This window comes from Odocoileus virginianus, chromosome 28, assembly GCF_023699985.2.
Source record: "Odocoileus virginianus isolate 20LAN1187 ecotype Illinois chromosome 28, Ovbor_1.2, whole genome shotgun sequence".
NCBI lineage: Eukaryota > Metazoa > Chordata > Mammalia > Artiodactyla > Cervidae > Odocoileus > Odocoileus virginianus.
This window is the reverse complement of record NC_069701.1, coordinates 34051515-34161259: the sequence shown is the minus strand read 5'-3', so window position 1 is coordinate 34161259 and position 109745 is coordinate 34051515. Positions and strand designations below refer to the sequence as shown.

General features: G+C 57.2%; 2 protein-coding genes and 2 long non-coding RNA genes across 11 annotated transcripts; 1 reads left to right on the top strand and 3 right to left on the bottom strand.

The window, feature by feature from the left end:
• The first annotated feature begins 38076 nt into the window (after positions 1 to 38076).
• SYT7 (synaptotagmin 7) lies at positions 38077 to 101610 on the top strand. 8 transcript variants are annotated; one of them, XM_020916858.2, is made up of 13 exons: positions 38077 to 39005; positions 64123 to 64226; positions 68755 to 68834; positions 72598 to 72729; positions 73617 to 73844; positions 77319 to 77687; positions 81590 to 81712; positions 86554 to 86689; positions 91119 to 91389; positions 94375 to 94544; positions 95190 to 95304; positions 95812 to 96011; positions 98141 to 101610. In XM_020916858.2, the coding sequence occupies exons 1-13, from the start codon at positions 38105 to 38107 to the stop codon at positions 98243 to 98245; spliced, it is 2934 nt and encodes a 977-aa protein (XP_020772517.2). In that variant the 5' UTR covers positions 38077 to 38104; the 3' UTR covers positions 98246 to 101610. The 8 variants fall into 8 exon arrangements, with proteins under 8 accessions (XP_020772517.2, XP_070313555.1, XP_020772518.2 ...); XM_070457454.1 differs by lacking the exon at positions 72598 to 72729; XM_020916859.2 differs by lacking the exon at positions 73617 to 73844.
• LOC110153001 (uncharacterized) lies at positions 45573 to 49192 on the bottom strand. The gene is made up of 3 exons (XR_002318531.2): positions 49127 to 49192; positions 46525 to 46586; positions 45573 to 45827 (listed from the first exon to the last, which is right to left on the bottom strand). It is a non-coding gene; the product is annotated as an uncharacterized lncRNA (long non-coding RNA).
• On the bottom strand, positions 49392 to 50121 carry LOC110153002 (uncharacterized). Its single transcript, XR_002318532.2, has 2 exons — positions 49994 to 50121; positions 49392 to 49642 (listed from the first exon to the last, which is right to left on the bottom strand). It is a non-coding gene; the product is annotated as an uncharacterized lncRNA (long non-coding RNA).
• A 3025-nt stretch (positions 101611 to 104635) lies between the features above and the next one.
• LRRC10B (leucine rich repeat containing 10B) lies at positions 104636 to 106979 on the bottom strand. The gene is made up of 2 exons (XM_070457452.1): positions 105325 to 106979; positions 104636 to 105143 (listed from the first exon to the last, which is right to left on the bottom strand). Exon 1 carries the CDS (start codon positions 106704 to 106706, stop codon positions 105828 to 105830), a length of 879 nt encoding a protein of 292 aa, XP_070313553.1. The 5' UTR covers positions 106707 to 106979; the 3' UTR covers positions 104636 to 105143; positions 105325 to 105827.
• Between the last annotated feature and the right edge of the window lie 2766 nt (positions 106980 to 109745).

Sequence of the window (109745 nt, the reverse complement as noted above, 5' to 3'; positions counted from 1 at the left end):
TTGGCAAAGCTGGGGAGACAGGAGACCATTTGCGTGCACCGTGATGGGGCTGCTCCAGGTGTGGGAGCTCCGTCTCCCCAATCTTCCAGCAGACAGATGAATGTGGGGACATCAGGCCAGTGGAGCCATCCTGAAAACTCTGAGCCCTTCCCCAGGCAGGTCACAGAACCTGCTCTCCCAGCCGGGGGCCCCTCCCTCTCTCCGGGCAATGTGTCCAGGGGCACCTGACTTGAACAGGCTATAAATAGAGGGATGACGGAAGGCTCCTGAAGCCCAAGGGAGGGCAGGAGAAAGGGTTCTGATTCTCCCCAGAGGGGCCTAGGGAGGCTTCACTGACCAGACAGTGTTTCCGTGGTGAGTCTTTGGGGTTGAATAGGGGACCCCCTGGCAGAGGAGGCATTCAGGCAGTGGGAGTAATCTGCCTTAATGGACCAGGTGGGGGGCTCAGAGCCACTGGGCAAAGGCTGCAAGGGGTTACAGCAGGCGATGAAACCCAACATCCAAGAACCTTGAATGCCAGGGTAAGGGCTATGTTTTGGGAGCCAGGTCTTGCTCTCAGAGTAGGTCTGGTTTTGTGATGATGAGTCAAGAGTAATACATGAGAATAAGTTGAGGGTGAGCCCAGGGTGCCTGGAACACACTGCCAGAAAACACATGGCCAGTGGAATGGAAGAACATTATGCTGTGCTAAAGACTGCTAACTGCTCCCCAAAATCTGTGCTCCTCATCTCCTTTGCCATAGTACTCCTGTCTTTTTGCTGGACACATAACCATTTGAAATAAAGATATTTCCCAGCCTCCCTTGTAGTTAGCTGTGACCACATGAATAACCTCTGCCACTAGGGTGTAAGAAATGTAAAGACAGAGGTTTTCACCCTTTCTGCCTCTTCTTTTCCACTGGCTGGAGTGTTTATGTGATTGCTGGAGCTGGAGCAGCTACCTTCGATCATGAGGTAGACACCACATGTTAAGGATGAAGCTCGAACAAGAAGGAGGTGATCTGGGTTCTGATGATCGTGGAGCTGCCACATCGGTCCTGGACTAGTCCTTCCAAATGTTGTTTGCTTGGGAGAAAAGAGATTCTATATTGTTCAACACATTATTTCTTTGAGCTTTTCTGTCTCCTTCAGCTGAACATAATTCTAAGCAACACACAGGCCAGAAGAGAACCTCGAGAACCCTTATACCCAATTGTTCTGCCACTGAAACAAATCTGTAAACAAAACCAAATGAAAAAGGAAAACCCCAGGGGGCATTTACACCTGTTAAGCTGTAACAACAGACACGAAACAATTCTATTCCAGGTCTCATCCCTCACCCACTGGATCCTTTCCAGTCTCCCCTGTAGTTTCAATAGAACGCTTGGAAATGTACCATCTTTACGGCAGATAATATACAACATCCTGAGAGAGCTTGGTTCCCTGTGTCAGGCCCCACATCAAGACTGCCTGTTCTTCTGGATGCTGTCACTCAGGTACCCCATCCCCCAGCCAGAGAGTCACATGCCCAGAGAGGCACCAGAAGGCTGAGCCACTCACTGTTGGAGGAATAAATACAGAAGAGAAACTTTCGTTACCCCTTCGGCATGCCTGGGTGGGTTGCTTTAACCCTTTTCTCAATGCACAGGGTTCTGTGGTCTTTTATCTCTGATCATTTGTTTCATCATGATCATGATGAAATGATCATGAAACTATGATAAGCTGCCACTTAATGAAGACCTTAAAGTGTTCAGCTCTCTCTGAGAGGACTGGTCGAGTGGCCTGCACCCTCGGCTGAGATGGAAAGGGAGAATGCAGCCCCTGGCTAAGGATTTAATGGAGCCCTTTATGGGAACGGCCTTCTCCTTGCGTGGCTGAAGGAGACGTCGTTAAGGGCCCCAGAGCCGCTCTTAGGCTCATACCGCTTACTGGATCCCTGGCAGGAGCCAGGTCGAGAAAGGGAGGCAGCTGGGAAAACATTTCTAAGCCTCCTAAGGCGGCTCAGGTCGTTCGGTCTCTGAGTCTCGTGTTTACCTTCAGTAGCGGCTTGTGAGGCTCCCAGAGCTTTCAGCCAGGCCACGCCTGCAGAGGGAGGCGGGGTGGGCCGCCAGGGGCCCTGCCGGGATGACCTGGGACTATCCTAGGACTTGCCCACTCCCTCCTTCCTGGCTGGAGCGGCAGGGAGGGCACTGCCTGGGCCGCTCCTCAGTATCCTGGCTGAGGAGGATCCCAGGGGGAGGGTCCCTCCTGGTAGTCGGGATGCAGCTTCCCAACATGGGGATGGATGGGGGATGGGAGGGGGGCTTTGCACCAGGGACAGCAGATGGAGGCAGGAGGCTGAGGCTGGTGGGGTGGGGGAGGGACGAATGAATGACTGGAGCCAAGCTGCCTCTTGGGTTTGGTCCCGGCTCCACCATGAGCTCTGGGATTCGCCCAGTGACTTATCGTCTATGAGCCTCAGTTTCCTCACCTGGACAATGAAGAAATTCACAATTCCCCTCCTCTCTGGGCCATCATGAGGATGAAATGAGTTACATGCCAAGGTTTAGGATGAGCATGTAGTGTATGAAATGGGCTGGAAGGGTATTAGCTGCTGGTTGTTTTATTATTCTTAGATATTGCAAGAGAGAAGCTCAAATGCCATGAGCCCTCTCAATGAAGGGAACTTCCGGTGAAGAATCTAAGTTCTGAGCTGTTACCTCAACACCTTTCAGCATCACCTCCCACTCTGTAAAGCTGTCTAATCACCCCAGCCCATCACGGGAGAAGGGCTAAACCCATCCAGGGCGGCAGAGGCGTGTAGTCGTTTCCAGCACAGACTCTGGGGCCAGACTGCCTGGGTCTGAACCCAAGTTCTGTCCTTCTGGAACATTCCTTAACCCCTCTGGGCCCCCAACTCCTTATGGTGATGTAGGATAATGGAAGTGCCTCATCAGTGAGCTGTAAATGTCTCGTGAGCCAGGCTGACAGCCTGGCGCTAAGGGTGTGGGGAGATCAGGGGCCAGCGCCGTGGGACTGGCTGCCCCGGCACCCCCTGTTCCCCAGTGTGCCTCTGAGGGATTGTGCCCAGGAGCTCCAGGGTGGCTAAGAAGCGGTGTTTGTGTGCATGCGTGCGTGCATGCATATGTGTGTGTGTGTCAGACCTGTATTCAGGGAGGTTGCCCAGAGGACCCACACCTGCCTCAGCAGGTGAAACAGGAGATTCAGGCTCCACCCCGCCCAGCTGGAGGCCCCTTCCACAGGGGGCATGGGGTGGGTGCCCAGCTGGCTGCCCCACTTCATCTTCTCTCCACCCCAGGAGGCTGGCATTTACTGTCCCATTCTGCAGATGAGGAACTGAGGCCCAGGGACCCAGAAATGGGGGTGATCCCAACCTTGACCGATTCTGGTGGCCCCTACCCTGACCAGGACACCTTGGCTCCAGCCTCCAGTGTGAAGCCACTGTCACTGTCTCTGGGGTGCAGAACTGGGGAGGCACATTTTCCCCCAGCTGACTCCCTTCCTCAGGGTCCAGCCTTCTAATCCCACCTGCTGGTCCCCTCTTTGTCTATTTATCCCAAACAGCAGTGACTTAGAGTTTACCGCAACTCTTTCCTACAACACTGAAGACAACCAACAACCAAGCCCTCCCCTTGAGGATCTTGTCCTGGAGCCTGGGAGGGAGCTGTGGTCAGCAGCAGGCACACACTGCACCTGAGGAACATGGGGGGACCTGTGCTGGAGCCAGCCAGGAAGGCTTCCTGGAGGAGGTGGGCCTTGAGATCATCTGTTGGGCACCCACTTGGTGGTACATGCTTCCCTTGCATCCTTTCATTTCAATTTCACGATTAGCTTACTTGGGAGATCCTATGATTGTCCTGATTTTTCAGATGAGGAAACACGCCCAGAGAGGTTTGCTGACTTGCCGAGGGTCACACAGTTGTCAGGTGGCAGAGCAGAAGCTAAGAACCCAGGGCTGTCTGATTTCTGAGCCTGTGTCCCTAACACTCTGACCACTTTCTCTGACCCTCCCTCCCAGGCTTCCCCATCATTAAGAAGGGCAGGGGGTGGGAAAGTGGCACTCTGCTCCGCCATGACTCGGGGCCCCGCTGTCAGTGGCAGCAGCAACGGCCCCTTCTGGAGCCCAATGCCCCCAGCTGGCCTCTTAGCAGCACCCCTGACCCACCCCGGGGGCAGTGAGGAGCAGGTGCTGGGTGAGAAGCCTTGTCCTGGGGCTCATTTTCCTGTCTTTGCTGAGGGTGGGGGGCTTGATGGGGAGGAGTCGGGTCCCCAGTGCCCAGGCTCTGCTGGCTAAATTTAGGCGCTGGGATATGGAAGGAACAAGGGTAATTAGGGGTGTTGTGCCACTTTCCAGCTGCCTCTCACGTCCCCTGAGCAGTCACACGCCACTCGGGAAGGAGGGAGGAGGTGTGGGTGACACAGAGGGGAGCGGGGGATGGACAGCTGGGGCCGGAAGAGGTGGGGGCGCCCATAGCCTTCGCCCCAAACTGGAGGGCTCGGCAAGCAGGGGCTGCTGCCCCAGGACCCTGCAGTGGGGGTGACTCAGGGGGAGCCGATTTTCAGCCAGATATCACAACAGCTTCCTCCAGTTCGTATCATCCGTAAACGGCAAGTCCTGCCCTGGAAGTTATGACCCTCTCTTTCATTGGCAGCGCTCTGCGTGGGGGGACAGCCACCAAGTACAGGTCACGCACAACATGCAGCAGGATTTACGTGTGTGTTCTCATAAAGTGCTCCCAACAAGGCCACGAGAAAGGCATTACAATTCCATCTCACAGAGGAGACACTGAGAAGTTAGCTGCCCAGGTTTGCATGGCTGAGACTTGGGGGTCTAGGTGTGAACCAGGCCAGCTGGCTCCAAGTTCCCAGCTACAGGCTACAAGCAACAGTGATCCACTGCAGTGTGGTCAGTTACCACTCTGAGAAGCAGGGAAGGATTACCAAGAAGGCTTTACTGAGAAGGTGAGAAGGGGAGGCAGTAGGAACCAGGTCTGCAATGACTAAAAGCCAGTCTGGGGAATTCCTTGACGGTCCAGCGGTTAGGACCTCACACTTTCACAGTCAAGGTCCCAGGTTCAGTTCCTGGTTGGGGAACAAAGATCCAGCAAACCACCCAGTATGACCCCCCCCCCCAAAAAAAGGCAGTCTGCCCATCCCAACATGCATAGGCTAATGTGAAAGGAAGCATGAGGCTTCTGTGTTGGATCCATAGTGATCGCTGCTGTATCTTTACAATTATTAAAACCAGACTTGGCCTGGGAGCTTCCCTGGTGGTCCAGTGGTTAAGGCTCCAAGCTTCCCAACTCAGGGGGTGCAGATTTGATCCCTGCTCCAGAAGCTAAGATCCCACATACCATGCAGCATGGCCAAAAAAATAATAAAATAAAAATAAGTGAAAAAAACAGACCCGAAGCACCCAGTTCAAAAGAAAGCAAAGGAATTTAATAAGCATTTCTCCAAAGAAAAGATCTGCAAATGGCTAAAGAGCACACGAAAGATTGGTCATCTGGGAAACACCACCATTGGTGTCGAACAACACCAATGACCAACACCATTGGTCATCTGGGAAAGGCAGAAGGAAACCACAGTGAGATCCACTAGGCAGGCTAGAGTCAAAAAGTCAGACAATAACAAGTACTGGCAAGGATGTGAAGAAGTCGGAATCCCTGTGCATTGCTGGCAGGAATGCAAAAAATGGTGCAGCCACTTTGGAAAATCATTCAGCAATTTCTCAAAAGTTAAATATGGATTACTGTGAAAGTGTGTTAGTCGCTCTCAATCATGTCCAATTTTGTGACCCTGTGGACTGTAGCCAGCCTCCTCTATCCATGGAATTCTCCATGCAAGGATACTGGAGTGGGTAGCCAGTCCCTTCGGCAGGGGGTCTTCCTGACCCAGGGATCGAACATGGATGTCTCACATTGCAGGCAGATTCTTTACCAGGGAAGACCCAGCAATTCTACTCATAGGTATACACCCAAGAGAACTGAAATCATATGCCCACCAAAAAACTGTACGTGAATGTTTATAGCTGCATTATTCACAAAAACCAAAAAAGCACAAACAATCTGACTATCCGTTGATAAATGGATGTCAACATGGTACATCCATGTGATGGAAAGTTATTCAGCCTTTAAAAGGGGTGGAACTCTGGCACATGCTACGACATGAATGATCCTTGAAGATATCATGCTGCATGAAAGAGGCAGACACTAAGGCCACATATATAATCCTATTTATATGAAATATCCAGAATAGTCACATTTATAGAAATGGGAAGTAGATTAGTGATTTCCAGGGGCTCAGGGGCAGGGAAGGATTAGTGATTTCCAGGGGCTCAGGGGCAGGGAAGGATGGGAAGTGACTGCTAATAGGAGCAGTGTTTCTTTGTGGGATTAGATGGTGAGTGGGTAGATAAATAAATTTTTAACCGAAAACTACTGAATTGTACACTTGAAAAGGATGAATTTTATGATATGTGAATTATATATCAATAAAACAACCTAGACTTATCTCTAATATTTGCAGGAGCATAAATGGAGATCCACACACCATATGCCTAAATATTTAAAAATCAAGCAAACAAGCTGTTAAATAAAATATGTTCCCTTCTCTTACCTTGACAAATATACCTCCATAGTGGTAAAATTGAAAAGTATGTATAAAGCTATGCTTTGTATATGCTTGAAAGCTGGTGTGTTTGGGTATTCTGTTGATGGAACGGCTGTGTTTGGACAAGTGATAAAATAAAGACATACATTATTCATAAATTATTATAGTTTTATTCCACAAAAAATGTTCATGCCTTCATTTCACTAAAAATACTAATTTGCGTTCTAGTAAGAGGAGTGATCTGAAAAGACTAAAGAGACAATATATGTTTTCACAACAATGATGAATTATAGTAAAATGTAACAATGTTTTAATATTTTTCAAAATATATGTATTTCTAACATATTAAAATTACTTATTGACATTATAAGGCAGATACAAATTCAATTAAGAAAACATCTAAAAGTCAAATTTGAATTTTTATTAATTGATTAAAATTAAATGTTATGAGACATTAAAAAAATAATAATACTCTCAGCCATTCTAGTGTTCAATGCCCATCTACTTGGTAATGTAAAGAATCAGTATCATACTCCACTCACATTATATCTAAATTTATCTGTACAGATTTAAGAGTAATAGAAATTGTTTAAACATTGCAAGATAAATGTTCCTCAGCCACCACGGACATCGTTGTGGATACGGCATTAATTCACAGGAACCGCTGGAACCAAGAGTCAGTACATGAAAAAGACCCAGAAAATGACTCTCGACCCCCAGTCTGAGGGTGGGACTGAGGGGAACTGCAGACCCTCCCCAGGCCCCTCATCCCGGTGGGTTCATTCTCATGAATGTTTCCATGCAGCTGGCACCATTCTGCATGGTTGTCTAAACTGTGTCTTCGGAGACGCAGAACATCTGAGCCAGGAGACACCTGGGGGCTGCTTCAAACGCTAGCCCAACGCCTGTTCCTTCTTTCTGGGTGTCGCCCACTCCTCCACACCCCACTCCTCCATGTAGCACAGTGTGGCTTCTCAATCCCCAGGGCTGACCTCCACTTACCCCCATCCTCCTCTCTCTTCTCTGCCGCTCACACGGCTGCCCCGAAGCCCCTCCCTGCCCAGCCAGCAGGCCTGGGCTGTGCGGGTCCCACTCCCTGGCGCCCTCCTTCCCTCCCTTCTCTGCCCTCTGCTCTCACATTCCCCTGGCTCTCCTCCTCTGGAATGGAGCTCTCTGGACTGACCTAGAGTGTGAGCCCTTGGAGGGCAGGGACCTGCTGCCTGGCTCAGGGCTCCTTCCCAGATCAGGCCCTTGGCCAAGTTGGCTGAGCAAGGAGAAACCAGCCCATGGGGCCAGGAGAGGGGCTGGGCCTGGTCTCCTCCATAAGCTTTTCCTCTGGTGATAACTCTGAGAACAGTGGGTTCTTCCCAGAGGGGTCTGGGCCAGGTGGGCAGCATCTCGTGGTCCCCTCATGGTCTGGATCACTGAGGCTGGGGGCCCTGGGGACAGACTCCTCATCGCCTGGTCTACCATGAACCCTCTGACTCCCTCCCTCCGAGATCCCCTCTTTTAGTCTCCCCTGACTTCCAGCCCTCATCTGAGACCTCAGCTCCCCAAGCTCAGCACAGTTGCATATGACAGCTAAGATTCTGGGAACCTCCAGGGCCACGCTGTCTAGAGCAACCATTCTTCCTCCGTAGCCTGTTCTTTGGGCAAAAGACAAAATGATCAAGCTGGTTTCCTTGACCCAAAAGTGTGAGGGGAGGAGAACAGAAAGTGTGGGCTGGAGACCACAAACAGAGTAAATTTTAGCCTCAGTTTTCCTCATCTGTAAAATGGGAACAGTTACGGTTCTGCTTCATAGTGTTACTCTGAGGATTAAATGAGATAAGACTTCATATAAAGGGTATAACAAATCCTCAATATATGGGGTTGTAATAGTAATAGTAATAATGATATGACAATTATTATTATCATAAATTAATATAAACTTGATCCTTACTATCCACTCAGTCAGTTAACAGGCATGTAATAGTGCCCAGGGTCCAAATATCCTACAGTGGCCTAGAGCAATGGAGACATTCACAGACAGATTTCAATCTGCATTGGTGAGAAAAACATGTGATCAGTAGCCAAAGAAAACCTGAAAACTGTGGCTTAAACATTTCAGGGATTTCTCTTCTCACATATCAAGGAATCCAGAGGTAAGGCCACTCTTAGATGTTGGCTTTCAACCTCATGGTGCCACAGTGGCTGCCATACCTCCAGGCATTGTGTCTAGGTTCCTGGCAAGAAAAAGAGAAGTTGGAGTCAAAGGAACATGACCAGCTCAGTCTGCCTCTTATAAAAAGCAAAAACTCTCCTGAAACCCCACACAATTAACTTCTGCTTATGCTTTATTGGTCAGACATAGACTCATGGGAAATTGGGGAGCATGATTAGCTCAGGTTAGCCCCGATCCATCCATGGGGATGGGGGACAAGGCAACCCTTTACAAAATTGGAGTGTGGTTAGCAAGAGGAGGATGGGTATTATATGGGTAGTTATCAGCGTTTGCCGCAAGTCACAGGATGGAGGGGGCTTAAAGCTCATCCCCTCCATGTGGATACCAGGGCACTGGGATTTAGAGAGGTGAAGTGACTTGCCAAAGGTCACACAGCAAAACAAGGGAGCACTGGAACCCAGACCTTCTAAGGCCACAGGCAAAACTCTTACCCCTCCCCTGGCCAACATGACACGGCTCCATTGACAAGCCCCCATCAGAGGACTCAGGAGCTGGGGACCTCAAGGCTCTGGCACCTAGAATCTTTCTGGAGGAGAGGAGATATTGTCCATAGGAGGAGGTGAAAGAGGACTTCTCTACTGTCACCATCTCCCAGGGGCAGAGCCAGCCACTCGGGGTGGCTAGCTGGCAGGCAACTAATTACCCTGTCACCCACTGTTTTCTGGGAGAGACAGCCATATAATCTGCCTGTCAGCTGGACAGAGGAGGGTCCCCCCTCCTCCACCCCCTGCTGGGGCTGACACTTGGCTGACAGGGGGGTGGCAGGGTAGCTTGTGAGAGAGGGGATGATGGGGGGCCAGCTTGTAGGCAGATGGACAAGTGAGAGAAGAGCAAGGATGCCAGGCACCAGAGCACTGTTAGGATGTGTAAACTGAGGCAAGACCGAGGCTCAACCTCTGCCAGGGGATAGCGTGAGCTAAGGTGTAGGGCCTCTCCTGTGCCTGGGTCTCCAGGCTCCTTGGAAGGTGTTCTTAGAAGACCCGGGGCAGGGGTGGCACCGAAGTCCAGGTGGGAGTGGAGGGCAGAGCCAAGGATATTCAAGTTGGAGGAAGCAAAGAAGGGCAGGAAAGGTACCCAGGCAGAAGGGGTGGCATGAGCAAAGGCATGGGGGCCTGCCAGCCTGTCAGAGCCTGTTTTGCTGCAACTTCCAGGGAGCAGCAGCTAGAGGCATGCGGCAGGTGTGGGGACAATGCAGGCAGCACCTGCTACAAGCAGGCGCTTTTCACTATCTCACAGAACCCTCCCACAACCGGGGTGGGGGGTCCTCTTTGCATTCCCATTTTACAGATGGAAGGGCTGAGGCTCTGAAGCCACACAGTTCATCAGTGGCAGAACAGAGACCCAAGCTCAGATCTGCCTCCCTCTGGAGCCTGCCCTCTTAGCCTCCACCTGGCTCAGCTGCTGGCCGTTGGGAGGATGGATGAGGGGCCCATAGGGGAGCCTGGACTTTGAGGAAGGCGAGTCATTGATGGTCTGAGCAAGAGGAGGTTATATGTCCCATTTGTAGTTTTTTAAATAGTTCTTCATTGGTATGTATTATCTTGTTTACGGCACGTGGGATCTTTAGTTGCGGCACTTGGAATCTTAGTTGCGGCATGTGGGAACTAGTTCCCCAACCAAGGATCACACTGTGCCCCCTGCATCAGAAGAGCAGAGATCTATCCACTAGACCATCAGGGAGGCCCCGCCCCCCATCTTCATTTAAGAGGATCCTTGGTTGTCTTTCTAAATGCCACCCCCAATGTCTACATTCTTGATTTTCCTCCTGTTACCTTTATGGGGATGTAGAGTGGTGGCGAAGTGCATGAGATCCAGGGTTCAAATCCTCTCTCTGCAATACGCCAACAATTGGCAATGGACAGGCAATCTATCCAAACTTTCTGTCTCCCAGTTGGCTGTAAAATGGACATCCTAAGAGCACCACCTACATCACAGTTTTGGTGCGGAGGTTAAATTTGTTATATAGGGACGTTCCTGCCAGTCCAGTGGCTAAGACTCTGCACTCCTAATGCAGGGGGCCTGGGTTCGATCCCTGGTCAGGGGACTAGATCCCACATGCCACCACTAAAGATCCCGCACGTCAGAACTAAGACCCGTTGGAGCCAAATAAATAAATAAATATATTTCTTAAAATTGGTACATAAAAAGTCTTGTAACAGAGCCAGGCAGGGAGTGAACACTCCGTAAAGGTCAGCTACTGTTAGCAGAGTGCCCTGATTCTACACGTTTGTTAATGGGCCCCTGTAGCCTTCCTACACTGTAAGCTCCAGTGAACCAGAACGGTGTCACCTACTGTATTCATCGCCTAGAGCTGCTGTAACAAAGTACCACAACCTGGGTGCCTTACATGCGTAATAATGCATTGCCTCACAGTTCTGGAGGCCAGAAGTCTGAGGCCAATGTGTCAGCAGGGCTCTGGTGCCGCTGAAATCCATTGGGGACAATCCCCTTTGCTTTTTCTAGCTTCCGCTGTTGCCGGAAATCCTGGTGTTCCTGTACATGTAGACGCAGCTCTCCAGTCCCGGCCCCTGCCGTCACGTGGTATTCTTTTCTTGTGTCTTGTCTTCACATGGCCGTCTTCCTTTTTCTGATAAGGACACCATCAGTCATATTGAATTAAGGTCTACCCTACTTTGGTACGATCTCCTCTCAACTTGATTCCATCTGCAATGACCCTTTTTCCAAATAAGTTCATGTTCGAACGTCTGGGGGTTAGGCCTTCAGTGTATCCTCTGGAGGTGGGTCAGGAGGAGGGGGATATGTTTCAACCCATGACACTCATCAGAGTAACCCCAGCACCAGGTTCCAGAGAGATCTGTGGGGTAGATGATAAACGTGAGTACCTGGAGTCTTCTGATTGTGAGCTCCAGGGGCGGGAGTCACTGTTCCTGGGAGCTGGGCAAAGCCTGCTTTCTTGGAGGACTTTAGATGACTCAGATGGTAAAGCATCTGCCTGCAAAGCAGGAGACTCAGGTTCGATCCCTAGGTCGGGAAGATCCCCTGGAGAAGGGAATAGCAACTCTAGTTGCCCATTCTAGTATTCTTGCCTGGAGAATTCTACGGACAGAGGAGCCTGACGGGCTATAGAGTCCATGGAGTTGCAAAAAGTCGGATGTGACCTAACGACTATCACTTAGATGGATTTTAATTTAGATGCATCTGGGGGAATTTTCCCAGCCAGCTGCCTGACCAAGCCACCCGTGACAAGAGTCCTCTGGGGCCGGGAGGGATAGAGGGTAGAGGTTTCTGCCCCTCAGAAGGGCAGGCCTGACTGCTGAGCCCAGAAAAGCTGCCACTGTGCTCAGCATTGCTGTCACTCAGCGTAGACGGGGCAATCCCGGGGGAGATGCCAGCCGGGGGCGACCGATGTCTCAGTGACATTGCTAATCTGGGGCCCAAGCTGCCCGTGAGTCAGGCAGTGACTGGGGGGGGTGGGGAGGGGGGGTAGCTGACGCTGAGTCAAGGGACAGTGGGCTCCCCCTGCCTGGGTGAAGAGGCGGGCCCACCTCTCAAGCCCCCTGCCCAGCAGTCCCTGGCCCCTCCGCCTCTCCTGCTATTCCAGAAGACTCCAGCATCCAAGGGACTGCCAGCCATGCTGCGCCCAGAGGCCTTGACAGGAAAAAGAGGACTCAGGCAGCGGCTGTAAAGGTCAGCAGCCCTTGGGGCGAGGAACATCCACGATGCAAATGTGGAATTTACACTCCCGGGTGCCCGCTGGCCAGCCTGCCTGTCTGTCTGTATGCCAGCCAGCAGTTCTGGGCAGCACGGGCACAGCAGATGTCCTGGGCCATGCCCGGAAATGGGTGGCTCTGGGATTCCCCGTGGCTGCGGGCACCTCCCCACGGAGGCCCGGGGTGTGATGGGGGAGGGGCCTCGGCAGGGCTGGGGGCAGGGGGCGGGGGCTGCTCTGGCTGGTGTGGACTGGGGCCCATCTGGGTGGACTCTGGCTGTCTGCCTGAAATTTCCACCACTAGCTCCCCTGGCTCCACGGCTGAGCGATTCTAGGGGCTAGACAAGAACAACTGGACACCAACCAGCCCTCCTTTCTGCTTATCTGGCTTCCCCCAGATTCTGTCTGGGGCCAGTTCCATTCTATGAGACTGTACTGACCTTCCCAGGCAGAATTGTGGAACCCTGCTACAGTCCAAAGGTGTTTCTTTAAACCTGCTAACATCCTGTTGTTATCCTGCTGTCCCAGGAGATGAAACTGAGGTTCAGAGAAGAACCCTGACAAGATCACAAGCATGTGGAATGGTGAGGCTGGAACTCAGACCTGGGTCACTTTCATCTCCAACAGGCAGCGAGCAGGTCTCTATACTTTCCTCAGTCCCCACCATTCTCAGCCATCTTCCCTTCATCTGCTTAGCTCAGCAAACCCCAAAAGATGCCCTCCGCACCCCACATCAGGCATTGAGTGTCTGGGCACGTGTTCCGCTCAATTGCGTGGTAGGAGGTGCCTTGCAGGGAGCACTGGGCCAGGAGTTCCGAACTCAGGACCCAATTTGTATCCGGCTTGCTGAGTGACCTCAGGACCTTCACCTAGCCTCTCTGGGCCTCAGACTCAGCAGAGACCCAAGGGTGACAGTCAGGGATCTTTCTAAGTCGGTCACTCCTCCGTGTGTCCGGAATCCCCTGGGACTGAAGCCATCTTCTCTTTTTGCTTTGTGAGCTCCATGTGCCCCCAGCAACCAGTGATGAGCTTGACACCCCGTGGGTGCTTTATAACAGCTCATCCTTGCCTGAGTGACAGACCTGCCACTCTGAGTCCCCCGGGACGCTGTCCACAGCCTCCTCGGAAGGCTTCCAGGCAGAACACTTTCCAGGGCTCAATCTTCGTTTGCAAACTTACTCGTTCTCTCTCTCTCTGTCTCTCTCTCTCCCTACTCCTCACACACACACACACACACACACACACACACACACACACCCCTGCCCTGGGGAGCTCTTCTCCACAGCACTATTGCACTGAACAGGCGAGCCCAGAGTTCAGACTTTTGGGTGTTTGGGGCCCGAGGGCGTGAAGGAGGGAAAAGGCCTTAGTGGTGGACGGCTCACAGTTCCCCCCAAGAGCCACCTAGTGGGTGGCATAAGGGGAATCGCCCCTCCTGGGCAGCTGGAGTCTCCTCAGCCTTCTTGGACAGAGGCCAGCCTGGAGGAGAGGGCAGGTCAGGAAGGTACTTAACGTGTGGTGAGGCGAGGCCGGGAAGGCAGAGGGACCAGCCCAGTATCCCTGGCTCAATGCCTTCCCTCCCCCACATCTGGGCCCTCGAAGGAGAATCCAGAAACGCTCACCAGCTGATTGCTGGTTGTGCCAGAGACACTTGGGGGCGTGGACTCAGAGGGCAAAGGGGCCTGGCCCCGGGGGACCCAGCACTAAATGTGGACAGGCCACCGGGGCTGTGGGTTTCCTGGGGAGGACAGGAGGGGAGGACTCCGGAAAGGAAGAGGCCTGGGGGAGCTGCCCGCGGAAGTTGCTGCTGGGAAACGAACCCCCGTGAGTGCCTGCCTAGGGAGCTGGTATTGGCTCTGCCTTCTGGGATGCCACCCTCCTGCTGAGCCTCTGCCTTAGGAGGGCGGAGCAGGGGCTCTGGGAGTCCTTCTCAGGGAGGCCCCACCCCCGGACAGGACTGGAGGGACCAAGCCTTGTCCATCACCCACTCCTGGGAAGCAACATCCTGGGGGTGGGGGGGCCCAGAGCCCAGGTGTGGTTGGGGAGGGCTAGGAGGGGGTGCTCCTCACCCTGGGGGATCCTGAGCAGCCCAGAGCTGGAAGGCAGCCAGAAACAAGCAAGGAGCATGGGCTCCAGGCAGACAACCTGGGTTCCAACCTCCCGTCTGCCTCGTGAAGGCTGTGGGACCTTAGGGAAATATCTAACCTCTCTGGGCTTCAGTTTTCTCCCGTATAAAGTCAGACAGCTGCTATCTGTTTCCAACAGTTCTCTGTGAGAAATGAGCATAATGTCACATGCAACACGTGCTTGGCACGGTGCCTTCCTGCTCAGTAAACAGCCACCGATATAATTGCTGTTTTAAAATTTTTAACCACAGCGACAAACCATTATTCAAATATCTGATTGGCAAAGCTCACAGAGTTTGATAAAACACTGTGCTGGCAAAGCTGTGAGAGGACAGGCAAACGCAGGCACGACTGGTGGGAGGGGAGGATGAGACAGCCTCAGCGAGGGCGATTTGACCCCCTCCTTTTCCTTCATGGGTGCTCCTAGCCACGTCCCAGCCCGCTGTTCCACTTGTGGGAATTTGTCTACAGGCTCGCTGGCACACATTTGAAGTGGCACACGTACACGGTTGTTTATTATAATATTTAATGTAATTACCCAACACTAGAAACAAGCTAAATGTGCATCAATAGGAGATCAGTTAAATAATTTGCAGTCCTTCTGTACAATGAAGTAACCTGCAGCCATAAAATAAGAACGGGGAACCAGTTTTCAGCTGACAAACAACAATAACCAAGAAATAGTTTTAAGGGAAGAAAGCCAGGAACAGAGCAAGATGTATATGCACTGAAAAAGAGAACAAATGAGAACAGGTGTGAACGTGACGGTTCTCTGGAACCGTCTGGAAGAACAGGAGCTGGCAATAGTGCTCCTTTCTGGAGAGGGGACCTGAATGGGCAGGCCGGAGTAGAAGAACGACTTTCCCTTGTACGTCCCTTTTGAATTTTGAATCATGTAAGTGCATGACCCACTCAAAAATACAAAGGTGAATTATTTTTAATTTTTGTAAATTATTTTTTTAAGTCCATGTTTAAAATTAGACTCGCCTATAGGAATTCCGTCAAGGTCCAGTAGTTAGGACTCTGTGCTTCCATTGCAGGAGACGTGGGTTCGATCCCTGGTTGGGGAAGCCAGATCCCACAAGCCTTTTGGTGTGGCCAAAACTAGATTCTTGGCTGAGACCAAGCTTCAGATGTGCTTTTGGTTCTGTGTATCCAGTGGTGGGAATGGAGACCAGGGAACCTCAGAAGTTACGCCTAGGGTCCTAGGCAGTGAGGTGGGACCTCCTAGGACCTCAAAGTCTGCCCCAAAGGTGGGAAAACACTGGGACCGAGGAGCTATATAGGCACCTACTCATCCATGGCCCCAAAGCTGGTATAAAGTCCTAGAGTACAGATTGGCCCTCATTACATTCTGCCCATGTCCGGCTGAGGTTGGCACAGAGCGGACACAGTGAGGAGGGGGAGGGTGGATGTGAAGAGGTGTGGGATCATCCTGGAGCTGAGGTCACCACTGCCTCTTGTGTGAGGGAGCACTGAACACTGAACATTCCCACCAGCCACTGTCAAATCCTGTGCCCTCCTCGCTGGTTTTCTGCCCCTGCTGGTCCCCAGGGTGTTCCGAATCCATCGGGGAAGGCTCTCCCCAGTCTCCGAGCACCTGCGTGCCAGCTGCTCTCCCTCCCCATGGAACAGGCCCGGGGCAGCCAGGACCACCGTCTCACCTGCCCATGCTACCATACTGTCACCTGCCCCCCCCGGCAAGTGCGCATCCGAGGCTGGCCCTGTCTCCAGCCTCCCTGGCCGGACGCCGGCCCACTCCCAGGGTCCAGTCAGCCCTGACGCCAAAGCGCCTGTGGCACCCGGGGTGGGGGGGGCCAGAATCATAGACACCCATGCAAGGCGAGCAGCCGAAGCCGTGCTGCCAGGAGACCGTCTCCCTGGATTCTGACTCTGAGGAGACAGCAGTGTGGAGGAGGAAGGGTGCTGTCCACCCCCTCCCAGCGGTGGATGGCTGGCACTGGGCTCTTGGAGATGGGGGTGGGCCCTCCACCAGGGCTGGCCACAGGGTACCGAAACCCCTTCCCAGCTTTGCTATTCGTGGTGGGACCAGAGCAGAGGGGACTGAGGTTAGGTGCTCCCTAGAAACAACGGCCTCAGGTGATGGCTTTTCCTGCATTGCCAACCCCAGAGGGTCTTTCCTGAACTCCACATATAGAGGCAGGATCAGCCCACATCTGTCCCAACCAGTGGTCGTAGACCTGCTGTATCGGGACCATCACCTCCATCATCATTAGACCTCATGAGAAGCTGGGATGAACATTCCTATTTTGCAGAAACTGAGGCTCAGAGAGCTGGTGACTTGCCCTGAAATCACATACTTGCCCCTCAAAGCCCCTGATTTCTTTTCTGCCTCTCCCCCGCACCCCACCTTCTCTCATTGTGCCTCTGGAATGGCTTATATGTCCTGGGTCAGCTCAGTTACAACGGCCATGGGCACTGGAGTCAGTTAGAGCCTATAGCAATGAGCACATGTTCCAGGAAGAGGGCACAGTCCACGCAAAATATCTAGAGGTGGGACTGTTCATAAAGTGGATGAGAAGTGTGAGATGTGCGCTTGGTCTCTACAATGTGGAGGGTGAGCACGGGGAATGCAGGGAGGTCGGGAGGCCAGTCAGGAAGGATGGGGTTCGAAAGCCAGGATGGGAGCACTGGGAACCCACAAGGTGTTTCTGATTGGGGGAACAGGCAAAATGAGAAGTGTCTTTCTAAATGATTCCTAGAGGAGGTAATGTGTGCACCAACTCAGGAACAGAGGCCCTGGAGCGGGTGCAGTGACAAGCAGAATACGGTAGTTGAAAGAGAGGCTTCTGGAGTAAGGATGCTGGGACAGAAGCCCAGTTGTACTGCCCAGCTGTGTGACCTTGGGCCAGTTACTTAACAGCTCTGGGCCTCAGTCGTCTCATCTATAAAATAGGGATGATGGTAATACACCTCTTAGGGCTGTTCTGATGACAGAGGGAATTAGAACATGTCCAGCACACAGAGCAGAACCTGTTAGAAGGTAGTAAGCACTAAGTCTCAGCTGTTCTTTGTTATTACTGTCAGCCTGGTGTTCAGCCCTAAGCTACGTGACATGTTGGTTTTCTCTTCCTACTCTGGGAGGAAGCAGATGGGAAGACAGGAAGCCAGCGGGGAGGGAGGACCTGCCCTCACTGCAGATGACGGTGTCCGTGACCCGGATCTAAGCGGTCCCCTCGTTTTCAGACGCCTGGTCAAGGTGACCAGACAGGCAAGGATGGGTCCTGCCACACCCTGTCCTGCCCCAGTTCCAAGTGGATGGGGGCACTTTATACCAGTTTCCCTGGACAGGAATCCTATGCTCACTCACCAATGCTCCAAGGCAGGCTTCCGGATCCCCCTGCCAAGCGTGGGAGGTGGGGGAGGGGCGATGTCAGGGCAGAGAGCTGGCAGGCACACCCACGAGGCTCTAATGAGGCGTGCGAAGGCCGCAGAGGCTGCCTCGGAGTTGTGGTCACGGGAGGACAGGGGCGCAGCGGGCCTGGCGTCACGGCTGCAGTCGCGGCGATCTGCCCTTTGCTGGCGGTTGCTGGGGTGAGCTAGTGCGCTCCGAGTCATCCGGCTGTAATAACTCTAATCCGCTCATTACCACTCCCGGGGCTGCCAAGGGTCCCTGCCTTCCTCACCCCCAGTCGCCCCGCCTCCCTCCACCCCTCACATCTGCGCAACAGCTGGGCTCCGAGACAGCCAGTTCTCCGCAGGCCCCGCTCCATCTGCTTCCCCTGGAGAGGAGGCTCTGCAGAAGGTGTGCCAGGGCGCTCCTGTCCCTGGAAGGGCAGGTGGGCCTGAGGTTCGCTTGGCCTGGTGTTGCCGGGCTCTGAGCCTCACTCTGCCTCCCACCACTGGGTCAGGGATGTAGGCTGTGGGCTCAGGAGGCTGGGGTCTGTCTCTGGCCCTTGATGGACAGTCAGCGCTTCATTTCCCTGACACTTGAACCTCACGGTCTCATCTGCACGGTGACATAGCTGTCCAGCCCCCTCCCGGCTTCTTCAGCCAACTGGACCCAGTGTGTGGAGGTGTTTCCCCTGTGTCTCTTTCCCGGGGCTCCTGCGTGTGTTAGGGTCCAGACACTTCTCTGGGCTGGGGGTGGGGTGCAGTGGAGAGGGATGAAGGCAGAAGCCCTGCTGCTCCACCCCACCCCAGGCTGCCTACCACCTCTGGGCTTCCTGGTCCCCTCCAGCCTCCCCCTGACTGGATCACGGGACTTGCTCTCCACGGCTGCCCCTCCCCAGAACTCGGAGGAGCCGTCAGGACCTCAGGAATGACAGCAACTGGGCTCCCCAGGTGGCGCTAGTGGTAAAGAACCCACCTGCCAATGCAGGAAACATGGGACGAGGGTTCAATCCCTGGGTCGGGAAGATCCCCTGGAGGAGGAAATGGCAACCCACTCCAGTATTCTTGCCTGGAGAATCCCCATGGACAGAGAAGCCTGGCGGGCTACGGTCCATGGGGTTGCAAAGAGTCAAACACAGCTGAAGCAATATAGCAAGCATGAGGCTTACGGAGCACCCACCGGGCACCCTTTGAAGGCTTTATGCCAGGTGACCTCACGGGGGTGGGGCGGGTGTTCTCCTCATCCACAGGTGAGGAGCCTGAGGCACAAGGGCCCCAGAAGGTGACACAGCTAGCAAATGGCAGCCCTGGGGTGTGAGTCACGGCTGGTGTGACCCTGGAGCCCCCTCACCAAGCCCTAGAGCTACACGCGGCCCCAGTGCAGGCTCTGGGAGTGGGGCTCCCCTCCTCAAGCCGGAACTGGCCAGGCTGTCCCTTTAGACTTTACCCCCGCCTGGCACAACAGGGGCGCTCAGCCCAGCCCCTGTTTGGGGCAGGAAGGAATCCTCAGGCAAAGTGCTTAAAGCAGAACTGCTCTGGTGGGAACAAAGACAGAGTCCCATTGGAAAACTGCGAAAGTGCTTCTCTCCCTGCCTCTCATTTTCAGAGAGTAAAGCTGAAGTCCAGAAAAGAAAGGGCCTGAGTTGGGGGGGGGCGGGGGGACGGGGACATCACCCATCAAATTGGTGGCAGAGTCAATCTTGGACCCAAACAGTGGAACTTCCCCAATGGAGCGAGACAGAGACTCAGGGTTCTCTCTCCTCCCAGAGCGGGTGACCTCACTCCCCGGCCCCTCTCCTGGGCTGAACCAGAGCCCAGGAAGAGGGCTGGAGGCCCAGTCTGGGCCGCGTTCTCTGACCACCTCCGCTAGCGGGTATAAGGAGCTCCTCGGGTGTATCAGGCTTCCCGGGCTCCTGCTTGCTGACACCCTGCTCAGAGACCTCCATGGTTCACTCCAGGGACAGCCCATGTGTGTGTGCGGTTCAGGGCCACCTCATTCCCCACTGTTGACACACCCGTCTCCCTTATTCCATCGGCAAACACTGGGCCTGAAGAGACAGTCTAATTGGCTGGCAGTGCCCTGCTCCCAGCTCCCCTCCTTGCCTAAACACACAGCCCTGTTTATCCTGCGTGCCCAGCCACCAGGACCTCACTGTCGCCCAGATCCCTGCCCCGTCAGCCACTCACCCCCGTTTCTCTCCCACAGTGCCTCTGCCAGAGCAGGAGAGCCCCACGGAAAACTTGTAGGACACCCCCTAACCATCTACCCAAGTAATATCACCTCCACTCGGAGAGATGAAACAACGAGAGAGGGAAGGGAGTGGCCTGAGGTCACAGCCCAGGAGGACAGGACCTGCTTCCCATCGCTCACTGGGGTTTGAGCACCACCTCTGTGCCTTTCCGTGTGCTGGTCCTTTAGCCAGGAAATCACTTTCTTGGTGCAACCTCAGCCCACTGAATGATTGACAACCTCGTAGGAAACCCTACATCAACCCCTACAGTTGCCTCCGTTACGGCCAATAATACCCACTACCTTCTCTGGGCCTGCCTGGTTGCTCAGACCATAAAGAATCTGCCTGCAAGGCAGGAGACCTGGGTTCGATCCCTGGGTTGGGAAGATCCCCTGAAGAAGGGAACAGCTACCCACTCCAGTATTCTTGCCTGGAGAACTCTGGTGGGTTACAGTCCATGGGTTCATAAAGTTTCTGTATTACCCTGCAAATTCCTGAAGGCCAAGACCTGGGTGTTTCATCTCCGGCCCCCCAGTCCCAGCGCAGAGTGAAGCCCTGATAAAGAACTGGCAGTGAGAAGATCAGCGGGCTAGAGCGAGGTTCTCAGTCCTGTTCCATCCTGGCCCATCCTTGGTCCTTCAAGTCCCCATCCCTGCTCCCCTGGCCAGGGCTATTCCAGGAGCCCTTGTGCACACCGCTCCCCTGGGTCCAGGAGCCCAGCGGGCTTTTCAGATCGTGTCTCCCTTGGTTCCCCGAGCCTGGGCCCAGCCTGGGCAGAGCCTCCTCTGGGCTGTTGTGGGTGAGTCACGGGCAGACTGTAAACAAGTCTACAGAGCACTGGCTGTACCACCAAGGCCCTGGCACTCGTCCTAGCCATGCCGGGGGGATCTAAAAGAAGCCATGGCTGGCTCCCACGCACCCACTATGGAAAGGAGAGGGTGGAACAGAACCAGGGAAGTTTCCAGATTTGCATATCAACCTGTGCACAGGGGTCTGCAAAGAGCCCCATCCGAGAGGGGACTAAGCAGAACCCGGGGGTTGGAACAGTATTAGTTGCTCAGTCATGTGCGACACTTTGGGACCCCATGGACTGTAGACTGCCAGACTCCTCTGTCCATGGAATTCTCCAGGCAAGAGTACTGGAGTGGGTTGCCATTCCCTTCTGCAGGGGACCTTCCTGACCCAGGGATCGAACCCAGGTCTCCTGCATTGCAGGCGGATTCTTTATGGTCTGAGCCGCTCTCACTGTGATTGGGATTGGGAGGGGGCAGTTAATCAGGATGAGACATGCCTGCTGGGAGTTTCAATTTTTTGAGTACCTACAATGTGACAGGTACAGATGCAGGGCTGGGGATACTGCAGTCAACAAAACACAACCCTGTGGTTTGGGGAACAGGAAGAGCAGAGCAGGGTAAAGGAGGGTGTGGGGCAGTCATTTTATTCATCATTTGGAAAGATAGTGTAGAAAAATGAAATCCTGGAGTACTTTCCAGCCACTTGACAAATGGGGAAACTGAGGCACTGGAGGGCTAAGCATTAGCCTGAGGTTACATAGTGAGACAGGGCGGAGGCAGGTCCCAAGACTATGTGTGTGGGCTCAGAGGTGACGCTGACACCAATGTGGTCCATATGGGGCCTCATTTCTATAGTTCTGGGGCGTGGGGGCTGATGAGTACAGAACCCCTCTCCTCTGCTTCCTGGGGGAGGGGCTCCCGGGTACTCGGCAGCAGCAGAGACTCCGGGGTGAAACCAGGCTCTAAAGTCATTCCGAGGTGGGTTCCCAGACCAGCCTCCTCCATCTCCCGTTGCTGTGAATGGGCAGCTCTAACTCCGTGCTCCTGGATGACCTCCCCAAGACAAACAAGTGCTCCCCAGGGAGCAGCCAGCTAAGGCTGCCAGTACGGTCTGGCGTCAGAAAACTCTCCCACTTCCACTGCAGCCCGGCCGAGAGCTCGCGGAACGTTGAGTGACTCCATCTTCCCGGCTGCAACAGCCTTGGCCGCTGCAGGGTCAGAGCATGGGCACTGAGATTTTAGAGGCTCGCTCTCAGCTAAGTGACCATTAGACACAGCTTACTTAGCTGCTGAAATCTGTGGCTGCCTCCTACATGCTGTTTGATAAGCTTTTATTGTCACCTCCCTCTGGTGCTGTATCCCCAGGTCCTGGGGCAGCTTGTTTGCCAGGAACCAGGATGCTGCCAGGTCAGGGGGCAGGGCAGTGGGTGGCACAGAGCCCTGGCTGGAAGCCGCTACCCAGCTGTGACTACCTCAACAAGGCTTGCCCTTTCTGATCTCACCTGGAAACGGCTCTCCATAACGTGACCCGGCTTCTCTGTCTAGCAGCCCTTTCGCCAGTCCACTCCTGGGTGTGGCCCCAAGTTTGAGACAAAGTGACCCATTCTTGGGTCACTAAGCCAGCCCCCCACCCCCAGCCCTAACCCCTGGCCCAAGCAATCATTCCAGGATCCTCACATCTCTTCCAGGCAGAGTCTCCTAGGATCCCTTCTCCAATGCTGCCCCTCTGTTTTCTCAGCTCCTAGCACACCCTGTCTAGGCTCACCCTGGACAGTGTCTTAGACCACCGTGCACGTGGGTGCTCCATGGCGCTGGGGCTGAATGCCCGACATAAGCCTGGGACATGGTTGATCTCTATAGATGTCCATTCAGTCATTCAACAAACATCTCTTGGGGCAAACTATACCCCGCCCCATGCTGGGTAGTGGATATGGATATTAAAGGCTAATAAGGCACAGCCTTACCCTCAAGGAGCTCCAAGTCTGCTGTCGAGAAACACAACCACATAGCAGGTGATTAGCGCACTAGTGGGGGAAGCCCAGGAAGCAGTTGGGAGCACACAACGGGGCTTACTTGACCCTGGGAAAACCAGGGAAGGCTCCCTGGAGGAGGCAATGTCTAAACTTGAAGGATCAGTAGAAGTTAGCCAGTGGAGGGAAGGGTTCCTGGAAGAGGGAACAGCTGAGGCAGTCTGGAGTATAGAGGAAGCATGGTTCATTCTGGAAACTAAGTATTTGGGCTAGCCTCCTGATTCCGTGGCTCTTTCTCACCCCTCTAATATCAACAAAAGAAAGGAGATCATTCTCTCCCATTGAGTGAGTTTCCCAAATCCCTATCCCTGCTTGCAGAGACCAGGGGACTCCCAAGAGGTTGACCATTGGCCCCATGCCCCCGAGCTGCCAGTCACTTATCCACTCTGAGCCTCAGTTGCCTCATCTGTTAAATGGGCTGGGGCCCTCCGGCCCACATGGTTAATGTTTTGAGAGACTCAAAGGAAAACAGAGCAGGCACAGGCCTTTCCCGGCCTGGCCAGGGGGCGCAGCCTGGGTTGGGGACAGAGTCTGCAAGGGTCGGATGCAGGGAGATCTTGCCCATCAGTCTGAGCCCAGGCTGTGGAGTCTCTCTGTCTCAGAAGTCTCTCTTCCTGGCCCCCTCTCTCTCCCAGCCACTTTCGATGGGGATAAAAAAAGAAAAGAAAGAAATGGTCCTCCCACCACCTGGCAGGCGGTGCCCACGATGAGAAATGCCTTTCTGCTGAGCCTTCAATACCACCCAACCCTACCTGTCGTGATCTTGTGGCTGCACGCCCCCGGACCTCCTGGGGAGGGGTAGAAAAGGCATCTCTCATGGTGGCCTGGGGACCGGGAACCTAGGTGTGGGGGCCAGAAGGACAGAGGGGTGAGGGGGGCCCTAGGGCCAGCTTCACGCAGGCCATTCTTCCCCTCCTGGTTTATAGGGGGAGTATAGGGAGGCAGTGGAGTCCACGACCAGCAGACACACTGAGCCTGGCTCAATTCCCGGAAAGCCTGACCCCCATGATCGGCTTGATAAGCTTATGAAGCAGACTGGCAGAGTTGGGGGGCAGCAGGGATGGTCTCATCCAAGAAGTGGGATTCCCAGATGGTGCCGTGGTAAAGAATCTGCCTGCCAATTCAGGAGATGCAGGAGATGCAGGTTTGATCCCTGCGTCAGGAAGATCTCCTGGAGCAGGAACTGGCAAACTGCTCCAGTATTCTTGCCTGGAAAATTCCACGGACAGAGGAGCCTGGTGGGCTATAGTCTATGGGGTCGCAAAGAGTCAGACACAGCTGAGCATACAAACATCAATAAATAGGAAAACAGGCCCAGAGGGGCCTGGGCTTCTCCAAGGTAACATAGCAGGTTAAATGAGGCAGAGTCAGGACTAGACTTTGGGCCTTCGGAGTCCAGTCCCGGGCGGGGACCAGCGGTGGGGATGGAAAACAGGGTTCCCTTGAGGACTGTGACACAGCCAGGCCAGACTGCTACGGGGCCAGAGTCCAAGTCTGACCACGGCTTCTATGCCTACCTATGCTGAAAAGGTTTGTCCATAGGTGGGTTGGGTTCCTGTCCCACCAACTGAGGTGAATGACAGCGAGAAAAAGCATTCCTGCCTTGATTTTCTAGGAAGCCAGACTTCCAGATCTTTCAAAATTCCAGAATTAAAGAAATGCTGGAAGGAACCTTCTGAATCACCTATGGATATGGGAGCTGAGGCCTCGGGAGGAGAAGACTGTCTCAAAGCCCAGACCCCAATGAGTGGCCAATGCACTCCTTCTGTCCTCTGGTCCAAGCTCTCCTGGTATATCAGTGGTTAAGAGGCTGGGCTGCGGCTGGAGGCTGACTGATCTGGGCTGGAATGCCAGCTCTTGCCATTCACTGGCTATGGGGCCTCGCTTCACTCCCTGGTCTCTCTGAGCCTCAGTTTCTCCATCCCCATGCAAGCTGGGGATAATAACACTGACCACCACTATAAGGATTTAATGCCATAACAAGAGCCCCACAAGGATAGACTTGGCCTCATTCATGGCTGTGTTCCCAGCACCCTGACACATGGCACACCCTCAATAAAAGGGAAAAGTCATCATCACCGTGTACCACACTACTGTGGCTTGACATCTTTAACCCTCAAGTCCCCCGGAGGGAAGCGGGGGAATCTGGCTGCGGTACAGGAAAGTAGCCAGGGTCCCAGGAAGAATGGCAGTGCCCCTTAAGCAGGTGCCATGCTCTTCTGTTTGGTCCCTTCCCACGGCACGGGGAGGACATTGCTGAGTGATGACTGAAGGCCTCCAGCTCCAGGAGCTGTTCCTGACCTTGTGCCATGGCCTTGCCTGCGGGCACTGACCCTTACTCTCTGGGGTACCCTAAGTATGAACCGAGGGTCAGGCTGGACACAAGGGATGGGAAAGAGGCAGGAGCCAGTCTGCGAGGCTCTCAGGAGCCTAGACTGTATTAGGCTGCCTGCTTGCAGGACACACGGTGATCAGAGGAGCCAGGCATCAGCCTGGCCTGAGAGCGAAGCTGATGGTGGACGCTTCCTGGCTCATTAGAGGGGTGAGGGGCAGAGCTAGCTAAGCACTTCATGGGCCCCCCACTTCCACTCCAGCCTTACCACCACCTGCACTTAGCAGCTCCCTCCCCACCAGGCATTTGGGAATGTAAGGAACGTTGCGGCTACTAATAGACTACACAGCCCATTCTGGCCATTCGCTCTTGCTACCTGCAAGCCTCCGTGAAGGTGTCTACCTCCAGGTTGCAAGCGGGTGGAGGGATGAGTGAAAGTCCAGGAGCCAAGAGGCCCCGGTTGGGCAGAGTGGGTCCCAGTGGCAGGGCTGTGAGCCCCAGCCTAGGGAGGGCAGCTCCCATCCCGAAGTCTTTTCCCTGGTGTGTTGCCCCCATGAATCCTTCTATCCTCTCCCTCCACACACACACACACACACACACCCCTTCAGCAGATCCCTTCCCCCCCACATCACGGCCTCAGTGGAGGGACTAGCCAGTGGATTATTTTCCAGGGATCTTGAAGGTCCACATCTGGGAGTCTGCTAAGTCTAGAAAGTTCTGGGCTCTGGAAAGAGAAAGTAACGTTCTTGAAGAAAGTTTCTTTAGATGAAATGGCCTCCAGGGGCCAGGGAGGAAAAACAGGAAGGGCCTGGCTGGGCAGGAAGTCCTGAGGGTGGGGCCAGGCCAGAGGAAGAGGCGCCCGGGAGTGGCCACCGTGGCCCTGGCCGAGGGCTGAGTTAGGGACTGTCCTGGGTTATGCTGGGGGGAGGAGGTTGTCTCCAGTTGACTGCTGCCCACCCGAGAGTTAGGTCAGGACCCTCAGATCACACGGTGGGAGCTGGGCAGGGCGATGGGCCCGAACCCTCTGTGAGCAGGGGACACAGATCCCACACCAGCCCTCTTCTCCCCACTCCTGGGCTGTAGGGTCCTAGAGCAAACTCCCCTCCCCTCACTCACCAGGCCTTCACCTTTCATGCACTGAGCCCTGCTCAACTCTTACCATTGCCCCCAATCCACAGATGAGAAGACTGAGGCATGGGGACACTAAAATGTTTGTCCAGGTTTACCCAGCAAGTGAGTCAGGGAAGAGAATTCAAACGCTGGCTGCCTGACTGCACAGCCCTTGCTGGTAAGGAGAATGCTAAAGAAGAGACCCTCTCCTGAAGGAAACAGCAGAAAACCTCAAATCCCGGGGCTTGAGGGGAGGCCTGGGAAAGCTGAGGGGGTGGAAGGCTGACCTGAGCCCGGGGTGGGGCAGGAAGCCTTACTGCTACTTTCACATCTGCCACCCCCCACTCCCGGCCCGTGTGTGCCTGTGGGGCGGGGGGGGGGGGGGGGGGGACACTATTTCTCACGATCTCCTCTCCTCACACCCACCCCCGCCTCCCCCACCCTCACTCTCAGCTGTGACCTTGCTTCCCACTCCCCCCAAGACACTCCAGCCTCTCAGAAGTGCTTCCAGATTCGCAGGGGCACAGCCACCCCCGCCAGCATCTGCACCCACTCGCCCTGCCTCGTCCTAGGAGACTCGACTACCCACGCTCCATGCGCCACTCGGAGCCCAAGCTCTGCTCCGCTCAAGGACACCACTCCAGCAAGCCTCCCCACGCCGCAAGCTCGTCCTCCGCCCCCCGTCGCATCATCAGCTTCACCCTCTCCATCAGATCCTTGCCAGCCATCGATGAACAAACTGTTTTCCTGCCATCCTGATCCTACTCCCCGGACCACCACTGCCCCCCAACCCCACCCCAGCTACCGCCATTCCCCTACTCCCCTCTCCAAGGGAACTGCTCAGAGTTGATTGAATCCATTGTCACCCATGTCTCTCCTCCTGCTTCTCTCAAAATCACCCCGGCCTGGCCTCCCCACCCGTCACTGCATAGGAAGTGCTCCTGTCCGATGGCCTCTGTGTGGCTAAACCCAGGAGCCAGCTGGGTGTGGCCACACTGGCCCTCCCCACAGCACTGGACAGTTGGGCAGCCCCCCACCCCCCAGCTGTTGTGCTCCCCTGTTTTTTTTCCAGCTTCTCTGGATATGCCTCCTTGGTCTCCTCTGCTGGTTTTTTCTCTTCTCCCAGACTTTGCAGTTAGGGTTAGGGTCACCCAACTTGCTCTAACACATGCATTCTCCATGGGGGCACCATCTCCCCCAAGGAGGGGGAAATTGGTTTGGGGGAGGAACAAAAACTCTTAAATATTGAAGTGGTTTGTGACTCTCCAAAGGGTCAAAGTACATAAACATATATACATCACAGCTATGGAATTACAATTTCGTTCGGAGGGGATGATTATAGGGGAAGAGTCTACAAGGCTTCTTGGGGTGGATGGTAATTTTTAAAAGGCTGAGAAAGAGGGTTTGCTATAACACAGATTTCTCATTCCGGCGGATGGCAAGCCTCTCCTTCCAACTGCTCAGGCCAAAACCTTGGGAGTGATGGGGCCTGTTCCCTTTTTGTCACAACCCACATCCAATCCATCAGGAAATCCCGTTAGTTCTGCCTTCAAAATAGATCTGGAATCCAATCACTTCCCCCGACTCACACCCTCACCCCCATGGCAGCTACCCTGATCTGAGCTGCCTCATTGCTTGCCCGGATTATTGCAACAACCTCCTTCCTGGTCTCCCTGCCCCTACTCCCTTGACACACAGCCAGAGTGATTCTTTTACAATGTAAGTCAGCTCACGTCCTTCTTCATCCAACTCTGCAGAAGCTTCCCATCTCCCAAAGTTCTCACGATGGCCCTCACTTTGCACTCCTGCTTCCTCTCCTGACCCCCCTCTGCTATTCCTCTCTCCCTCATTCATTCTGCTCCAGCCCCACAAGCCTCTGGTGAACCCTCCAGGCATCGTCCCACCCCAGGGCCATTGCACTGGCTGTTTGTGATCCCTGGTTCACTCTTACCGAGACAGCCACAGGCCTGAATTCCTCACCTCCCTCAAGTCTTTACTCAGATGCCACCTTGTCAACAAGGCCTGCCTGACCACCCTGTCTTTTTTTTTTTTCCATACATTTATTTACTCATTTGGCCACCTCGAGTCTTAGTTGCAGTGTTCAGGATCTTTGTTGCATCACATGGGGTTTCTTTGTTGTGGCACGCGGAGTCAGTAGTTGTGGCACATGGACTTAGTTGCTCCACAGCATGTGGGATCTTAAAATAGTTCCCCAGACAGGGATTGAACCCGTGTCCCCTGTATCGCAGGGTGGATTCTTTACCACTGGGCCATGAGGGAAGTCCCTGATGACCCTGTCTTAAGACTGCAGTCCGTCCCCAGTATTCCAGATCACCTTTACTTCTCCAGACCCTTTCTTTCTTCCCTAACACACCTAATACTATGACATTTACTTCCTCTGCTTACTGCTGATTGCTTGCTAGATGCCAGCCCCTCAGGGGGCTCCCTGTTTGGTCACTGTGGTCCACTCAGCAGGAGGAGAGGGCTGGCACACTGGAGGAGTGTCTAATGCCCCCTGGACACCCACTTCAGGCAGGTTTCAGACTTTTTCCCCACAGGGCTCATCATGTCTCCCACCTTTGCATTTGCCTGTTGCTTTCTCTGCAATGCGCCCTGCCCCCTGCCCCCCACACTATCCATTACTCAGAACCCTCTAAAAGAACACTTCTTCTTCTTCTTTTTTTTTTTTTTTCTTTTTCAAAGAACACTTCATCTCTCATTAGATCAGGAAGGGCCCAGCCTGCCAGCAGGGAGGGAGCTTTTCCCCAGGAGCAATGGGAATTCATGAAAGGGATTTGAGCTGAAGAGTGACATGGTCACATTTGTGCTGTGATGCTCATGGATGGTGGGTGGGAGGGGAGCTAGCTGGAGGCAGAGCAAGAGACCCAGAGAAGAAGCTGGTGAGAGGCAAGAGGACCCTGGCCAGGGTAGTAGATGAGCAACAGTGGGGAGAGGGGAGTCTGGGGCAAGCTGGGGAGGTAGCCAGGAAGGGGGAAAGGCTGGGTCTTGCCACCAACTCACTGTGGCAAGTGAGGAAGACAGAGGAGATAGGAACATGGCTGAAATGTCTGATTTACAGGGTTGGATGGGATAACAAGTCAGCCAAGCCCAGGGAATGGGGTCACACTTCACAGGGGAATGGAGGTTTCTAGAACCAGCTTCTCTCCTCCAGATCCAGCCTCCATCCCTTTTCGCTGGGGCATCTTGTACCCAACACTTCTGGCCATAAAGGAGGCAGCTCATGGGGGTTTGGAGAAGGCTAGGGTTTCCCCAGAGGACTCCAGACCTTGGACCTGGGATGGCAGGGAGGCGCCCACCAGAGGGGCTTTTTCAGAACAGAAGGCTGAAGCCTATGCCTCTAAATTTACAGAACTTCCGGACCCCGGTGGAAAAGTCCATACTTGCCTCACTTTCTGCCTAGCCTTGTTTGGCCAGAAAGACAAACAGGACAGGGAGTGGCCTTTGTGTCATCACGGGGACTCCGGAGCAAAGCCCAGGGTGTGCCGGACAGGATGATGGAGGGCGTCTCCTGGTCAGCCCCAGCTGTCCCCGGCAGCAGCAGCTCCTTGGAGGAAGAAACACACTCATCTCACATCCTCACCTTGCAAATGGGGAAACTGAGGCCCAGAGAGAGGTGTGAGCTATCAGAGGGTACATCTGGTTTTCCCGGGGGGGAAACTGAGGCTTCCTGGAGAGAAGAACTTGCCCTTCCAACAGGGACAGACTAAAAATGTCATCGAAATATATATATAGCTCATTTCTTCCCAAGAGTTCAGAGTGCCGCACATCCATGATCTAATTTGTCCACGAGACATCCCACTGGGATGGGTGGCAGGGCCACTCCATGCAGATGTTGTGAAAATGCTCAGTCATTGCCCTCCCTTCCCTAACCTTCCTTTTCTTCTTCAGTCTCTATTATTTCCCCTTTCTTCTCCCATCCAATCTAATCCAGCAAAGATGTAAGAGGCCTCCACTTGGTGCAAAGACTGGGTATTTGAGAAGCTTCTGGATTTCCGCAGGGCAAAGTCACCGTTCTGTTCTCTGTGGTCTGAGAGCACTTTGTTCATACCTGCATCTGTGTGCATGTCATCCCGTTTCTATAGATCAACAGTCCTGGAGTGGGGGCTTGATCTTATTCAAGCTTACTTTCCTGAATACTGTCCAGGCCAAGGCCTGGCATTCGGGAGCCTGGAGACACGCTTGCCCAGGGCATTCCTCCATTAGTGTACTTGTCCCACTGTATGCCAATTACCCCAGGGATGAGCTCAGAGAGGGATTGTGAATATGCAGTCTCAAGCACCTAGCAGCACAACGTCTGCTGAACGGATGAATTTAAAAAATGAAGAAAGGAAGATAAGGATGGATAGGAAGGGGCTATCCTTGCCTTTAGAGAGCTCCCAATCCATGGCATGGATGGGGGAGGTGGGCAGAGAGATGTACAAATACATCGGAGTAGTGATGAAGAAGTACCACGGGCCTGCAGAGGAGGAGAATCACCTGAGAGAATCAGGGATGGCTCCCTGGAGGAAGTGGAATTTGAGATGGGTCTTTAAGGGTGGAGACACCTGGCAGAAACTCAGGAACACTTTTTCGCTGAAGGTAGGGCACTGGGCAAGACAAGAAGGGCAAGGTCCTCTGACTGGTGGTGGTGGCGGTGGGATGGTACTCTGGGTCAGGCCAAGTTGCTCATGCCTGACTCCACCGGCAGTGGGGAGCCATCAAAGTCCTTGGGGCCGGAGATCAGAGTGTGTTGAGGCCAGTGTTAGAGTGTCTAACTGAGGGAGGCAGCTGCCAAGTTTGCAGTGAACGTGTGACAGGCTCCACAGAGGAAGACTCTAAAGGATCTGGAAACCCATTAGATGTGGGGGCAGAGCAGGGGGGGCTCTGGGGCACCCATCTGGAGTCTGGGAGAGTGATGAGGACTTAACAGGTATGGCGTGATCCTGGGAGGGAGGGACTGCTTCCCAGGGAGAAGATGAGTTCATTCCACCGGGGTGGAGACGCTTCATTAGGAAGGCAGATGCCAGCTTGGGAGGGAGGTCAGGGCCCTGGAGACAAGAGTTGGGAGTTGGGCTAAAGCAAAAGCTGAGGCCCTGGGAGTGGATGAGCTCATGCAACACAGAGTGTGGGGTGAGAAAGAAATCGGACTGAGGACAGAGTCTTGGAGAACCCTCACAGTTGTGGGGGGAGAGGAGCAAAAAGACAGGGGATCCAGGAAGAAAAGAAGTTTCCAGAGAGGTGGGGGTGGTTCCCCTATCTTCTCCCTCTTTTCCAGTGCTACCCACCTTCTTCTCCCCCTCACTTCTCAAGAGGTAGGGTGGGGGCGGCCCAGAGGGACCCTGGTGCCTGCCCAGGCCCCGGAATGCTCCCAGGTGAAAGGCAGTCAAGCCAGAGATTGGAGTGCTTGGGTTCTAGAACTGCTCAGAACCGGGGGGGGGGGGGGGGGGGGGGGGGGGGGGGGTTCGGCAGGGGGGACTGCCCCCTCCCTCACCCTTCCTGGCTTTGTGACCTCAGACGAGCCACACCCCCTGTGATCTTCAGCCTTTTCTTCACCTTCCCGAGGGGATCACAACAGGACTTCCTTCATCGGGCTGCTGCGACTATTAAGAGGGATAATGTGCGTTATGCACTTGGCACTTGGGCCTGGCAAGCCCTCAGAGCTCAATAAATGGTGGCTGCTGCTATTATGATTATTACAGGGCTGGGATTGGATTCTGGCGCTCGGTCTAGCCGGGCCAAGGAGCCCAGGAGCCCCCAGAGCATTTAGCGAGGAAGGGGGCCTGGCAACCTGAACTCGCCCAGCTCCCGGAGGGCTAGGGCCCCTCCCATGACCCTCCCAAGCGCAGAGTCGGGTTTCGTGGAACTGGGGCAGAGTCACAGCTCTCTGTGCGCGGATAACCGTTTCACCTGCTGAGAAAGGAGACCCTACCCCGACTAAAGTCTTCAACTCCAGATGGGGGGCGGGGATGAGGGGGGGACTCAGTCCGCGGGGGGCCCCGCGCCTGCGGCGCCTCCTCCTCTGGGGCGGACGTGGACGCGTCCTCTCCCGTACGCGGTAATTCACCAGCTCACGCGGGCTCCGCGGCGCCCCCTCCGCGCACGCGCGTCCCCGCCTCGGCCCCCGCCCGGCCCCAGACTCTGCTGCGGGCGCTGTAGGTGGGTCCGTCCAAGTTGACGAGAAGGACAGCCGCGCTGGGTGGGGGCGCCCGTCGCGGGGGGCTGGTGGCCTCGACCCCCGTGCCTCGTCCCCCGCCCCCTGCGGATTTTGCCGCAGGGGCCCACCCGAGGCGCGCCTTCTGCGCCGCCCTGGAGGAACGGGAGCGCTGAGGGGCGAGTGCACGGGCTGTGCTGGGGGCTTGCTGAGGGGGCGAAGGTCTTGAGTCGATGGCTGCCGGCTCCTGTCCCCTCACAGACTGAGACCTGTACCCCAGACTTTTGAAAGCCTCGTTTTCCCCTTCTCAGACTAAGGGATCTTTTACTGGACCCTGGAAACAGGTTAATCCCGTGGGCCGCATGCCCGTCTATGCAGCCTCATTAGAGAGGGAAGAAGAGGCGTGTTCCACCGGAGTCTGGGGGATATTTGCTCCTATCCCATCCTCTCTGGATCAGGCGAGGGGCGGGAGGTGGGGGGCTGCCTGCGGGGAGCGGGGCTTGACTGAACTGGACCTTCTACCAGCTGGGCTCGGGGACTGGGGTCCCGCCACTGCAGGCCGAGCCGTCCATCGCTGAGAAGCCCCATTAACTAGGCCACCGCTGGGGGTGGGCGGTGGCGGCTGGAGCTGACCGGCTTGGGTCTCTGGGGGAGGTGGCCGCAAGGGCCAGGGCTTTGAACAAACCACAGAAGGATTCTGCAATATCAAAAGAACTCTTAGTCACTAATATGTGGGGGGAGGGAGGCCGTTGGTGAAAGAGCTGCTGCCTGGTTCCCATCAGCGGAGGATCAAAAAGCATTTGGTCAAAGAACCTTTAAATACCTTGAAAGGCAGGTGGAGCCTGTTCAGTAGACTACAGGAGATACTGAAATGTTAAGTCTGAGCTGCCAGCAAACTAGCTCCAGCCACACCGAGTGGTGGGGGGAGGGGGCCACTGAGGCCGGAGGGAGAAAGGGTGGGGCTAGGCCACTGCCCACCCCCAGCATGACCCAGGAATCCCTGCTGGGTAGGGTGAGTTGGGCAGAGAACTGGGCTCAGACTGTCAGAGCTGGAAGCCACCTTATAAACCTCTGGCTCAGGGATGTTTATTTGGAACCTGTAGGACCCTCTCCCCCCCACTTATGGACAGAATGTTGTGTCTGTATTTGAATATGCGTTTTCCTAGAGAAGAGAGGTCCATGGAGTTCATTAGATTCCCAAAGGAGTCCAAGGCCAAATCAAGACTAAAAATCAACATCCTTGTGGTACAGACTGGTAAACTGAGGCTCAGAAGGATCAAATCACTTACCTCGGCTCACTCAGCTTGTAATTGGCAAGCCAAGGTGCTGCCAGAGTGCATCTCACTAGTCCCCTGTGGTTCTGTCTCAGGGGCCCAGAGTTGTCTGAGACTGGGGTAGGGGTGTCTCAAAACAGAGGCCAAAGGCCAAGATTCTGACTAAAGCTGTGGCAGGCAGGGACTGGCAAGGACAAAGGGCAGTAGCTTTCATCTTTTGGGGTGATGAGTGATTTGAGTGGCTGAACCAACCCTCAAGGGTGTCAAAATGACCAGGGAGAGAGATCCAGAGCCAGAATCTGGATACGGAGGAGGTTACAGGGAGAAAGGATGTGGGTGGGGTTGGGAATGGGGAAGAGGTTTCTGCAAAGAGAGTTTCTGACCCTATGACATGACCCAAGGACGTGGAATGCGGGCCCAGGGCTCTCGGAGGTCAGCTTGGAGTAGTGTCTTTGGTACTTGGGGTCACCCCCAGGGAAGCAGGAAAGTCACCTAGCCTTGCCTTGCCATCTCCCAAGTGTATTCTCACTGACCTATGTGGTACAACTATTAGCCCTATTTTATGGATGAGAAAACTGAGACCCAGATGTGTCAAGTAACTGGCCAAGGCCAAACAGCTAGATCGTGGCAGAGGCAGGACCAGAATTTGAGTCTTGGATTCTTCCTGGGATGCTGCAGGCCAGACCCTGCCTCTTTAGTATGAGGTATCCAAAGGAGGACCCAGCAGAAGACTGACAAGTGTGGGCCCTGGGTAGACAAGCTTGGGGTCTCCACTGTGATGAGGTGGGCAGAGAGAGGGCTGCAGCTACCTTCTAGAAGTTTGCCGTTGCGTCGTTTGTGGGGAGATGGCATCTGTTAATGTGATACCTTCTCCAGACTTCTGTGTTCTGTAGATGAGGAAAGGGAAGCCTGGGGAGGGTGTATCTGCAGGGATGGGGGACAAGGTGGCAGAACAAGTCACTCCGGGCCTGGCACATTGGCAGGCTCTGCCATTGCCCTGCACAGCTGCCTCTCAGAGCCTGCCCCTCCTGAATCGGGAGTGGTGCTCAGCCTGAGCCTCTTGCTACATGGATGGTGGTGATGAGAGAGGTGTGTTTGTTCTGTCACGTGAGCTGCACAAACGGCTTCCTCAGCATTTTATTAATAATTCAGCCTATGGCCAGAAGGGTGGGGTAGGGGGGGACGGGAGCTGTGGGGAGACAGCAGCATTGGAGACCAGGCCAGGTGGAGACCAGGGGAACCCAGGAGCCCTGCCTCCAGCCGTGACCTAGCAACAGAGCCAGGCGGCCTCAGGGGCCCTGTTTAGGAGAGTGCAGGCCTGGCATCTGCTCCTGCGGGGACAGAACGTCCCTCCCTGCTCCCCGTCCCTCCCGAAGCCGACCCAAGACACCTGGGCTCTGATGACAGCACCGTATCAGAAACAGGCCTGAGGGGTCCGCAGCAAGCACTGCACCAGTCCTTGGAGAACCTAGTGCTGCCAGCATTTCCTGCCACGTCATGGAACCCAGGACACAGGGGCCAGGAGCATCAGAGAATGCGAGAGAGATGGGAAGGGGAGAGGCAAAATTCCCAGACCCTCACCACCTGCCAGGGACCAGGCAGAACAGGGGTGATTCACACCCTCTGATCTCCTTTCTCAGAGAAACTGCTCGCTCCCCCAGGCTTCATTTCTTGCTTGTGCCCAGTCCTCAGGGAGTGCTCAGAAGACAGGCACTCACAGTTGGCTTAACTTTCAGTGATGCTCCAGCAAGAGAGGGTAGCCTTCACAAGCAGGAGAATGGTTCAAGGTTAGACATCTGGAAGAACTTCCCTGACAGGCAAAGCATGGGAAAGGGGAGTATGTGGTATCCCTGTTTAGGATAAACAAATGATAATGGCATTCAGAATCAATCAAGACTAAGTACTAGGCTCTCAGTATCATTTTATGTGCTTTAATTGTACCATCTCATTTAATCTTTATAATAGTCGAAGGAAGTGGGCATTATTCTCTCCATTGTACAGATGAGGAATCTGAGGCCCAGAGGTGTCAAGTAGTCTGCCCAAGGTCACGCAGCCATGAATGGCAGAGCCACATAAATCTATATTCTTTCCTCTTTCCGATGACTCTGCATCCCCTAGACAGAGTGAGTGAGGCCCAGTGAAAGAGTGTCCTTAGAGCTTTTCCTGTGTCAAGCAGGAAATAAAGACCCACCTGAGGTTTCCAGTGCCCCCGAGCCTTAGATTCCACAATGATATCTCATGGGGTTTATTCAGTATGTCCGAGGGACTGTCCAGCTCTGACATTATGGAACAATGGTTGTCTAATGCCTGCTAACAGGGAATGAGATTGAAGTTTTTAGTTTTGTAAGGGATAAGCTATAAGCTCTTGGGTGGGAGCAAGCACTGGATCTTCTCACAAATCTCACAGTGGTTGGCACAAGGCTGGGAGTCAGGACCAAGAGTTCTACTCCTGGTTCTCTCACCAGCTCCCTGGGCTTTAGCTCTGGGCCTCTAGCTTCCCCTTGAAACCTCATTTCCACCATCTGTCACCTGAGAGGTGGCCTGGGTCATCTCTCAGAGGTCCTTTCCACCAACTTTGAAACACTCCATGATTCTAGATGCTTATAAAGACCTAGTGAGTCACAGTGATGAATTCTGCAGTACCCTTTCTGGATTCTCCGGTTGATGGATTCGGGAGGTTCCTGAACCGGGAGTTTTTTTGCGCAGTATCCATTCATGACAGGGGTGGGGGCAAAGGGGTGGAAAGGGTGGGTGTGAGGGGGGTGCACTGTTTGCTCTTCATCAGGGCACTGGGCTTCCCTAGTAGCTCAGACAGTAAAGAGTCTGCCTGCAAGGCAGGAGACCTGGGTTCAATCCCTGGGTCAGGAAGGTCCCCGGGAGAAGAGAATGGCTACCCACTCTAGTATTCTTGCCTGGAGAATTTCATGCACAGAGGAGCCTGGGGGGCTACAGTCCCTGGGGTCGCAGAGTCGGACCTGACTGAGCGACTAACACAGGGCAGTGAGAGAGGCCGCTGGGGGTGGGGGTGGGAATAAGCCAAGCCTAGAGACCCTGGAATCCCAGCCTGTTGGCTTGGTTTTCTGGGTTGTGCGAAAAAGGGGTGTGTGGAGAGTACCTGAATTTTTGGCCGTGGATGTGACTGGCTGCAGAGTGTGTGAAACACAATGGCCATTGACAGGGGTGGAGGACCTGAGATTTCTGGCCACTGAGGAATTATGGGCTAGAACCTACAGATGCCTTTTTTTTTCCCCTTCCATTTTTAATTAGAACATTCAATCCAAGGAAATCTGTTCTCTACCGGAACAATCTTCATGGAGGTTTGCTTGGGGGAATTTCCTTGTCTGTTTCTCAACCAGAAAAACTGTGGGTGGAGGTGAATGTATGTGTGTGTGTTATAGGCTCCATGTGAGTTCATGGAGATGGTGTGTGTGTGAGTGAGTGTGCTGGGGGAGACTTGAGATGGAGGCTTGTCCCTGGGGTGCCGGCTGCCTGCTGCTCTGTGGGAAGGTGGAGGTGTGGCTGGGTGTGAGCCATGCAGTATAAAGTCCATTTCTCGAGGTGACAGTAGGAATCCTTGACTCTGGAAAGCCTGGTTTCCCTGCTGACTGCATTCTCAGTGGAGGGGAGGGGTCGATGCTGCAGCAGTCCCCAGGATAATGCCCTCCTGCTTATCCCTTCAGTTCAGGGTAGGGGCAGGCCCTGTATTGTTTGACGCTTTGGTGTCTGTACCTCCTTGTGTAGGAGTGTATTTGAGTGCCTGCGTGTGTGTGTGTGTGTGTGTGTGTGTGTGTGTGTGTTGGGGGCAGGGAGTGCTGTGGAGGAGGTGGTGTCATTGATTAGGTGTGTAGGTAGTTTTCTGGACCTGAATCCAGCAATGGTTCGGTTCCAGGCTTTGACAAGCCTTGGGAGATGGCCCCTTCTCCTCCCTGCCCCAGAATCAAACAGTTCCAATTCTGTGGAGAGAGGAGAATTAGGGTTCGCCTGACTTGGACTGTGTTGAGCTGATAGAGGCAGAGAAGGCCAAGTGAGCCCCAGGGTTGGGAGGGGAAGGAGGCCCTTCCTTCTTACTCACTGAAGGGCTGGGGCCAAGGAAAGCAAGAGGGCAGTGGAATGGTGAGAGGGAAGCAGGGACAGAGGTTGAGATGTCTGTTTTCTTCTACTGCGTGGCTGGGTTAAGTGGGGAGGGTCACTAGGCCTAGTCCCTCGCTGAGGGTCGAGATGTTAGATATTTCGGTTCCAGCTGTGCGCAAGCTGTGGGCATGGCCAGGGTGGTGGACCCAGCTCAGCACTGGCAAAAATCCACTCCTGGTTTTTGCACACACCAGCTTCCCTTCCCGGGACCGCCGCTCTGTCGAGCCCCGAGCTGACGCCCTTCAGCCGCCACCGAGTGGAAAACGCGGAGCGGATCTGCTCGCCTTTTGGAACGGAGTCAAAGGGCACCTCGGAGGAGGTGGCCGGCCTCGCCGCCCTGCCGGGTTCGAAGCCGCTGCCATCCGCGGCGCACCGGCCGGCTGGGGCGCCCAGTGCGGTGGGACCCGCAGGCCGGAAGAGCCCCGCCGGCGGGCTCCGTGCCCTCCCCGCGGGGGCTGCGGGCGGGCGGGGCGCGGGGCGGCGGCAGTGCCCTCGGGGCGGCTCCGGGCGGCGGCGGGCGCGGGCTGCAGTACGGCTCGCGGCCGGCAGCGGGCACTGGCGGACGCCAGGCGGTGGCGGTGGCCGCGGCGCTGGCGGCGGGCGGGCGGCGCCGGCGGTGTCCCGGGCGCGCTCACACACGCGCTCACACACACACATACACACCGCCTCGTACACACTCACACACGCTCCGGCGCGCACACGCGGCGCGCAGGCCGGAGGGAGGAGGCTCGGCGCGGCTCGGCGGCGGCGGCGGCGGCAGCGTGCTCGGCGGGCGGGCGGGAGGGCTGGCGGGCGGCCCCCGCTCCCCGGCTCCGCGGCTCGGTGCAGCCCGCACGGCCCCCGCCCTCGGACCCGCCCCCGGGGGTCGCCCGGCCCCATGCCCTGCAGCGGCGGCGGAGCAACGCGCGGCCGCGGGCGGCTCTGAAGAGCCCGGAGGGAGCCGGCGACGAGGGGACCATGTACCGGGACCCGGAGGCGGCCAGCCCAGGTAAGCGCGGCCCCGCGCGGTCTGGGGCGCCCCGCACCGGCGGGCAGGACGGCGGCAGCGCCGGGCGCCGTCTCGGAGCCCCAGCCGGGAGCTGCTGTCCAACCGAGCCGCACGGACTCCCCTCACCCAGGGTCACCCCAGCCCCGGGGGCGCGGGCTGGAGCGGCAGCAGCTCGGACCCCGGCCGCCCGCAGGCAGTCCGGGCACTGCCAAGCTTGATGCCCGGCGCCGGCTTCGCAGTGTCCCCACAAGGACCTCCCCCCCCACCCCCCGCAGCCCAAGGACAACGTGTGTGTGGCGGAGAGGGGAGCTAACGCCCCCGCAGTGCCCTCAGAAGCACCCCTGGGTCCCCTAGCACTGTGCTAGGGGACCCCGGGACTGGGATCCCGGGCAGCTTTCGGCCAAGGTTGTGGGCACCGGGAAGCGGAGTGACATCGGCCGTGACAACTGTGAACCGAGAGAGTGCCAGGGGGCAGGTGGAAATCTGGTGCAGCCGCAGGGGAGGGGGGCTTCTGGAGGGCGGTGAGCCCCGGGAACGATGAAACGGGAGGCAGGGGTACCTGAAGGGAAAGAGAGCAGAGATTGGTGAGAATAGGGGTGCCAGGGGAATGTTCTCCTGGCCTTGGGGAGGGGGGAAGCAAAGAACCCCAAACTCACTCCTGTCCTGTCGGGGGTGGGAGGGGGAGGGGCCATGCTCCTTTGCATTTCTGCGGAGCCCAAGCCGGGGAGTGGCCTGAAAGCCCACGTCTGCTAGGCATCCTGGAAGCAGGAATCTTTCCACCTTTCTCGGGAAATTGCTCTGCCATTTCCTCCTTGGCTCCTGATGACGCCTCCTCACACAGTGCCCACCTGTAGGCAGGTCCCCTGCCACTCCTGCCCAGGCTCAGTCTCAACTCCCACCTGGGGTGCCCCACCCCAGACCCAGCACCCCCAGTCTGCCAGTCCTAGCAGCAGGGTCTCTGCTTCTGGGTTTCTCTCTGATGCTGAAAGCACAACACCCAAGCCGGAGGACTTGCTCCCAGACCAAGAGCCTCTAGGCTTACTGATGCTAACCTCCGGGGTCTGGGGGCCCTGGGTGGCGGGAGGGACAGCTCTGAGGCCCTTCAGAAGGGGCCTAGAGCCCCAAGGCTTTTGAGGGCACTCCTGTGGTGCCAGCTTTACCTGCTCATGCCCCAGCCCCACATTTGCTCTTTCCCTCTAGGGGCAGGCTTAGCCTGTACCCGCGTCTGTCCTCACCCTCCTCAAGTCATAGCAGCTTGAGCCCACCCAGGAGGACCTCCTGGGTGCCAGGCATTGTACTCATTCTGCACTTGCGTATATGCGTGAAAGAGGACTCAGTCTCCCACTCTGCAGCCTCATGGCCACCTGTGAATGTCCTCTAGGTGACGACTGAAAGGACATTGCCTTTGGAGACCCCTTCCTTCATCTCTCGGGGCCCAGATCCCCCACCCTGGCATCTTCCACCAAGTGGGCTGCCAGCTTCCAACACTGGGACCAAGGACAGAGGCGTTCTCTTGCTTGGATCGTCCTCTCAGAAGCCAATAGCTCAGTGCAGAGACCAGCTCTGGGGTGTGAAAATGGAAGGGGGATGCAGTGAGAACACTCCCCTCCCCCTGCCAGGCTAGCAGCCTCCTGTTAGGCCAGTGGCCTGGGCCCTGCCCTTGTCCTTCTCCTTCCCTCCTCTTTCCTCCCACGCCTGGGCACCATGACATCACCACAACCCCAAGCACCTCTGCCCTCTCCTCCGAGGCCAACTTGATGTGCTTGGCATCTTCTGGGCAGAGGGCCTGGAACCCAGTGCTGCCCCCTGGCCTGCTGGCAGCCCCTAGACTTTTCCTTCTCCCCCTTGAATGGGCCGCCTTGTCTTGGCCAGAGACCTGTCTTGCCCACTCCAGTTGCAGGACTCACCAGTCCTCTGGCAGGGACAGTTCTGGTGGAAACAGCCTGGCATTACTTATGACCAGGTTTACTTCTGTCTGAGGTGGGCAGTAGGCTGGATGGGGTCAGAAATAGGTGGCAGAGGGCAGAATTTGCTTTTGATCCTAGATCTCTGGGGATCTCTGAGGAGCCAGGGACCTGTCTGGACTCTGCGCCCCCTGGCATCCCTGCCCACCTCCTCTCATCCCTACAGCTCCAGGCCAGGCTTTCCCCCTTCCCCAGCTCACCCCAGGCTCCCCAGACTCTGCTCCCCCAGGCAGGGAGTGTGTCCCTCAAGGCTGGCACTGGGTGGAAATAAGATATGCCAATGAATTCCTGTGAGATTCAGGCCCATTCCTCTGGTCCCCCAAAGGCCAGTGGACCTTTTACATCCTCATCACTTCATCCCACTGCCTGGAACACCTGCGGCCCAATCCTTTCAAAACAAGATCTTCGTCTCCTGTCTTCTGCTCCCCCATGCTGTAGGCTGGTTCCAGAAGGTCCCCGTGGTACTCTCTCCTGTAAACCATGCCCTCTGCTGCAGGTCCACAGGGCTCAGCCTACTGCTAAGACCCTTACCCCAACAGGGGACAGGCAAGCTCTATGTGGGCCCCTGGCCCCCAGGCCCTTCTCTTCCAGATCTGAATTCTCTTCCTTGGCCGAAGCAACGGACTGTGGGGCAAAGCCCGAGCCTAGTGAAGAAGGAAGACCAGCCCCCCACCCCACACCTCCGTCACTCCTGCTCCAAAGTCTGCCCCGCCTCCCCCCTGAAAGCTATCCTCCTATCCTCCACCCTCCCGTAGACAGGCAGCCCTCTCCCGGCCCACAGACTCCATCTTCTGTTCATCCCGAAGCTGGACTGGCCTGGCCGCTCTGTGTCCCTGTCCCCTGGCAGGGCAGGGCCTCGGCCGGCCCACAGGGGTCAGCGTTGCAGTGGGCAGGCAGGACGGCAGCAGAGAGGGAGGCAGGGAGAGATGACCTTGCGGTGAGCGAGTGAACAAGGCCAGAGAAGGAAAGCCTGGGCTGGTGCGGTTGCTCTGGGAGAGAGTTCAGGTCCTGAGGGCCACCAGCCCTGGCCCCAGCCGTCTCTGAACTTGTCCTTGGGGATAGTAGTACTTAAAGCCTCCTCCATCTGTCCACCTGCTGGCAGACTCTGCTCCCCCCCCCCCCCCCCACAGCAGCTCTGCCGGGTACGTCATTCCTAAGGAGTGTGGGGGACACCCCACGGGCCAGGGGGCCTTGGCATAGCAGGTCTTCTCTCTCAACCACAAGACCAACCCCTCCACCCCTGGGCACAAGTGAGGGGCAGAGGCTGCTGGCTGGTGTGTGGGACAAGAATCAGGGCCTGGCCTAAAGGGCAGATCGGGGCTGTACACTGTGAGGGCCATCAAGGTTAGGGACGGGGGCTGGGATGTGGGACAGCCCAGGGAGGCCTGACCGTCTGACCACTTCACGGACAAACTCTCCCCTCCCACCTCCCACCCACCCCACCTGCACTGGCCCAGACCTCTCAGGCCTGCCTCCCAGGCTTGAGTCAGAGTCTTGAGCTGAAGATCACAGGACCTCCCGATGGGCCATGGCCGGTCTGAAAGGCAGGGCTGGACGTGTAACTTCTGTGGGGCTTGGGTCAAGGTAGCCAGCGCCCCCAGGAACCCCCCCCCCCCGCAACCTTGGCCTTGGGTCACTCTGTTCAGTGGCATTGTGGGGACAGCTTGACTAACAGGCTGCGGGGCTCAGAACCAGGGGATGGTGGAGGGGAAGAGAACCTCACAGTCCCTCCTGGTTCAGGAAGAAGGGCTCGAGCAGGCTGGACCGGCGTGGGAACCCACAGGCCAGCAGGTGACAGGTGAGGGACAACTGGAAGGCAGAAGAACAGGTGGGCGTCAGGTGGACAAAGACAGGTCCTGGGCAGCTAGGGCCCGGCTGACCCCAAACTCAGGCCCAAGGGACAGTTAGGGCAGCGTGGGGTGACAATTGGTGACAAGAAGACTGTCCCCTTCTCGCCGGCTCCGGCCTGCCCAAAGGACAGGCAGAGGAGGAGTGGGTAGTCCCCCCTTCCCCCTCCTCCTCCCCCTCCCAGCCCCCCACCCCCATTCTCTCAGGGACTTTGAATTCTTATTGAATCCGCTGGACCATTTTCAATAGCTGCTTCCCCCAGGGGAGTGAGGCCCAGAACAGCAGATAGAGGCGTGGTGAGGGGGGCCTCGAGGAGGGTGTCGCAGCTGGGGGTAGGGGCGGGAGGCCCAGTCCTGAGCAGAGGACTCTGGGCTGGAAGAGGAGTCGGCCGCACAGTCTCCCCAAAGGCGCCCAGGTCTCTCGGGTGGGCTCGAGCAGCCGTGCATGGAGCCAGCACCCTGTCCCCTGGGCATGCCCAGCAGGTGGCACATGCCACCCGTCAGGTCAGCATTGTCTGTTGGGGCGGTCACTGGTCTGGCCTGATGCCGGAGCCAGCCTGTGCCAGCCCCAGCCTGGGTGCCCGCCCGCCTTGCCAGGGCACCCCAGCCAGTGGTACCAGGTGGACGTGCCAGTTCCACGGATACGGACGTCCCTGACCTTCCGGGCACCGGGGGCAGCCTTGCTGGGCCCAGTCCAGCTGATGTCTAGGGGGCAGGGCTTCGTCTCACCCAGCAGAATTCCCCAAGGGTTGGAACAGAGTTGGCAGACAAAATGGGACCTGTGGAAGGGGCTGGATGGCTCCCAGAGCCTGTGCCTGGAACTCTGGACCCAGCTGGTTGGAAGGTGGGCTGGCGCGACGGGCCTGCCCCGGGAGGCTCTGCAGCATCTGCCTGGAGGGGTCTCTTGGCAGAAGTGTATCGCCTGCGGGGCTGAGCTGGGAGCTGACTGGAACGGTGAGCTGGGAGGTTTGGGGAACTGATGATCGGAGTGACTGCGGGTGTGGGGCCCCAGCACCCAGGAAAGGGAGGGCAGGGCCAGTGGGCAGAAGTGCCGGGCTGTGTGTGTACCTGGGTGCGTGCGGGTAGCAGCTGGACAGCCCTAATAGCTCATCCAAGCGCCGTGCCCGCTGTAAACAGGAGCTAATGAGTGGATTTGTAGCGAGGTGTGTCAAGGTGCGTGGGGAGCTGTGACAGAGAGCGTTGGGGGAGGGCCGCTCCCCTGGCCCTGTACCCAGCCAGGCGGAGCCTGTGCCCCCCAGGGGCCCTGCCTGCCCCCTGCCACACCCTCCCACCTGCCAGCTTGGCTGCCTCCAAGGCCTCCATCTGCTGGGAGCAGGGCCTCACCTGGCTGTTCGGCGTGCACAGCAGGGATGTTCAGGGGGATGGGGGGGAGGGTTGGAGCTTTGGTGTGTACAGATACAGGGAGGTCCAGGACAAACTGTGAGTTTGTCAATGTGTGTGTGTGTGTAACTGGGTGTGTATACGTGTTTCTCCAACTCGATGTGTGTGTGTGTATGCACCCCTTCCCAGAGCTCTCAAAGGAGAACTGCCCCCCCGAATCTTGGTAATGGCCCTCCTCTTCCGATGCCCTTCCTGGGGCGGAGGGAGCTGGGGTTCTCCAGCTGACCGGGGGAGAAAAAGGATGACCCTTTCTGCCCATCAGAGGAGGTGGGCCAGAGGTGCTGGTTGCCTCGGCAAAAGGGGAGAACTTTGCACCTGTAGAACCCCCGCCAGCCCCGTGGCTCCCGAGCGCTCAGGAGCCCCCAGAGTGAGAGACGAGAGGTGCCAAGGGGTCCCTCCTAGCAGGTGGGGGTCTCACAGAGCCGGCTGGCGAAGTGTGCACCCTGCTTCCAGCTGGGGTGGGGGGTGGCATGGGGTGTGGGAGGCCTCGAGGGGTTCTGGCGTGAGGCGCTCCATGAGGGGAGCCGTGTGGCAAATGTGTCCAATTAAATTACTTCAAACCCTGCCGCAGCAGCTGCTCCCGGCGGGGCCCTGGGTACAAATTGGATCCGTCTCATTACCACAGGGTGGTGTCAGCGGGGCCATAGAGCAGTGGCCAGCTCAGCTAGTGCACGGCCGGCCCTCTCCCGCCCTGCCCAACCCGGGCCCGCCGTGACACCTGCAGGCACTGGCTCCCTCCAGCATCTCTCGGGTTCCTCAAGGCCCCTGGGTCCGGATCCTGGGCTCCCTGCACACCTCCTTGCCGTCCCAACCCCCACTCCCGGCAGCCCAAGGCTTGCTCTGCACCCTCACTCTCTTTCTCCAGGAAAATGGGAGTTTCCTGTTTTATGGCAACCCACTCCCATATCCTTGCCTGGAAAATCCCATGGACAGAGGAGCCTGGGGGCTACAGTTCACGGGGTTGCAAAGAGCTGGACTTGACTGAGTGACTGAGCCCACACACCCTGCTTTATAGGGGGTCCAGCCTAAGGAAACCCCTCTTAGATCACCCAACAGACCTTGTTCTCTCCCCTGATGATAATAGTAGGACAATAATAGAAAGTTCTTATTTGTGGAGCATTTGTTACGTGCTACGCATGTCACGTCCATGCAGCAAGGGGTGGCTTGCTTAAGCCAGGTCTGTGGGGTCAGACAGCTTCCAGTAGAAACACTTGCCACTGTGTCCCTAGAGCAAGTCCCCCCACCACCCTGGGCTCAGTTTCCTCCCCTGTTAAATGGGTATGATGTTGGTTCTTACCTCCCGTGGAGTCAGAGGATGAGGCGAGATAAGGCAGGAAACATCTTTAACAGAAAGCCCAGCACATAGTAAACACTCAACCAGCGACAGCTGTTATCAACATTACCCTGCACTGAGTGATTGACATGTGGGATTTGGGTTCTGGAAGCTCCAAGGATGACAGGCCTGCCTCCTGTCGGCAGTGTGGAGGGCTTCACGGAGGCAGTGTCGATCCGACTACTCCAGAACAGCAAAGACATGTGGAGCGTTCAGTAGATGCTAGCTGCTCTTCTAAGCCCCCAGCATATGTTAGCTGGTCCATCCTCAGACCACCCTGGGACAGGGGGACTTGCAGTTAGAAGTTGATTTGGGACCAGCCACACTGCCAGACCCAGGAGCGTGAGCCTTGGGCCCTGGATTTTGCGTTTTGGAGGGAGAATAAGAGCGTGAGCCTTGGGTCCTGGGTTTTGGGTTTTGGAGGGAGAATAAGAGCTTGCCATGTGAGCAGGCAGGGAGGAGTCGTTCTGCATGGTGGGGACAGCACGTGGAGTGCCCCGGAGGTCTGTCAGATCTCGGCTGGTCAAGGCAGCAGTGGATGTCTAAGCCTGCAGGGCTGGAACGGAGGTCTTTGGGGGGCAGTAGCAGGAGTCGGAGGGCATGGCAACCCAAGTCAGTATTCTTGCCTGGAGAATCCCCTCGGACAGAGGAGCCTAATGGACTACAGTCCTTGGGGTCGCAAAGAATCCAACACGACTGAGCAGCTAAGCACAGCAGGAGTTGAGGCTTGGGTGCAGCAGGCTGGGCCAGCTGATGAAGCTCCTGGCATTCTGAAGTAGGAAACTGGACTTTTTTTTTTTTTTAATTTGGGCAGTGGCAGGCTACGGATGGCTTTTAAGCATATCTCTATGAAAAACTTTAACGCAGCAGTGTGGAGGGTGGGAAGCCTGGAGGCAGGCCCATCTATGGAGCTGGATCCCCAGCCATTAACGTATTTGTTTCCACCCTTGTCCAGCCCCTCCACCGTCTCTTACCTGCACAGGGCTGTGTCCAGAGCACCCGTAGCAGGAGGTCTGGGGCCCTGCCCTTGGAAAGCCTGTGGTGGGTGATGGGCAGTCAAGGGAACAGCCTGGTGTAGGGGGGCATGACTGTACACCCCCAGTGGCTTACCTAGGGGGCCAGGGTATCAGAGGAAGTCTCCTGGGGAGAGATGTAGAGCCAAGTGGGGTGGTCCCAGGGCCCAGTGAACATAGGTAAGGCTCCTGAGAATCCGTTCTGCACCCTACCCCCCGACCATGGGCATCAGGGCCTGGCCCTGGAGGAGCCATACTGCTCAAGCTCCAGTTGCCAGGCCTGAGCTCCAGAGCCCCACCGGAGCCAGCCTGTCTCCACAGCAACTAGGCAGGCCGCCCCCCTCTCCATGCCCACGGCCCCTGGCACAGGGGCCCATTCACAGCAGGGCCTGGGTACGTCTTCCCACTTCCCTAAGGGGGTCATCCCAGAGCGAACGCCCTCACACCCAGGCACTGCAGCAGATGAGCATGTTGGCATTTGGGTCCGTGTGCACGCACAATGGGTATGGGTGCCCCGTAGCAGGAAGCAGGGGGTGGGGATGGTATATGTGTTCTGCCCACCTTGGCTGGGGGACTGGTCCCCTGGGGGAGAAGGTCCAGTGGGTACCAAAGAGGATGAGCTCTGGGCTCCTGCCTCAAGGACCAGGGTAAGCAGGAGCATTTGCTGGTAGGGGAAAGCCATAAGGAGGCTCTCTCAGCAGTGCCTGGTGGATCCACAGACCACCTCTTTCTACACATACGGCTTTCATGTAGCCTTCACAGCAGCCCCTCGAGGGAAATATTACCACTGTTGTACAGATGAGGAAACTGAGGCCCAGCAAGGTGGAGCATCTCTCCAGGTCACTCAGTAGAGCAGGGATGGAATTGCACGTCAGCCTCACTGCCAAGTCTTGGTCTTAACCACTGTGCCACACTGCCCTCATCCCACTAGATCTGAGCTAGCCTGCCTCTTGATCCATCGCCCGGAAGGGAGGGCTGGGGATGGGTACTGGCCGCAGAGCTGGACCCAAAGTGTGTCCCAGCACCTGCTTTCATGCCTGGCGTCCCCTAAAGCTTTGTTCCCAGGCCCCTGGAGTGGGGCGGAGCCTCCTTCCCAGCATATCTCCTCTCCCTCTCTCTGGGCGCCGTGGAAAGATCCTCTCACTCAAAAGGAAGCACCCCTTACTCCCTACTTGGCTCCTGCCAGCCCTGGAGGAGCCTGATGAATCGGCTGTGTGTGTGCCCCCCCCACAACCCCGTTCCTCCCTCTCCAGCCCCCGCCTGGTTAGGGAGGTGCGAAGGGAGCGATTTCACAGCCTGTCAGCTGAGGCCTAAAAATACACAGAACTCCGAGATGCTTGGGCAGGGGGAGGAGAGAGCAGGGACCAAGGATGGGGTGGTGGTGGGGGTGCGCCGGTAACTTGGCCAGAGTAGCCCTCTTGGCACCACAGTCCTGCTCGGCAGTGGTGGACAGACCCTCCATCCCCTGGTTCCCCATCTGGCCCCATGTCTGGCGATGACAAAGGGGAGTTGGCATCTCTGGGGTCCTGAGGAGCTCAGCTCTGCACTCAGACCTAAGGGAAGGCTTAGTGTCAGATGGGAACCATAGTCCCCGGGCCCCAGAGCCTCCGATCGATGGCTCTTTCTCCCTCTCCTCCCCCGGGTTGGCTGGCATCTTTGGGCTGTGGGAGCCAGGCTGGGCCTGTGCCTGCTTCCTTCCTGGAGAAGGTGCCTGCTTCTGTTAGGGGAGAGGCGTGCGGAAGGCAGCGTGGATGGGGGTGCCGGCAGGTGCGCGATGTGACGTGTGAGCCACCCAGGCACTGGGGCAGGGCGGGGGGGACGCAGAGGAGAAGGGGTGTGGCGGCCCACGTCACCGCCATGTGGCCATATGCCGAAGCCTGGCACATGGCTCCCTCGAGTCAGCCAGTGCCCAGAAAGGGGGCCGTGCGTGCGCGTTCATGTGGGCCTGCCAGAGCTGGCCTGTTCTTGGCGGACACGGACGGTCGTGTGTGGCTATTCCAGACAGAAACTGGGCGGAAGCACAGGAGTGGGCGTGGCAGCATGAGCAGACGCATGTTGTGTTATGCAGACACGTGACGGCGGGTGCACTTCCCATGTGGAAGCGTGATGGCGTGTGTGCCAGGGCCGAGGGACATAGGTGGATCTCTCTGGGGCACCAGGCAGGGGCCGAGAGAGTCATTAGGGAAACAGTGCAGAGTGGCAGGCAGAACGTGGGCTCTGGATCAAAAGTGATGGGGCCCAAATCCCAGATCGGCCATGTATTGATTAGAACTGTGGCCTTGGGCAAGTTACTTAACCTTTCACTGCCTCATTTTCCCATCTCTAAAACAGACAATAATAGCTCTTACTTCAGAGTGGGCTGGGAGGGGCTGCTGAGTTAGCGTCCATACACTGCCTGGAACTGTGTCTGTCACAATGTTAGTGTCATGTATAGCAGCTCCATGGACAGAGGACCCTGGTGGGTTATACAGTCCATGGGGTTGAGAAGAGTTAGACATGACTGAGCAACTAACACACACACACACACACACACACACACACTAGCTCTATTATCTGGTCCTACCCTTTGATGGAGAAGGAAATGGCAACCCACTCCAGTATTCTTGCCTGGGAAATCCCATGGACAGAGGAGCTGGGGTGGGTGGGGCTACAGTCCATGGGGTCACAAAGGGTCAGACATGACTTAGTGACCAAATAATAGCTCTTTGATGATACAGGTGGGAGAAGCAAGGCCCGAGAGGGCAAAGGACCTGCCCAACATCGCACAGTATGTGAGTGGCAGAGCCAGAACTGGAACCCGGACAGCCACACTGAAAGACAGAGCTTAGTCAGGTCTAGATCTCCTTTGGGCCATTGGAAGCCTCCACAACACAGAACTGTAACCCCATTGGCATCTGGGGCCTAGATTCTACCAGAGCTGGGCTAGGATCTTGCAAATTCAGGGCTCTGAGCATCTTCAGATAATGGCAGGGTGCAGGGGTCCTCAGAGCAGTGGCCAGCCACCCGAGTTAGAACCATGCCACTGGTTAATCTGCAGACTTGGCCAATTACTCAACCCTCCTGAGTCTCCGTTTCTTCCCTATAATAGAATAACAGTAATACATACTTTATAAGGTTATCATGGGGATTAAATGAGATCTGCATGTAATGTCTTAAGTGGCTGGAACACTGTACCTAGTAAGTGCTCAATAATGTTAGCTGCAATTATAACCCATGCAGAACCCTCCCACCCAGGGCTCCATAAATGGTGACTTCCTTTGCTTCCCTTCCAGCCCCTGGCAACCCTTGCTCCCTTCTGCCTGCCACCCCACACTCCACAAGGCTTAGACGGATCAGGGACTGACTTGCTGGCAACCAGACCTGTCTTGTCTCCTTGGCCCAGGAGGGAACAGGACCCACCACCGAGACTTAGCCCCTCAGCCCTTTTCACCTGGCCTCCTCGCTCACTTGTTCTGTGACCTTGGACAAGCTCTGTTTCCTCTCAGGGCCCTTCATCCTCCCCTCCGTAAAGTGGAGGGGCTGGACCACACAGTCCCATGGCTTTGTGACCCAGGCAGGTCGTGGCTTAGCCTGCTGGAGGGGGCGGCAGGTTGGCAGAAAGGAGAGTCGGCTGGCTGCCCTGGATGAGTGAAGCATCTGGGGCCTGAGCCGGCTGGTGGCCTGCCATCCTGCCCGCCCGCACCTGTGGCTGCGTAGGAGGGCGGGCAGGCCCGGCTGGCTGAGCACTGACATTGGGAGGTTCAAGGACAATGACGTAGAGAGAACCCTTCTTCTTGGGGCCCTGGGAGCGGCCACTCCAGCCGTCCTCCCCCGCTCTCCTCCCCTCCTCCCCAGGGCTTTCCTTCAGCAATGCCTCCTTCCTCTCTCCTTCCCCCTTCCTGGAGTCCCCTGGCATCTCCCCGCCCCTACCTTTTCCACTTCTGTCATCTTGACCATTTTCCAGGGTTCCGTCTTTCTCTCCCTCAGCAGAGGGGGAATCTTTCCCTCCTCCTCTGTCTCCCTGCTTCCTGAAATGCCTCCTTATTCCTTCCTATGACGTGTCCCCGTTTCTCTGGATCTTCCTGGCTCCCCCTGCTCCTCCTAAGCCCAGGTCTCTCTCTCACTCTGCCCAGCATGTCTAGGCTTCTTCCAGCTTCTTGTCCCCTGGCTCTCTCTCACGTCAGAGCTGTAGCATCCCCACCTCCCTTCTTCCCATTCCTTGGAGCACCTGACCCCACCACCCGTCCCCCCACCCTCAAAAGTTTCCTGGCCTGCTTCCGATGATGGGGCTGGTCCAGGCAGTTGCTGTGGCTGGTGCTGCTCCCTAGGATCTCAACAAATTCCCCACCCCTGTGAGTTGAGAAAAGGGGTCAGCCCAGGGCCCAGGGACTGGCAGTCTTGCCTCCTAATTAGCAGGAAGTAATTGCCTGGAAAAAAAATTTCATTTCAAATGAGACTCCGAGACTCCAAGTTAGAGCTGAGCCAACTGATGGCCCCTAGGGAGCAGGAGCAGGGAAGCAGCTCAGGGCAGGGCCTCAGGAAGCCCCCAGGAGATGAAGGTCCTTAAGACCCCCTCACTGGTTTGCCTGCGGGACCCCAGCCATGAAGAAGTAGGGAGAGAGAGCACTGGGCTGGGAGCCCCACCATCTTCACCTGCGTTCTGGCTCCATTATTCATTGTGTGACTTGGGACAAAACTTATTCCTTTGAGCCTTAATTTTCCTTTTTTTTTTTTTTTCCTCCCATGTAAAATCGGAAGAGGGCCTCAGTATCATGAGAGTTGATTTGAACAGTGGCTTTGAAAGCAATTCGCAGGCTGTAAAGTGCTGTGGGAGGGTGAAGTGTTACTGTCTTCCATGTGGCTATCAGCTGAGACATGAGGATGGTGGAGGGGTGGGGTGGCTTTGGAAACTCCTAAGGGGGCAGTGAAGCCTCCCAAAGAACATGGAAGGATGGGGTGATAGACCCAGTTGAGCTGTAAGGTTAAGAGCAGATAGATGTGGTTTCCCTTGCTGGTCTCAGTACTCATCAGCTGCACCAACTGAGTGGTCACCTCACCTCTCTGAACCCCACTTTCCTTATCTGTAGGATGCTTCCCTGGGGCATCAGGGTTTGGCCAGGCTAAATGAGATAATGTTCACAGAGCTCTCAGCACAGTGCCTGTCCTGTAGTAAGTGCTCAATGTATATTAGCCACATCTGCTGTAATTAAGTGGCTTTCCTGGTGGCCCAGCTGGTAAAGAATCTGCCTGCAATGCAGGAGACCTGGGTTCGCTCCCTGGGTTGGGAAGATCCCCTGGAGAAGGGAAAGGCTACCTGCTCTAGTATTATGGCCTGGAGAGTTCCACGAGCTGTATAGTCCATGGGGCTGCAAAGAGTTGGACACGACCGAGCAACTTTCACTTCACTCACTGTAATTAAAGGCTATTATCTTTACTCCCTGCCTGGATCCAGAGAAGCTGATTCGGGGTGTTGTCTTCAGGTGGTTTCATTTGTGTTGCTGTTTGTTTTAGGAAGAGGAGAATTTCTGCACCCAGTGGGGCTAATACAAGCAATCCCTAGAGACACCGAGTGGCTCTGCCTCTCCAAGAGACCCTAACTGTGGGGTGGGGAGAACCGGCGTGGGCTGCAGCTGTGGCCCTCTCCCCCAACCCCCATTCTTCATAGGAAAGAGCTGTGGGCACGCTTCTTATTTGGGTGGATGTAAGGTAGGGAGTCTGTGCCCTGGTGAAGGCATGTTACAGGCCTTAGTGTTCATCTTGTTAGGACTGGCCTGGCAGCAGGAGAAAAGGTTACGTTTGTTTAAACAGGTCTACCCCCCCACCCACCCCCCACCTTGGAGGAGAGAACAAGAAGTTTCCACCTGGTAGGGTCCAGCTGTGTGGGTTGAATTTGCTGTGAATGGAGCAACACAGCACCCCAAGGCAGCCGGAAAACAGTTGGACAGCCTGCAGCGTTTGGGTGTTGGGCAGCGCTGCAAGCTTAGAGCTCCAGATTGCCCCAGGAGGGGCGAGGGGGCGGCGGGGGCCCGACCGTCTGCCGCTCCTTCCCCACACTCCGGGCGCCACCGCTGGGGACCTTCTGTGTGCCTGCTCTGAGCGCAGTACCCGCGCCAGCCGCCAGGAGGCAGTGTGGTGGGGGGGCTACCCTGAGGGAAGGGGATGCCGCATTTACATTATCTGGAAAGCTCTTTTTATCAGAAACAGGGCTGCTGACTGCGGTTCTTGGCATCTGTAGGCCTCATCCAGGAAAGGGGGGCTCTTGAGGTTGGCTGCTCGCTGCTGTGTCTTCAACTTGGGACTTATCAGGGAGTAATTAGCAGAGGAAAGTGGGACCGCCACGCTACAGTCCCGGAAAAGGGCGCAGCCCCGGGACCGTTTTCTGTTTCAGCACCAAGGACAGAGGCGATGAGCCGACCGTTGTTTCAGTACCGCGGACAGAGTTCAGAGCAGCGGGCTCTGTGAATCCATCCAATTTGTGGTGCCAATAATGCCACCAGAATATGGAAGAACAACACCCCCAAGAAGGAATCTCAGATCCCTTATATTCTAACGCGGAGACGGGGCCCAGAGAGTTGAGTTCGTTGCCTAAGGTCACACAGCCACAGTGACGGTGGGTGGCAGATCCTCAGTGGTTTCTCTCCATCCTCCTCCCCCCACACCTGGATCCCAGCGAGTTATATCCCTCCTTCTTGAACATCTCTGGGAGCAGCTTCACATTAAGTTGCATCCCCCAGAACTTTGAGCTCGCGAGGATTAAGTGTACCCCTCTCCCACCAAAAACTCAAGTCGGGAATCTGAATCCCAGGAGAGAAGATTCCTAGCCCCCATGGTTTCCCTGGCGCCAAGCCTCAGGTGGGAAGGTGTCACGGCAGGACAGGTGCCCTGTCCTGTAAGGAAGCATATGACTTGAGGAGGTAGAGTTGAGTCATCAGCATAAGGAACTCTTAAGTGCTCTGAGGTCCTCAAATAAAATATAGCACACCATTCCAATCCCAGCTTCTTTGCAGCTGTGTATTATTAATAACAATAAGATGCTGATTTAGGCCAAGGCACAACAATGCATTATTCATAAGAGTAACTAGTGGTCAAGGCCCGCACTTAATCATCACACGTCCCTGATCCTGCCCCCGCTGCACACTCCTGGTGGAGAGGCCCTCAATCTGAGCTTCTCCTTTTTCTGGGCTCTTGCTGCCCTGATGGACATGATCATTTTCATGGCTGCCCAGGCAACTCATCAGCTTTGGGGTCAGAGTGGGTGACAGGTTCCAGGCTAGCTTCTGGCTGGACACCCTTCAGTCTGAGCTCCCTCCTTAGAGCTGGCACCTGATCCTCTCTGTCCTGAGTGGCTTTCACCCTGAAGACTTCCAGACTCACTAGGTCTCTGGTGTATACAGATGTCCTGTCACCCTCCCTACACACACCCTCTTTTGAGGCTGAGGACTGAAGCCAGATGCACCAGACTTCTCTAAGCCAAGAATTGTAGGAGTTTGGGGGTGTGGCTGTAGTGAGGGGAGGGAGTCACCAGGTAGAAGATACCCCCAACACTTCCATTAAATATGACAATGGATTTAAAACCCTCAGTAAACTCTGGAGCACTCTGTCAACTGTTCTGCACTAAACAAAGCTGAGCCGTATTACCAAGGCCATGCTCTCTGCTGGAAGACAGCAGAGGCAGAGAAGGCGTGGATGAGGTCCTCGTAGTTCACCAGGCCCCACTCCCTGATGAGGAGCAGGAGTTCTTGTGGATCCTGACATGTCCCCGTCCAATTTCTTGCTGGAACGGCTCCTGGCCCATCCGGATAATCCTTCATTCGCTGTTTACTCACTTGGCATCTCTTCTGAATTCTAAACTGTCTGCATCCAGCCGGCCTCTGCGGCCCCTGCCAGCACACTCTCCCTGGCTCACTCACGCATTATCTGTTTTTATTACAGTCAAGGTTGAGGAGGCTTGCTCGTGCTAAGCCCCTATTTTCAGCTACTTGTAACTTTCCAAAACAATTCCCCTCAGGCCTGCTCTTTCACCAGCCTTGTTCCTGCCCCAGGTGAGGCCAGAGGGCTTGTGGGTGCCTCCGCTGGTTTCTGAAGGACACTCAGAGAGACTGTCTGGAGGGCATGGGGGTAGGGCCACAGCCCAGCTCTCCTGGGAAGCGAGAGGCTCTCTTCCCTCTCCTTTTTCTTCTTTCCTTCTACCTGTCCATCTCATTTTCTTTTTCCTGTTGGAAGGAATGAGCTGCCCCCATTCCCAAGATCGGTGGCCTGGAGTGGGGGAGTTTTCAAGTGAAGAGCGGGCAGAAAATTCAGCATGACAGGAAGCCTGGAGCTTTGCCTGGCTGTCTGGGGTTCAGAGTTTAGCTCACTGGTTTTCTGTTGCTTTCTCCCACACTCTGCCTTTTTCTGGCTTCCTTGTGCATGTTGGGTCTTCTCGAAGAGGAAGGGAGGTGGGGTAGGCACCAAAAATGTTCCCCTCCCCATGCCCAAATAGCCCTGGGGCTGGTAGGCTCTGCCCTTCCCCTGCCACCCTCCCCCGTTTCCATCTGCTCTGCATGCACGTGGAGGGGTGCTTCCTGAGGAAACCTGTGACTCCAGCTTTCACTGTTTTCCCCCTCGAACGTCATCCTGTAGCCACCAAAGGATGGTGGGGGGAAGTGCTGGGGCATGATACACTGTGGTGCAGAATCAAGTGGGAGGAGGCAGGAGCGGGATGGGAAAGTGATGGCAGATGTAGCCCCAACCACCCCCAACATCACTGCCTCATCCCTGGAAGAGTGAGACAGCACCTGAGACAGGGCCCTGGGTGAGTCCTCAGATACCCCACCCACCCCTTCTTCCTGCTCCTACCCTGTCCAGCCCCAGACACTCAATCCCCAACTTACTCTGAGACTTTAGAACATCTCAGCATCTATCTAATGATGCTTTACTGAGGCCAAGGGCTGGACCAGTTGAGGAAGGAAGGAGCAAAAGTGTGTGGGTAGGAGGGGGTCTCTTACCCACTTCTCTCCAAGAAGTGCTTGGAGAAGTTTGTGGGAAGTGGAAGCCCTTTCCCTTTTGATGTGGCACAGTTTTACATTTTTTATTGAATTTGCTACAGTGTTGCTACTTTTAAAAAATGTTTTGGTTTTTTGCCACAAGACACCTGGGATGTGAGCTCTGGACCACGGATAAAACTTGCACTGCCTGCACTAGAAGGTGAAGTCTTAACCACTGGGCTGCCAGGAAAGTCCTCCTGGCTGCTCTTCATATTTTGTGTTCACTCGTTTCTTTCTTCCCTTCCATCTCTCCTTGAAGCAACTTATTTTAAGGCTTAACTCCCATGGGGCACAGAGTTGAGGCTTTCCAGAATCCAGGTCCACTCTTGGCTTTGTCTCTCCTCTGCTGTGTTCCCAGGAAAGTACTTGCCCATTCTGAGCCTCAGTTTCCTCCTTTATGAATTGAGGATAAAAGGATTTACCTTCAGAGGGCTGCTGAGGACCTGAACGTGATTCAGTGTTGAGCATACACTAGTTACTATGATTAAAGGCACTTGGTGAGGAAAGCAAGGCCTTGCAATCTGAGGATACCCCAAAGAAGGAAGCAGTCTAGGTTAGGAGGGTGTGAGGGTAATGGGACAACTTTGGAAGGGCTGGATGTGGGGAGTGTGAATGTCACCATCAGACTGTCAGAGCAAGTGAATTCTAGGGGAAAGAGCCTGTATGCCCAGATTCCCAGCATGTCCATTGGTTTCTCTATATTGTGTTCGGGGCTGTGGGCTGTGGGAGATCCAAGCATTGAGGAGAACCCCATAGGCCCTGCTTGAGGGACAGACCTACTCCCAAGAAAAGGATGTTGAACAGTAGACAGTTACGTCAAGTTTGGAGAAGGAAAAGACTGCTGTGAGCACTTGTCATCGGGGAGGGCTTCCTGGAGGAGGTAAGCTCATGTGGGGCCTTGAATAATTTCATGCATTTGTTTAGCACTTATTTATCCAGCCTCTCCTGTGCACCAGACCTTGGGCTACAGAGATGAGTGATCCAGGGGTCTCAAACCTTCAAGTGTTCCCAGTAGGGGAAAGACATGGAAAATGCTAATTATTAATCCACAGGGATGAATTGCCATAGTTACAGGGGAGGTAGAAAGGAATGTGAGAGGAAATGAAGACCATCTTTGTCTAGAGCTCTTGAGAATAAAAGGAATAGATGGTAGAGAGTAGAGGGAAGAGCCTTTGAGGCAGAGGGAACAGCCTATGTGAAGCCTCAAGGGTGAAACAGGTTGGCCTTCGTGAAGGAGGGGAGCGGGTTGTGGCTGGCCGGTGCAGTGTGGCATGTTGCAAAGCCTCCCTCATGCTTCAGCTCAGAGGAGGGCAACCCTCGCAGGATCAAGGCCAAGTTCAAGTTGCCTTAATTCTCCATACCTGTTCCTTCCTCTGCAAAATGGAGATAGTATAAGGTTGAGGAGATCACACCAGATGGTGCATATAAGCTTTCTGGCACAGTGTCTGCCACAAAAGGCACGTGTTCAATGACTGTTAGCTATTCTTTGATCCTGATGTCGCCCCAGCAAGAGAGGTTGGGGTTCTTATCATTATGTGGAGGTAAAACTCTGAGGCCCAGAAGGAGACTTGCCCTGGGCCACAGGCCAGGTGCAGAGGTGGGACTTGAACCCAGGTCAGTTGCCTCCAAGTTTACTTCCTGTCCCACTGCTCTGCCCCCTAAAGACCAACAGGGTCCACGGGGAGAGGATTCTAGGCCAGAGAAGGTGCATGAACACTTAGACCTCAGGGACAGCAGAGTGGGCTAGGTATCTGTTCATGACTGTGACCATGGGTGTGTATTCACTTGTGTGTGTGAGAGCATGGGTGTCCATTCATGGGGTAAGTTAGGATGGCTTGGGTATATGTATGTATGTATGTGTGTGTATGTGTGTGCATCTATGCATCGGGGAGGGGGGCATAGATGTCTGCGCCAAGGGTAAGTCTCCATGACTTGTGTATGTGTATATGAGCCATGGGTGTCTCTGGCCTGTGTGTGTGTACCTGCTCCCCCTCTGGCTCCCCTCCTGTTCCCCCTGGGCAGCTGTGAGCTTGCCTTCAGAAGTCCATTGCATCTCCAGCAGCTCCCCAGGGCATCCCAGCAGCCGCAGTCTGTTTGATTCTATTCATCTATAAATCATGGCTTGCTGAGGACATGAGGAGGAGTTGGGAGTTGGGGCAGAGTCCTGGCAAGGGATGGGGTCAGCTCTGCAGTTCATATCTGAAGCCTTGCCTGGCTTCCAGCTGTTGCCCCGTCTCCCGCCTCCCCACCATGCCTCAGCTCTCCCCATTCCTTGTCATCGGTGTGCACTGAGGTTTGCTCTTGTTAAGCCCTGGGCCAGGTCCTGGGGAAGGGGTCAGGAGTACACAGGATTGAGTGAGACATGACCCCTGGCCCCTGCTATCCTGTGGGGAAAACTAAATGTGTTTTTAGTATTTCATTCACCACTCACTGAGGGCCAACTTCGTGTCCCAGATGTCTCTAATGCAGGGCTCGATGTGGTAATATTATGATAATAGCTAGCATTTATTGCCTACTTATTCTGTGTCAGGCACTGTGCTAAATGCATCGTATGTGTTAATTCCTTTAAACCTCACAATAGTCCTATGAGGTGAGGCCTGTACTATAATAGCCCCTGGTTATAGATGGGGAAACCAAGGCACACAGAATCAGAATTTGAGCCCAACAGTCTGGCCCCAGAGCCCTGGCACTTAATCACTGCACCCTAAAAGAAAGGTGCACACACACAGTGATGGGAGCTCAGAGGCAGGAGAAATTCCCACTGGGCAGATTGTGGAAGGCTTCCTGGAGGAGGTGCTTTTCATCTGGGTCTAGAAAAATCAGGACTTGTCAGGCAAAGATGGGTATGGGAGAAGACCAGAATGGATCCTGGTGTGTGTGTGTGTGTGTGTGTGTGTGTGTGTGTGTGTGTGTGTGTGTGTAAAAGAGAGAGGCTCTCAAACCCTCCCATCTCTTCTCTCCCATCTTGCTTGGGTGACAAGGGAGGTCACATATGCAAACACTGGGCATTCAGCAAATATTTACTGAGTATCTTGCATGCATTGGCCTGTCACAGAGACTATGGGAAAAAGCAAAACAGAAACAGCCCCTTCCTTTATAGTCTGGTACACAGTAGGCACTTAATAAATGGTAGCCTCTATTATTATATTTACCCCTAGAGGCTTGGAATTCCTCCTCATGCATTCTTTCCACAAGCCTTTATCAAGCACCTACTATATGCCCAGCTGTCCTTGGTGCTGGGAAGACCGTGGTGAACACGAGGTCCAGCCCCCTTCTTGTGGAGCTGATGTTCTAGAAGGGAAGACTGTGTGTGGACATCTTGTACACCTTCAGAGGGTACCACTTCCTCGAGCACACAAGTTTTATTTACCCTGAGAGCTCCCAGTGGGATGGCATGGTCAGGACCATGGTCTTTGCCCACAGCACCTGGCGAAGCCCACAGCACTCCACCAGATGGTCATCAATCCTGGGCTCTGACCCGTTGACATGGTGGCCACAGTCCTGGGCAGAGGGGTAGGGGCATGCCTGAGTTCACATCTTGCATCCTGGCACCCCTGGGGCTGGACCCCAAAGGCCTGGCTCTCCTTGTTCCTGGCTCACCCTGCCCCCCAGGTCTCCTGAAGTCATCCGTCTGCCCTTGTCTGTGTCTCACCCCTGGGACCCAGATGTCTCCTCTGCCCAAGGGTAGGTCGTGGAACTCAGCCCTGTCAAAAGGCTGACTAGGGCTGCGTTATTTTGTTTCCCCAAATGTTAATATGCTGACGCTAAGGGGACTTGAAACCATGTATGTCATCGGAGGAAGGGTTAGAAGGGCCGGGGCGGCTTTGCCTGGAGAAGACCGGAAGGGGACATGAAAGCTGTCGGTGGGGATTTGGAGGCCTGTCATGTGGCAGAGGGAGCCGGCTTGTTCCCAGCAGCTCTGCAGGGCAGGCTTAGGATCGCAGGGGGATGATCGAGGGAGACAGGCACAGCAGCCGTAGCTGCCAGTGCCCGTTCATGGAGGGTCTGCCTCCTGCAGAAGCAGCTTCCTGTCCCTGGCAGGGCTGCCCAGGGGGTTTGTTCACTGATGGGGCCTGACTTCCGAGGTCCCTTGCAGCCAGAGACACAATGACCCCACGCTCTGGGAATGGTTTCACTCTGGCTGGCAGGCAAGAGCATGCTTGCCCCCTTTGGTGGCAATATCGCGTGCAGGCCAAGGGCGTTGTGCCGCTTGTTTGTGGCATCAATGCAGTTTCGCACTAGCAAGCATTTTGTTTTACCCTAGATTCAAGGGCTGTTCGAGGGTTGCTTGATGGGGGGCGGGGGGTGGGCAGGGAATCATTGGGAGAGAGATCAGCTGTGTGGAAGATGATAGCATCGACACATGCTGCAGGGGGTCCTAGGGTCACTGATCCAGGAGGGTTCAACTTTCTTTAGTAATATTTCCTTTTCTTCACATTGGACGTTCCATGATATAAAACAGGGAAATCATGTTCTTTTGGTTGCAAACGGCTTGAGGGGACACAGCCCTATCTACTCAGCGTCCATCTCTGTCTGTGGCCCCTGAGTAATCCCTGGGAACCCTAGGTGTTCCAAAAAACACACTTAGAAACCACTGATCACCCTCCTCTGTAGTGGGTGTGATGTCTGGGCAAAGAGTGTAGGCTCAAAGTCAGACTAGGTTTGAGCCCTCGCTCCAATACCTACTAGGTGAATGACCTTGGACAAGGTACTTGACCCCCTTTGTGCCTCAGTTTCCACGTCTGTAAGATGGGGACAATCTTAATGCTCCCCTCAGCTGTTGTGCGGACTAAGTTGTCACTGCATGTAGAACACCTTGAACACCTGTTCCTCATCAGAGCAAGGACAGGTCAGCTCTTCCACACAGGGGGGCACTGACATCTAACAGGCTGAGTGCCTTGCAACTGGTGCCACACATCTGGTTAGTGGCCAGAATAGGGCCTTGGCCCCCTTCTCCCAGACTCCCAAGTTCGGTGCTCACTCTGCATGCCCGCAGAATGCCGACTGCTTAAGACAGGTGTGTTCTGGATCTCTGTGGACCGTTCAGAGGGGCCACTGGCTTCTGGGATTGACAGGCTTTGTCTTTAGGGGCTCTTCAACTTACAGCACAGGTCAAGGAGCAGTTTTTGATAAGGACCTTGTTTGACAAAGAGAAAAGGGAGCTCCAGGGAGGTGACCCCGTGGAGAATTGCCCTGTGGCCAAGAGATGTGGGGCAGGGTGAGTGCAGAGAGGCACCAGAGCAGAGGAATCACCTGGGGTGTAATTGCCAACCACAGCTCCCAGTTCACGAGCTTGCTGACTCCTGCCTCTGATCCTGCTCTCCCCACCGCTCAAAAACCTTCCATGGCTCCCACAGCCCACAGACACAAGGAGCCCCGCAGAGTGAAAGACAAAACCCCTCTCCATCAGGCCCTACTCTCATTCCCAACCCAGCCTCCACCACTTCCTCCCCATCCCCTAGTCCAGATCTTCCAACAACACGCCTGACCGTTCTTCCCCTCTCACGCCTTTGCTCTTGCTGTTCCCTCTGCCCAGACTGTGCTACCTTCACGTCCTGTCCCTCTCCCAGACCACACCAAATACCACCTCCTCGGGGAAGCCTTCCCAGATGGCTCCCTCGTCCAGCAATCACTTCTCCGTCTGTGCTCCTGGAGCTCTCTGTACAGCTGAGAAAGAACCGGCACTGCCAACCCTAATAATAATCCGTATCTGCTCAGTCGCTTCAGCCGTGTTCAACTCTTTGCAACCCCATGGACTATATAGCCCACCTCTGTCCATCGGATTCTCCAGGCAAGAATAATGGAGTGGGTTGCCATGCCCTTCCCCAGGGGATGTTCCCGACCCAGGGATCAACCTGCGGCTCCTGCATTGCAGGTGGTTTATGTACAGCTGAGCCACCAGGGGACCCCCATTCTGTATCTACTGAGTACTAACAACAACTCCATGAGTGGGCACCATTATTATCTTCACTTTATTTTTTTTTAATGTGGTGGTGGGGGATTAATTATTTTATTATATTCTTTTGACCATGCTGCTCAGCATGCAGGATATTAGTTCCCCAGCCAGGGATCGGATCTGTGCCCCTGTGGTGGAAGCTCAGAGTCTTAACCACTGAACCACCAGGGATGTCGCCTGTCTTCACTTTGTAGAGAAAATGGAGACACTGAACGGTTAAGACACTTGTTCAAGGCCACCCAGCTATGAAGAGGCAGACTGTACTCACACCTGAGTCTGTTCTTGGGTCTTCTGGAGTCTTGAGCTTCAGCCTGGATGTCAATCTGCCACTCCCTGGTTCTAGGACACATGACATCCTAAGAACAATTAGCTGAATTCTCACCTGCCCCCTGGGCCTCAGGGTTGGTTCTTAATAGACGGTTGTTGAAGCAAGTTCAGCCCAAGGAGGGAATAACTTTATTTTAAAAAGTGAGTTCAGCAAAGGAAGGTCTGCTCTCCCAGCCTACACAGCACCCCACCCCCATGCCCTCTCCGTGGGGGTAGGCGCAGCTCCCATGGAGAGAGCTGGAAAGAGCGCTGGCTCCATTCCCAGAAGCTATGACCGCACATCTCTTGACCACAGGCCTGAGTCTGGGGGCTTATGGTATTATGGTCCCTCCGTACCCCCTGGAGCCTGTAGGTTCAAGATGGAAGCCTCCCATCTGGCCTGGGAACCACGACACAGGTGGCCCCTCCAGCCTCAGCAGAGCTGTGCTCCTCTGCTGGAGGGAGGGAAAGGCAGGACCACTTTCCCAGTGTCTGCAGGCTGTCCAGGCCAGAGCCCCTGGGTGCTGTGGACTCTGAGGTTGACAGTGAGCTGGGGGCCTGGGGACCGAGGCCAGGGACTCAGGACAGGAGGAAGTGTAGATAGCCTGGCAGGTGGACACGGAGGGGCCTGGCAAGAGTGGCCTTTCCCCACAGCTTGGAGACTCCAGAAGTTGGAGTGGGAGGGGTGGAGCCCAAGGGGGATTCTGAGGAGACCAGACAACAGGACCGGCTGCCCAGAGCGCTGGAGTCGTGGTGGGAGGCTGCCCAAGGGCCCTGAGCACTGGAGCTGACCACTGGGCTCTCCTCCACAAGGCCCCACGGCAAAGCGACAGGGACCAGGCACCCAGAAGCTAAAACCGCAGGAACCGGGAGCAGACAGATATCTTCGACTCTTAATTACCACCATCGCTGAAACCAAAAAGCCCACGCAGGCTCCTCTGTAAATAAACAGCGTCTCCTTGACTTGAAGATCCATCCGGGCGCACACATATTTACAGAGCACGTGTGATGTGTGCCGGTCTCTGTCGACTCACTCCCCCACACAATAATCTCTGGTCAAGTTTCACTTCCTTCCATTTAGGTTTGAGCTCATGTTCACAACCACCTGTGAGGAGGGAGGGAGGAGGGTTAATCCACATTTACAGCAGGAGAAAACCGAGCGGTTAAGTGACTAAAGCTGCATAGCTAGCAAGCAGTGCGATTTGCACAGAAACCTGGGCTTTGGCTCCCAGGGCAAGTCCATCAAGGTTCCCATCCTGGAAGCTTAGGGCCCCTGGGCTCGTCGGATGGAAGCTGCGGGGCACACCCTTCCCCACCCACCCCTGCCAGGAGCACACAGGGGCACTGTGAGCAACCAAGGCGAGGCTGAGCTGGGGTGAGGGGGAGTGGTGCAGGGAAGGACTGGAGGCAAGCTCTGGGACTAGGGCAGGGGAGGACAGGGTGTGCAGAGGTCAGTTGGGTGGGCTTCCAGCCCAAGAAAAGCTGAGCTAAAGGGGATGAGGACTGCTCAGGGGGTTCCAGATTCCCTCTTTGACTACCCATGTGGCTGGCACTTGCGGAGGGTCTGTGTGTGAGGGCCCATAGGGCACATGGCCTCAGAGGGGCTGTGGGAACTAACCCTTTTGGCAAATGAGGCTGGAGTTGTGGCTCAGAGTATGTGTGTGGGGCTGGGGGCCAGGGGCGGGGTGGGGGGGGGGGGTTGGGAGCATTCTTGGCAGGAGCTCTTTAAGAGGTACTTGAAAGCCCAGTGGGGGCTTCCCTGGTGGTTCAGACAGTAAAGAATCCGCCTGCAATGCGGGAGACCTGGGTTCCATCTCTGGGTTGGGAAGATCCCCCGGAGGAGGACATGGCAACCCACTCCAGTGTCCTTGCCTGGAGAATCCCATGGACAGAGAAGCCTGGCGGGCTACAGTCTATGGAGTCACAAGGAGTCAGACAGGACTGAGCGACTAAGCGCAGCACAGAAACCCCAATGAGGTCTAGGTAGGTCAGGGGCACCCTTGACCTCTCCCTTGGGGGGCATGAAGTTTGGGGGATGGGGAGTACCCCATGCAGGGTCCATGCAGTGAGGGAGAGACCTACCAGAGGTGCCCATTTTACAGATAAGGAAAGGGAGGCGCAGAGAGAGGAAGAGACCACCCAAGGTGAGCCCGCAAAGCAGAGCTGAGTGTAGAACCTAGGGCGCACAGCTCCCAGTGTGGGTTGGGCGGCTGTTCTGGGGCGGGGCTCTGGGCTGCGGGAGAATGGCTGGCCTTGACCAGTGAGGGTCTGACCTGTGCATGTCCTCTCCAGGGGCGCCCACCCGCGATGTCCTGCTGGTCTCTGCCATCATCACCGTCAGCCTTAGCGTCACTGTCGTCCTCTGCGGCCTCTGCCACTGGTGTCAGCGCAAACTGGTGAGGCTCCTAAGGGCCCCCGGGGGACGCGGCCTGGCCCTGCACCCCGCCCTCCTCAATGACAGGCTCGTGAACGCTCTCAAGGGCGCGCGCCTACGACCCATCTGCCCACGGAGCCGGGCACACTTCCGTGGAAATTCACCCCGGGCACTCTGTGTCTGCTGGGGCTTGATCCCATATGTCTGTGTGCACACCCAGAGCCACACACCTAGGCACACACTGGTGGACAGACAGGGGTCTCACGGGCGTTCGTACGCTCGTGACTACGCGCACACACGCCCCACTTCCCGCAGAAAGGACCGCAGGCACACACGTGCAGACTGAGAATGGAGACCCCCCTCCCACCCAGCGCCGCGCGCCCCCGCCCCTCCGCCCGCGCGTTCCCGCCACCACCCAGGGCTGGGCGTGGCCGAGCCGGATCTCCTGTCCAATGAGGAGGCTCCGCCCGCCCCGCCCCCTCCCCAGCGCCCGCCCCGCCCCGCCCCCTCCCCCAGCGCCCGCCCATCCATCCTGGTTCTCGGGGGTTTGTACAGGCACAAACGGCTTCTTTTCATTTTTAACGAGAGCTGGGAAATTAACGAGCAGGATTAGGCCATCAATAAGTAACGAGACCGTCAGGAGGGACATTCATCACCGGAGGGCGCCGAGAGGGGGAGTCGGCCTGAATCACCCTCCTGCACCCCCGCAGCTCCCCAAGGGTGGCTGCCCTTGAGGCCGCCCCCCCATCCCCACTTCTGCTGCCCCAGTTTAGAAGTGCTGCGGGGTCTTTGAGGACTGCAGGGGGCATCCCCAGAGGTGGGCCCAGAGGTGCCCCAGGTGTGGGGCGTTTCTGAGGCTTCTGTGAAGAAGGGTCCCTGGCAGACACCTTCCATGCCCCAGATAAGGATGGTGGGAGTGAGGGCAGGGTGCCACATTTTTCTCCCTGCCCGATCACAGAGGGGCAAGGAGCGGGGAGGGCTGTGGCCATGGGTACCTTGTAGATGGGGGCTCCATGCCTCAGTCCTAATGAGGAGAAGGGACAGATACCCCTGAGGCCAGACCCAAGAGGCCAGCATGCTCCCTTCAGAAAAGGCAAGCCCGGGAGTTGGGGGTATTCTTTATCCTGGGATGTGCAGTTTCAGGCAGCCCTGTTCCCTGGGGAGGAGCCAGGGAGCAGGCCAATCTGGCCCCACGCGCGAGGGTGTGCGAGTATGTGTGTGACTCGGGCCCACTCCTTGTGTGCAGGTGCCAGGCTGGCTGCCCTGCATTGTTCCTGGATTTCCTGTCTCTGAGTCTGTCTCCGAATTCCAGGGGAGGTGGAGGAGGGGGCTTGGCCACGTGCCTGTGTGTGCCAGTGTCCTCGGAGGCCTGGGAGGGGCTGAGCCTGCGCTGCAGTCCTGTGCGTCTCGTTGCAGGGCCCCTTAGGCTGCCCATCTGTCTGTATTTGAAGGCAGGGGACTGTCGTATGAACAAGCACTGCTGGTGACCTTGAGTGAGGGGTCTTTTGTGCTGGGGGTGTCAATTTTGAAGACATTAGTGCTGTGTGTGTGTGTGTGTGTGTGTGTGTGTGTGTTGCCGCCCTGCACGGTGGGATGTGGATCATCTCATCACATCCCCATGTAAGTGCTGCAGTGTGTGTGTGTGTGCGTGTGTCTGTGCTTGCGTGCATATCTGTGTTTGCTGAGGGCCTCACCCCCACTCACCTGGGGACAGGAGTTCAGAGATGACAGCTTTTGTAGCAGGTGGGGGGGCTGTCACCGCAGGAAGTGCCTTGGGAAGCTGAGAGCTGCAGAACCTTCCCTGGCCCAGCCCCTCCTCCCAGCCTCCAGCCAGGAGCTTCCTCGGGGTCCAGACCAGACCGGCACGTGTCCCTCTTTGACTTGATCCTCTGAGCTGCTGCTAGAACATTACTTTGCAGAAGACCCCCCAGTGCTGCCTCCCCTTCCCCCCTGCCCCTCCACCCAGGTCTCAGAAGCCAGGGAGCTTTTTGTCCAGATTGTCTCCGTGTTCCAAGGAAGGGGCTTTCAGCTGCACCCACCCCCACCCCCACACAGTTGCTGGGCTCTCCTTGCCTGCTTGTCCCCTCAGCAGCAGTGACGTGATACCTGACAGCCCAGATCCCATTTCCAAACATTAATAACTTCCTTAATCTCCAGCTGGCTTTTTCCGGATCAGCCTGGCCAACCCCCTCCCTGCTAAGCAGGCTGGGGGGATCAGGCTCCTTTGGAGCCACCTAAGTCTCCAGTGGGGGTGGCTTCTTAAATGGCGCTAGTGGTAAAGAATCCACCTGCCAATGCACCAGACACCAAGAGCCCCAGGTTTGATCCCTGGGTCAGGAAGATCCCCTGAAGAAGGAAATGGCAACCCACTCCAGTATTCTTGCCTGGGAAATCCCACGGACAGAGGAGCCTGGTGAGCAGGAGTCCATGGGGTTGCAAGAATGGGCCACGACTGAGCACATATCAGCAGCAATGTCTCCAGGACCCCAGCTGGGGTTCCTCTCTTTGCCCCATTTACTTCCCCTGACCCCTAAAGCAAGTCCTACCTCGGTTCCTATCCCCCATATGCCCTAGCTCCTCTACAAAAGGATCGTTGCAGCTGAAGGGGAAGCTTCCCTGAGCTGTGGCAGGAAGAGAGGCAGGCAGAAGCTTCCAGAACACCCTGGGTGAGCCAAGTGCCTGGGCTTGGGGCAGGGGCAACAGACCAGTCTTAGAAGAGGGTGCTGGGCAGAGCAAGTTCCCTGAAGACCAGGAAGAAAGAGGAGAAGGGGTGAGGGGTAGGGTGGGGACCCCCAGCAGATGCTCCCTGCCCCAGGCCGCCTAAACAGCTGGAGAACTGCAGGGCTGGGGCTTCTGACTGAGAGTCCTGCTCATGAAGGGCCCTGGGCCACCGCAGAGGTGCTCCAGGCTCCCCACCTTCCCAGGTGGAACTAGGAATTGTTTGGGGCTTGAACTTCTGGGTGGACAATGGGAGGGACCAGAGCTGAGCTGAGAGAGGGCAGCTTTTGTGGACCCAAGGGATCCAACAGCTCTGGTTTTGTTCTTCTTTAACTCTTTGGGTTCTGGCTCAGAGCATCAGCCTGAGGCTGGGACGCCAGAGTGGGTGGGGTACCACACCAAGTCCCAGAGCCCATACAGTCCCTGCCACTGGGGGGCTACCTTCTCAGGGCTGGGAGCTGAAGTAGGTAAAGAGAAACACTAAAGCTGTGATGAGAACCTTGAAGGGTGAGGGACGGGAGCTCATCCGGGGATGCCACACCATTTCAGAAAGGAGGAAGGGAGGCCGGAGAGGGTGAGGGACAGGGATGCTGGGGGTGGCATGAGGCGCCTCCCCCCAGCCCCACCTCCCTTCCTGCAAGCTCCGCTGTTATTGGCCCTCAAAAGGCAGCTCCGGTCCCGGGAAGGGGCTGCAGCTGGCAGGAGCGTCGGGGAACACGGCTGTGTGGCTTTTATTTTGCTTTAGGGAGAATGGAATAATTGACTGTTGTGGCTATGGTCTTGGCGCACATGACGGGATGTTGGGGAAATGTATGCCTGCTTGTGTGTGTGTGTGTGTGTGTGTGCGCACGAGTGCATGCGTGCGTGTGCGCGTGTGTGTGTGTCCCTGTCCCTACTCCACTGGGCAGGGACAGGCCAGTGCCCAGTGGGTGACAGCCCCAGCCCCTGCACTCCCCCTTCCCTGCCCAGGCCCGTGGCCCCTGGGTGCGCGTGAGGACGCTCGGTGGCCGCCAGGAATGTTAATGGTGCCGCGCTCTGCAGGAGCTAAATTTAGACACCCAAACCGAGAAGGTGAATGGTGCTCACCTTCCCGGCAGCAGGCCCAGTCACCGCTGCAGCCGTGGCCCTTACTCCAGCCAGGGGACCTGGTGTGCCCACCCTGTGCCCGTCATCCTGCCCGGTCCTGCCCTTCACTCATGCTGGTTGAGGACCTCTAGGCAGCTGAGCCTCGCTGCCCCCAGCCCCAGAGTCCGTGGGCAGCCCTGCTTCCTTCCTACGGTGGTGGGTCCTCAGGCCCTGCCCTGCCTCACGGGCCCAGAGCAGAAGCGCCTTAAGGAGCCCCCAAACAGTAAGGGACACGGCCCCGGCAGGACTAGGCACGGGCCTTCTCCCCGCCCCCGCTGCTCACGTCACTGGCCACTGCCAACCTTGCCCTGCAGGATGCCACCCCCACCATCTGGGGGCAGTGACGTGGCCCGCGTGACGTGGCCAGGCGCCTGAGAGCCGTCTGTCCATGGCAGAGGGAGATATGTTTCTGGGAGCCGAGCCAGAGCCCCAGGAGACAGGCAGGCGGGAGGGGCCTCATCCCCGGGGGTCAGGGATGCGGTGCAGGTCAAAGGGGTGGGGCATGGGGCCCAGGAACTGCCAACCGGGGAGCAGGGATGGGTGGGGGCCGGCACCCCCGCCTGGTGGCACCCTCACACGTTGGCCTTGGCCCTTGCTGCCGAGGCTGGGCTCCCATCCACTCCCCTCCCCGCTGGGACCTTGCTCTGGGGAGGCAGGGAGAGTCCAGGCCCTGTCTCCCAGGAGTGACCCTGGTGCTGTCTCCACAGGGCAAACGCTACAAGAACTCCTTGGAGACGGTGGGCACGCCAGACTCAGGGCGTGGGCGCAGTGAGAAGAAGGCCATCAAGTAGGTGCCAGGCTTCGAATCTGGGGTGGGGCACGCAGGCAGTCCAGGTGGGAGGAGCCCCTCGGGTGTGGTCACACGCAGTTTCCCCCTTACACCTGGGTGCCATGCTCCCTCCACCGCCCCCACCCCCATATACACCCTCCCGGTGCCTCAGAGTGACTCCAGGGCTCCGCCTTCTCTGCCCATGCTTCCCAGAACCCTCTGAAGGCTCCAGGTCCCCCAGCCCCAGCCCTATCTCTGGCCGCCTCCTCCCTCAACCCACGTACTGGGTGCTCCATCAACCTGCACATCCCACACATGGTCCCCCAGCCCTGCCTGGCTCCCCTGCACCTCCAAGCCCCTCTCCCAGCTGGGGAGCCCCTCTATGGGGGGGGCGCGTGGAGGGGGTTCAGAGCCCACCCATGCTCTGAGGGTCACCTGGAAGGAGAACAGACAAGAACCTTGGGCACCCCGGCAGAACCCAGTGCTGGGCGGCTCTTGGAAGCAGAGCGATGGGAGAGGTCTCCCTGGTCACACCTGGTCCCCACTGCACGTCTTGCTGCCCCGACTCTGCAGGTTCCCCCATTTGGCTCTGTGATACCTCTTCAAGTGGGCAGGTCTGCCTTGCCCTGCAGACCACTCCTGAGGTCACTGGGAGACACTGGGATAAACCCCCAACCCCGCCACTGGGGACTCTAGAAACTGGGTGGGAGGGGAGTCCTCTTCCTAGAGGACTTTCTGCCCTCTGGCCCGATGGATTGCCCCCTTCCTCTCTGCCTAGCCCCGGCCTTTGCTGAGAGGTGGCTGGGCACCCTTCCATCTTAGCCTGCCAGGGCCGAGCCTGCCAGCCAAGGGCTCTGACTGGAAGCGGGGCCTTCCCCAGCCCTCCCTGCCCAACTCAAGGCCCCACTGCTCCTGCTCACGCCTCCCCTCCTGCCCTCCCTCTGGTCCATCTTCCTCTCTCCCTCCTTCCCCCACCCCCCGCCCTGCTCCTGAGGGCTCCCTCCCTGCCCTTCCTCAGGCCCCCCTCCTCTTTTTTCATCTCTTGCTCTGACCCTGTTTGGGGCCTTCACAGAAGCTGTGGGTGTGTCTGGGGGGGGGCGGGTAAGTGGAGGGGTGGGCTGGGCTGAGGTTGGGGGTGGGGAGGAGGCTCGGGAGGAGGCTGCCGGGAGCCTTTGAAGCTGGGTTTGGTTGCACACTCTCCAGTCTTCAAAGCTGAGAGCTGGCAGGTCTCAGGGGCTGTTGCAAGAGCCCAGGCCCCAGGCTTTCGGAAGGAGGGGAGGGACCATGTGGGGGAGCAGCAGGCCAACCCAGCTCCTGTGCAGCCTCCAGGCCCGGACTCCAATTTACCTCTGTAGCCATGATCTGGGCCAGGGGGCCTGTCTCTGCCAGGGTGACCATCATCTTCCTGGATAAGAATGTATGTGTCCCAGACAGTCCTAGAAAGGGCCATGAGAGGAGATGGGATTCCGACAGTGGGGAGAGTAGGCATCAGGGCAGGCAGCAGGCTCTGTGGGCTGGGACGGGTCCACAGGTATCAGACCCTCTACCCCAGGCAAAGGAAGCCACCTTTCATGGCTACATGCTCCCCGGTCCCTAGCCTTTGGGTTTTGCCTGGGCCCAAGCCAGTGGGCTCCCCTGGCGGCTCCGACGGTAAAGAATCTGCCTGCAATGCGGGAGATCTGGGTTCGATCCTTGGGTTGGGACGATCCCCTGGAGAAGGGAGTGGCAACCCATTCCAGTATTCTTGCCTGGAGATTTCCGTGGACAGAGGAATCTGGCAGGCTACATGGGGTCACAGAGAGTCGGACAGGACTGAGTGACTAACACACACACACAAAGCCGGTGGGGTGGCAGGAAGCAGGGTTTACCTGCTGCACAATCTCCCCGTGGGCTTGGGACCTCCTCCCAAAGGATCGTGTTAGCAAGGGTTCCGAGAAGCTGCATCCTTTAATAGCTGTTTTTCAAACTGTTAATAGTGTTTCTCAAGCCTTGTTCCTCAGAGCACTCGTGCCCCTGTCAAAGATTGATAGTGATCCCATGGATCCAGGGGTCTGTGACCAACTAAGTCTGGGAAACACTGATATGCGTGGGTACGTAAAGGCCCTGAGAAGCCCTGCAGTAAAGGAACCAGTGTTTTGCAAACTGCTTTAATGAAAGAGCCTCTTTTCTGGTACTACCCCGTACAACCTGAGGGACCGTGGGGCTTCTGGGAACACAGCAGAGGAGGCCAGCCTGGCAGTGATGACCCTGGGTGGGATGGGCCTCAATTTTGGAGATCTGGAGGGGACAGAGGAACAAAGGCCTTCCAGCTGTTCCATTGCTGTTACGCTAGGGGAGAGGACCAGAGCACGTCTCTCGCAGAGTAGGGAATAGGGTCTTCTGTGGGGGGAACCTCCCAGGGGAGTCCCCCACCACCACTAGGGTTCCCTCCCAGTGGCCTCCCTTGCTTCTCCCACCCCCGGCCCCCACTGTCCCCTGAGCTGGCTGAGGGCTTGGGCCTTGGACCCTGCGTACAGAATCCCCTGTGAGACATTTCCAAGGCACAGTCTGGACTGGCTGAGACTCTCCACACCAGGGAGGCCCAAGGGAGCCCTGCCCGCCCACCCTCAGGCCCGGGGCGCTGTCTCCTCCTGGCCTGGGGAGACATCTCAGCTCTGCTTCCTCTTTTTCTCCTTTGTTCTGCAGTCTGAGGCTGAGAACCAAGGTTGAGGTCAAATGCTGGGGCTGGTTGGAGGGAGAAGCAGGCCCGCCGAGAACATCCTCTATCCTCAGGAGTTGTGCCTCCTGACAGTCTCCCCCCCGCTCCCCAAACAGAGCCCTCACCTTGGCCTTGAGCCCTGGCATGGCCTAGGCACACACCACGCCCACCCCCGGCACGCCTCCCCAAACCCCTTGCCGTCGATGCCTTCCTGAGGGCTCAGATGTGACTCCTTTCTGGAATGTTCCTTTGGCCTGTGGGTTGCCCTCCCCTCCCTGTGCTCCAGTTCTGCTCTTGGGGGGCTTCCCAGGAACCCGACAAGCTGGTGGAACCCCTGTCTTTGACTCCCGGGTTTTCCAGGCCATGCCTCCTGCCGAGGCTTCTGCTGCACACCACCAAGGGAGCAGAGGAGGCCAGGGGGACCTGGGGCCAGTGGGAGGAAGAGAGGCCAGTCAGGAGCGGGGCCTGTCCCCAGAGTGGCTTTCTTAAGTAGATGGAAGGGCGGGGAATTTCAAGTCTTCCAGAACTGGGGCCTCGACCCCAGACTGGGAATGCTGATGGCCCAGCATTTGCTGCCAACCTTCCAGTTTGACGAGGCAGGGAAACCGAGGCCAGGAAAGGGGGCACCTAGCGGGTAGGCAGCAGGGTCTGATCTACTTTGCAGTCATTTCCAGCCAGAAACCAGCACACGCCGTCCTCCTCCCCGTCCCCATGCCATCAGCATCCCACCCCAGGCTGCGTCCCGGCCCCTCCTCCCCCCCACCTCCTCTCTCACCATCTTTCTCTCTCCCACCAGCTTCCGGGGTGCAAGGCTCCAGTCTGCCCGCCTGCAGCTCGCCTCCTTTCACCGACCTCTCCCGCCCTGGAGCGTGTGTGTGTCTGTGTGTGTGTGAGCGCGGTGTGTGTGCGTGCACATGTGCGTGGGCCGCCCGCCTCTCTTCCTCCCGCAGGCGCCGACCCCCGGCCCGCCCCACCCTCAGTTCCCCCCCGGGGGGCCCGGCCCTTCTGCCCACACGGGACTTGGGCGGTTCTTGTTTCTTCTTGTATCTCCCTGTTTTCTCCCCTCTCTCTCTGCCCCTCCAGTGATCTAGACAGAGACTTTTGGAATAACAATGAGAGCACAGTGCAGCAGAAATGGAGCTCCTACCCTCCCAAGGAGTTTATTCTAAACATTTCACCCTACGCCCCTTATGGCGACCCACGACTGTCCCTCAAGTGAGTGACTTTACCTGGTTTGATCATATGTACCCACTACCCTCGCTCGCCCTCCCTCCCCCTCCCGGCCCCTCCCCCCACCTCCCCACCCCTGCACCCCATGGGCAGGCTGACCATGGAGACGAGCAACCCCTCCTGCCCCCCCCACCCCCGCCTGCCTGCCCCTCTCCCGTCCCCTCCCCCAGGGCCAGCCACCAGGAGCGCCCCCCAACCCACTCCGCAGCCACACCCAGCCCCCAGCTGGTCCCCACGGCCCCCACCCCCTCTGTGCAGTCAGGATGGGGTTGCCCGTTGGTTTTTTTTGGTTCCCCCCTCTCTCGGTGTGGCTCGCTTTCTCCTCCCTGCTGTGTGCTGCTGCCCTGGCTGCTCCGGTTGGTGGTCGGTGGTCTCTCGTGGAGGTGGTGGCGGTGATGGTGGTGATGAACTCTGACTAACTCGGCTTTCTCTCTCTCCCTGCCTTGGGGCCTCCTGGCCTGGACAGCCCGCTCTTCCTCCGTCGTTAACCCTCCGTTGTCCTGTGGGATAGACTTGGAGGTGGCTGCCCTCCCCCACCCCCGCCGCCCGGGCCCCAGGCGGTGGGGAGGGGCCCCCCTCCGTTGTCGTGGTGCGTTGTTCTCCGACCCCCAGCCCGCCCCGTCCCCTCTCTCCTCTCTGCAGGCTCCGCTGGTGACCCATTTGCAGTGCTGACGTCTCTCTCTCTCTCTCTGTCTGTCTCTTGTCTGTCCGTCTCTCTGTCCTCCTCTCTCACTGCCTCTTTCTTCCTTTTATCTGTCGTTGTTTCTCCTACTCTGACCCCCCCGCCCCCACCCCCGTGTGGCCTGCCCTCTCCCCCACCGCCACCCCCGGTTGCCCCTCTGGCCCGGCTGCCTCATGGTCCATACGTCCAGTGGCACCCTTCTGGCGGGCGCCAAAGTGGCCGCCGCGGCAGGGCTGGCGGTGGAGCGGGAAGGCCGGCTGGGGGAGAAGCCGGCAGCGGCGCCACCACCCGGAGAGGACGCCTTGAGAAGCGGCGGGGCTGCCCCCAGCGAGCCGGGCAGCGGTGGCAAGGCGGCGGGGAGAGGCCGCTGGCGGACGGTGCAGAGCCACCTGGCCGCCGGGAAGCTCAACTTGTCCAAGTGAGTGATGGCCCCACGGCCGCCGGAGCCGTGAGCTCAGGCCTGCACCCCCATCTCCGCTCCCCGCCCCCACCCCCCCCGCCGCCAGTGTGGACAGTGGGACCCCTGGCATGCCCGCTGCTGCCCCCAGAGGTGCCGTCCTCGGCCCCTGGCTCATCCCATCCCTTCACAAAACTCCCATCGTCCTTGCCACCAGCACGACTGACTCAGCCATGCACCGTGCATCTCAGCCTCTGGTTGCCACCCCCATCCGTTTCTCTTTTTGCCAGCGACCAGGTCATTTCATTTTCTGCCCCCAGGGCAGCTTCATTTCAGCCCTTGGGTCATCCCATCCTCTTTGACTGGCTGCCCCATCTCGACCTCCATGGGCACCAGGCCACAATTGTTAGCCACCGGACCATCCATCCGTGGGGAGCTGGCCCAGCCTCAGCCTGTTTTCTGCCGCTCATCTGCCACCGGGCCTTCCCTCTTGCAACCAGCACAAAGCTCTAGACCCAGAGGTCGAGCCATTTCATCTTGACCATCAGGTGACTCCATTGGCTTATCCCAGTCTTGCTTGCACCATGACACCATTTGTTCCTTGGGCCCGCTGTGAGCAGCTGGGAGGCCCCCATTGGCTCATCCCTGTCAGCTGTCCCGGTCTTGGTCACTGACCTGTCCCGCTCTCAGCTGCTGGGACTGGATGTTCTTGGAGATTGGGTTGTTGAGCCCCCAGCTAACTTCTCTTTTTGACGAGGGTGGTCTGGATGTCAGACAGAAGAGCCGTTTCCCTTTTAATAACTTCTGAGCTGGCCAAACAGTCAGTCCAGTCCCTCCCTGGGAGCAACAGACATAGGGTGGGCCTCTATTCTCTGCAGATATTAAGTTCCTCCCGCCCCCCATGGGGCAGCCTTATTCTCATCTTGGCTCTTAGAACCTTCCATTTCCCCACAGCTAAGCCTCCCAAGCTCTAAATCCTTTGAACTATGACCGTTCTCACCTACTGGGATGTAGGTTCCATTTTCGGCTTTTAGAACCGCCTCGTTCCCAGCTAATGCAGGAGCCTCTCACTTAGAATGCCAACAGCCCTGACCCCTTCTTGGTGGTCGGGCCAGTTCTCTTCAGCAAACCTGTGGTTCCCGCCAACGGGACCACTGAGGACCACCACGCTGAGACCTCGTGTGCTCGCTCATCGGCCTGAAGGAGCATGAGCCAATGTGTCCCCTGACATGGAGCCTAAGGAAGGCCCCAGAGGGAAGCCCCACCATCCTTCAGAGGGCCAGGCCCAGCGCCCCGCCCTCACATAGTTACTGCGGCCACAGACTCTAGGCTGGCTGAGGCCTCCATGCCCTCCGCTGGCTCCAGGCCTGGAGGAACCGATGTTAGTTTCCCTGTGACTGAGAGGTTGTAAATTGGACTAATTCTGGATGTGATAGAAAACCAAAATGAGGTCAGGGAGGAGGAGGAGAAGGCGGCCGCCCTGGTGCCGGCCTCCCGGCTCCTTAGCCTGCCCCCGGGGAGTGTGGGCCCACCCAGCCAGCCAGGCCAGGGCCTGCCCCTGGGGGTCACCTCGATGCCAGGCCTGAGCCAGGTGAGGCTGCCGCCCCTGCCAAGACCCCAGCTGAAGCCATATTTTGCTTTTCTCTTTCTTCCTTCCTTTCTGTCCTTTCTTTCTTTCTCTCTCTCTTTTTCTTTCTTAACTTTCTCTCTTTATTCTTCTCTGGCTTTCTGTCCCTCTTCTCGCTTTCTCTCTCTCAGCCCACAGGGGCAGCCTAACTGTTGTCCTTTTGGTTCCCAGGGTGGGCTCAGGGTGAGCCAGGCTGCCTGGCTGTGGTGGTGAACGTGGCTCCGAGGGCCCCGGGGCCTCTCTCGGGCAGCTCAGGGTGGGGGCGGGAGATGGGGGGGGTCCCATCTGCCCTGTGGCCCCAGACTAGGAGGTGGCAAGCTATCTCTCTAAGAGATCTGATAGGAGATAGGCTTTGCAAGTCAGGTAGTCTCTTTTATGACTATCAGCCCCGCTTTTGCTGCCCCAAAGCTGCCATAAACAACAGGTAAATGAATGCCAGTGGTTGCATTCCAGTAAAACTTTATTCACGAAGACAAGTGGCGAGCCACATTTGGCCCACAGGCCAAATGACTGAATGAAATGAAATGAATGAATTCAGTCGTGGACGACTGAATGATATGAAATGAATGAATTCAGTCGTGGACGACTGAATGAAATATGGAGGGAAGAAACAAAAGATGAGGAGGGTGGGCCCCCTGAGGCTCTGGCCCTGTAGGTGCTGAAATCTCTGGCCAGGAGACAAAGCAGATGGGTTGTCCAGGAGGCCTGTGGTCTGAGACCTCCTTCTGCCTCCATTTTCTGAGACATCTGTAGCTTCCCCTGGCAAGGGAGCAAGGACCAGTAGCATATTTCCCTGTGTCTGACCTCTTTAGGTCCCCATGGCAACCCTGTGATGGAGGCAGCTCGGAATTTTTACCCCATTTTACAGATGAGTAAACTGAGAGGTAGCCTCCTTTTCCCAAAGTCCCTCAGTGAGGAAACGGCCAAGATGGGGCCTGGACCCTGGGTCTCTCTGAGCCCAGACTGCCTCTGATGAGCCATGTCCTTCCTGTTGCCAGCGTGTTTCAGAGATGTTGGTGGCCTGTGAGGTAGGTGCTCTATTGCAGCTGCCTAGAGGACAGGATAATTACCCTGTTCTTTGTCAGAACTTGGGTAATTCGAGTTCTGCCAAGCAGCCGGCCAAGTGTTTTCCTAAGTCCCCTCGTCCGACTGGGAGCCATTCCCAACATACTGGGAAAGGAAACTAAGCCTTGGAAACAAGGAGCCCCAGAAGGGTTCCCCGCGCCAGAGCGCGAACCCTGAGAGAGCGCCGGCCAGAGGGCAGAGGTCCCCGAGGCCCGGACACGCCCCAGCCTCCTAGGACAAAGCAGGACAACTGTTGAGGCTCCTGACTCACCGCGCGTTACTAGGCCAGCTCCATGCTGGCCTGGATTTCCTGGCGTCTCCAAAGGCCAGTAGTACTTAGAGCACAGAGGCGGACTTTCTTGGGGTCCCCCAGTGAGATGGCGGGAGGGGGTGGCCCAGCTCCCTCCACCCCCTCCCATTCCAGCAGGACAGGCAGCCACGGGGCCCTGGGACCCGCCTTCACCACGCGGCCAGCGGCGCAGCTCCGCGGCCCGCTCAGACCAGCACAGAGATCGGCTCAGACAGGAGGTATCGGGCACTAGCTGAGCCAGGGCCGGGGTGGGGGGCTGGGCGGGCCGCCCTGGGGGCCTCTGGGTGGGCGGGGGGCCCGGCGGCGGCGGCCTCCTGGGTGAGTTGGTGGTGGCGACGGCAGCGGTGACAGCTCGGATGGAGGCCCGGCGAGGTATTCCGGCAGAGCGCGCCCGGCACTTGGGCCTCCTCGTCCTGGCCCTAGGCGTCTTTTTCCTCCACTGTGATCCCTTCACCTGCTTCTCCTTTCTCTCCTCTCCTCCACCCGCCCCAAGTTTCGAGGACTCCACCCTGTCCACGGCCACTACCCTTGAGTCTATCCCCAGCTCCACGGGAGAGCCGAAATGCCAGCGACCCCGCACCCTGACGCGGCAGCAGAGCCTGCAGCAGCCGCTGAGCCAGCACCAGCGGGGCCGGCAGCCCAGCCAGCCCACCACCAGCCAGAGCCTGGGCCAGCTGCAGGCCCACGCGGCCTCGGTGCCCGGCCCCAACCCCCGGGCCCACGGCCGGGGCCAGGCACGGCAGGGCTCCTCGGCCGGCTCCAAGTACCGGCCGGCCGGCGGCCGCAGCCGCTCCAACCCGGGCAGCTGGGACCACGTGGTGGGGCAGATTCGAAACCGAGGCTTGGACATGAAATCCTTCCTGTAAGTGCCCCGCTCGAGCGGCCTGGCCCCCACCTCCCTGACCCAGCCTCTTTTCCTCCCCGTTTCCTTCGGAGCGGCTGGCTCTGAACCATGCTTAGCCCTCCGTCTCTGAGGCAAGGTGCCCGGCAGACTCGGGCACCCTCTCCCGAGCCTCTTATGGCTGTGGCTCGTGCCTGAAGCACCGCACCCCCCCCCCCACTGTGGAAGGACTTATATCTGAGCCACCCCCTGAGGGCCCCAGTCCCCCTTGGTGCCCCCCAAAAGCCAGTGGAGACACTAGGGGATGCTCCTGAGGTCCCCAGACCTGTCTGTCCCCTTCTGGCCAGGCCCAGGCTCTCCTGGCCTCCCTGTCAGCTCTCTCCTCCTAAACCTGGTCTCCTTGACTCCAGCGCCCAGGCCTCACTCCTCCTGTCCCTGTAACCTGACTCTGCTCACCTTCCAGCCCTGCACTTCCTCCCTCCCTCCCTCCCACTTCCCCTGTCCCTGCCCTGGGCCCTGTCCTCTGTCCCTCCGACGACCTTCCATAGCCACCTGCCCTCCACTTCCCCCCCTGGCTCCCACCATGACCCGCTCATTCCCTGAGGACAAACCTCACAACGTTCCCCCAAAGCTTTAGAAAGCGTCTCTGGGTCAGAGGCTGCTTTGACGTGCACGGGTCAGAGAGGTAACGACACCCCGTCTGTGTCTGGCCCTAACCATTCCCCTCTGCTGGGTGTGCCCCTCACCCGCCCCCTGCCATGTGTCCGCTTGCCCCCTCCCGCATCGGCAGGGCCCCACCCAGGGCACCCTCTGCCCAGTGTCCCTCTGGGCATCTACACGCACTCTCCGAGCCCGGGGCAGGCCTGGGCTTCAGTCCCTGACATCACCTCCTTCCTCTGGCCTAACGTGACCTTCCTTCCAGGCTCTGGGGATTATTCTCAACACCCAGGTCTTTCCTGGAAGCGCTTTTCATGGAGCAGGAGACCAGCACACTAAGCCTGGGAGAGGAGAAAGGGAGGAGGAAGGGGAAGGCCAAGGTGAAGGCCCGCTCACTGGCAAAATGTGAGGATTCTGAGCATCCTTCGGAGCTCGTGCCTCTGGCTGAGACCCCAGCCCGAAAGCCGGTCAGGAGTGCTACCCCTGGGAGGGGCAGCCCAACGGAAGACACCCCTGTCCTCTGCCAGCTTCCCATACCCTTGGCCCTGGCCAGGCAGGAACATGCCATGCCACCTGTGACTCCTTGGCCAAACTAGGCAGCGCATCTGCTGGGGCTTTTCCCCACCCAAGGACCGTCAGGAATTCAGCTGGACGCCGGCCTGAGACAAGATAGCCGACAGAGCCTCCTGGCCTCCAGAAGGGCGGCTTGTCCTGGGGCGGATGCTGTGGCACCGGTGTGGATTGGAAGAGTGATGGGAATCGGTTCTGCCGTGGCTTAAGCAGGACGGAGAGCCGGCCGGAACCCTGCACCCCTCTGCTCCTCCTGACTGCAGGCGGCCCTCTGCACAGCCATCACCCTGCCTCCCATTCTGTAGCTGTCACATGGGAGCAGGACCCATGCCCAGGCTCCGGGAAGAAAGCAGCCAGCCTCAGAAAGGCCACTGGTACCTCCTCCCCTGCCCTCCCCCTCTCTAGCCAGCCAGGATTCGATGAGCATCACTCTCGAGTGGGCATCAGCGTTTCTTCTGCCCACGGCAGTGTTCGCGCCCCTCACCAGCCAGCCATCCCCAGAGCTCACTCGTCCCCCACCTCCTCCAATTGTAGTCCCTCACAGCAGGGTTCAGCAAACTTTTTCTGTAAAGGACCAGATTTATAAATAATTTAGGCTCTGAGGGACACGTGGTCTCGATCACATTTAAAAAAAAAAAAAACAATCCTTTAAAAATGTACAAACCATTCTTAGCTTGTGGGCTGCACAAAACAGGCCACCAGCTGTAGCTTGCCGGCCCCTGACCCCTCTCACAGATCAGCTGGCGTGCTTCTGACATCCTTCTCTCGCCCCAGATGCTGGGGGCCCACACAGAGAGTCAGGGTGAGAAGGCTAACCAGGCCCCCCAAGACCCCACCCCCTCTTGCAGGGAGAAGGCATTCCTCCTGCTTCCAGAATGTGACCCCCCCATAACACCACCAGCTTCTCCCCCAAATCTCTTCCTCTTGCCCTTCACTCACGCCCCTGTGGCCTGCGATGCCACAGAGAATGACAAATCAGGAACTTATGCAGAGCAGCCGTTTTGTTTTTAAGAAGAGCAAAAGGAGTATCTGAAAAATGCATTAACCAGGGAAAAACATGTTTTCGTTGGGTTTGACTTCCCCCAGCACAACCAGCTTCCAGGCAGTCAAGTGGAATTTTACCAACTGTGAAACAGTACCGGTGGGCAGGGAACAAAGGAAAAAATGAGGATTTGTCCTGAGGAAAGGGGGCGTTCTTTCCGAAAGTTAGATGCCAGTGCAGGTGTCAGCCTGGAGCAGCCGTGCCCAGGACGAAGATGCAAAGACAAAGAAGTCAGCATCCACCGGCTCCAGACCCCACGGCCGTCCCCCATTTTCCGAGACCCCCACCCCTCCCCTCTGTCGTCATATGTCATTCGCCTTTTTGACAACCTCTCCAGGAAACCACCACATCCAGCGGGTCCTCTGTGAACTTCGCCCTCTTGGATGGTGGTTGAAGCGGGAGACCTCCTGGCCCAGGAGTCCCACCCTCTGGGATGTCCCATCAGGCTGGCCTTCTTTCCCTCAGTCTCATGCCTGCTGCTCTTGAGAATCGCTCTCCCCATGTTCAGCTGAGAAGCCAAAGCTGGGGGAGCTCAGCCAAGCACCCGGAAAACACCCACAAACTGCGATGGCTTAGAGGGGCACTTTACCTCCCTGGAAAGGGCAGGCGGCCCCACAACTGCCCAGTGGTCCTCTGAGAGAAGCTGGCCCAGAAGACGTCACCCCTTGACCTCTGGCCCCACGCTGCTGCCCACTTGATGATTCCTGGGCCGCCTGAACTGAGCCTTCCTCAGGGCAGGATTCCTCCAGACCACCCTGATTGTGGGCACAGGTCCCTCGAGTCCTGCCAGGCCCGCTCCAGCCCTGGCCAGCTTCCTGCACTTTCTGTCTCTCTCTCTCTTTGCCCCTTGGCACCTTCTGGACTGAGTCTCCAAGGAAAGGCCCGTGAACTGGACCCCAAAGCCTTGGTGGCTATTCCCGAGATCTCCAGGAAGGGGGACACAGGAGAAGGCGCAGGATGGCCGGTCTGCCATATGCCAGAAGAGACTAACCTCCTCCAATGGGCTGAGTCTCTAAGGACCTGGGAGGGAGGCCCCCAGACCCACCTCCTGGTGACCCTGACCCAGGGATGTCTTGATGAGGGACTTCACTGGATGCAGCGCCCTCTGGGTTTTCCAGCTTTCTAAGAACTTCCTGCCTCGAAGCCCAAACCCCTGCCCACAGGGTCCCCAAGCAAGATAGCAGCAGAGGGCCTCCCCTGCTCTTCTCCTCGGGGCCCAGGTGGTCTGAGTAGCCTCTGGCTTTTGTTCAACTGGAGATGAGTCAACCTTGGATACGGACTGTGTCCGGGGGCCTGGGCTCCACTCCTCCTAGCCTGCTCTGCGGGTTTTCTCTGGGCATCCCAGCCACATGCCTCTGCCCAGCCCCTCCCCCGTGGCGAGCTGGGTCTCAGGCTGCAAACACCTCCACTCCATTCCCCTCCCTTCCCCACCCCCCCAGCCCACCTCCTCCCCTCCTCTGCTCTACAACTGTTGACAGTGCTGAAGTTTGGTTTCTCTTCTGCAGGCCCAGTTTCTTATGCTTTTCTCTTCTCTCTCTTTGTCTCTGTCTCTCTGTCTCTCTCTCTCCTTCCCCTCCCTGCCCCCCACCGCCCCGCGGGGCCTCCTCCTCCTCTCTCCCCGGCTGGTGGGCTGCCCACCCCGCCCCCCGGGCAGGGAAGGCCGGATGGTGGTGCTATCCTTGGTCTTAGGGCTTTCGGAACAGGATGACTTTGCCAATATCCCTGACCTGCAAAACCCAGGAACCCAGCAGAACCAGAACGCTCAGGGGGACAAGAGGTACGAGCACGGGCGAGGGCCTGCGGCGGCCGTGGCAGAGAAGGAGGCGTGGAGAGGCTGCCAGCCTCGACCCCCGGCTGCTGGACGAGGCGGCGGCGCCTTCTGCGGATGCTGGAGCGGGAGGACGACCCGTCCCCGGCCGGCGCCCTCACACCCGCCACGCTGGTGGTGTCCCTTGGGGCCTGAGGCCAATGTGGCTGTCCTGGGACCATTCTGGATCAAGCCTGCTCCCTGGGCCTGCCTGCCCTCGCCCGGAGCAAGCCAGCCTTTCGGCCCCATCTTCCTGCTTGGCTCCCCTTCTGCTGCCCCCTCATCTTTCATTTCTGTCCCACCCGACCCAGAAATCCCAGTTTCTCTGGCGGTTGGTGGGCGGTGGGGATGTTAGGGAGGGGGTGCCAGCCTGTTCTCCCTCATCCCCGCCACCTCAACCTCCTTCTTGCCTGGAGGTCCCGCTGGGGTGATGGTCTCACACACACACACACACACACACACACACACACACACACACACACACACCATCCCTGCAGAGATGTGACCTGGCTGCTCAGGCCTCATGGAAGAGGAGGCCCTGGTGGGGAAGGTCTGGGGCCTGAGAGAGGCCCAGGAATCAGAAAGAACCAGAAAGGCAGCCCCCCCTCCACCTGGGCCTGAGGTACCAGGAGGAGGGAACAGGAGAGGGTGGGAGGGTGAGAGCAGGTAGCAGGGGCTGGTTGGGCCCTCTGTCACTGGGAGCCTGGCTGCTGGCCTTTGAGGAGTAGCCCACGTGGCCCCAGCACGGGCTGAGCAGAGGCATTTAACCATCCATCGCCCTGGTCATCAGGGGCCAAGGGAAGCATCATCTGATGCCCCCTCTCAAGGAGGGAGCAGAGCACTCTCCTGGGGAAAGGGACCGGCAAAGGTCAAGAGGCCCAGGGTTCAGGCAGCATCACTAAGGCGGGATGACCCTGCATCTGGTCTGGCCGCCTCCTCCCGCCTGGCCTTGGGGTGGGTCAGGTACATACCTGTAATTGCGGAAGGAGGGCGCATCCCCTTGATTGGGTTGTACTTTCCATCAGACGAAAGGCCTACAGGAGAGCTGTGCGGCCTGGCAGCCAGGCCACCTCCGTCTAGCTCTGGTTTTGAGACCTTGGGCAAGTCACAGCCCTTCTCTGGACCTCTGCTTCCTCGTCTGTCAAGTGAGGGATTGGACAGGGTGACCCCTTCCAGCTTGGACATGCCAAGCCTCTAATGAGGGAGCAGCCCCTCGGCTTGAGGCACGGGTCAGAGCCTGTCCGCCAGGCAGGGACCCTGACCTTCACTCACTAAGAGCCTGGAAGGTGCAGGAAGGACTCTCCAGGCTGCTCCCGGGGGCCTGTGCGTGAGGGGAGGACAGGCCGAGTTAGCCAACTTGCCTGTCTCTGCAGTGGCTTCTGGAAACCCAACTCTCCTATTTTTTTCCCGTCCCAAGTTCACAGTTGCATGTTTGGTGGGCAAAGCTGCAAATGACCGGAGAGGGGGAGGGGAGCGTGGGACCAGCTCTTCCGCTCAGGGCACAGATGTGTCACACCCTGATCCCAGGTCTTGGGATGCAGGAGGAGCCGAGTCTGCCACCTCCAGGCCACTGGAACCACCGGAGTCCCAGCTTCCCGAGCCGGGCTGGCCTGCGGTGGGGGAGAGGGCTAGGGGCCGCAGGAGCGGAGAGCCCTCTGAAAGCCTTGCTAAGAACCCGGGCTCCTGGCCGACAGAGGTGTGAAGCGTGAGGGAGCAGATGCAGGCTGGAAACGAGATTTCACATCACCCATGTGTTAATTAACTGGCTCCATTTTCACCCACCGCCTATTTTTACCTCCTTGCCACTCAGGTCTCACTCCATATTTTAACACACTCATGCCTTCTGATCATTGCATCAGTCATCCCCTGCCTTTCTGGGAAAGGTGGGTGTGGAGGTGAGGGCCCTGAGCCCTCGCCCCCACCCAGCCTGACTTTCCGAGTGGACCCAGGCCATTCCCACCCAGTCACACCTGCTCCATCCCGGAAGCTCATTTCTCATGGCTGTCAGGGTGTTTCTCGGGCAATGGGCCACAGCTAGGGTGCTTTCTGCCCGGCACTCTCCCCTCCCCCAAGCTTGGCATTGGCGTCACCCTCCCGGCACCGGGCAGTTTAGGGTCCACCCCTCTGGGCTCCTGGCTGCATGGACCTTGCAATGGTGAGCTTGGGTCAGCTGTTCCCTTCCTCCTCAGCTTCTGCCTCCACGTCCAGGGTTCACCCTCCAGTCCCAGTGTCCCCTTCTCCACCCAGCTGACCCCTTGGCTGGGTGTCGCCTGGGTAACAGATGGGTGGCCCTTGGCTGTTGTAGGGGAGAGCATCCAGCCCCCCAGGTCTGTTAGCCGCAGGTTCCCGGGAGATAGGAGGGCCCTTAGGAGGAGGTGTGGCCACTCCAGGTCAGAAGCAAGATGGGGGTGCATTTAGCAAGTCACTGCCCCCCACTCCCACAGTTCTTGGTGGCCCTGAACCCCCCCATCCAGGATCCCCCAGGCCCCTAGGCCTCGGCGCTGGAGCCCTAAGAGATGCAGACGGCTCCTGGGACCACGAGGGGGAGGGAAGGAGGCCACGGCCACCCCTGGCTCCCATGCCCTGCTCACCCGGCCCACCTCGCCCACGCTGCCCTGCACCCACGCATGCCTCATGCCCCGTCCATCCCTCTCACCGTCGCTCCTCGGGATCCAAATGGTTTCCACCATGGCCCCCCCCCCCCCAGAGTGGGGTCGGGGGGCAGGGCGGGACCTGGCCAACCCATCGCTGCCACCCGCTCTGAAGCCGCCATGTCTCCGTCCCGGTGTGTGTCCCCGCCTCCTCTCTGCCTCTCCTGTCGGCCGCCTCGCCCCTTGTCGCCTTGTCCACCCTGCAGCCTCTTCACTCGTGTCCGACTAACCTTTCTCGGCCTCTCTCCCTCCCTCCCTGTCTCCTTCCTCCCATCTGCTCCTCACAGGGACGCCCCTGGGCCAGGCCGGGCCCCCTGCCTCTGTGCCCCCGTCTCTCTGTCTCTCTCTGTCCTGTGACCTCCGGTAGCTTCAGTGGCGCTGACCATCTTTTCCCAGGCTGCTTGGCAGCTGCGCTGATGCTGTGGTGTGGCCAGAATAACTCCGACTTTCTCATACCTTCAGCGGTCAATCTCGGCTCTCTCCTCCTCTCCCACTCTATTTTTAACCTGACTTTACCTCTCCAGCTATTTCAGTCTCCTCTTCCTCCCCGTGCCTGTCTGCGTGAGCACGTGTCCATGTGTGCGTGTGTGTGTCTGTGGGGCGTGCATGCGTGCGTGTGCTCTGCTGTGGCCCGCCTCTGGGAGGGTGCCCCGCGTGTCCTGGCTCGGTTTCTGGGAGGGTGCCCCGCGTGTCCTGGGGTGGTTTCCATGTTGTCTGGATGAGGCCAGGTTCTCACAGCAGCTGCACCGTGCGTCTGAGTCCCGTGGCGTCTGTCCCCGAAACTGCTGCCTGCTGAATGTGTCCCAGTTCACATGCACCCCTTGGCATGCCCGGGCCTCCCCGAATGTGTGTCCTCTCAGAATCTAAGTGTGCACAGCGCTGCGTGTGCGTCGTCTTGCTGCTCTGGTCGATCCGCCTGGTTGCCCATGCCGTGTCTCTCCCTGTTGCCTGGGTGTCTGTTGTGCTTTTGTGGACTCGTGTGTGTTTGTGTGTGTGTGTGTGTGTGTGTGTGTGTGTGTGTCACACACCCCGCTGTTGGGTCCTGGCGTCTCCCCTCCAGGTCCTGGCATATTCCATGCATGTCCTGTCTGCCTGTCGTAGCCAACCGTGGGTGCTGGTGGCTGGTCCATTCCGAGGGCCATGGCTTGCGTCCAGCCTGTGTGTGCTTCCGAGTCTATGGCTCTGGCAGCCTCGAAGCTGTTCTACCGTAGCCCGTCATAAGCCCCACGCTCCCCACCACACGGCCCCTTCCTCGCTGCCTGCCCCCACCTCTCTCCCTCATGGGATGTTCCAGCCTGGTCCCCTCCCCGGGCAGGCTTCCTGAATCCTGGCTAGATGGAGCCTGGCTCACCACCCAGCCGCTGGGCCAGAGAGCCCAGCTTCCCGGGGGGCTGCACAGAGTCAGTGTGTAGATAGGGGCCTGGAGTAGAACCGTCAGAGCTGGGGGCTTCTCAGTGGAACCCTGTCTTCCTCTGACCCCGGGTGAGAGCCTTATCAAAGTGCAGTCCTCACAGTGCAAGGAGGGTGGAGACGGGATCAAGGCGATATAGAGTTGCCCCATCCAGTAGGTAGCCATTTAAATCTAAATTACGTCAATCAAAAGAAAAAATTCGGTTCTCAGTTGTGCTGGCCACGTTTCAAATGCTCAATAGCCACACGTGGACGTGAAAATTTCTAGTGGATAGTACTGGGTGGACACTGGTCCCAACCTCACCTGGTCAGTCTGGGGTCTAAAGGGCACCTGTATTCCTGTTGAGCCTGAACAAACAGGTGGGGCCTCTAGGAGACAGGAGCTCTGGGCGTGTTTGCCAAGGGAAATGACGCGGACAGGGGAGCTGGACACATCGTCTCGGGAGCCTCCCTTCTGGGCTGGGGCCAGCAGGGGTGGAGGGAGTGTCTAGGGAGGGCGGGTGCTCAGAGAGCACCCCGTGAGCAGGGGCTACATGGTGGGGTACTTTCTAGGGTCCGGGCCAAAAAAGCGCCTGCCAGGGGATGTCCAGCCAGATCACGCAGGGGCAGAGGCAAGGGGGAGGGCTCCTGCTGGCCCACAGGAGGTGGCAGCCGCTTGAGTACCAGAAGGTCCTGCCGCTTCCCAGGCTGGCGGCGCCCAGCCCAGCCCACCTCCGGGCCCACACTCATTCAGATCCCTCCTGCCCCCAGGTTGCCTGCAGGAGGGAAGGCAGTGAACACAGCCCCAGTGCCCGGCCAGACGCCCCACGATGAGTCTGACCGCCGGACCGAGCCCCGTTCCTCCGTCTCAGACCTCGTCAACTCCCTCACCAGTGAGATGCTCATGGTGAGAAGAGCGGGGGGCCCGGGGCGGGGGGCGGGAGGTGTGGAGCGTGGGGGTCAGTCATGCAGGAGAATGACCCTGGTGGCCGAGTGAGGCTGCCCTGTGTCCTTCTCCAGCTCTTTCACCCCAGCAGCCTGTCTGTGCTCCAGTTTCCTCATCTGTCAAGGCAGACCAAGAATCCCCATCCTCCTCCTGTCTCTGGGTAGAGCCAGGGTCTTAGAAAATCTGATACATGATCCTTGGAGGAAAGGCTGGTGGGCCAAAGACTTGGGGGGGAGGTGTCCCCTCTCTTGGAGGGACCGCCCGCTGCATGGAGGCATCAGGTGGCACTCTGGGTATCCCTTCCCAGGGACCCCATTGCTGAGGGCCGGCTGAGGCTCAAAGAGGAAAAGAGAGCAGAACTCCTCTGGTCCTAGTCCTTCTGTGGACCCTACCCTCCTGGGATCCCAGCCCTTGTGGATCAGAGGTGTTTTCGCGCGGGAGAGGGTGTTGCTTCCCATGGCGCCCCCTGGTGGCGGCAATGAGTCACAGCCATTTGCCCCACCTGCATTTTCCAAAGAGCTCCTTGCAGGTCCTGTGGCCCCAAAGCAAGCCCTCTGTGATTGGGCAGCCGCAGAGGTCAGGCCTGAGTCAGTCAAAGCTTTGGCAGCCCAGAAGTCCCGGGAAGGCTTGGCGAGGACCTGAGGGTGGGAACCCAGTGTCTGCTAGATTCCTAGTGGGGACAAATCATTTCCCATCCCTAGACCTGGGTACCCCTCCCGTCTCCCCTTAGCTCCTCCCTATCTTCCCTGTCCCTCCTGTAGAGAGAGAGGAAAGGGGGCTTGGTGGGCTCCTGGGCCCTTGCTAGACCTGACATGATTCAAGTCAGTGTTCCCTTGCCCACCATTCTGACACTGCACTCCCCACCTTCCCAGAGGCCCCTGGAGACCCAGGCCCCACCCTCCTGCCATTTAGGCTTCTGGTTGGCTCAAACTATCCATCCACACTCCCCTTTTCTAGATTGTGATAGGCACACACATCATTGGGACATCTTGTTAAAATGCAGATTCCCAGTCAGCAGGCCTGCTAGGGGCCCAAGTCTGCATTTCTCTGGAATACAGACTAGGGTATCAGATTTTTCAACATTCCAGATCTGAGCTTCCTTCGGCCTCTCACCTGGCCCCTTCTTCCTGCGCGCCCTGAGCGCCGCCTGCCTGATCCTCCACCACCCTCCTGCCTGTCTTCCCCCACCCATGTAGATCAGCATGGCCTTCCTCTCCTCTGGGCGGGCCTTCGGCACAGTCCATCCTGCCTCCCTGCACAGCCTCTTAATTGGTTCCAGCTTCCTGGTAGCCAGGTTCCCAGAAGGGACGGCCCTTTCCCAGCCAGCTCGCCTACCCCTTCCTGCCTCCAGGGAGGGGCCGGCAGCCTCAGGCAGAAGAAGGAGTGCAGGCCCCAGAGCCCGCTCACGTGCTCAGCGGATGCTCAGAGGTGGGCAGGCAGGGTCTAATTGCCTAGCCTTAGGCCACAGCTGGGTCACTGGCATTAGCAGTGATGATGAAGATGAATAGGGCAGAAGGAAACCAGGCCCCAGGCTGATCTCCAGGTCCCAGACTGTCCAAAGCTCAGGGGTCAGAAAACAAGTCGGGCACCCAATATAGACTTTCGGACAAAGGGACTGAGGGGAAGGGGTCAGAGAGGAGGCCTAGCCATACCCCCATCTGGGTAACCCATCTGGGTTACTCCTGCCTGCTTACTTCTACCAGAGCTGGGGCTGAGGTAGCACCTCCTCCATCCCTTGGTGGGGAGGGTGGGGGTGGGGAGGTGGTGGCTAGCTTGTTTGCCATGGAAACAGATCCAGGAGCTGCCCCAGCTGGTTAATCAGGGCTCAGGGCTGTAGTTTGGGAAGACTGGCAGTGGGCACAGAGCCACTGCCCACTTCTGAGGTGAAGTCACTGGCCCAGGTTAAGCCTCTCAGCCTAGACCACCCTGTTTGAGAACCAGGATCCAAATAACCAGACGAGGTGGGGCTGGGGTCACCTGCACTCCGGTCACCAGGGTCTTCACCCCAATTTTAGAAGGCATGGGGAGGGGCGAGTGGTCCTGGAAGGGACTGCCTGCCCCAGGCTCTCAGTCCATGGCCAGCAGTGGCAGGGGCCAGGCTGTGGCCAGGACCACAGAAGGGTCCCTTTAACCTTTCCTGGAACCCCATAACATAGGTCTGTCTCATGGTCCCACTCTATAGATGCAAAAACAGATTCAGAGGGAGTGGGACCAGTAGGAGGAGAAGGAAGGAGCTCCCGGGGAAAACTGGACTTGAGTTGGAAAGCCAGATTCTCAGCAGGCCTGGATGGAGCTTGCACAGGGCTGCCTGGATCCGGCCAAGGGGTGGGGCTGGGGAGACCCACTTCCGCTGTGAGAAGAGCAGGGGAGGCAGCTCCACCCTGCTCCCACCTCCAGGCAGGACCAGGGGTGTGGCTGGTGAAGCCCCAGACACTGGATCTGAGTGTGAGAGTGAGGGCAGCTGGAAGGGCATTATTCATGATGGCCGAGCACTGACCTGGGTTCGAATTCTGGCTCATCACTTAGTCACAGGCTGCTTGAGGCAGTAATCTCTGTGCCCCAAACCAGACTAGAGCCCGGCAGTGTCTGCTCCATCAGGAAGCTGGAGGGAGTAGCTGAGGGCACAGCAAACAGGACTGGGCCCAGGGTGGTCACTGTTGGTGTGATCTGGGTGCCTCTCACCTGCGGCAGGGGAGTCCACACACTGGCTTGAGAGGGGGTGGTGGGAGAGTCTCAAAATCACTCTGGGATGTGGGCCTGCTCTGGTGGAAAGAGTGGACTTTCAAGTCAGAGAGAATCCATACTGCTATGCAATCTTGGACTTGTGACTTAACCTCTTTGAGCCAGTCTCCTCAGCTAGAGAGTGGTCATAACTACCTCTCCCGGCTGTTGTCAGGATTCAGCAAGAAGGTGATGTAAGAGACTTCCACCGCGGTCAGTGCAGATCATACCCATTTGTGTCACCTGTATTAGTGGTTCAGAGCCTGGGGCTGCTCCAGGAGGAAGGAGGGGGCACAGGAAAGTCTTCTGCAGGGGAAGGAGGGAAATCAAACTAGTTCCAGCAGTTTTGTCTTAAATGTGGTACCCTGGGCCCCACCCTGGCTCTTAATCACCTCAGACGCTTTTAGAGACAGGAATTGTTATTGTTCAGTTGCTGAGTCGTGTCCAGTTCTTTTGCAACCCCATGGACCGTAGCCCACCAGGCTCCTCTGTCCATGGGATTCTCCAGGCAAGAACACTAGAGTGGGTTGCCATTTCCTTCTGCAGGGGGTCTTCCCGAGCCAGGGATCGAACTCGGGTCTCTGGCACTGGCAGGCAGATTCTTTACTACTGAGCCACCTGGGAAGCCCAGAGACAGGAATGCCTGGACCGTGTGGATCCCTGGGTCAGGGGTGGGATCTAGGATAGGACCCAGGCAAGGACGCAGGTGGCTGGGGGAAGGGCATGATTCTGAAACCTAAACAGGTGTCCCCAGTGAGCAACCACGGCCGGGAACACTTGGCTGAGAGACCTTCCCCCAGTTACTTCCCACTTTTTCGACTTCCTCCGGGGCATGGGCCACCCATGCCACCCCCCACATCTGTTGGTTGCTGGGTTGGCCCAGCCAAATGCCAGCCCCGGGGATGAGGACCGAATGCAGGTGCGGCCCCCTCTGCAGCCATCCGGGCGCAGTACTGTCATCTGAGGCTCCTAGGGAAAAACGCTGCCGCCGAGGCCCACCCCAGCCCCCAAAACAGGAGGCTCCCCAGGGATGCGGCCTGGGAATCTGCACTTTGCATGTCCCCGCTTTACACAAATAGACATTGCTTCTGAAAATTCACCTCTCTTATTTTGTAAATCTCTTTATCCTCAGAACCCCAGAGAGTCCCTTTCTAAAGAAATGCCGTGGTAAACTCTTTTGAGATGAGAACAATCTCCCTCATCTGTTTTGTAGCCCAGGTTTTTGCGTTGGTGTAGTTCACAGGGGGCCCTCCCGTAGGGCTGATGGAAGGGAGGAAAGGAGGAGGAGGGACCTGGGGTCCCAGGGCGCACCAGGGGAGGCGAAGCAGCCTGTGGTGAAGCTGGGGGTGGGGGGCAGACCTGGGGCTGCAAGGAGAGGCTGGGGCTGGGGAGTGGGGTGCACACGGCTCTGGGGTTCAGGGGTTGTCCTGGCTCTGCCCCCTCTCCGTGTGTGATCCTGGTCAAGGCACTTGGCTTCCTCACCACCGAGATGTGAGCAGGAGAGGTGCCGCCACCAACCCCACGTGGTGATGGGGCGGGGGCGGAGGCAGCTCTCTGAAGCTGGGCCAGCCTTGGGCACAGGGGGACCTCCCAACCCCACTGGGCTGTGGAGGGGGCCTCGGGGAAGCAGAATTCCCCCCAACGCTGCCTGCCTCTCCCCTGCCCCCAGCTCTCCCCAGGCTCCGAGGAGGACGAGGCCCACGAGGGCTGTAGCCGAGAGAACCTGGGCCGGATCCAGTTCAGCGTCGGCTACAACTTCCAGGAGTCCACGCTCACCGTGAAGATCATGAAGGCCCAGGAGTTGCCGGCCAAGGACTTCAGTGGCACCAGCGACCCCTTCGTCAAGATCTACCTGCTGCCAGACAAGAAGCACAAGTTGGAGACCAAGGTGAAGCGGAAGAACCTGAACCCCCACTGGAACGAGACCTTCCTCTTCGAAGGTGAGGCCGTGCCGCCCCTGCCCCCAGAGTCCCCTCTTCCCCTTGGCTGTCCCCCACACTGCCCAGGCACACACACACACAGATGACCACATGCACAAACACACTTGTACAGATACACACACACACAGGCCTAGTAGCTCAGCCCAGTTACCCTGATGCATTTCATGTCCGGCTGGGATGAGGTTACAGGGCTGAGTGGAGCCAGCATCACAGCCAGAGGGCAAGGAGGAAAGCTGGGCCACTGCCCGGACCCAGGACCCATCCTCAGGCATGCAGGAAGGAGGGGAGGTAACCGCAGGATCCAGAGGAGGAACACCTGCAATGACCATAGTGTAGGGAGTAAGAACCCAGGCTGTGGCCCAGGCTGCCTGAGTTCAAATCTCAGCTCGGCTGCTTGCTAGCTGTGTGACCTGGGGGAGGTTCCTAAACCTCTCTGTGCCATGGTTTCCCCATCTGTAAAATGAAGATAATAGTGAGGGTTAAACAAAATCAGCGAATGGTAAAAGCACTCACAACACCCAGAAAACACTTCATATCCGTTTGTTAAACACCCTTTGGCCGGGTGACAGCCAGCTCACCCACTAAATAATTCCTTCAGGGTGAGCTAGTGGGGGCTTGTTTGTTTCTCCCCTCCTCAGTTCTGCATGGGGTCCTCAGTTCTGCATGGGGTCCTCAGTTCTGCATGGGGGCCCGTTTAGAGACGGCATAACCAGTGAGAGGCTCAACTGTCTGCTGGTGTAGGTGGCCAGCTGGTCGGGTGAAGTTTAAGGGCAGAGCCTCAATCCACTGATCCCTTCTGCAAACATTTACCCAGCATCAACTATGGGCTGGGCACTGTCCTGGGCCCTAAGGGTACAGAATGAGGCACCATTATGACCCTTAAGGCATTGCTTGGAAAACACAGATGTGTAGATAATTAAACCATACATTGCATGGCAGATGCTGCAAGACTCCAATGTAAACTGTTGGTGACACTGAAAACTTTCTCAGAGGCAGGGTCATTCATAATGGGTTTTGATGGATGAATAGGAGTTTTCCAGATAGGAGGCTGGTGTTGAAGAGAGCTGACTCAGGTTCAGGGACTTCTTTGAGCCTTCAACATTTCCAGTACACTTGTCTGCATGCATTTCACCAAAACAGATGCCAAAGGTCACCTAGGGAATTCCCTGGAAGTCCAGTGGTTAGGACTCCATGCTTTCACTGGTAAGGACCTGGGGTCCAATTCCTGGTTAGGGAACTAAGATCCCATAAACTGCATGGTGAGGCAAAAACAGTCACTTGAACAGGTGCCTGGGGTACTCCAAAGTGAGCAAGACACAGCCCATGGCCCCCCTTGATATGGGCCCCCTCTCAAGAATTCAGAAGCTGGAGTCTCAAGGGACAAAGAATTTCCTCCTCGAGTGCACCTGTTCCTATCAGAGGCAACTCTGTGCTTCTTGCATCTTTGGTGGAAGGCACTAGAATCCTGCAGAACTCTTCCTCTCCCTTCATCTTCTCCACCAGCTGAGCCAAGATCTTAAGTATTCTCTCTCCTTCCTGCTCACACCCTGGTTCAGGATCGCATCTCCTGAGGCCTCCAGGCTGGCCCACACCCCCGGCCCTCCCAGGTCAGCTATCAGCTCTTCCTCCTACTAAGCCTCCCAAAGCCCAGTGACTGTCAGGCTTCAGACCTTCCTCTGGCTCCCCAGTATCTTCCATCTTGTCCCAGCGCCTTGCCCTGGCCCTCCGCTCTGGCCTGAGGTTCTTTTCCAGCCCGGAACACTCCAGCTGTTCCATCAGGCCCTTTCACGGGCATTTGTTCAATGATTGATTCGCTTAACAAATATTTAATCGAGTGCCTACTACAGTATGCCAGAAATGGTGTTAGACGCTGGGATCCGGTGGTGGCTGAGGACAAAGATGCCTTCCTGGAAATTCTAGCCTACTGGGAAAGCCAGACTCAAGGAAACATAAATCTCTAGTGCAGCCTGTGATAAGTGCTGCGAAAGGAATGGGCTAGTGTATAAAACAGGAGATCCGAGCCCCTCTGGGACGTTGGGAAAGAAAGCTGAGACCTGACGGGAGAGGATAGGCTGAGACACGGCGTGGTGGGGCCAGGGCAAGAAAAGCCAGGGTGGCTGGAGCCCAGTCATTGAGTGAAGAGCGGTCGTGAGGTGAGCTGGGAGAGGACAGCGGGCCAAATTATAGAAGGACTTGAAGCCGTGGCAGGGCACCCGGCTTTTATCCTAAGTGCACTGGGAGCCATTGAAAGGCTTTAAGCCGGAGAGTATCATGATGTGATTTCTATTTTTAAAAGCTCACTCTGGCTGCTGTGTTGAGAATGGGCTCTAGGAGAAAGCTCACGAGCAGGGAGGGCTGTTTGGAGACTCTTGTGACTGTCTGGGCAAGAGGTGACAGTGGCTTGGACGGGAAGGTGGCAGTGGAGACCGGGATGCTGCTGATCTGTTGAGGAAGGACGGAAGGACAGAAGGACGGAAGGATGGGTTGATGCATTCGCGGGAGGCTAGGGCGAAAACGCAGAGTCCTGAGACAGGTGTCTGGTGCTGTTTCTCCACGTTTGCCATTTCCCTCTGTCCTGTGTCCTCCTGGGTCTTGCTTTCTGGCAGCTCTGGCCATCTCAGGCAGGGCCACATGCCCAGGCTTGTCTCAGGATGATTGGCAGCGGCAGGACTGCCCAGAAGGCAAGGGGGGCCACTGCCCGGCTGCCAGGATGCACTCGTGATGAACGAGTGAATGAATGGTCTGCTCCTGATTAGCTGTGGGTCTTTGGGCCGATAATGTAAGCCATCTGAGCATCAGTCTCCTCATCTGTAAAATGGACACGATACCATCTACCACACAGAACTGTCCAGGGAGACAGAGGAGACGGTCCCTGCTGACACTCAGGGAGGTCTGAGTGCACATGTTCCTGCCCCAGAGCGCTGCCCCGCCTGGGCTCCCTGTGGCCGCTCCGCCCTGCTCCTCACCTGCACTGTCTGCCCCCAGGTTTCCCCTACGAGAAGGTGGTGCAGAGGGTCCTCTACCTCCAGGTCCTGGACTATGACCGCTTCAGCCGCAACGACCCCATCGGGGAGGTGTCCATCCCCCTCAACAAGGTGGACCTGACCCAGATGCAGACCTTCTGGAAGGATCTGAAGCCATGCAGCGATGGGAGTGTAAGGCCCTACCTGCAGGTCCCTGGCTGGGGAGCTAACAGACCAGGTCCTGGTTGTTGTTCAGCTCAGTTCGGAGTCATGTATGACTCTTTATAACCCCATGGCCTCCAGCCCGCCACTCTTCCCTGTCCTTCACTATCTCCCAGAGTTTGCTGAAACTCATGTCCATTGAGTCTGTGATGCTTTGCGACCTCATGGACTGTAGCCCACCAGGCTGTCCATGGAATTCCCCGGGCAAGAATACTGGAGTGGGTTGCCATTCCCTTCTCCAGGGAACCTTCCCCACCCAGAGATTGAACCTACGCTTCCTGTCTTGCATTGCAGGGGGGTTCTTTACCATCTGAGCCACCGGGGAAGTCCAGATGGGGTCCTAGTCCCTCCTCAATGGAAGGGAATCAGGAAGGTTGTGGGCAGGGTGGGTCGGTGGGGCCTGGCAGACCCGAGTTCCCACCAGCTGTCTCAAGGCCAGTGCCAGTGCTCAGCACCTGGGGAGCCTGGGCAGTGATAGAGAGCCTGGGGAGCAGGGCCCAGAACTGCCAGATGAAGGGAAACCAGCTATGCAGCTGTGACGGGGGGGTGGGTAAGCACCCAGGTGCAAGGGGAGGGGTCCCCTGGTCCCCACGGCCCTCTTGTTCTCCCTCTCAGGGGAGCCGAGGCGAGCTGCTCCTGTCTCTCTGCTACAACCCCTCTGCCAACTCCATCATCGTGAACATCATCAAAGCCCGGAACCTCAAAGCCATGGACATCGGGGGCACGTCAGGTGCTGGCGCCTCTCACAGCCAGGGGCGGACGGGCCAGGGGGCTTCTGGTGCACACGAGTCATGCTGGATGTGAACAGCAGGGTCCTGGCTGTGGGCTTCACCCCCGACCCCCAGGCCCCACCTCCAGTCCCCACGCCTTTACGCTAGAGCCCTGGTGGCCGCTTTTGGAGTACCCCCAGGGTCAGCATCATCTTGAACTCTGCCCTGCTCAGGATCGGGAAGAAAGTGAACACGATGGTGGGGGGGACTTGGGTTCTAGCCCCAGCTCCGACACGTCTTATCTGTGACCTCGAGTGAGACCTGGGCCTCTCAGTCTTCCCGTTTGTGTCCCCAGAAGGGCGCTAGGCAATGGCCACAGTCCCTGGCAGCTCCTCCATCTGCTGATGCCCCCGGTCCCCCCACCCCGCTTCATCCTTGGGCTTTCCTCACCCCGCAGGGAAAGTGCACAGCCCTTCCTGCCCGAGCTTCCCCTCTCCACTCTGACCCTTCCCCCTGGTGTCCCCCAGACCCCTACGTGAAGGTGTGGCTGATGTACAAGGACAAGCGGGTGGAGAAGAAGAAGACGGTGACGATGAAGAGGAACCTTAACCCCATCTTCAACGAGTCCTTTGCCTTCGACATCCCCACGGAGAAGCTGAGGGAGACGACCATCATTATCACTGTCATGGACAAGGACAAGCTCAGCCGCAACGACGTCATTGGCAAGGTAGGAGGGGGAGCGCCTGGCAAGGGTGTGTCCTTAAAAGGAGCTGCCGGGGGTAGTGAGTGAGCGCAGGGCTGGACAGCAGGAGGGAGAGGGGGTCGGTCTCTCTGTTTTCATCTGAAAAGGAGAGGATTGGTCGAGATTTGCCCCTCAGCGTCCTCCCATGGGTCCATCAGTTCAGGACAGACCACTGGAGGAGCAGGGAAAGAAGGAAATGATAGGGAAAAGTGTCCTGGGTTCCCCAAAGAGGGTTTTCTGGGCAGGACCCTCTGACAGTGTAAATCAGTGTCGCCCTGGGTTCTGCCTGCAGAGGGTGAGCAGCCTGGGGCTTGCGTTGAGAGCTGTAGTCAGGCTCCGAAGACCTGGCTTCGGTTCCTCCCTCCTCTGCTCTTCCACAGCTGTAGGACCTTGCCTCTCTGAGCCTCAGTGTTCTCGTTTGCAAAATGGAGCTTTGCAGGGTATTGGAAGAACCGCCTGAGGCATGTGGACATTCCCCTTGCAGAAACTGACCTCTCTTTATCATATACTAACAGAAAGTCCATGCCTGGCCTTGAGTTTTTCCAGGATGCAATTCTGTACCGTAAACCCATCTCTCTTCTACTTTGAAATGTCTATTCCGTTGTTTGGCTATGGCTTAGTGTTGGGAGTGTGGGCTTGAGAGTCATCCTCCCTGGATCCAGGGCCCTGTTCTACCTCTTGACAGTCATAACGTTTATGAGCCTCATTTTTTTTCTTGAAATGAGAGTAAGACAAACCTAGCCTCACAGGGTGCTGGGAGGATTAAATAACACAGTCAAGATGCTTAACACAGCACATAGAACATGTATGTTAGCTATTATCGTAATGAAGGTTATTACTGAAAAGTTCCCAGTTAGGGCACGGGTGTCCAATCAGGCATGGAGATTTGACCAGGAACAGTGCAGGAAGTTGGTTGATCAGGTAGGTATGGGGAAGGGAAGATGCCAGGAGCAAGTGAGGGAAGAACGTGGGTCACCCAGGGGGATGGCCCAGTATGAGGGAAATGGGAAGTGGCCTGGGCACCCACAGGGAAGGGGGCCGAGGTGGAGGCACCCCTCAGACAGACAGGAATGGAGAACCTAGCTACTGGAGGTGGGAAGGAAGCAGCTGGCCCAAAGAGGTGAGCTGGCCCCAAAGAGGCGAGCTGGCCCTGCCGGCCATCCAGCAAGGCCCAGGGAGTATGTATGACTTGCTGACCTGTGGTCTCAGGTGGGACGGGTGCCCAGGACAGCATCGCCCACATCCCAGTGGGACCACGAATGCTGAGCCCTTCCTTCACCAGCTTAGTCTTTTCTCAAGCTTAGCCTTTTGGAGTTGGGTGAGTCCTACCTTCTGCTGGCTGAACCGAGATAAAGGTGGATTTGTTCTTCCTTTGGCCCAGGTAGCTTAGGGAGCCCTATGCTCTGAGCTAACCACCAGTCACAAGGCTGAGCTTAGCCAGGGGACCACACACACAGCCCCCCTGAGGCTGTGAAGCTTCTAACATGGAGGCAGGTAGGATTAGGTTGATAGTATAAAGTCCACAGGGTCTCCAAGACTCAGACACATCTGAGTGACTGAACAACAACAAATGAATCCCCAAAGACCTAGATTTAAATCCCTCTGCATCACTCATAAATCCTGTGACTATGGGTCAGTTTCTCCATCTGTAAAATGGAGATAATCACATACCTGCCTCACCGGGAAGGATTTGATGATCTGTGTATGCAAAGTCCCTAGCTCAGTGCCTGGCAGGTAGTAAGTGCCTATGAAGTGTGGGAGTGTTTGTTAGACATTGCCCAGCAGGTAGGTGGGGGAAGGGCGTGGGAGAATCCTGCCTCCATCCGCATCCATCTCCCACCACAAAACTGGCTGGGAGTTTAATTCGAAAAGGCCAGGCACACCCAGGCTCCCAAGGGAAAGCATAATAAGGAAGATAGGTCAGGCTGGTGGGGTGGGGTGGGTGGGAAAGAAGGGACCTCTGTAGAGTAGGTTGTCACTGCAGGCAGAGACCCCCTTGGTCCCCACGATCACAAGCTAGGGTGTCACTGTGGACATGGTGTGTCACCACCAGTGGGGGAAGGGGCAGGGCCTCAGAGGGTGCCACTAACGCCTCCTCTTCCATCTCTCCCCAGATCTACCTGTCCTGGAAGAGTGGGCCCGGGGAGGTGAAACACTGGAAGGACATGATTGCCCGGCCCCGGCAGCCTGTGGCCCAGTGGCACCAGCTGAAGGCCTGAATGGGGCCAAGGGAGCCCCAGGGGGCCAAGGGCCCGGGTCCCCATCATGCCCTCACCACTTTATGCACAAGGCCCGGCTTGGCCCGCCCCCAACCACGGGTGAGGGAAGGATCCCGAGGGCTCGGCCAGGGAGAGGTCCCAGGAACCAGTCGGGCCCTGCTTCTAGGGAGCACCAGCCCCATTCCCCACCGGTCCAGCTCTGGGGGAGGGGCTCTGGGAGCCATTTTCCTGCTTTGCCCCTTTCCTTCCTGACTTGCTGATACTCAAGAAGCGGGGAGGTGAGCTTGAGAGCCAGAGGGCAGATCCCTCCAGAGGCCCGCCAGGTGGGCACGGTCCCCCCGTTTTCTTTAAGGCAGCGCCTGGAGTGGAGGAAGGCCGCCCCCTCCCCCGCCCCCAACGTGGGCCCAGGAGAGGGGAGGCAAGGCGTTTGGCCCCGGCCTGGCCTGACCGAGAGAGAGGCCTGTTCCAGGGCAGTTTCAGGAGCCGGCTGGGCCCTGAATGCCGAGGATAGTATATAGCCTGCTCCGGGGGTCCTGGAGCCTCAGCCCTGTGTACTTGTGTTGTATCCACCGTGCGTGTGTAATGTGTGTGTGTGCGCGTGCACATGTGGGGGTGGCAGCACGCGCTCCCTGTGTCCCTGGGGCCCACGTGCTGAAGACAATGCAGAGAGGACAGGGTTATGACCCGAGGCGGGCTGGAGGCTTGAGAAGTCAAGGCGCAGAGCTAGGGAGTGGGAGAGGAGAGGCAAGTGAGGAGGGGATGAGGTGAGGCAGGGATGGAGGAAGAGGGGGTTGGGGAAGAGGGGCAGAGAGGAGCTGGGCTGCGACCCGGGCTCTGTCCTTCTCCTCCCGCCTACCCAGAGCTCTCCACCAGCTCCCTCCCCAACAATGTCATCTCTTGAGCATCTGTTCATGCCTTTTAGGCACCCACTGTGTATATCACATTCCACCTCTGCTCCTTTCTGCCTCAGGGGTCCCAAGTCTCCACTAGCTCTCTTCTCTAACATCCCCATCCAAAGACACCCTCCCACGTCCCAGTTGTCACATCCCAGCCACACTAGCAGCCCTCACCACGCCTTCCAGCGTCCTTCCCCTTCCTCCTCTCTGTCTGCAGACCTCCCTGCCACACACATCCCCGCTCTCCTCCATCCCACCCCACGCCCCCACCCCCGCTCAGAGACCTTCCCTTTCATTCCACCGTGGCCTCTGTTCTTGCATCACCTGAACAGCTCCAGGGCTGTCCTCCCACCTTTCCCACCGCCCCTGGTCCCTCAGAGCAGCTCCTTCTACCCCTCGGTTCAGGCAGAGGAAGCAGAGAGCATTCCCAGATTCTGTGAGTTTTGAGGTTGCCCTCCTCCCCCACAAAGAAGCTGTGGTTTCCCTGCCTCCGCGGCTGCAGAGACCAGAACTGGCAGCCCCACGGAGAGAGAAGATTTCAGGATGATCCCTGCTTAAGCCCCCTCATCCCCACGTGTGTCCGGGTGTTGATACAAGAGAGCTGGCGACCGCCTTCGAATCCCGGGGTTCGCGCGCTTGCGCCTGACATTCCCAGAAGATGCCGCCAGGTGGCGCCCGCACACCACGGTCTGTGGACGAGGCCTAGGACCACGGCTCTACCCCAAAATGGGTCTGACACCCCAGGAAAGGAGACTCTGGAAAAGGTCCCCCATTTCGCACTGCAAAAGCATGGGCAGTTGGGAACCATGTTCCTTAAGTAGACTTCCCTTTGAGCTGAGCGTTCTGCTCACATTTTTGCCCATATCAAAAGTTTCTTACATAAACTCTCACGCCTTCGGCCCTACCCTTGACCCCAAGGATCTGGAGGAATATCATACAAAGTAAGTGAATCATTTTGTAGAGTGAAGAGTGCTAACGTAAAGCAAGTAGTCACACACATTCCTTGTAAATCCCAATTTTTCTATATTGTAGCTTTGCTTAAAATGGGGGTCTGCCCTCATGGCACGGCCCTTATCGGGCAGGCCGGGGGAACCAACCCCCAGCGGGGAGGGAGGGCAGCGGCTCCGGAGACAGTGGAAGCGAAGAAAAGTTGCTGTTGGAAGCTCTGGGAAGCGGAGGGGCTCTGCCAGCCTCCATCCCGCCCTCAAATCCTGTGCCCCTGCACCCCGAGGCCGGTGGGAGAGCAAGCCCCGCCCCGGGTCCCCTTGCCTACGACAGAGCTCTCGGGAATTGGACCAACTAGCACTGAGCGGGCGGGGCAACTGGGTCCCCGTTTTCCGAGCCCCGCCCACGAAGCTCTTAGCCAATCACATGCAGAGAGCATCACCGGGCCCTGCCTATTCCAAACCTGACCGCACCCAGGGTCGCGCAGCCATGAACCCCGCCTGGGGTACTCCAACCCCGACGTGCAGCCTGAGCTCTGGGGCGCGAGGGAGGGGTGGCAAGCGGCGGGCCAAGGGCAAGGTGGGCTAGCAAGGGAAGAGGCGGGAGGTATGGGTGAGGGCGGGGGAGGTCTAAGGCTTTAGGGAACAGAGAAAGGGGGAAGTTGAGGGTGGAGGGAGGGCACTGCCCTGTCACCATCCTAGGACCTTGGACAGATCACCCACACTCCCGGGGCCTCAGTTTCCCCATCTGTAAAATGATGGTAATAATACTTCACCTACCTCATGGGGGAGGTTGTAAGGCCGCCGTCACCTGACCTGGGGGTGGAGGCAGGAGGATTCTGAAGGTGCTACCCGCGAGCAAAGTATTATTACCGCAACCTGAAGGCAAGGCCCGCCTGCCCCTCCCGCACAGAGCCTCCAGAGATAGCTGAGGCCGGCCCGGGCCCACCTATCTCTTCTCCACTGTGTCCCTCCTCCCTTCTTGAGCGTCATCCACCATCTTTGTGGGCACCCTAGAGTTAGTCGTTATCTTGTTCAGGTATCCTTTCTTGTGACCATCACCCCACGTAACTGCTGTATAAATTCCACCTGCCCCAGGACCCCGCACCTGCCCACCGGCGCTAGACGCCAGGGAAGGGACCAGGAAAACAGCCACACAAAAAGCCAAGGGGAGTCCCCAGAGTCCCCAGTCCTGCTGGGGCCCCAGGGGTGGGGATTGGTGGTTTCTGTTTGTATTGTGTTTGAGTCCTTGAGCGCAAGTGTTTTATAAAAAACAAAACAAAACAAAAAAAACTACAACAAAAACCCACCGTCACAAAAAAAAAAAAAAAAAAAAAATTGCAGCGAAGAGAAATGAAGAAAAACTGAAGAAAAAAGGGGGGGAAAAAAACATACAAAATTTTTCCACCACATGCACCCTCTAAGCCAGCAAGATTTCCTCTTTGCAAAATCATATTTTTGTGGGGATGGGCCCTGCTTTTTGTGGCAAGGCCCATTCTAATTAATAAAGGATCGTGAAAAAGTAGGGCCTTGGCTGTTTCCTCCGTGGGTCCTAGCCTCCGCTATCTCCCAGGGGAAGAGGAAGTGGGGGATGGGGATGGGGAGCCTGGGGCCAAGTCTCCCCTCACCTGTCACCTTTGGGATTCGGCTTCACTTGATGAGGCCCTTCTAGCCTATCTCCAGGTTGGGAGTATGAACCCACCAGCTACCCAGAAAGCCAGGAAGCAGCCATACCCCCTGGATCAAGCCTAAAGCGAGGCTTATTGGGAGTGGAGTCTCCTTAGGGCTTACAGGGTGCCCCTCTAGTTCACCCAGCCCAACACCCCCTCCCCACAGTTCCCAGGGGACCCTCACCACCCTCCATGCCAGGTGAGACAAACCAAAGGGAGACTCTTCGCCTCCCCCACCACCAACGTGAACTCCGACAGGGCCACTGTGGTTTCAGACCAATGTGTCCTCTCTGTGTTCCCTGTGGAGTTCTGGGTCTGTTGCCTGGACCGGAGCCTTCTCTCCACCCTTTTCTGGTTTCATCCTTTAGGATTAGAGAAGTCTCAACTCAAAAGCGCCCAAGGCAAGTCCCAGCCTGAGGACCTGGGAAGCTGGGCCCCAGTAGACACAGAGGCCCCGGGGCAAGCTGTTTCCTTCCTCCTGGTCTGAGTTCCCTCCATCCACAGAAGAGCAATAACCATCCCTGCCCTTTCTCCTTCCCTCCTGCACACAGCCCAGGGGAAACTGAGGCTTGGCAGCTCTCCAGGTGCTTTCAGAAGGAAAGTGCTACACCTTTTATGGGCACACAGGCAAGGAGAGCCCTCCATTGTCGTGTGTCCACCCGCTGGCCCCTGCCCACTCCTACTAGAGGGGTCACCTCATCTCTTGCTCCCCCGCACCTGGGGCTGGCAGCTTTCTCCTCACTCTGCACTAGTACTCCCACCTGAAGCTGCCCACCCTCTCCCCTTCTGTCCCATAGTGACAATACGGTTTAAATGTCTCTGGTTCAGAGGTTGGAGGGAGCCCTAGGGTCAGGTAAGTAAGCCTCACAAGCAGTTCTTGCCAGGACTTCTGCTCGATCTGGAAAAACTAGGCTAAAAAGCAGGACAGCTCGGCCCAGCAGAGGTGACAGCCCCTTGCCGTGGGCTCCAAGCCTCCCTCCTCCTGCATTTCTGTCTTTCTCCTGCCTTCACTTTGTGGGGTTTCTCTTCATCCCTGCCTGCAGAGGCTCCCCCATCCTTCCCTGTGCCTGGGACTGCTGCCCTCTGGTCTCTTTCTCCTGCAAGTCCCTCTTGGATTCCGCTGCTTTCTGGAAGGCCGTCTCAGGCCACGTCCCGCTCTCCTCTCCCTCCCCAACAAAGACAGCCAGAAGGACAAGACTTGAACACGCTGTATGCCCCCTCCATGGCTCCCTGCCCACCTGTCTCCCTTGAAGATGCTCCGCTCCCCGTGTCTGTGTCCTGTGTGTTTGTGCTGTGTCACCTTTAGATTGTGAGCCCCACCCCCGGGGCAGGGACCCCTGTCTGAATACATGTTCTGCGTGGCACACTCGGGTGTGCTAATAAATGTCCATTCTGAGAACAAGAGTGCCCCGGTGTCTGAAGGAAGCTTTGGGGCGAAGGCTGAGCAAGCCCATGTGATGGCACTAAAGCAAGGGAGGTGCTTGTGGGCAGGGCCCCCAGTTTCTGAGCACCCTGTTCTCCTGCTTTCTGAAGCGGGAAGAGGGGGATGGTGGTAATGAATCCAGGAAGACATCCAGTCTCTGCTGCTCTGCCGGCTGGGAGGGCTGGCTGTTGGGGGGCTCCGAGAGGGAGAGAGACTATGATTCCCACACCCAGACCTGACCACCAGCCACAGGCAGGTAGCATCTGCCGTGGCTCGGACTGAGCACTGGGTTAGGAGGCCTAACATCCATTTATGGGCAAGTCACTTACCTCCCTGGGCCTGCTCCTTGCCCTGTTGCTGCCTCTGCTCTTGTCTCATCACCATCCCCACAGCCTGCCTCTGCCCTGCATCCCTAGCACTAACACAACTCTTCCAGGGCTTCCCTGCCCTGCTCGCCCACGATCCACCCACCCCTGACTGTACCCCCAACAATGTGGGGAACCAGTGACCTGGCCATTGTTACAAGTGCCCTTATAAAAATCATCTCCCTTTCTCCCTGCTCCTCCAAGACCAAATGAGAAGTCACAGGCAGCTGGGGGTGGGGAGCAGGTGGGCCGGGGGGAGGGACCACCGGCTCTGATGGAGCTTCAACAGGGCGAACGTGGCACCTGAGGGTCTCTGGGAGGGACACAGTCTGCAGCCAAACTCCAGGTTCCTTTTCTTCCTTAAGGAGGCAGCCTCTAGTCTTCCCCAATCTCTCCCAAGCTGATTCCTTCAGGTCCATCCCTGGCGTCCTCCTGATCCGCAGGCCCAGCCCAGTAGCCAGTGAGCCGCTGGGCCAAGCCTGACCTTTGGGCCTCATATGACAGTATCCCTGTTGCCATGGTGATGGTGGCTTGGCAGCATCTTCTCATGGGACATGGGCCTCTAGGTTTGAGGTTTTACAATTTTCTCTCTTTTTTAAAAAAACTATTTAACCTTTTTTCCCTCCCCCTTAACAATGAGGAAAGAAAGTAATGACTGAGTTTAAAAAAAAAAAAAAAGACTAAAAGGAAGAAACAGAGAGAGGAAAATGGAGCCAGGGAGACGGAAGGAGGGAAGAATAGTCACAGATGGGGAGGAACAGGGTCAGTACCAGTGAAAGAATAGAGAAAGGTCAGCCCAGCCTGAGATTCAAAAATATATTAAGAGTCAGGAACGAAGCTGGAGAAGACCGGGGAGGGGAGGCTGGGGGTGGGTGGGGGGCAGTGGCCAGGTGGCAGAAAGAAACAGCCAGACGGAAGAGCAGTCTCGAGCAGCCAAAGCCATTTGTGACTGAAGACAAGCTCTCCTGCCCCAGACAGGACACAACAGTTGGCTGGGGCCACTGTGACGCAGAGCTGGGGCACATGGACGAAGGGCAGTGCCAGGGGCAGCCCAGAGTCCCCACAGCAACAGGCCCCAGTGCTCCCAGGGCTTATAAATAAACAGGCATGTGGGAAACGCACATTCTTTCTCCAAGAAATATAATTTATGTTTACAGCCAGTTTTCTTTTTTTTTTTTTTTTTCTCTCTTCCTAAAGAAAACACCACCATGTGGGGCCCCCGCCCCAGACAGTGTCCCTGAGTGGCCCTGGCCCTGGGCCTTCCTCCCATTATTGCTCAGGTGGGAAAGATCTGACCCTGGGAACTACAGAGCAAAGCCTCATTCCTCACCCGCTGGAGGCTGTCCTGGTGACGGAGAGGAGGCACACAGGGCTCGTCCCCTGCCCCGCGCCCTGCCAGCCACCCTGACGCTGCCCTTTTAAGGGAATGGAGAGTCCAGGCGGTGGCTACCCAGGAGCAGCCGCCCAGAGCAGAGAGCCTCTCTCTGGGTGCAGGAGGCCCCGGAGGCACAGTGGCTTCTTTTCAAACCCGACAGCTGGAAGGCTCAGGCCGTGGGGAAGGGAGGGCCTGTTCTCTTTGCAGCAAGATTCCGGACACAAGCTGGGAGACGAGAACAGAATAAAAGGCAGGGGCAGAGACCTGGCCTTCTGGCTGCACCCCCACCCCCACCCCTTCCCCACACAAAATTTAGGAAGCCTGGAGAGGGAGGTATGTACCATGAGCCCCGGTGGAGGGGCCAGGGCAGCTGTGGTGTTTCATCCCCAACCCCCAGCTCCCACACCTGTCTGTCCTGGGCACAGGCTCCAGCTCCAAGCCCCCAGCCTGTGCGCTAGGCCTTCTGTTCGAACTTCTGCCTCATGCAGGCATGTGGTCCACCCCAGAGGTAGCGGCTCCTGCGCCAGAAAGGGCGGACCTAGAAGATCCAAACTCTGGGCGGAGGTGGGGGCCCTGGGCATCCAGACTCAGCCGAGGAGATGATTCTGTGGTCAGTGGTGACCCTGGTTCCAGGAAGAAGCTGGTGCTTTCATTGTGTTGTCAGTGACTCTATCAGGGGCCAGACTGAGCTATGGATGGAGGGAGCTGGGACTTCTTGGCCTGACTACCTCCCAGGGACCAGCTGCGAGGCAGTTTTCTCATCACCCTGGAATGTCTGAAGATGGCACCCAGGCCTGCCTGTCCCTATCAGTGTACCCAAACTGACCCCTCCTCTGCCCCCAAGTAGGGACCCACCGTTCCCATGAACCTTCCCGGAACCCCTCCTCCCAGACTGGCCGAAGCACAGGCTCAGGTGCCCAGTCCAGGAGCTGCTTCCAGGGCGCGGAGGCTGTCCCCGGGGGCCCGCAGAGCCCGGGAGCTACCGCCCCCTATGAGCAGGTCTTCTTCTTCCTCATCCTCAAAGGCCCGCGCTGGGCGCCGGGGCGGCGGCCGGGGCGTGGGTTCGTCCCGCTCAGCCATGCGCTCGACGGCGCCCTCGCCCACAAGGAAGACCGTGTCGGCCACGCGTGGGGGGCCAGTGACCGGGTTGTGGTCGTAGGAGAAGACGCGCAGGGCGCGCAGCGGGTGCAGGTCTGGGAAACCGCCCAGGCGGTTGCGGTCTAGGTCGAGGATGTGCAGGCGGCCCATGCGCAACAACGCGGGCGGGAATTCCTCGAAGCGGTTGCCGTAGAGCCAGAGGCCGCGCAGGCCCGTCATGCGCGGCAGCTCCGCGGGCAGCGCGCGCAACCGGTTGTCGCCCATCTGCAGCGACTGCAGCGCCACCAGGCGCAACAACGGCCGCGGAAAGCGCCGCAGGAAGTTGCCCTCGATCCAGAGGCAGCGCAGGCTCTGCAGCTGCGCGAAGTCGGCGGGCAGCGCCAGCAGCCGGTTGCTGCCCAGGTAGAGGCGCGTGAGGCGCGGCAGGCGACAGAGACCGTCGGGCAGGCGCTCGAGTTTGTTGAAGTCAAGCGCCAGGATGCGCAGCTCGCGCAGCTCCTCGATCTCCTCCGGCAGCTCGCGCAGCCCCGTGCCGCTCACGTACAGCTTCTGCAGGCGGCTCAGCGCGCACACGGCGCTGGGCAGCCGCCGCAGCCGTCTCCCGCTCAGCTCCAGCTGCTGCTCGCCGTTGCGCAGTTGCTCCTCGGCGTCCGACGGCAGCTCGTCCGGCGTAGACTCGGCGATGCCCATGGTCACCAGCCCCGGGCGGGGCCGCCGCCGCCGCCGCCGCCCGGCATCGCCCCGCCCTGGCGGCCCCCAGGCCTCCTAGACGGGGCCGAGGCCGCGCTGGCTCCGGGGCCCCCCGCCCCGGCCTGTCCCTGCTCCGGGAGGGGGGCCGTGCCGGGCGGGGAGGAGGCGCCCCTCTGGGGCCCCACCGCAGCGCGCCGCGCTCGGCCGCCCGCCCTCGGGCCTCCGCCGCTCCCTCGGCTGGAGGCCGACTGGTTCGGGTTAGCGCGGATTCTCAGCTTGGAGACCCGTCGCCCTGGCAACCCCCGACGCGCGCGCAGCTGCCAATGAAGTGGAAGGAGTGCGGGGCGGGGCCAAGGTGCAGCTGAATTAGGTCCTGGAGTCCCGGCCCACCGCCCGCTTTCCCACCCGTCGGGCCCCGGAGACAGCACTAACCCAGGAACCCAAGAACCCCGCAAGCCTGGCGCCGTGCCAACACAAGCCCGACGACTGACGCTGTCTACGCTTCCAGCCACAGCGAGCCGTTTGGTGTGCAGTTTGTAGGCGCCCAGAGCTCCAAGTCCAAGAAGGAAGCAAGGACTGAGGAAATGCCGGAACGCGACCCAGGACTCTGGACAAGTTGGCTCTCCAGGAGGGACTGAGAGGAGAGCTCAATGCCCGCCGTTCTTGTCCAGCGGCGTGCGTCCAGTCTTCCCGCTAGGGTCACGTTAGGGGAGTAACTCAGAACAGTGCTCTTTCTGGGCTTTTTCTGGGTGGGTCACAACTGAGGATCTGGCGGGGACCCAAGCTTGGCTCCGTCCCCTTCCCCGCCGGGTACACCCTCTGCGCGCTGCAGGTTCCCGGTTAGTGCACTCACCCCTTCTCCTGCCGAGTTCCTCCACCTGTGCTCAAGGTCAGTGGGTGACTGCAGTGGACAGAGGACTGGAGCACACGAGCGCCTTTGAGCATCACCAACGGTGACCACACTCGTTCTGTAACGCTTCCTCTTGCACATGCTCTCACCAGCAGCCTTTTTGCCCCTGACTTCTCCCCTCCTACTCCAAGCCCTCCTGCTAGAGCTGCCAGCAGAAACACTCCCTCTGGTTTATTGCCAGCCTCTCATGTGCCCAGCACTGTACTAAAAGCATTGCGTTGAATCCTTGCCACAAACCTATGAGGTAGGTACCCTCACTGCCCTGATTTTAAAGATGGAGAAACTGAGGCTCAGAGAGGTTTGACATGAGTGGGTGACTTGCCCAAGGCTTCCCTGGTGGCTCAGCCGTAAAGAATTCGCCTGCAATGCAGGAGATGCAGGAGACACAGCTTCCATCCCTAGGTCAGGAAGATCCCCTGGAGAAGGGCATGGCAACCCACTCCAGTATTCTTGCCTGGGAAATCCCATGGACAGAGGAGCCTGGTGGGCTACAGTCTGTAGCGTCACACAGAGTCAGACACGACTGAAGTGACTTAGCATGCGCTCATGCACGGGTGACTTGTCCAAGGTCACCCCGCTGGCTAGTGGCTGGGATTTGAAACCAGGCAGGAGACGTCCCTGGCTGTCCAGTGGTTAAGGCTGGCGCTTCCATCGCAGGGGGCATGGGTTCCATTCCTCGTTGGGGAATTAAGATCCCGCATGCCTCACTGCTTGGCCAAAAATAATAATAAATAAAAATAAAACCAGGCAGACTGCCTCTCCAACTTGTGTTCTTAACCATGTGTGTGTGTGTGTGTTCAGCCATGTCCGACTCTTTGTGACCCTATGGACTGTAGCCCGCCAGGCTCCTCTGTCCATGGGACTTCCCAGGCAAGAATACTGGAGTGGGTTGCCATTTCCTTCTCCAGGGGATCTTCCCAACCCAAGGGTCGAACCTACGTCTCTTACATCTCCTTCACTGGCAGGCAGGTTCTTTACCACTAGCGCCACTTGGGAAGCCCCTCTTAGTACTTATGGGATTAAGAATGCCTTTGTCATCAGAATTAGAGGCTCTGCCGTGAGAAAATTCATGGTCAGAAGTGGAGTCGTTTCCATTTATTGGAATAGTCTTAACCATGTACCACTCCAATAAATGGAAATGACTCCACTTCTGACCATGAATTTTCTCATGGCAAAGCCTCTAATTCTGATGGTTATTAATCCCATAAGAAAGATGAGGAAAGTGGCCCCAGAGGGATTAGGCAACTTGCTGAAGGTCGCAGAGTGATGAGAGAGTACAGCCAGGGAGTCAAGTCTGCAGGCGCCAGACCTCCTCCATCCTGCCTTCCCATCTTGGCTGGTGTGATCGTGGGTTGATAATCAGCAGGGGGACTTTCTGATGGTCCAGTGGCTAAGACTCCATGCTTCCAATGGAGGGAGCACAGTTTCCATCCCTGGTCTGGGAACTAGATCCCACATGCCACAACTATGAGTTTGCATGCTGCACCTAAGACCTGGCACAGCCAAGTTAAAAAAAAAAAAAAAAAGATAATTGGCCGATGGGACAGACCTCTTGCCCTTTGACCCATCCCCATTTTTTTCCCCACTACAGGCAGGGCAGAAGGCCAGTCCAAGGGCAGATAGCAGTGGCCGATGCAAGAAGATTATGAAAACCACAACCCCTGAAATGTAAGCTGGGCGGGGCAGGCACGCTTGTCTCCTTCCCTGCTGGCACAGGGTCTGGCGCATAGTAGTGGTTCAATGAAAATTGTCAACATTTTAGAAGATGAAGGCAAACTTTACATACCGTGAAATGCCTAGGCCATAAGTATACAGTCTGGTGAGTTCTGACAAATGTAAACATCAAAGAATATTTCCATCACTCAGAGTTCCCTCCCACCTGCCTCTTCCAGATAATCCCCACCTCCCAGAGGCAACGGTGATCCTGACCTCCATCATCATGGATCAGGTCTGCCTGCTCTTGAATTCCATACAAATGGAATTATTCCGTGTGTACTTTTTTTTTTTTTTTTTGCTCCTGGCATCTTTTGCTCAGATGCTTGATATCTATGTGTTGGATAAAGGAACCAGAGGGCAGAGCAATAGCAGTTGTAATCAGGCGAGGGATGTCACAGGGCGAACAGGTGCTG

What these genes read in the sequence shown, in the direction of transcription:
- LRRC10B (XM_070457452.1), bottom strand. Translation starts at nt 106,706, where the DNA reads ATGGGCATCGCCGAGTCTACGCCGGACGAGCTGCCGTCGGACGCCGAG.
- SYT7 (XM_020916858.2), top strand. Translation starts at nt 38,105, where the DNA reads ATGTTAGATATTTCGGTTCCAGCTGTGCGCAAGCTGTGGGCATGGCCA. An exon ending in ACTGGTGTCAGCGCAAACTG is followed by an intron (nt 64,227 to 68,754) that starts GTGAGGCTCCTA and finishes CTGTCTCCACAG; the next exon opens with GGCAAACGCTACAAGAACTC. An exon ending in GGGAAGCTCAACTTGTCCAA is followed by an intron (nt 73,845 to 77,318) that starts GTGAGTGATGGC and finishes ACCCGCCCCAAG; the next exon opens with TTTCGAGGACTCCACCCTGT.